General features: G+C 43.3%; 2 protein-coding genes and 2 long non-coding RNA genes across 7 annotated transcripts; 3 read left to right on the top strand and 1 right to left on the bottom strand.

Annotated features, from left to right (window-relative positions):
* The first annotated feature begins 1,969 nt into the window (after positions 1 to 1,969).
* LOC120812377 (GTPase KRas) lies at positions 1,970 to 10,188 on the top strand. 3 transcript variants are annotated; one of them, XM_078097625.1, is made up of 6 exons: positions 1,981 to 2,335; positions 4,029 to 4,146; positions 4,349 to 4,527; positions 4,854 to 5,013; positions 6,076 to 6,201; positions 7,884 to 10,188. In XM_078097625.1, the coding sequence occupies exons 2-5, from the start codon at positions 4,036 to 4,038 to the stop codon at positions 6,193 to 6,195; spliced, it is 570 nt and encodes a 189-aa protein (XP_077953751.1). In that variant the 5' UTR covers positions 1,981 to 2,335; positions 4,029 to 4,035; the 3' UTR covers positions 6,196 to 6,201; positions 7,884 to 10,188. The 3 variants fall into 3 exon arrangements, with proteins under 3 accessions (XP_040024242.1, XP_077953751.1, XP_077953752.1); XM_040168308.2 differs by lacking the exon at positions 6,076 to 6,201 and having other exon boundaries at positions 1,970 to 2,335; XM_078097626.1 differs by lacking the exons at positions 1,981 to 2,335; positions 6,076 to 6,201 and adding an exon at positions 2,519 to 3,058.
* Positions 10,189 to 32,050: 21,862 nt separating this feature from the next.
* On the bottom strand, positions 32,051 to 97,136 carry LOC120812589 (uncharacterized). Its single transcript, XM_040168708.2, has 3 exons — positions 97,007 to 97,136; positions 80,270 to 80,462; positions 32,051 to 44,979 (listed from the first exon to the last, which is right to left on the bottom strand). Exon 3 carries the CDS (start codon positions 44,791 to 44,793, stop codon positions 33,130 to 33,132), a length of 11,664 nt encoding a protein of 3,887 aa, XP_040024642.2. The 5' UTR covers positions 44,794 to 44,979; positions 80,270 to 80,462; positions 97,007 to 97,136; the 3' UTR covers positions 32,051 to 33,129.
* Positions 70,505 to 73,409, top strand: LOC144391086 (uncharacterized). The gene is made up of 2 exons (XR_013454958.1): positions 70,505 to 70,934; positions 71,052 to 73,409. It is a non-coding gene; the product is annotated as an uncharacterized LOC144391086 (long non-coding RNA).
* A 4,308-nt stretch (positions 97,137 to 101,444) lies between the features above and the next one.
* LOC144391085 (uncharacterized) lies at positions 101,445 to 104,990 on the top strand. 2 transcript variants are annotated; one of them, XR_013454956.1, is made up of 2 exons: positions 101,445 to 101,542; positions 103,256 to 104,990. It is a non-coding gene; the product is annotated as an uncharacterized LOC144391085 (long non-coding RNA). The 2 variants fall into 2 exon arrangements; XR_013454957.1 differs by lacking the exon at positions 101,445 to 101,542 and adding an exon at positions 102,692 to 102,803.
* The last annotated feature ends 39,189 nt before the right edge of the window (positions 104,991 to 144,179 follow it).

Raw genomic sequence — 144,179 nt, 5'->3', positions numbered from 1 at the left:
TGGGCTTTGTTCAGATCAGCTGTTCCTCCGTCCGTCCATTGCTCTCCATCACGTCGGGGTCACCAAATTGTTGTGTTCAAAAATGAAGAAACGCCGGACGGACAGAGGTCATCGCAGATCAAAAGGTTAAATCAAATGTATTTAATAAAGGAGATGGCGTTGTGGTAAAAAGAACATCTCAGCTGAGGAGCCGCTGGTCTCAGCGACCAACAGGCCCCAGGTCAGTCCTTTGACCATCCCTAGTGCCCGTCTGCTGCCTCCACCAGCGAACTCCAGAACAATGGTTCCTACAGGTATTTATAACAATGCTTAAAGGTGTGAAAGTCAGTGTCCACACCTCTGGGAGTCTTCTGGTGAGTTCAATGTAACTCGGATTTCGAATGATCCTTAGTCAATATCAGTGGTTGTTCAAGTATTACATGCATGCATTCCAGTTGATTACATTACATCAAATACAATCATAACTGCACATTGGTATTATTCTACTACAGTGGTTTTACAATATTGTCATTACTTTATTGATTACACAGTTTCAGAATCATGGCTGTATTCTGGTGTACACTATATGCATTTTTATTAATTTTATGAACCGGATCGTCTATTTGTTTCTAATATCCTACACCATTATTGGGGAAACAAGTTCCAGATTATCTTCACACTAAATTCCCTTTTGCAAACTATAACTGCCAGCGCATTATATTTGTGATAATAATATGTATGTTCATATGGATTAAAGAAGGAACTATAATGGCTACTATTTAATATGGTAAGATAGGAATATATTCTCCCTTCTTCATTCTGTATATGTACATTGATTTCATGTACTGTTGTGCAGGTTCATGTCAAATATATATATATATTTACATTCAACTACTAAATATAGTCAGGAAATTAAAAAGAGTCGGCTTGAGATGTACATAAAACAGACAGAACAACAAAATACGAATATCCAAATTAAAAATCTAATGTCAAAAATATACAATAATATTTCTTGCACAGAAATAATTATTTATTCTAGTCGAAAGTGTAAACCCGTGTAAACTCCCGACTTCTATTACGATATTTGGTTGAAAACATCTCAAATAATAATTTGGATTAAAATGGACCTTTTATTCTCTTTAAAATGTGTGGTTTCAGTAGAAGCTGTTCAGTTTGGAGGACTATCAATAGTGACCTCTAGTGTCTCTGCGGCCTGAAGTAAAAACATTAAAACACTGTACTGTCGTTTTCGTTGTATTTTATTTTATTCCTTATAACAGTTTTCTGTGTTGCTGCTACAGGCTATTACATTTCACGGATGGTCATCCAACAGAATCTTAAGATTCCTAAGACTGTTAAATTGGATATGTCCTGAAAAAGACCTTTGTGCTCAAATAACTACGTGTTTACCAAATGGATAGAAACTACATTACAAAAGGTCACTACAAGCGGACCTATTCTGTAATTTGTTGTCGTTTGGGGCCCGTGTGTCGTTTTCGATCTGGTGTGTGTGTGTGTGTGTGTGACGTGTATGCGCATTGACTGCGCAGGCGGGAGCCCAGTGAGCGCTTCAGTAAACTGACAGGGGATTGCCAAATCATTTCCTTGCCTGGGAATGACGTCCCTCCAGCGCGATTGGGTTATATTTAGAGCCTATATATAGTGGAGTCGCCCCCTAGGCTTTGTTGACTCTGCAGCAGCGAGGCATCGCCGCGCCGGGAGGAAACGTCCTGAGATGGACACCACGTGACCCACGTTGGTGCCACATTGTGTGTGATCTTTAAAGCATAAACGTGAATGACCGTGACTTTTGAAATTAAAATTAAAATAAACGTGGCAACGACTTGAGCACACATGTAGCCAAGCCGGCGTGTACACTTAACAAAAGCCAGCAACGCGGGTGTCTGTGCATCTTTTATTTTAAATAAAAAACAAAAAACACAAACACTAGAGTAAATTTACAAAGGAAACACGTAAGAGTATTGTTTCCTACATTGCGACACAGGAGTTGGGCGATATGACCCGCGCCGGTTGCAGCAGCCAGCGATGCTTTCTGGGTAAAGTGCGCTGCGGTATCCGCCCATATTCGCTGAAGGAGGCCAACATGAGCAGCGAGGCCCGGACGCCGGATCAAATGGAAAGTTCAATCGATTAATTTGCCAACTTTTTTTTTTTTTTACCCCTTTCACACGTTTTACCCCGCTCGCTTCTGTCACGAGGTGGTCTTGATTTAAACACGGGGAGGGGGGGGGGCTTCGGTGTGAAATAGGAAATGCAGAGATCGTGTGAGGCGAGAGGATTATCAGCTTGATTTATTCGGTCGCTACTTCGGACGCGGAACTGCACTCGTTCAACGGTAAAATGTCATTAATGCGTGTGTGTCGCTTTGTGGTTTTCTGCAACGTCGTGTTTTCATTGATTTCTATCACACAGGTTCCGCTTGCCTTGCAACGTATCCACCGGAATATGTCCTCCATAGTGAGCGCATTCATTCCGTCGGTAGTGCAAACTACGCCCAGTCGTGAACCTCACGTCTGGCCCTGCAATGCAGACCTTTTCGGCTAAGCCCGTCAATGGCGGCCTCCCACTCGCCACCATTTACCCCGTCCCCCTTTGTTTTGAATGAATGGTACCGAGTGTGTGTGTGTGTGTCCCCGGGTAACGCTAACCCCCAAAACCCAGTCGCTCTTTGTGTTACCACACGGGGGTCGGCTTGTGGGCGCTAGCGTCGGTTAGCTCGGCGGGCTAGCAGCGATGCTAAGCTAGCAGCCTGGCGATTTAAACCACAGCGCGGAGGGTTTTTTTCTTTTCTTCCCCCCTCTGACGCCCAATATGGCATCTAGCGGGCAACGGACCAGTGGCTTTAAATCAAATTCCTTTAGACTCTCCAGCCTGCGGTGGATGGTGTTGCCTGCTCGGACCCAGCGGAGAGGGCTTCCCATCTAAAGGCCTGATTTACCCGCAGTTCATGAGCTGCTACCAAGCGGTCCGCCGTTAATCCACAGTTGCTAAATAAGTCTCATTTTTCTTAACGCTTTGCTCATGTATCATCGGGGGAGACGAGCTTGCTGCCGTGACGGTAAATTAAAGGGTAGCTGTGTGTACAGTGGCCTCCAGGTGGAGTTTTCACACCGCAAACCTCCACAGGGGCAGCGGTGTTTTCGGGAAAATATGTCTTCCATTTAAATCCAAACAGTTTCCCACGTTTAACCACAGTGTGGAGTCACCGAGCCGCGAGCGAGACTGCGTATGTCAACGTGTTTAAACGCACAAATCAGTCAGCGAAAAAAAAAGTTTACTTTTTTAAAATAAATATTCTGTATTATACATGACCTTTTCAATTAGTCCCCTAATTTGCCTCAACAGCACATTGAGTCACCCTCACTGTCCAGACGCTGTGTCATGTAATTCTAACCGGCATGTGGCAGACAACTTTCCTCACTTGCTGAAATGATCTGTGATAATGTCAGTTTCTTTTAGCTGTATAATGTGTTTTCCTGATGGACAGAGGAGCCCTGCTGCGCATGCGGAGTTGGGCAGAATATATTAAACATGCACACCAACCATATTAGGTGTAGTAAGAAGGAAAAAAAGGGGGAAAAATGCAGCTAATGTCGGCCAAATAATAGCCATCAAACCACATTCTGCGCTCTTTTGTTTTGTGTGGAAAAGGCCAGTGGTATTCAGGGAACTCCTCCCTGACTGCAGGCTGAGCGATGTGACTGTTAACTTGTGCACAGGCCAGCTGCCACTGTTTGACAGGGCGCTGCTCCACAAAAGCTGCCAGGCTTTTAAACATTTTGTTGTTTTGGAGCCTTAATGTAATGTCATATATCGCTGCCTGGGGTTAGTTTCTTGTTGTGTCTGTGCTACTCTGAGAACTGCACGTGTTGCTGGAACCCCCACATTTGGTTTGGCACGCTCCCAGTCCCCTGTTTGCACATCATCAGCGTGGAGCCTGGCTCAGCAAAATCTCAATCAGCCAATTGACGAATGACAGTTGTTGGGAAATATCTGAGTACAATGTTTTTTATTTTTCGGTCCCACAGGTGAATCATGACAGAATATAAGCTGGTAGTTGTGGGAGCTGGTGGCGTTGGCAAGAGTGCACTTACTATTCAGCTCATCCAGAACCACTTTGTGGATGAATATGACCCGACCATTGAGGTAAGGAAACCGTGTGTGTTTTCTTCACTCTTTTAATTAAGTATGCAGTGTATCCAACTAGATGTTTAAGGTACAGATCAAATGAACGATTATTAAACTCTGTCATCCACAACCAATACCTTATTCTTTTCATTAAGCTGACCTATGGACACCCGGCCGATTAAGTCCACGTTCTAATTTCCGTGCGACCTCCTCTACCCAGGACTCCTACAGAAAGCAGGTGGTGATCGATGGCGAGACGTGTCTGCTGGACATCCTGGACACTGCAGGTCAGGAGGAGTACAGCGCCATGAGGGATCAGTACATGAGGACAGGGGAGGGTTTCCTCTGTGTCTTTGCCATCAACAACACCAAGTCCTTCGAAGACATTCACCACTATAGGTAAGCTAAGAGACTGAAGGTGTGGGGTCAATGCGACAGTATGGCTTTAATCGCACTTAATAGGGAGGATATTTTGGAGTGTAAGGCTATATATGTAATCAAAATGTCCCTTATTTGTCATTCTCATTTTCCATCTATCCTTTTTTTGTTTCTTGTCTTCTGCCCACAAGTCTAGAAACGGCCAAACTGCTCAGGAAATTACATACGTTGAAAAAATTGCAGCTTTTAGCAAAATCCAATCGTGTGTGTGTACAACGTCTTTTTTTCAGAGTGATGTGTGTGTAATATAATCAAAGGATATTCCCATTGTATCCGTCCATCTGCAGAGAACAGATAAAGCGGGTGAAGGACTCCGAGGACGTCCCCATGGTGCTGGTGGGGAACAAGTGTGACCTCCCGTCCCGGACTGTGGACACCAAGCAGGCTCAGGACTTAGCACGCAGCTACGGCATTCCCTTTATCGAGACCTCAGCCAAAACCAGACAGGTGAGAGTCCAGCCCGAGGCGGCCACGCCCTCAAGACTCAAAGCCGTTCAGCCGTTTTTGTCCGTGTGCAGCATTCAGCTCTGGGCTTGTAGCTTGCGGAATCCACACGTGTTCAAGAGTATTGGCTTAATGGACACAACGGTCCCATGAATTCATTCATTCAATTATATTCCTTCATGGAGATTTAGTGTTTTTGACAAGCGTCCTTGCAGAGGCTTGACAATCTTTGCACTTGCATTCAGTCTTGTGGTGCTGTTGCTTTGGGTCACACATAGTGGTATTTTAAAAATGATTTTAATAAAGTTGCTTGGAAATGTCTCAGGTGCTCATCCTCAAATCCTCTTTGGTCATTTTTTTTTCTCGAATGTATGGGTGATAATGTAATCGCTGCATGCAACTTTCTCGTGGGTATGTGAAATTATATCTCGTTGGTTCCTGTCTGCTGAGGATCCTGCACTATAAATAATCGGCCAATCAGTAAACGTGTGTTAAGCACGAGAGGACAAACTGTCGGTAATTCCCCGGGGGTTAATAATTCTGCTTCCTGGTTACTGTGACCAGGTGTTCTTGGAAGATTTTTCCGTGGCTTATCAAACGGTGTGTTGGTACTTGTGAGCATGGCCTCAGGCAGCCGATTGACCGACCCAGTGCTCTGTCAACACATCTTTTCCTGATCTCTCTCCGACCTCTGGGGGGTGAATCCCTGCTCATTCGGGTGCGGGAAAAATGAATGACACCATGATTAATTTCTTACAGATTGGTTTACCTATTCATACACGAGTGCACCACTAATTCACGGTTCACACTGTGCTGCTGCTGTTGCAACAATTCTATAAAGCTTTTCATTGAAGAAGGAAAAAAAAGGTTGTCACAGGAGGTGAGTGTTCTTTAATCCGCAAGACGTTTGGGTGGAGTATAACTTTTATATGAGGCGGGCCAGACGGCAACACCCACTTCAACACATTGCTGCACTGGTATCTGTAAGCTGTAACACATGCACCCATTCAGTGTGTCCTCCTGTGTTCCTCAACATTGAGGGAAGTTGTGTCTCTAATGCCGCAGAGAGTGGAAGATGCCTTTTACACTCTGGTACGGGAGATCAGGCTGTACCGGCTCAATAAGCTCAGCAAGGAAGAAAAGACGCCGCGCTGTGTCAAGCTTAAAAAGTGTGTTGTGATGTGAAAAGGGGTAAGTTTTATGCAACCGCGCGCCCATCAGCTCTCTGTCCGTCTGTGCGTGCGTGTTGGTGGTGGATTGTGGAGATGTTAAAGGGAAGAGGGCGCTCACTCAAAACCAACCTGTCTCTACTGGGCGCTGTGGTGGAGCTCTAACGAGGCTGAAACCAGCACAGGATTTTATTCCCCTTCCCCCCCCCCCCCCCCATCCTGTTCAGTGTCTTCACGCTGTCTACTTTTGTGCCAATCCGGGGCTAAGTTGCGTAATTCTTTCCTCATCAAGATGCTATTTGAGTTTCCATAAGAAAGTGAGGCATCTAGGTGTGTGATGAAGATGGAGGCTGGTCATGCACTTCCACGTGAGCACCATGGAAATACGGCCGGCGTATGAAAAAATGAGAAATAAATATAACTCACTGGCCGCCTGGTGGGAAAGCTCTAAAATGGTCTCCCTTTAAGGCTGTTTCTGCTCCAACACCAGTGAGGTATTTCAGGTCCTCGTTTGATGGGGAAGAAAACATTAATTCAAATAACCACTGAAACGTATTGGAAATGACCTGCACACGCAATGTGCTACAGCACTGTGGACAGCGCCCCCTGTAGGTTGCCTTGGTCTGCACCCGTGTTCAGGAAAAAGCACATTTCCGGGCAACTTGCTCTTAGATTTTGACTAAACTACCAGTGTGGGGGCGAAGGAGCCAACGGGTTATTGTACGACATGCAAATCTGGGACCAAATCCTGTGCTGATGATCTCACGGAGGATGTGATCCACAAAATTAGAAGATATGATGATGTTGTTGTGGGTGGCTCCAAATCCCGTAGTCTTTCCTTTCTTGCTTTCGCCACTACGTCACCTCGCGCAAATGGCACTCAACACACTGTTCTAATGTCCACGCGCCGGCCTCTGTCCGGCATCGACCCGGCAATAGCTGTGTCGACACGGAGCCATTTTATTCACTCGTGGTCGGAACATTTAAACACCAATTCATTTTTTGTTTTTAAACAATTCTGTTTGCTTTTGCACAAACTCACAGCGGTAGTCAAATGTTGGCGCAAGCAAAAGTTTGCTTGTGTTGGCGGATGGCGCATAGATTAAATAAATGTAAATGACTTAACGGCCATTTAAACATGCTGCGGGAGTTCGGCGGTAAATAAACTGGCTCATGTAGCTGCAGCTGATGTCCGTGTCGTTGTCCGTGGGAACACTGTCGTTCCCTCTGAAATTAATCATGTTTGATCTGTACTTTATTCATCTGTCTCTCACAGCCTAAAATGGAGTGAGAAATGCAACGGCACTCTGATGTGTGTTATGCTGATGTAAACATTGACCATATCAAACATTTTTTTGGAGATTGAAGTTTGACTTTTGGGTTTTGAATTGGGAGAAGGGGAAAAAAAAACCTGAATTCAATTTAAACATTTTTGTCTCTTTTGAAGTCCAGACTACAGTTTGGTATCTACTATCGGAGTGTTGCTTTGGGGTTTGATCTGCCCCTAATGATGATTTCATTAGCGTTGGATTACTGTATAAACTGAGTGGCTTTTAAATTATCGCCTCTGAATCAAAAAACATCAACCATCAGTCTGAAATGGTTTTAGATTCCTTTTTATTTTTCCAATCATTGGTTTACTGTTACGAAAATAACAACCTGACACTCAATAATTCCTTTTTTTATTGTTTCTTTTTTTTCCAGGGTGTTGATGATGCCTTTTATACATTAGTGAGAGAAATCCGGAAGCATAAGGAGAAGATGAGCAAGGAGGGTAAAAAGAAGAAAAAGAAGTCCAAGACAAAGTGTACCCTTATGTGAATAATCACCCCTTTTCAAGACAGACGAAAATAGAACTATGTTGAACAGTTAAAGTAATACATTTTGTACATTACACTAAATTATTAGCCTCTTTCTGAATACCCACCATACTGAATACTAAACTTGACCCCCTTTCTGCCTTTATTGTTTGCTACTCGGACACCAGTATGCTTTATTTTCAGTTTTGTGCCAGTTGCCCACATGTGTTGGTCCAGCCGTTTGATGTCATTGGATGAATTTACATTTTCTTTTTGTATAAATACCTAATGGAGCGCTAAGCTAATTGCATCACAGCTCACGTTTTGATAAATTATTAATTACCAAGTCCCCCCCCTCCCCTCGTTTATAAGGTCATCCATGACCTGTAAGAGATTTTTTTTTTAAACTTTGGGATGTCAAAGAATGAACTTTCATCTGTCGTGGACACAACGGATTGGAGGGCGGGACCAGCATTCAGCCAGATGAGATCCAAATGTTCCGACAACCGTGTGACCGTCTCCTCGGTATGACGTCACCATGTCACAGATTAGTATGCATGCAAACACCTCTCCTAATATTTTAACAACCTAACTAGCTATTCATTAATTTGCAATTTGTCAATGCTTTGTACTTTGTGGGCAGTGACTTCTTGCCTTCATGAGATGTTTTTTTTTGCATGCAATGTCAACAGACAACACAAGTATTTCAAACGTCCCCTGATGATGCAGCAGTGGGGATTTTACGCTTTTTGTTTTCGGGCTTGTATGAATAAAGTAATCATCACTCGCTTTGGTGAGTAGCAAATCTGCCATTCTAACTCGACTAATGACAAATTCAGAGTTGGATATTCTTTGGACTGTTGAACAAGGGCCAGTGCCATTTCATGTTGTAGGGATTCATGCCTAATGACCGTGACTACCAAGCAGCTTGTTGGACCTCAAACCATGCCTGCTTTCTTGTACTCTATTGCTATTTGTTACAAAACAGTTGAGTTTTCCTACTCGACCCGTACAAGGACCGTTTATTGGCTCTCTAGTCAACGTTTGTCAGGTTCAGTCTGTGGGTCGGTGATTCTCCAGTAGCTGGCAATAGAGCGTCCTGCCTTGCACATTTTCCTAAGCTGTGGACTCGTTTGTTCGTGACTGGCTAGAAAGCAGGAAAGCGTCTTTTCTGCTGCTTTCAGGACGTTTTTCTGGTGTCAGAGGTCGTTTCAAAAATGTTTTCCAAAATGGATTTTCGGAATTCTTCCTTTTCGTCGGGTTTTTGGATTCATTTTTAAGTGTTGAAATTGTTAGGTGGGCTGCCTTTCAACAGAAATGATTGTCCAGCAAGGTAATTTGTCATTTTCTCTCACAAAGCTTGTTTATCTTGGTGGTGTTACTGGAACTGATGTTTGTAAATGAGGCAATAATTGACATGAAATTGGTTTTTACAGAGAATTGTCTATTAAAAAGTCCCGGGTCAACTATTTCCATCGTATTTGCAAGCTGTTCCCCTGGGGATTTTTATTTGCCTGTTATGTTTGCATTAGGTGCTCCATGTAGAAAGAGACCAGTAAACATTTACTTTAAGATGGGAATGCTCAAGACATGGACAAAATGCCGTTCCAGCAGAGCAAAGATATTGATACAGAAAATCCACACATTATACATTTTTCTTTTAGGATTAATGAATTTTGACTGTTTATCATTACCTTTTTTTTATTCATTTAGTAGATAATAACTGTTAAAGCAATTCTAATTGTGGAACCCTCTCGTTAACCAAACGGTTTCAAAAGTAGTTTTACTGAAATGTTTGAATTGTTCCTCTTCCTTTTTTTTTGATTGCGTGCCAACAGCTAATTTCTGAAATGTATCATTTATACCTGGATCATATTTTAACAACATTTGTATAGTTGTGATACTGAAGGGTGCATATTTTGTAAATTGTGCTTAATTTTGTTGGTGTGTCTAAATGAATGTTGCTTTAAAGGTGTTCCGCTCTGTGTATGTGATTAAAGTGTGCGCGTGTGTGTGTGTGTGTGTGAGAGAGGGAGAGAGAGAGAGTGTGATTGGGTCCAGGTCGAGGGAAGTGAATGAATGAATGACCACTTTGCAACACACCTGTTGTGGGCAGTGCACCGTGGTGATCTGATCTCACACCAGTCTATTTTTGCCATGAATCTCACCACTCCTATTTAATGTGTATTAAAGAACAAATACAAGAGGAACTTTACTTTGTCTTTCTTTCTGAAATTGTCTTGATTTTTAAAATGTTTGGTAAGTTATCGCATCGAGGCCTATGGGCCGTTTTATGAGCTCGTGAATCGACCTGTTGAAGTGATGTTTTCTATCTGACTTTAAATGATATCGCTGCTGCCCAGCAGGTGGCACTATTCACTCATTTTGAGTTTTTCAGAGCTAAAGGGTTATTCTACTAGCTGCCCAAAGAGTGAACACCGATCACGCTTTTGCAAGTAGTCGTTTATTTTCCCCAAAATACCAAGATTTTTCTTCTCATATGAGAAAAGGGGTACTAAAAAGTTGTTAAATCAGTGGCCTGTCACTTTTGGTTTAAGTAATCATTTCATGCGTTGTCAACTTGATTATTATACTTAATGGTTAATGAGGAAGTTCTCATTTTCAAAATTCCCAAAAAGAAACTTTCCTTTCTCAGCAAAAGGAGATATTTAACGTGGATGTGTTTTGGGATGTCATTAAATGTATATCCGACCAATATAATTTAGAAAACCATCTACATATTAATGAATGTGGCGAGAGCCTCAATTCAACGTGATACATATTTGATCATTGAACTGCAGGTTCCCAAGGTGACTCGTCTTAACTCATCCTAAACAAACAAGCTCAAACTCGTTCAAAGGGAGAAACATTTAGCTTTCAAACATACATTTTCAAACACATTTGCCAGTAACCAGCATTATTCAGACAATGGGGTAAAGAACACCTCCCATCATTGCAAGATATATTCATTAAATTCGTTCCAACACAACTGTCCTCAAAGGGTTCCCTCTCTAAAGCCACTGTCGGTTTTGGCTTAAATGAGATTTGTTTTTGTAGGATGTGTAATGCTCTGACATGTTAGTGATGTTGTGACATGAAAGTTAAAGTACTGTATTTGGCAATACTGTATATTCATTTCACTCATTTTATGGGCGTGTCGTTTCACATTATTTACCCTCGATAATTGTTTTGTGTTTTGCTGTATATGCGAAATGGGAACTCTAAATTTCAAGATTTATATTGACAAAATGGAACTATGGCATTCAGGACAGGGGAAGTCAAGCGTTTTATCAGCATTTTGATTTTGATTTGAAGCATTTTATTTCTTGAACATGTAGACATTAAAAATAAAAAATTTAAAAATCAACATAGACGTAGACCACAAAATTAGAAAAGTCACCTTTTGTTCAAGAAAAGGAGTAGAGGGAAGCAAAAGCTTATAGATACCCACCCCTATCTTATCCATATTCTCAATTAGTATATATTACTTTGAAGATTAATATCATACATACATACACACACTCTCTCACACACACTCTCACCCACACACACGCACGCATACTCACACGCACAGATAAATACAATTTAAATTTCCTTCACTTAATATTTTCACAGATCTCATATTTGGCTAATGTGTATAATTTAAGATGCTTTTTGAACTGTGCAATATGTTTACAATCTTTGATCTTATCTGGTAAGTTGTTCCACAACTTCACCCCACAGACCGATATGCACCTGCTTTTCAGTGTAGAGTGCACCTTTGGTTACCTCAGTTTCAGTCTCCCTCTTAAATTATAGTCTCCTAGTCTGTCGCTAAACCAACTTTGAATGTTTCCTGAGAGTAGGCTGTTTCTTGCTTTAAATACAATCTGTAACGTTTTAAAATCTTTTAAGTCCATACATTTTAATATATTTAATTTCAGAAATAATGTGTTTGTGTGTTCATAGTACCCCACCTTATTAACTATCCGTATTGCTTTTTTTTGAATTGTGCATATTGCCTGTAGGGTGCTTTTGTAGGTATTACCCCACACTTCCACACAGTAACTCAAATAGGGGGCAAACAGTGTACAGTACAGTGTATGCAGTGATTGTATATTCAATATATGTCTGACTCTGACTAGTATCCCTGCACATCGTGCCAATTTTGATTGTACACGAGTGACCTGTGGCCCCCGCTGAGCTTGTGGTCTATCATTACACCTAGAAAGGAGTATTCAAACACCCTTTCGATTTTTATATTATCGATCTTTAGTTCAATGTGTGTGTTTGCTTGTGTGTTACTTTTACCAAAGACCATAAATTTGGTTTTCTTTACATTAAGTGATAATCTATTTATATCAAACCACAATTTCAGCTTGGTTAACTCAGTCGAGACCGCCTCCAACAACTGTTCGAGGTTCCCTCCTTCACAGAATACATTTGTGTCATCTGCAAAAATAACATTTTTCAGGATCCTGGAAGCATTACTTATGTCATTTATATAAATAATAAATAGTTTTGGACCCAGTATTGATCCTTGCGGCACACCACAGGTAATATTTCTTAAGGTGGACTTCTTATCCCCTATCTGTACAAACTGTTTTCTTTGTCCTATGTAATGTACCCAATTTAGTCCAACCCCTCTGATCCCATAGCTTTCCAGTTTGTGTAGCAGTGTATCATGGTTTATTGTGTCAAATGCCTTCTTCAGATCTATGAAGACCCCTATTGCCATCTTTTTGTTATCTATTGTGCTTGTCAGTTCTTCTACTAAGTCCATGAGTGCCAATGATGTTGATCGGTTTGGCCTAAAACCATATTGACTATCTGAGTAATCCATGTTTATCTATGAAACTGTCCATCCTTGTAGCAAATATGTTTTCCAAAATTTTGGAAAATTGTGAAAGCAGGGAGACTGGTCTGTAGTTATTGTAAAGGTTTTTTTCACTTTCTTTGAAAATCAGAATTACCTTAGCAGTTTTCATTTTGGTTGGAAAGAAGCCCGTTTGAAGTGAAACATTGCAGATATGTGCTAGGGGATCTGCTATATTAATAATGACTTATTTTACTATTGTCATATCAATACCATTCCAGTCTCTTGATGTTTTTTTTTTGAAGTCATTAACTATGGCAATAATTTCATTTTTATCGGTGTCCTTCAGAAAGATAGTATCTGGGTTCCTCTTGCTCAAATAATGTGCTACACATCCCCCTTGCGGAAGGTTTATCTGCTCTTCTAGTTTAGGGCCCACATTTACAGAATTTAAGAATTTATTGAAGCCTTCTACCATCTCCTTTTTGTCATTAATAATCTTATCATTATCTAGAATTTCTTCTGGCAATCCAGAGCTGGTCGATTGATTTCTTATAATTGAATTTAAGATCTTCCATGTTTCCTTTATATTATTTTTATTTTTATCTAGTAGTTTACAATAATAATCCTTTTTACAATTTCGCATAATATCAGTTAATTTATGTTTATATCTTTTATACTTCATTTCTTTCTCCTTATTTCTATTCTTGATAAACTCTTTATATAAGAAGTTCTTCTTTTTACAGGCGTTCAACAGACCCTTTGTAAGCCAAGGTTTATCTGAGCGATTTGCTCGTTTTCTGCTTTGCTGAATTGGACAGCATCTGTCATATAACATCAGAAAAGTTTGCAGGAAGGAATCATAAGCATAATCAACCTCCTCTGCCTCATAAACCTTTCTCCAGTTTTGTGCACTTAATTCATTTCTGAACTTGTTTAGATTGTCAACCGTTCTTAATCTCCTTTCTATCATTTCATTCCTTTCAGCCAACCTAGGTGCACCGCTGTAGATTGCAAACACCGGCAGATGGTCACTAATATCATTTAATAATAATCCACTTTCTATATTATCTATTAGGTTATTAGTAAAAATATTATCTATAAGTGTTGCAGAGTGAACTGTAATTCGTCTAGGTTTAGTAATAGTAGGATACAAGCTTCTGCTGTACATTGCATCCATGAATTTCTCTATCGGTGTTAGTTAGCATGAGTGTATATTGGAAAAAAGTTGTAGAATTTTTTTGCTTATATTTTCTGCATATCAACAATGAAACATTTGTTTTACGTCATTCATGTTCTGCCAAACAAAGCAAGACTCATCAATGATCTACGTTAAGTTTTCTGCCTTGCGTTAGTTACCGATCAGTTGCTATTGCATTACAGGTCATTTAGCTGACGCTTTTATCCAAAGCGACTTTGCATTGCATTTGTAACCCATGGCTTTTTACAGTTTTGCCTGGGGAACAATTAGGGGTTTAGGTGTCTTGCTCAGGAACACTTCAACATGGGCCATGGTGCAGCCGGGGCTCGAACCACTAACCTTGCAGTTATCAGCGCACCCTCTCTACCCCTGCGCCACGTCGACTATTGAACACGTTCGCTCTTAAACTTTATTGTTGTAACGGCAAACTGAAAATGCCTGAAACCAGAGATTCCGCTCCAAGAAACATTTCATAGAGCATGCCAGCGCAGAGACAACAAAGAGCAGCGCCCTCGTCAACATCTCTGCGGAGGTGTTATAGAGGTCAACACAACTCTGCATCGGCCCTGTTTCACACGCAGTACCTGTAGTGGTGGCAGCAGTTGTCCTCCGGCTGCTGCAACACATTGCATCATGTGGTTGAGGGTGTGCTTGTTTAATCATATTCTGTGAAAGGGAATGTCATGTAGCATCACCCGCGAGACGTTTTTTCTTTTCAGGTATCCGAGAAATAAATGGCAGCTCGTTCGTGACCCGAGATGGCATACGCGCCTGTGCACGTGTCACGCTTGTGGCATAATTGGCTGCGAAACGATGCTCTGTGTGAAAGCAACCTCTAAAGCTCTTTCCTCTTTGGGTCCACTGTCCAAAGTTGTTTATAGGTCTGGCTTATTACAAATGAAATATAAAGTGGCAAGTGGTTTATAGGTGTTCGTTCTTTGCGGCCGTCTGATTATTATTTCACAATTGTTCCACACTGGGGAAGGAGAAAGCTCTTTTCAATGGAAGTTAAATTGTTTCCAAACTGTTGCTCCGAACAATAAACTCTGGTAACATATTGTGACAAGCTCTATTACTCTTTCTTCTTAAACAATGGGGCTGCGCTGCCCGCCACACAACCGCCAAGAGGGAAACAGAAAGGAGATCTAATGAATTATGCAGAGGGAGCTTTCTCTCTCAGCCTGACAGTCTGAAACCAGCCTGGAGAAATCTGCGAGAGAAGTATGAGTCAGTGGAGGCATTATAAATCCTCTCCCCCACCCTCCCCCCCAGGGACGGCCCAGACCAACGCCTGTCAGTCAAGATCCCCCGTCCCTAAACTGCAATCTGGGCACAGTGCTTAGAAGCCTGCGAGGTCTGAAGAAGCGAACCAATTTGGTGGCGGGCGAACAACTGTCCCCGGACGGGCTCCACGCAGAGACCGCACCGCCCGGGCCTCTCCGCTCGGGCTCGTGCATCATTTATAGAACAAGCTCAATCACAATCATCAGCTCTGACCCCCTGCGAATTGTCTGCAGAAGGGGTGAACTCACAATCATCTGACTTGTCTGACCTCTGCCTTGTTAGTGCACAGAGCGGGAGAATTTCCTCTTTATTTTAATGAAGCATGACTTTTCCCCCCTGGCAGGCATGCCGAGCGCGGGGCCGCAGCGAGAGCACAGTGTGGTAATGAGAGGCCAGGAGGGTCAGGTGTCTTCAAACTGCACCGCGGAGAAGAGACTTAATGCAGACGTGTTTTCACCAGCCCCGTGGAGCGCGGAGAGCGCTGGATGAATATTCATGGGGCTTGTGATGAATTGTGTCGCCTACAGCATCGTGCCACTTTAAAAGCCCTCACGCCTGCTTCTTTTATCACACGAGGTCACCATCGCTGAACCTCAACGGTGTCACAACGCAACGCCGGCAGTATCCAACTACCAATTATCATCCAAGATCATAAACTTGTTATGTTGACACAAACACCGCAATTTTCGATGGCCTTCTTTAGTCAAATGACCCTATTCACAAGGAGTTGCTGGCTGAGTTGATTGGATTTTTTTTTTTCTCTCACATGTCTCGCAATCACTCAACAAGCGATGTTTGGGCACAAAATTAATGAACGCCTCGCAATGCTTTGAACTGCGTGCGCGCTGCTTTTCGTGGACGGGTGAACCAGCTTCATGATATTGTTGTATACAAAATGAAGTGTGCATCAGCACAGATTGATGCAGAAATGGAATATTGTTGAACGTTTACGCCGCCTTCCAGTCAAGCAGCGATCTCATTGTCACCACGGTAAGTCAACAGGCGGAGAGATAAAAGGGGTCGGAGGGACGGAGCGAGGTGGAAGGGTGGAGGGTCCCTGGGAATTGGGGTAGCGTCATGTTCAGCAGCCCCAGACGGGTGATTCATACCAGCCTCGTCACTGGCAACAGACAGGACATCCAGGCCTTTATTACCTCCATCCATCACAATCACTTCATCAATCTGAGCGCCTGTGAGCCAGCTTTCCAACCGCTCCCCAAACACCCATCGCAGCGTGCTGCCGGACAGAGATTTACACCCTCCACCCTCTGGCTCTACCACACACACACACGCCAAACGAGAGAGACCAGCCTCCAAGTAGGCTTCGGACAGACACCCACACACACACACACACACAGAGAATGAGACAGAACGAGAGGGAGTGTGCGTGAAGGCCATTCTGGAACCAGACACGGCGTGAAGTCGTTCCCCCGAGGGCCTCCGTCTGACAGGCTATCCTGCATTCTGAGAGCCACTTACACTTCAGCCACATCATACCGCCTGCTGCTAGTGACCAAAGTGTCAGGAGGGCACATCGTGATGGATATACTAAACTTTAGGTGAAGTCATTAAACCGTTTCCCCAATGCGCTTTCCGTTAGAAATAACATGCAACGTGTGTCATACGTACATAACGCAGCACTTGATTATAGAAAGTTGTAAATAAATTAATAAATTAAATGATGTGCACCGTGGCCTCATATATCAGATTTGAGATAATTCTCAAAACGATTAAATAAAAATAAATAAACAAATAACCAACCAGCAATAATTAATTGTTACACCAATGCATTCAAACTAAAAGAAATACACACAATGTTATATATTTATCTCAAAATCTATTCACTCGAGGTTTTGAATGTTTCTGTTCCCATGTTATCCTGCTAAGTTTTTATGGTTTGCCATAGTATTCTATGTCAAACACGGAAGTCTTCGCCACCATTACACAACACTGTAACAAATTGCTGTAAATTTACGGTGCATTTCTAACGGTATCTTACAGTATGTCATAATAACTGTAACATACTGTTAAATTTCCATCCCTTGCTTGTAAATTAACGGCCAATGTCATGATTAAACAGTTAAAGCTGTCAATTTACAATAATAGCAGACTACCATAATTTAACTGCATGTTACAGATATTTTATGAAGTGGTGGAAATACACATACAAGTGCAGTGAATCACAATCCATCTACATCTGTTGTAGGTTAATGTATGGAAGCCCATGTCAGCCACTGAAAAACAGGTCCTGTAAGTCATCATAATGAGATATGAGTATCTCATGAGATACGATGATGACTTTGACTAACAGGACATTACTATACATGTAGTGTCTCATCGTGACCGACTGCTCCTGAACGTGTAACTGGACGCGTAATCTCAGTTCATCCAGAACACCTGTGCAGTTCAACATCGGAGGAGTTTCTCATTGCCTCGTCCCTCCAAGTAACATTGGTAAGTTTTATTTGCCTAGCATGATTAACATTCTTCTTCCTTACATCTTGGTGTCTTCCCCAACTTTGTAATTTTAATATTTTAGCAATGACAGTGTTTCTAAATATTTAATTTTGGTTTGTTTTACAGAGGAACTGGATTAAGGACGCCAGCCGTTTGCTGCGGTCAATTGAAAGTGTTCCATAGCGTATTGTTGCAGTTAGTTCACCTTGTTCCTAATGATTTTATGATTCATTTTTTTATTATGGTAATCCATTTTACAGTAACATAATGTAAAAACCATTGACGGTATTATACCGTAAAAAAACGGTAAATTCCTGGCGTCCTTGCTGCCAGTAAAATACCGTTAATTTACGGTGACATTTTTTAGAGTGCAAACGTCATGGCTACACAGACGGAATAAAGAGTTGATTTTGTTGTTGTTATTCTAACCTTTCCATTTGTGAATATCACCCTTCCTGATAGAAGGTTCATGGAAATGGCTTTGAAATGCATATACCCACACACAGGTAAGAAGATGAATAAGCCGTTTATACCAGATGTTAATATTTAGTGAAAGCAGCATGTTGAAAAATATCATTCTATAGAACAAAAGTCATAAAAAAGTAAATATATATTTTTTATTATATAATGTCATAAAACATTATAGTATAGTGTGTTAAAAAGTCATACACGGCATTGTAGAGTAAAATAGTTGTAAAAAGTAATGCACAAAACAAGTAAATAATAAATCATTATGGTCTACTAGTTGATCCAGGTTATGGTAACAACATTTATGGATAGCTCACAGGAGGGTGTCTAAAAAGGTCATATGTCGCATAAAAAAAATGGTATGTCAAAAAAGTCCTGAAAATCAGAGGATATCGATGTTGGATTTTGCAAAGAAACCTCAGCAATGAAGCATTTCCAGTAGAAGCTCCAGCGGGGGCCTCTAGCAGCAAGCAGCTCGTTACGGACCGACCCACATCCGGCTTCGCTGCAGCCTGCGACCTGCAGCCTGACGTCCCGGCACGAGGAGGAAAGATCAGCTCCCGGCAGCAGCAGCGTCTCCTTCTTCAGCCAGGATCTATTTTTGCTGCGTCGCTCCGGCTGTCCCCCTGGGGACATTAACATGTAAAGTAAAATATTGCGTTTCACCAAAGCATTAAAGGGTCATTGTGCAAGGCTGTTGTACAACTCCACAAAAGTCGTCATTGTAACAGTATGTTAGTAAAATGTTTACTACAGAATCTCATTATAATCAAACAAAAGACAAAAAAAAACACTTTAGTATATGTTTAGAAAGCCAAACAATGACATAGTATGCAACATTCTAGAACAGACTAGACTTTTACATTTCTGTGACTAATTTAATGGTAAAAAAACAATATACTGCAACTTTTTAATGCTTTTGTGGGTTCTGGAGTATCCGAGCCAATTGTTGCTACCTCAACAATGGTTCTCTCTTTGTGCTTCAAGTGCATTTTCTCCTGCTCACGCTATCGTGCATATAATGTGTTTTGCAGACTAATAAAAAATAGCAGTACTTATTGTTTTCATGGTCAGTCCAAACAAGAAATTTATCAAAATATACTCATCATTGGGGGAAAGTGTTGAAATGGCTTTGTAATACAGTTATAGACACACCCTTAAAAGATTGCTGAAAATAGATGAGTGGATTATGTTGGGGTTCCGGAAAGCTCTCGAGGGAGCCCTCACTCCTTTGTTCTCCTCCCGGCCGGAAACGAAGAATCAAACGAGTCAGCTTGCTTAAATTCAAAAATCAAAAAGTATCTAATAACTAAACAACTGACAACGTTATAAGGAATACAATTACAAAGTGAAATACTAAGCGAACAGTAAAATATTTCGCGAAATAGAGAATCCTCTGAGCAAGTCTGAAGCGACTTATCAAAGCGGCTGCAGGAGAATTCTAACAGTCTTTTCTCCGCTTTGGTCCTTTGAAAACTCTTGAGGTGTGTCTTCTTTGGTGCATTTGAATGTCATTGGCTTCTTCTTCAGAGTGTCCCCTCCAGGACTGTCCTCTTCACGTCGAGGTGTGAAGCTGCAGCTGTAACCTGAAACCTCACTGTACTATCTGTCCCTCACATTCCAATGCATTCAATGTAGATACAGTTGGCTTTATGCCTCAATGAGTGAATTTAACAAAGCATACATAGTTTGTCTTCATCTTTTAACTAGTACACTTTAATTACAACACATTATTAATGATCACCGTTCATCACACTTCATCATAAGATCTAAGACAGTTCATGTGGTTCAATTCTTAAGACATTTGCCTCAGTCGGCTGCCTCACATTAAGTTGTTCATTTACTACCTGACAGGAGAAAAAACTCCCCAAAACCCTCTTTGGGGGATAAAATTGGGGGAAATCCATAAAGGACGGCAATTAGCATCCGTCCCCAGGTTTTAACATCACATTGTGACAGAATGTTAATGTGTACAGTGTTTATATGATTTAAATGACTATACATTGTGTTTGATTGAAATTACATTCACTTCATCTAACATGTTAATGTAATAACTAATATCTAACATCACAAACTACAATTCTAACACTAAACATTATTACACGTATTATAATTCCATGACTCACTAAAATAAACCTCAGGCATCTTAACAAAGCTGCCACTGTCAATGACAACAATGGAGAATGATGTGTTTATATCTTGCCTGGTATACAGAAGCAAAAGAGAGCGAAAAAAACCCCCATACATTTACAAATGTTACATTAATCTGTTGTTATTAATATGCAACAATCTCAAAATTTCCCAAAGAGTTAAATCAATACCTATTGTGCAGCCTCAAACATAACTACTGTATATCAACTGCAGTATTTATTGCTGAATGTTTAATTAAATTGTACTTGCCGTAATGTCTCCACCTACTGCATACATCAAATAAAAAACCCTTTTAAAAAGATAAACCTCAAACTTTTAGGTTGCTCTCATTTATTAATCTCCCCAGACATCAGTTTTTTTCTTTGCTCACTGAGATATATAAACTCTTTGAGGCCACGTTCAAGTTGTGAAGGGATTCGTTTAACAATAGGAAATCCCCTTCAAAAATGGTTTCATGTTGATTTATGGCCACTAATTTACACCCCTCTACCTGTTCTGTACATCCGTGTGCACAGACCTTTGTCTGGTTGCGCGATGTGACGCAGAGGGTGTCATTAGAGGGTGTGAATGCAGCCAACTTGGGGGAGATAAATCAATGTTTTTTTCCCGTAAAACTTTTAACTCTGTGCTTTGCAATGTTATTGATTTTTAGGGACCACATAGTGTTCCATCACTTTGGTTTGCTTTTGTCAGAAGAAAAGTCTTGAATACTCTTCTTCTTATTAATGTCTACATTGATTCTCTTTTAGCCCAAGCTTCAGCTTGAGTTCTGGGGTTACAAAACATTGACTGTGGGAGAAGCAGTTTCTCAGAAATGTTTGCTTGCGTGATGTCAGGGGAGAGACATGGGAGTGAGGGGCTTAACACGGAGGGAGAGAGGGGAGGTGGAGGGGGGGGGGGGGTGCGTAGACTTTTAATGCAAGTCTCCATCAGCGTGGGGATGTTTGGGCAATGGGGGGTTTCCGTGGAAACAAAGCGAACAGCAAATACACTAAGAGCTGGAGACATGTAGTGCTTTTGGGGGCAAAAGTCCAAAATGTGTTTTTTACCAATACCCCCTCAAGACAAATTCATTATGTTTTGCTCACTGACCGTTTGCATGTTTTTGTGCGCGCATGTGCACCCACGTGTGGAATTATGTGCATCAGATTGTAGGATATCACACCCTCACACACAGATATAAATAGGCAAACCAGAATACAGGGGGAACTCAATAATAATTAGTTTCACTGGCAGCTATTCAAACTTACAGTCTGTCACGCCAGTGTTGTGCACAGTGAGCAGAATGAGGAATTTGAGAGCATATATTTGGCATCCCCTGCAAAGAATTCAATGTGCGACTTACCTCAAGATTCACTTGAGGGCAGATTTCATATCATTGCACAAACTGCATTTTGTCATCTCTGTCGCTCTTGTGTTCACTGGCTGGTCTGATTTGTGAGACAAATGAGTGAGTAAGCAAATGTGTGTATGTGTAGGTTTTTGCCTTCTCGCTTATCTATTTTCTCGCCTTATACAACTACACTATGTGTGTGCGTGTGCGCCAGCATTATTTCTTCTTTATTAAACAATTTAAATTCCCATCCCTTGCTTGTAAATTAACGACCAATGTCATGAATAAACAGTTAAAGCTGTCAATTTACAATAATAGCAGACTACCATAATTTAACTGCATGTTACATATATTTTATGAAGTGGTGGAAATACACATACAAGTGCAGTGAATCACAATCCATCTACATGTGTTGTAGGTTAATGTATGGAAGCCCATGTCAGCCACTGAATTACAGGTCTTGTAAGTCATCATAATGAGATAGTATCTCATGAGATACGATGATGACTTTGACTTACAGGACATTACTATACATATGTCACCAGGGGGACATTGTGGTTTCTGTAAATTATTGATTTGTTATATTTTAGTTATGTTTGGTTTTGCATTTTAGCATGGTTTATTTTATTACATTTTAGCATTGCTTGTTTTTACATTTTTGCATGGTTTGTTTTATTACATTTTTACGTATTAATCCATCTTTCAGTAAACTACATGCACCTGGAGGGACTAATCAAATACAGAGTGCCCTGGCCAACCGCATTACACAATGAAAGGACCTCCCCTCTCCAATTAACACAGCTGCTATAAAGGACACTAAGCACGGCATGAAAGCAGAAGCCACAGAAAGGAGAAGCCACAGAAAGGTGAAGCCACGGGCAGGAGAAGCCACGGGAAATCAAGCGAGAGGACGGCAAGACAGCGGACGAGCAGGCAGGTGCAAACGAGAAGCGGAACGAGACGGACTGGACACCTCACTCAGGAAAGGAATGGAACTGGAAACTAGGAGAAAGGGCAGGACGGATCAGCAGCAGTGGCTGGTCGAATTCTTAATCTTTTTTAGCACTTTGTTCCAGCTGGACTTTTAATACAATTGTAGTTATTTATGGGTTTTTAGTTAATAATAAAATCCTCCTTTTAAACCACGTTTTTAAGTCTTGTGATCCATGCTGTTCTCCCTCTGGTGAACAAGAACCTGTTTTTATGGAGACCTAGACTCCGCAACTAGGTGGCATTGCTGGTACCTTTTTTTTATAAATGTCTAAATCTTATTTTTATTAGATTTTAAGTCCCCCGCCTCACAGGCCTGACACATGCAGCTGTCACTTTTATCCAAAACGCCCATGGTTTGACATAATTTTATGTGGAGTAATTGGGGGTTAGGTGTCTTGCTCAGGGACACTTCGACTTGGCACAGGGAGCCAGGATTCAAACCACCGACCTTACGCTGCACAGCACAAACCTCCCTATTCCATGCGCCGCCTTCGCTGCCGTTTCAGTGGTTGGAATGTAAAGATTATAAATATTTGTATTATTCAAAGTGTTCATTGCCTAAAAGTCATTTGAGTGTTAATCGTGACCGACTGCTCCTGAACGTGTAACTGGACGCGTAATCTCAGTTCATCCAGAACACCTGTGCAGTTCAACATCGGAGGAGTTTCTCATTGCCTCGTCTTTCCAAGTAACATTGGTAAGTGTTATTTGCCTAGCATGATTAACATTCTTCTTCCTTACATCTTGTTGTCTTCCTCAACTTTGTAATTTTAATATTTTACCAATGACAGTGTTTCTAAATATTCTATTTTGGTTTGTTTTACAGAGGCACTGGATTAAGGACGCCAGCCGTTTGCTGCGGTCAATTGAAAGTGTTCCATAGCGTATTGTTGCAGTTAATTTACCTTGTTCCTAATGATTTTATGATTCATTTTTTTATTATTGTATACATGCGGCATATTTTATGTTTTGTTCTTGGTTTTACAAAGGCCTAACATTTTTGTGTTAAAGGCATCTAATAAACTCCAACCACTATGACCAAAATGAGTTTGGTTGTCTTTCTTTAATTTGTGGGGAATTAAATGCAAAAGTATACGGTTATAAGTAAACGGTAACATTCTGGTATTTATAACACAAAAACAGTAATCGTATGGTAACAAACTGTAATCCGATATACGACAACATACCGTAAATTACGGTAGGGTACTGTAAATAAAACAGTAAGTTACTAGCGTTGACTGCCAGTAAATTGCAGTTAATTCACAGTAAAATTGGTTCAAGTTTACGGTAACATACAGTAATCCATTTTACAGTAACATAGTGTAAAAACCATTGACGGTATTATACCGTAAAATAACGGTAAATTCCTGGCGTCCTTGCTGCTAGTAAAATACCATTAATAGGCCGGGCACCACCGTCAGTAGGAGCTCTCATCCGCCGCCGTACAGTCCAATTATAGAGCGAAAAATAGGTATTGTTACACTCTGGGAATTGATTCAGGACTAAATAAAAAAAAAAGGTGAAGACGAGACTACGCAGTCATCTGTGGCCGTGCATCACTTGCTTGGACACACACACACACACACACACACACAGTCCCGCTCGGACGCACAGATGTGATATCAGATGGACGAGCAACTTCAATATCTTTGTAATAACAAATCCTTGCAAGGTAACACGGCCGGCTCGGCCTCGCTGTCAGGGTGAAAGGCTGTTTTTACTTTGGAGATAAGTCCGAGGTGATGGAGCCCCTGACCATTACTGGCTGTAAGACGACTTCAACCTGCTGCCGAGAGCCGTTCAGTGCCACTCAGGCATCAGTAAGCTTTGCTGAAATGAACAGCTGACAATTGACCACTTTCCCTTTCCCCCTCCTCGCCGCTCTTTGTGCTCTTCTCTCTTTCGTTCGCCACAAGAAGAAATGTCACAAATCACTTACCTTTAACCACTCATGGGGAACAGCTGCAATATATATTTACTGGCACCCTGACATCGCTCTCACATGATTGTTTTGCTGCCATGTGAGTTATTGTTGGGCATCCGGAAACTGTAGAGCGCCGATACTCTGCTTTGTGAAGACAATAGTTTTCAGTCGTGGTTTTGAATGCGCTGCATCATGAGGCTGCTGAATAATTAACAAGGCCAACAAACATTTACCTCATCTGTCATTTTATCACATTTGTCAGGTCGGGGCCGCTCAAGATGGTGGCGTCTCAGTTCAGGCAATCCCCTTATGTGTAGTCCACCCCGCGTCTCAGCCGAGCATCTAGTGTCTCACCTCTGATTCTGATTCACTGATGTGGAATGCTGTTGCTGAGATGCTAGAGGGCTTAGGGAGAAGGGACTTGCTCATCGGCTAATCGTTTTTTCTCTGTGCCGATTTCCTCTGTGCTACAAGAGGAGATTTAAACTCTTAAAGATATACACTTTTCAAATGGAAACACACACACACACACACACACGCACAGTTTGGCTGCAATCAGTCTCCTAAATCCACTCAGGTTGTTGTTGTGAAGTGATAATTTAGGTAATTTAATCCATTATTAATAATTTATCAGACACAACAGATTCAGATTCAGGCAGTTGTTTATCTGGGGAGATATTGCAGCCCTGAAGGTCATTCTGTATGTTTTTCATCATTACTTCTGGATTTTACATCCAACACACCTGTGCAATAACGTGACCGAATGACACAGTTCGGTAAAGAATTAGATTTAGAAAGAGGGTATTTAAAAGTTTTTTGTTGGATACTGGTTCTTTTCTTCTGCTTAAGCAAATTGTTTGATACACTGGATATTGCCGTATGGTTTCAGAAGCATACAATACACCATCGAATACTTGCCCCCGCAGTTGTGACATAAGTATGTATTTTTTAGTTTGCTATAAACTCACCGCTGACAGGTAATTGGTCTAATGCAGATTGACAGAGAGAGTTGCAGCACAGTGTTTAATCAATTGTTGAGAGAAATGAACTCAAGCACAAAATGAGCTTTATTTTTAACAAACAAGCCAATGAATAGTGAGGAGAAGGCTTTCCTTTAACCGAAAAAATGGCTTTGTGGATTTCTTTTCTTCTCTGTTTTTACAGTGAATAATTGTAACGTTAAGTAAAGCAAGTTATCTAACTGTCAGCTCCCCCTCCTCTCCTCCTCCCCAAGCCCGTCTTTCTCCTCTCTGTGTGTCTCTGTAACATTCACATACTCTCTTGCACAAAGGAGGAAAAGTGTCACTATGGAAACAAGGAGGTGAGATTCTAAAAGCTACCTCTTGAGACGAGAGTTAAGAAAACAAAAAGGAGTCCACAGTGTGAGTGGCAAGAAAAACAGCAAAATACACATCATCTATACTTCTCCCGCCCGTTCCGCTGCAGCGCATGTTATCATCGAGCCGCTTTTGATGGCCCAACACTATTTTGTGCCTTAACCAGACTGTGGACGTCTGTGAATTGTGTGCAGACATGTTTGTGCATTTTTAATATTCTCTGCTTTCTTTGTGTTTGAGTACAAAAGATTTAAATTCATGTGGCTCTTTAGACAATTAGGCGTGTGCGTGTGTGTGTGTGTGTGTGTGTGTGTGCGTGTGTGTGTGTGTGTGTGTGTGTGTGTGTGTGTGTGCGTGCGTGTGTGTGTGTGTGGGTGTGGGTATGGGTGTAATATGCACCACACATTTGCCTAATAGGGCTAATCCATTTTAATCCCACCTGTCACTGTTACCATACAATGATGAATGTAAGCCTAAATGAGTTGAGACGCAGAGAAATGCCCAGACACAGAAGAGGAGGGTGGGAGGTAGATTTAAGTCTCTGAATGTGTGGTTTGTGTTTTTCTTGTGTGTGAACTTCTCTGCTTGTGTGTGTGTGTGATTGTGCAAGCATGTGCGTATGCATTTATTAAGGAATCTGCAGCTCGCTGAAACAGGTCCTTCTGCCCTGCTCTGCTCAAGGCTATTTTCTTTTTCATATGTTTGCAGGGTCACTGCTGTCCTCAGTGATGTCTCCTTCTGCCACAATCAGCACCATGGACAGCAACACCGACGCGATAGGGAGGCTGAGACAGTAAAGGAGAAAGACAGAGAGAGAGAGAGAAGGTGCAGATAGCGGGAGGGGAAAACCTCTTCTCTGAAAGAGATGATGACAGTCTCTGCAGCTGAGCCCCGGTCGCTTCGGGGAAGACTCTCTCTCCTCTGGAAACACACCGGCAGGCACAGCCACATCCACAACGAGGGGGGAGACAAACAGAGGAGAGAGTCGGGTGAATTAAATCCTGCCGGTACGTATGCTCTCCTCATGTCTTATCATCCATCTCTGTTCTTTCATTAGTGCCTCTTCTTTTGCGCTGCATGTTATTATTGTATAAATCACTGCCAATCTCATTTGTACAAAGCAGTTTTTTTGTTGTTGTTGTATGGTGTCACAGTGTACCTGGTGTGTGTGTGCGTGTAGGTGTGTGTTGAGTCTACAGCTCCACATCCCACCCGGTCTATGTGCATTTATGTGGGTGTGTATATTTAGTGTAGGAAGAGTGCTCACTACAAATGAGGTGGCACAAGCACACGTTAGTCGAAAGTTTATTACCGCTGCATCGATATAGAATGCCGTTTTAGTCAAAATGAAATAAATGAATAAATACCTAAATACATGAAATATGCATTTGAAATACATCATGAAATAAATAAATGAGGCAATAAATACATAAATATTAAATACATTTAATTATTTCATGGTACTTTTATTACATAATGCCACTTTTCATTTCCAGAGTCTTTTATTTCATAATGCCACTTTTCATTTCCAGAGACTTTTATTTCATAATGCCACTTTTCATTTCCAGAGTCTTTTATTTCATAATGCCACTTTTCATTTCCAGAGTCTTTTATTTTTAATAATGCCACTTTTCATTTCCAGAGTCTTTTATTTCATAATGCCGTTTTTCATTTCCAGAAACTTATTTCATAATACCGTTTTTCATTTCACGTTCTTATATGCAAATCAGGGGGCGTGGCTACATCTAACATGCAGAACAGACAACAGAGCCGTGTGCAAAAGAAGGCTGGCTAAGGGACGTGAGTGTTGATTTAATAGAAGACATCGGTGGGCTCCGAGGTAGCATGCTAGCATTAGCAGATCAAATCGATCAACATGGGTTTTCTGCAGATACGATTTTGACACATATTGAGGGCAGTGGGCATGACCAAAGTTTGAGATTCGACTAAAGGGCTTCGTGCGGAGTTATCGACATGAGAAAAAAACAAAGGCTTTGTTGCGTCTGCGGCGTCACTGTTTCCTCTGTCCGCATAGGGGGTTTGCGAGGGTAATGCAATGCCTTCTGGGATAGCGGTGGTCAGGCAAGTGACACCGCTGTGGTGAGTCATCCTGTACCTCAAACACCTTTATTTCCGACTTAAGATTGCCGCTTTGATTATTTACAAGGGCCAAAGCCATGGTTAAGGGTTATAGTCCAAGTTGCCATCATTCAAGTTTAGTTCAGGTCCGTAGGACATGTTACGTGCCACGATTTTTTCCATTGCTCACATTAGTCATTTACTTTACAGGTTGTCAGATAGCAGCACATATAGGATCACATCCAAACGACGTAAAGAGCTTACATTGACTAAAGATAAAATGTGTTTTGGTAAGGGAGAATCTGGCAAAGCCGAGACAGTGTGTGTGTGTGTGTGTGTGTGTGTGTGTGTGTGTGTGTGTGCGTGTGCGTGGAGGGGGGTGCTTACCTCTCTCTGAACTCACAGGCCATTGTACAAAAAAAAAAAAAAAAAAGCAGGTCACACAGACCAATTTCACGAGCGGCCATCCATTTACACACTCGTACTGTTGGCATGCCACTCAATTAGTCCCAGCGTGGATTACACTCTACGGGAGGCTCGGGGAGAGAATCACGCTGGAAATCCAATTTTGTGCCACATCGCATGTCAGGGTAGATCCTTCAAATTCTCTGTGATAACCACAGAGACTGCAGGGAGGAGAAGGTGAGGGAGGACACCGTTGCGATGCAGGTGGAGGTGGGGGAGGATGAAGGTTGGTGGAGGTCCTGCGTTATATAGGGTCATTTGTGCTGCATGCGGGTCTATGAGCAATAATGCACAGCAGTTTGGTCGATTGGTCTGAATATCATGCCAGGAACAGCCAATTCACTTCAAAGGAGGATGTAGTCTGTCTTTGAAACAAAGGATTTCACTCCATTGGCACGTCAAAAAGGAATGACTTCATGAAAGACGCATAAATACACTTTATTTTGGTTACCTCATTAGAAAAATCCAGTTAACAAACTGGCTTTAAAATCATCAATGTGCCATCCGTATGGGACAGCCTCGGAGCACTGCACCCAACGGCAGGCTCTCATTTGTGTGCATGGAACCTGCGCAGCAACCACATTTATTCCTGAAAACCAGGAACATCTAACAGGTACTTTCAGCCGTTGTGTCCAGCCCGTTCCCTCTCTGGCGCGTCTGGAATGACAAATGGTTGCATTAGGAAAGGCTACGTGACGTCCTACTGAGAAGCCGATTTATTTAGGGAATCCAAAGGTGACCTGACTTTAATGTGTTTCGTCTTCCATGTTATCTTCTCACTATGAATTATTTTAACCTGCTCCTTTACTTTTCCTATTTCAGGTGACAGTCTTTTGAGATTGTGCTTTCCTTGTGCGGTTCTTCTAACTGCCAGCACTCTCATTTTAGGATTCTCAGGGATTAAGCAGGATTTTGATTGTTCTCGGGCAAAATTGGTTTTTATGTCTTGATTCCATAGATGCCTTTATCCCCTTTGTTCTAACCAGGGGAACGTTTTTGTATTTCATTATTCATGCACATTCTCACTGTCAAAAACCCGAATGATTTCAGATATCATCATTGTGAAAAATTCATCATGTCCCCCACCCCTGTGTACGCAGAAAGGGAATGCGTTCCTTCCCCCTTCATGCGACAAATCCCGCCCCGTCTATTTATGTCTCTCCGCGATGCCTGAGACCTCACATTCCCAGGAGAGGCAACCTCTGTGGCCCCTCAGCCTGCGTGTCATTAACGCTGACCAGTCGCCCATTTCTATCCGCCCCTGATCTCCCGACCTCCCTGAGCGGTTGCCAACAGCATGTGAGGAGAGTAGCAGAGGGAGGGGGGGGATAAAAGGTAAGGGCAGAGAGGATATAGATAGGGATACGGGAAAAACAAGGGAGGAGGGTAGGTGGGGAAAGGGGAAAGGTGGGAAGGCAACAGCAGAGGGTGGACGATAGCAGATGGGTAGTGGAGGAGGAATGAGGTGAGTGTAATGAAGGATGAGAAAAAAACACGGGCGAGTGATTGGGATGAAAGGTGAGACAACAAAAATGGGGAGAGGTGTGGAGTCGCAGAGCAGGGAATTGATGGAGGAGAGAGAACAAAAGAGGAAGAACGGGTAGGAGAATTGGGGTGGTGGCAGACGGAAAATAGACTGAGTGAGAGGATAGAGAGAAGGAGATGCTATGTCAAGAACATCGTCGCTAATATTGTCACTCCACTTCAAAGGGCAAAGCGTTCCTGTCATGCTCCTGTACGATTGTCGCCTGGGGAGAATTTCCTCATAGATGGGATCATGAAAGGGTCCCTGACAGGAGGGTGCGTCGGAGCTCCTTCTCACTCCGGGTGACACGTTCTGGGCTGAACTGTGACAAAACAGCTTGAGCTCGTCTGCTTTTGTTTTGTCTTAATCAACAAGCAGCTGCTGACCGGGAGACTTGCGGGGATCCAGAGAGGTATTCAGCAAAGAGGATCAGGTAAAACACAGGTACATCTAAGGACCAAACATCAGCTATCACTTCTGTCAACAACGCAACGTGACTAGCAGATTTTCTCAAGGAAACTTATTTTTTGCGCTTTTTTATGATGTTTGATAAATGATGGCTGAAATGTCCCTTAAGTCATTAATCACTTCTCCAATATTACAATACGCATAAAAAATCTCATAACCGTTGATTAACTACACAAAGTAAAACAATAACAGATCCCCTTTCCCACGCACTCTTATATTTTCTTCATGCAGTGTGCATCTACAGATGTGAGGAGGTTCAATGCTTTAAATAAAAAAAAAAGGCATTGCAAAAAAACCTGACAAAACATTTGGTCATTTAATTCAAAATGTTTCACAGTGTAACAGGGAAGTATTTTCAGGCAATACGGCAATGTTATGAAATTAGTAATTTGTACAAAGCCGATCAAACTTTTCAGCGATTGATCATCCCTGCCCGAAAAACCTTAGGATTGGCCAACTACCAACTACCAATAATGTGATTAATCACTGCAACTTGTGTCGATATACTTACGGTTAATGCTGAGCCACACAAGTAATAAGTAAGAATGCTAAAGAAGTTAAGTCAATAATATGGTCCAGTCAATCATGAAACAATATTTGTATCTGTGAAAACCATATTCAAAATATCCAACATAAATCCCCAAACAGTATCTATTAAAAAACCCATTTATCCAAATGATTATGAAATTGAACACCAAGGTGATTTCTGTTAGCAAAGTAAAATGAATGGGGAGCATCTTGCCTTCATGATGGCTCCTTGTCTACTTCGGGGAAACTGAGGGGGGATTTACATCATTGATATGCTGTTCATGGATTTTAATGCACTGTTCTAAAGGTCAATATGTAACACATACGCCAGCAGACCTCCATGAATTTGAATTGCATTCTGCTGGAGAGGATTTCACTCACTCAGTAAAGAGAAACAGGAAAGTAACAGTGAATCAGGTCTGTAAATCACTGCTGGTTATGCTATTTTCTGTTATCGTCATTAGATATGACCAAACCAGTATTCAGTATATTTATTTTCTTTTTACATCCCTTTAAAAAAACATATTAAATACAGTATACCAGAATAACCTCTTCTTTTATCCTTCTCTGTCCCCATTATCCACCGTGCTCCCCTCTTCACTTCACTCTCTTAGGTTCCACCATAAATCCATGAATGAGTCCTCTGTATTTTTATATAAACGCCACTGTGTACTATGGCTTTTTATTCCTATGTGATGATGAAAGGTATTCGTGTAGGAACAGAAGCCATTTTACACGCGGCGAGAGAGCAACACGACAAGAGCTCGACGGAGGAAAGAGCTCCTCGCCACCTGCTCCACGGTTCTTGTGTGACCATACGGGTGGATAAATGTGACCCTGTTTTTCTCCCTGTTGTGAATATACATCCTCGCTTCACTTTCAGACGACGAGTTAAGTGCAGATGAAGTGAAACTTTGTTGTGTGTGCACCTGTTTCTGCCTCCAGCCGCAAACAGCTTCCAGTGTTCGCAATGGTAGATGCAACGCGGTGACAGCTGCAGTCTGCAGGGATGGATGTTTGAACATTTGCAAAACATGTTGCGAACAAAAGAAGAACAGAGCGGGTAGAGAGCAATACAGATCTTTATTAACCCAAAGATAAAGGAGGCACTAGGTGAACCACTTAACAACCTTTCAACTGCATTTCCCTTTCTTCCCACTCTTCCGTATCTTTTGCAAATTATTCAAATAAAACTTTGACATGAAGCATTGCACCAAAACAACAGTCTACCTAAAATATTATACAATATAAGATACATACAGTATAAACTCTATTCAAAATTAAACAGTTGGAGTAACAGACACAGATGATTGAGTTTGTGATTTGTGTGTGGTACTATCAGTGCATTGGAAGAACTCCGAATACAGGTCTTGGGACTGTGATGTGCTTGTATGCACCTGAGTTGAAACAATGAAAGCTTTCTTAAATGTTGTGTTCTATCAGCCTACATATGAAGTACTTGGATGCTTTACACAGTATCGTTTAATAAGCAACAGAGAACCAGTAAAAACAATTGATTGAATGCACTGTAACTGCTACAGTTCTCGTGTTCCTTCCCGAGGACATTGCCGTTCACATTACAATTAAACACAATGTAGCACCATTTTTATACAGGACGCTAATATGATGAATGAATGTCAATGCAGTACAGTAAAGTAAAAAATGATACAATATGAATACGTTCAAAGCATTTACGAAAGGTGCACAGACAATAGTCCGAGTCAGTTGCGATTTCATTTGGTCCTTTTTCAAAATGACTTGATAAGACTTGATAAGATCAAATGCAAAATGAACATGCATTTCTTAGAAGAAAATATTTTACTGTATTTTCAAGTATTCTCTTTTTCTTTCCTTTTAGTAAATGAAATATAATCTCTGAAATAGATGGTATCCAACAAAGAAGCAGAAAAAAAGATTTTCCCAACAAGCATATTCATTTTTGCCCAAAAATTCATATCTTCCATTCGTCCTCACAACTGTGTAACAAAAGCACATGTACAAAGAAGACATAAAGTGACTATGTATTTAAAGATAGAATTTCACAGAAAAGAGCTGTGCAATCTCATTCACCACAATGAATTGTCTTAAACATTTATAACTGTGAAATTTACAGTCTTCTATTCACAGATCCCTCAAGCGCCACTCAGTTAATAGATTCTGATGTGTCCTTCCTTAAGGGGATCTTAAAGCTAGTGAGTTTTTGGCCAAACAGCTGGCTTAAGAGGTGGTTTTGTGACTCTGCTGTCCTGTAGGAATGGCTCTCCATTGACCTAACCCCCATCTTTGGCCTGGATTTATTCAAAGAATTGTTCATTGGAACGGATGACACTTTAGAAATAGGGAGGTGCAAAGGCCGCCCCTGAGGTCCTTTTTTGGCTTTGTAATCCCCGTTAAGAGCAGTCGCGATCTCAGTTTTCTTTTGTGTGCAGCTATCAAGCAGGTTTCTTTTTGACGGCAAACACAAGTTTGAGGTCTTGCACTTGGAAACAATCTTGTTGCTAACGACATCATCCCTTACAGAGGACAGCACCGGGTAGTCGTTGGGTCCATCCATCTTTCTTTGCACAGAGGGGTTTGCACACTTGCTGGAGCGGAATTTCTTTTTGGCTCGAGAGTCAACACCATAGTTCTCTTGCGTGGCTGGAGAGGAAAATCGTTGCATGCTGTGCGGGGATTTTGAGTCTTTCCTCTTCTTCTGTGGTCTCACGGATTCTTTGTCTTCGTTTGAGACTGAAGCGTTCAGCGAGCCCTTGGAGTGGAGGACCGGTGTGAACTCTGAATCCTTCATGCCACCGGTTGTAATGCTGTTTTTAGTGCTGTCTGTTGTTCTGGCCTGGAAAACTTTGTCTTTCACCTTACTGCTACAGTCCTGCTCGGCACATTGAGATAAAGTTGTCTGTTTGCTATCATCATGGGTAGCTTTCAAAGGGTTAAGCCACTGCTCATCTTCTCTCTGTTGGTGAGTCGCATCAGCAGTTTGTTCATGCTTTGACTCGAGTGTCTTTGAAAGGATTAGATTTTCTCTCAGGCCGATTAAAGAGTCCTCACAAGATGGAAGGGAATCTGTTTTTTGAGTCTCAGCCGTGGCACGTGGAGCAGAGCCGTCCTCGGGCTTAAGAGTCTCCTCCCCCTCACTGCTACTGTTTTTAGACGCCGGCCAAGATAACTTATCTGCTCTAATGCAGACCGACTCATTCTCCTCTTTCACATCAAATGATTCAGTGATTGATTTTCCATTACCCTCCCTTTCGAGGAGAGCTGAGGTGACTGGTTCAGTTTCCTCTTTGTTTGGTTTAGCACCCTTTGAAGAAGCCAGATGAACAGAGGTGTCCAGGTCTACCAGCAGTTCCGAGTAACACTCAGTAATGTCCTCAGTCTTCACGTTTGTAGTCTCTCTTGTGTCGCTGTGATTTTCATTTGCAGTCGTCTGTGTGGAGTCCTCAGCTGTGGACACAGATGATTTTGAAGTCTCAGAGTTTGGATTCAAGTTCAGTGAGCTCACACTGGCGATGCCGCTGTCTGAGCTATTTTCGTGCAGAACGTCGGGGAGGATTTTCCTCTTCTTACTTGCAAGTGGATCACATTCATCTTCTTTGGAGGCAGCTGCCCTGACAGGTCTAAAAACACCTCGGAATTTAAAGATTTTGTTCCCCCCCGACAAGTGCTTCTCCATGTGGCGATCAAACTGCTCCTTCTTAGAGAAGGTGTAGTTACAGGTGCTGCAGATGAAAGACTTTTTGATTACATGCATGACATTTGCACAGAGCTCACAGGTGTAGAGGGTGGTGTGTTTTGAATCCGGCTCATCAACCTCCTCGTGTGCACTCTTCAGATGGCCCTTCAGCTCCTGGGCCTCCTGATAGGAGACGGGGCATTTGTGACACAGGAAAATCTTTTCCAAATTGTGAACCACTAAATGTCTCTGGAGTTTGAACGGTTTGGGGAATTGTTTCCCACAGTGGTGGCAGTCTCTTGAGGGGTCTTTGCAGTTGGGATGCATCTCCACACTTTTAGGTGTGTCTGTTTTGTGGAGGACCTCAAGTGGCGTTAACGCGCTCTGCTTCCCACCTGCTGCACCGACGCTTTTGGTTTTGTGAACCTTTGGCTCAGCCGCCCCTGAGGTTTTTCCCTCTCTCGGATCTGCAACAACAGCTTTTTCCTGTTCTTTAGTGTCCTTGCTGGGTTCTCTGTTGGCTTTGCTGGGGCGGCGCTGCATGATGGAGGTGATAAAGTTCTTCACGGCCGTCTCCTGCATGAAGCAGCCTGGAATGCCCAACATGGAGCCTTGGGTCTGTCCCCTGCGGGCAAACTGAGTGGCATGCTCTCGCAAATGTTCGTTGTACATCCACACGTCCGATATCTCCTTCAGGCACATCCCGCACCTCCAGATACCTGTCTTGTTCTTAGCATGCTTCTCCCTCAGGTGGTCTCTCAGTTGCTCCCTCGAGCTGAACTTACGCTGGACACACATGTAGCAGGTCGGAGGAGGAGAAGGGTTGTGGGAGAGCTTGTGAAAGTTTAGCTCGCCCAGGGTGAGGAACCAGGTGAAGCACACTTTGCACTTGTACTGCTTGTCTTTTACCTTTATTCCACAATCTTGACGTTTTCTGCCTCGGCGTTCCACCACTCTCTTGGACTTTTCGCCTTCTCTATTCTCAAAGTCAACAGTAGCCGCTGGAGGAGCCAGTGAGATGTTTTTTTTGGAGTCGAGAAACTGGATTTCGGGAAGCTGAAACGTGGTCTTGACGTTTTGGATGTCGATGCTGGGGAAGTTTTGAACGCTCTTTGTGACACATGACTCTGTGGTTAAGCGGGCAGAAGGTGGGACCGCAGCGGAGGGCGCAGGCGGTTCTTCTGCTTCACAGGTGCTGGGGTCAGAGGTCACCGTTGAGCTTGAATCAAAGCCACTCCATTCGATTGAAGATTTATCAACCGTGCTCTCGAGTGGATTCGAGGGGCCGATTCCGACCTCGCCCACGTTCTCATCGACCCCCTGCTGGTCACTTTGGGTAACGCTGGTCTCCAATGTGCTGTTGTGGCACATATTCAACAGGATGGCATTATCGGTTGATATTGTCTCATATTTGCAGCGGTTAGTCTGGTTGTTGGTAAATGTCTGCTCTCCTTGATTTTTTATGTACTGATCTCTACTCTGCATCGATGTCTCTGAGGGCGGGTGGGCCTCAGTCGTGTCTGATTCAGGCGACAGTTTAAGTCTTTTGTTTCTTTTGCTGTAGACCCGTGGGCACTTTTTCCTTTTTGCTTCCTCGTCTCTGGGGAACAGCTGTGAGAATGTGGCGTCGTCATCGAGTAAGGCCTTCAGTTCGGGGCTTATGTCGGAAGGACTGGGAGGGGAACAATACAAATAGGAGCGAGGATGTGCCTCTTCTGTAGGGCCACTGTTTTCCTCACATTTTATTCCGATGGCAGCCACCTGGCTAAGAATCTCTTGAGCGAGGCTCTCTTCAGATCCTTTCTGTTCACACATATCTTCCCCGGTGCACAGACTCCTGGGCTCATCGTGCCGCCTGACTATATCCTCCTCTACAGATGTAGCACTTTCAACCATATTATCTTCCAGATGAGTGATTTGATTTAGCTCATTTGTCTGTTTTGTTGGAGATGGCGGGTTGTCAGAGCCAGACAACCCGCCATTAAAGGTTTTGTTATCGATTGTCACCTGGTCAGCTGGAGATTTCTGGAGATTGTGTAGTCCGCTGCTTTGGAATTCAGGAGTAATAGCTTGAAGAATGTCCGTTTTGAGTTGATTCAGAAGCTCCTCTGAGAAAGAGTCTGGCTTTATGTTTACCTCACTGTTTTTGTTCTTTCTTGCCCTGTTGTTCTTTTTTGCTTTTGTGGCCAGCAGTGGGTTTTGGTGGCCTACTTCCCCGCCTGCCACTGTATTGGTTTCAGTTGCCATTTCTTCCAGGACTGACTCAGTCTCTGTTGCTTTAAATATGAGGGTGCTACTTATCTCGGGCAGCCCATCTATTTTACCAGGGTAACAGGTTTCTGAATCATCCTTATGTTCTTTCTCTGTAGCTCGGGATGCGTCACAAATAAGCACGGCCCCCTGGTGGCTTGTACTCTGTGAGCCGATGTGTTTTTCACTGACCAAATGTTTCATGGCCTTATGTCTCTTTAACCCAGGCACGGTTCTGAAGCACATGCAGCAGAGATCACAAAGTTCTTTACCCTGTTGAGCGTTGTTGTGTGTCTTTTTTTTTGATATTGCTCTGTGAGTTTGGTGTATCGGTGAACACTGTCCATTCACTATTGTTGGTTGCTTCTCGGATTGATCTGGTGGAGGAGGCATCTGTTTAAGTGGCTTAGGAGTGAGCAGACCATCTGAGATGTCTTTCCTGTCTTCAGCGGAAGCCTCGTGGGAAGTTATATTCCCTAATTCATCCTTTGTCAGCGGGTCAGCGTGAAGAGCCAAATGCTCAAACGGTCCAACAGGATCATGGTAAATGTTCAAGTCTCTCTTTACATCACCCTCTGAGGAATCTTTTCTCTTAGTTTCAGGTGGGAGACCCAATGAAAAACGTGTGAATTTTGTACTTTGCTGGAGTTCCAGTTCATCTGACGAGTTCAGTTCAGCTGCGGGGTCTGGGTTCAGTGACAGCACTGTGTCTGGTTCACCTTCATTAAAAATCAGTGCAGGATTAAGCCTCAGGCCGTAGGGTTCACAGACATCTTTGGTACTCTGCTTAAGGTCTGAAAGCTCTTCAGTTGTACTGGCGGGTGAAATTGCGATGTAGTTATATCGATTCAGTTTCGGAGGTTCGTCTGAAATGCTGTTGTAGTTGAGCGGGCTCAGCTTCAAATCATACACCGCATCTCCCCTTTTACGTCCATCAGTCACTTCTGGTGGTTCTGCGGAGCTGATCACTGGGAGTGGAGAGGGACTGGCGGTTTCAGAGCTGGTGATTTTACACTCTATGGTGCCTAAGTCCAAAAGTGGTGGGCTTATCAAAGAATACTTCAACTTGGCTGTCGTGTTCAGATGTTCTTCACTGTTTGAAACCTCTTTGACGTTGCTGTTTTCTTTCTTGTTTGTGAGGGATTGCATGTTTGTAACTGAGCCATGGATGACAGAGACATCATCACATTCGCTTTGTGACTGACATGAATCCACTTCCATGTTGTATGTATGCATGGGTGTTTGGGGAGACGTTGGTAAAAGAGGACAGGTTGGAGTGGCAGTGTTCAGAAAGAGACAGGGACTTTCTTCAACCTCTTCTCTACATGGTGAGTTTTGGTGACTTGCCATGAAATCGATAGGCAGGTCTTCTTTGATGTCCTGTACAATTAAAATCTCTTCCTGTTCACGGAAGTCCAGAACGGAGTCACTAAATGAGCCATTGAATGGAGGACCTTTGCAGGAATCACTGTCAATGATGTCATCGGACTGTGAAAGAACCAACAGATTACTTTGTCCCTCTATGGACCCGGTGTCTCGGAAGGGTGAGCAACCACTAGTGCTCTCTGTATTGGTTTCCATCAGTATTGGACTGCAGGGCTCCACCGACAGATCAGTTGTTGGACCTGTGCTGCAAGCTGGGCTGTAGCTCTTAGAGGAAGATAGTTTAATTAAGTGTTCCTGTTTTGCTGATTGGACAGTTATTTCATCGTTCACACTGTCTGAGTACTTCAATTGGAATTCCTCGGCATGTGAAAAAGTAATGTCTCCAGTACTAACATGGCCGACTGTTGTTTTTGTGGCACCAAGACTTTTCTCGCCAATGTTTAGACTGATTTCAGGTCGAGTTGGTGATAAACGCAGGCTGAAAGACTGACCCGTGTTTCCCTTCACTGCTTCTGCTTCCTCATAGCTGTCTGCAGTTGAATGTTCTGAACCGTCACTATTATTTCCCATGAACTGATTCATATCTTCTGCTGCTTTACCGGACTCCTTAAAAGCATGTGTGTCATGTGTCACCACACTTGAGAGGTGGGCAGGCTCGATCAAATTACTATTCTCGGATACTTCCTCCTCTGGTGTGACTTCAGTCTCAGCCCTTCTATCATTGTTTTCTGTGGGCTCACTTGGCTGTGATGGTATTGGCTTGTTTCCATTCACCGTGGGGTCATTGCTGTTGAAGAGAGATGACTGGGACTCATTCAGGATGAATTCAATATCATCCTTCTGCTCATTGACACTTCGATGTGATAATATATTCTCCTTCCCAGTAATTGCATCCTTTTCGCTGTGATCTTCTCTCTCATCTGCATCAGTTGCCTGACATTCAATTTTGAGATGTTGTTGACTTGTGAGAGTGTTGACATTTGGCTCCATGTGATCTGATAAAACAGGTTTGCTTTTGAATATGGAGTCTGATATTACTTCCAGGCTTTTCATGAGATTTTCTGTATATCTTTTCTGTTCTAAGAGCTCCTCTTTTGTTTCTACCGAAGTCTCATTTTCAACGTTCCTCTCCACTGATCTGTGGTCGTGGAGAAGCTGTGGGTTTTCAATATGTGACGCCGTGGAGATAAAATTCGGGGCGTCGTCTTCTTTTTCATTGAAATGTTCAATCACCCCTGGTTCCTTGTGAAGCGGAGTGTTGTGTCCACCTATTAGCTCGAACTGGAATGGACTGGACCACGGTTCAGTGAAAGGCTCTGAGGCCAAATTGGTCACTGATACTTGTATGCCTTGCACAGTGCACCTCGTGTCCAGTCCAGTGCTTCCACTCTCTGACTCATCGCCCAGACGTAAAGGTGAGAATTTGCTCATTTTCAGTTGCTTAGGTACGTCGTCAGCTTGCAACGATTGGCTTTCCAATTTATTTGACTGCAGCTGGTTTTCAAGCTCAGTAACGATTCTTTTAATCTCCAGCTCATCCTCTGATGCACAGCTGTTGAGATTCGCACTGTAGTCGATGATTTTTTCTGGCAGGGACAAAGGAACGTGACTGTAATCTGCTTTCTTTTCACTTGATTTCTCAGAGCTGCCTTTGTACTGCGATATCTCCTCCGGCATTACAGGGCTAACCAAAATGTTCCATTCTCTCGGCTCCAGAAAGGGAGAGAAGGAGGACACAAACTCTTCCTTTTTATCAGCGGTGCTCTCAATTGAATGAAAACCGTCTTTCTGAATGGGCATAGCTGAGTAGAGGCCACCGTCAAATCCTGTGAGCTCCCCAAACATTGTTGAGGTGTCAAATGAAAGCGGAGATTTCAGGAGCCCCTGTTCCTGATCCAGTGGGTAGGGCATGAGGTGGAGCGCATCTTTCTGTATCAGGTGGCCTTGGCTCTCAGTTGGAGACAGGCACACCTCGTCCATCAAAGAAGTGCAAAGCGCCTGCTTGTGCGCGTTTAAGTCATTGACTAAAGTCATCGTCTCCCCCACAATGCAAACATTGTCACTCTGTTTTTCAAATGCGGGACGGTCTGACGACTGTGTTTGTGTAGCTTGGAGCCCCTCACTTCTTTTGCACATTGTGTTTCTGTCAATATTGAAGTCAGCTTCTTTGTTGCTGGATGGAGAGTGTGGATCAAACTGTAGCGGTTCTCTGTCTGCTTTGCTACACTGTGTTGGTTCTACTTTGGGGCAAAGACTGTCCGTTTTCTTTAGGTTGTTTCTGTCTGAACTGATTGTGGTGCCAGCTTCTCTTCTGGGAGTCACCAGCTTCTCTCTCAGTTTGTGATTGTGAGAGCTTATGCTTTTTTCAAAGGTCTTGATTATGTCTTTCGCTTTTTGGGGTGATGACAACGTATCAGCATCTTCTGGATTTGAATGATTGTTCTTTGCACTGTCTTTGTTATCAGAAAGAATAGCTTTGTCAGTGATATGCTTCTTGATGGATTTAGTGAATGTTAGTGCTAGTGTGCTGGACTCTTTAGATGACTTCTGTGGGGAGGTCCTTTCATATGTTTTCTGCTCTGGAGACTCTTTCCTTTTGCTGTCTGCCTTCTTCTCACAGTCGGATTCGGTGCGATCAGTGCTTTTGGGGCTGTTTATACCATCGCTTGAAACACTCACTGATGTGCTGAGTTCACTGCTTGTTGATGACCTGCTGCCCCTTCTCCTGAGTCTCTGGTGAGCACCATGTTTATCCGGTGAGAGAGAAACCTCCTCGCTTTTTTTCACCTCGAAACACTCCTTTGACTCGTGTCGCCATGCTGCCTGGTCCCGCTCACTCCTTGCTCGCCATTTGCACTCTTTGCTGTATGTGTATTTACACCGGCTGCTTTCATTCAGCCGACCTTGGCTCGCCATCTCAACGGACTCGCATTCTTCGTCTGAATCTGAGATGTAGTCGTATTCACCAAAAGCTGGGTTCTGTACTGCAGGAGTTAGTCTTTCCATCACCAAGGAAAACTGGAGGTTCTTAGTATCCTTAACATGGAGCTTATGGAGCTTGTTTTTCTGTTGAACTATTTTGTGAATAAGTTCTTTACTCCAGGTGCCCCCTCCGGTGCTTTTCCTCTTGCTGTCTTTCACTGCAGTCCTCGAGGTTGGAGACGTGGATGCCAGGGAGGTTGTTGACCCTCGGAGTGCAGCGCTGTCCTGGAAGCTCTTAACACCACAGCGATCAGAGAATTTGTTGGATAAGAGAAACCTTTGAGTACTTTGGTTTTCATCCTCACTCTTCCACAGTTTTCTTGCCTCTTTCACTCTGATTTCTTGTTCTCTCGTCTTCCCCCTTGAGGCAATTCTTAAATTTTTACGAGAGACTTCTTTTCTTACAACAATTTTCTCGTCTTGTTCCAGAGAACATTTCTCAAGTTTGCTATCAGTGTACTGTTTGTCCGTGTCAGAGTTCTCACCTTCAGGGTCGTATAAATACTGTCCTTGTTTGAAAGACCTGTCGTCCTCTGTTGCTTGTTTGTTTTTGCTCTCAAAGATGAGAGGTTCTTTGGTTTTATGGCATTGCTTGATAGACGTTGCTTTGACAGTGGTGAGGTCATCATCAGCAAATGCGTCGATGAAGCTACTGTCTATCTCCGCATTGTCAGATTGATATCCCAGTCCGTTTAAGGCTTCTGTGATCAGGCTGTCTAGTTTAGCATCCTCCATTTCTAGCTCAGGGAGAGGGACGGGAAGGTTACCCGTACCAGCGAACAAGTTGAGTTTCATTGAATCATCCTTGTTCTCTCCTTTAGTTTCACTGTCAGATATCAGCTCCCCATTTTTATTGAGGCCCAGCAGTGAAAGGTGAAGGTCAGATGGGCACCTGGACATAAAAGAATTTGACAACGATGACAATGCTTTTGCAGGCTCCACATGAAACTTTCTACTGTCGTCCATCTTTGATATGTCTTTGAGGTCATTTTGAGCAAACATATGCTGAGAACAATATTGCTTATGGCTTAGAACGGAAACCATGTTGTTGAAATTCTGGCCACACTGTCTGCACTTCAGAACCACATCTAACTCATCAAGATCTGTTGCGGCTAACGACGTCGCCAACAGCTGATGTGCAGAGTACGGTGGTGGTGGCTGATGATGCTCCAGCCCAAAACTGTCCATGTAACCTTTGTTTCCATCCATAAGAGTCTTTGGATGCGTGCTGTTTTGCAGGTAGCTCATCATGTCGTCTTTGGCTCTGTCTGGCGCGTAGGAAAGGTGTCTTGGAGCACCAGAATGAAAGTGGTGAGGGTGAGAGCTCAGGTGATCTGACAGTGACTGCGTTTTGGCTTGGGCCTGGTGATAAAATGTGTGAGAGGGTGCTGACTTTGACAATTGACTGTCCTCTGAAGCGATGTTAACAGGACTGGAAGAGGCCGGGGAAAGGGAAGAGCAGGTGCTACTGGATGCAGGGTTATGGACCGGTGAGGGCAAAGGAGATTCATACGGTGACACCATCATAAGTCCCATAGGCGGGACCTGTAGTGGAGGATAGCTGTAGTTTCTTGATGCTGCTGGAATGGACTGGTTGAGTCCAAAATATACCGCCTTGTTTTTGGATTCACATACTTGTGCGTGGCTCATCTCTAGGGTTTTACTGCTATGTTTTACAGTCTCCTGTCTTTGGTTTGAAAACCCATCACCGGTTCTGCCATTCTGAAATGAGCTTGAATTTTCCAGGGAGCTGTGCTTATTTACTTTGCTATCTTCCTGACAGTCAGAAGGGGAAACTATATAAGCCAATTTTGGATTGTTTATTTGCCTACATAAGTCATTTCTGTTTTGGTTCGACATGGTTGGGTTTGGCCGTATCTGCTGACCAGTCATTTGGCTATTTTTAGATGAATTGGGCCTTTGTTCAAGTGCTGGCTGGTTCTGAAACTGATACTTGTCATTCATATCAGGATACTGAATAGTGTTTTGATCAACTGGTAAATGTGTCTTGTTAGACCCCTCCCAGGAGTGTGGTAACCTATTTAAAACCTTGTTGTTGGTGTTTTTGTCAAAAGAAATGATGCCTGTGTGAATGTTAGTGACTCGAGGTGTGCTAAATGTTTTGCTGGGAAAGTGCATTTGAGAACCTGGACTTTGTGACATATTTCTTGCATGGTACACACTTCCTTGAATGTGTGCTCTAGGGTTGGCGGCCGTGTCTTGAGGGTGACAGTTCCTCTTACTGGCGAGGGTGATGGATGCATCCCTGCTGTCCGCCTGTGCCGTAGTGTCTGTGCTGTCGGACACGGCGGCCTTCCCCTGTTCTGACTGCTGTGAGCCAGAGCCAGAGCTTTCACTACCGGCTGAGTCCTCGCTCACACTCCTTGGACACTGGATGGAGGGTGTTACACCTTGAACAAACTGTGACTGTGGAGGCTGAGGATATGAACTTCTATCCTCGGGCTGCTGTTCATTGCTGAACTGAGTGCTGTTCTGAGCATTGTGTTGCCCTTCTCCGGGTGTAAAGGAAAAAGAGTTCTGGGTCACATGAACAGAACCCTGTGAGGAGGTTGTAAAGTCTTGGGATTGGAGGTTCTGTTCACTGACAGAGTCGGAGGCTGATTCTTCCAGAAAGTGATATCCAAATTGATATGGACCATGCAAAAAGGCCTTATTAGTGGATTTTTGTGATGACACCCCATAGTTAGCGCCGTTAAATGTCCTTTCAGGAGACTGCCATACATTAGAGCCGCTCAGCTGAAAGTCAGTCAGTGTCAGCTGACTGCTTGGCTGTGTGCTGTTGTTCTCCATTGAAGCAGACTGCTGCTGTGGCAGCGGGGGATGCGGGTGAGATGGCGTTCCACTTGAAGAAACCAGGGCCTGTGAGGTATAGCTTGGGGAAGTAAGGTTAGACGAGGCCTCCTGGAAGCAGTGGCTGAAGCTGAGCTCTTCTTGCTGTAGTTCGGCCTCTCTCTCCGGTATACTGGGAACGTGGAATCTGTAGCTGCCCGAAACCGAGGTGCGACGGGTCTCCGGCTTCTTGGGTGACGCAGCCTTCTGCTGTGGGTAGGCAATGCCAATGGTGGGGTTGGAGCGTGGATTGGTAATGCTAAGTCTGTACAGCTGCTGCGGGTTGGCGCGCTCCGTCTTCCCTGACCGTTTCGCCTTCTCCCGACTGCGGCCCTTTCCACTCGGCGACTGGGGGCCGCCTTTGCCGCTCGACCAAGTCCTGTCTGTGGCAAATTTTGATCGGTTCTGCAGTGACCTGAAGTCAATCTTCCCAGTCTGCTGTGGCCGTATGACAGCCTCACGCTGCTGAGGGCAGTCCCTTCCCGTCTCTAGTTTTTCAGCTTTGGCCCCTTTGATGCTGCTTCTGATCTCAGTGCCTGAAAAGTGCACTGGAATCTCCTTTGTGGTTTTGTTACTCTGCTGTTCCAGCGCTGTCCCTTCATCTTGCAGTTTGGACTCAGCGGCCAGCTCTTTAATAGCAAGGATTCGTTGAGTCTCTCCTGCCATGGTTCAGAATGTGTGCAGTGAAGGCCTGGTCCTCAGAAGTGCTATCTGGGAGGCAGGGGCATCGTCGTCTGGCTGGTACGAATCAGTAAATGTCAAATGGCAGGAACTGCAGGGACAGGGCTGTTCGCAGGTTCATCTCATGACTTTCATTGTAAACCGCTGATATGGCACCGGAGCAAAGCAGGCCTGGGGGGGAGGAAAGAGAACAGAGAGGATCAGATGTCAAGCTTTTACTGTTTCATATGCTTTGAAAGTAAAGAAGTTGATTATACCATGTACTATTTTCAATTGACATCCGGCAGGACTATTCAAACATGCAAGTGAAACATTAACCACTACACATAACATAGTTATGTATATTTCAAATAAAGTGATGGATGGATAAAAGAAAACAATACTTCCAGTGTCTGCCAGCAGAGAGCAGTAGTGCAGCATTTCAATGTGGTGCGGTCACCAGTGTAGCCAACAGGGAATTTTAAAATACTGCCAACTTCATACTCGAAGTCTGAAGATACTATTAATGCTTTAATTATTTATTCCTGACAACCAATAAGACATTACCAAAAAGTATATACACTGCCATGCGACTTTTGCCCCCTCTTTATAACATTGAATTGATGGCTGTATCGCAGTAAAACACCTCTATGCAAACAAACACACGGAGACAACAGTTTGGTCTAGAAATGATGAAGCCAATGATGAGAAAATGAAATACATAGATCCAAAAGCACTGCCAGTAAATGAATCACATACTGCTTAAGAGCAGGCACACAACAATGCCACCGTGTTCCATTGCTACAGAGGGCTGCGGGTTTAGATCATGGAGGAACATCAGGTGTTAGTCAGTCAGCCGTTTTGACAGCCTTTTCTCAGGGATCCCAGAAACAGCTTCTCAGGTCCCAGTTTACTTTGGCCCTGAGCAAAAGCAGCCTTTCTGCTTCGTTTGAGGCCGGACCAGATGAAACTTGGAATTGGGGCCAAAATGTAATTTCTAGGCCTGGTAACAAGACTTCCATCCCAACTCCTTGTGTGTTTCCCCTGGATATTACTAAAGGCCCATATGGTGGCCGAAGCCTGGAGGTTGGACAGCCGTCATTGGTATAAGGTCTCTGTTCAGGGTACCATGGACACTGCTAATGTGCCATTAAGAAAAACACATTCCTTTCAGATTCTAGGGAGCTTTCATGGGTCTCTAATGTGAAGGGGGTAAACACTTTTAGATAGATTTTAGTTTGGCTGTATAAAATTGGCACATCTAAGCTTTGCATTGGCCCTCGCGATTAGTTTGTGGCTGACAACCCAGTGTATTATCAAATCGACTTATATCAAAATGCAGTGCTACTCTCTGCTATGCATTTTTGATTGAATTCATTATTGTTCTCTTTTTCCGTTTCCACAGCCCAATGTTTTAGGGCAAAGCGTCTGCAGAAAGGTTGTCCTTTTATTGCAAAAAGACTGTCAGCTAATCACCACACCTCTAGTTTGAACTGAGGCCTCAAAGCAAAATGATTCATGCATTGTAACACCTGTAGAAACTGTTATCTAAAAAATATTCATCAACATTTCTCTGCTGGAGTCCAGGAAGATGGTTCTTTTTGTTCTGCAACACACCTAGATTCCTTCTGTGACGCTCAATCTAATCAACTCATTGTTGAGGTTATAATAAGAGTGTTTGACATTAACATTAGTGCTGCTTATAAGGGAGATAATGATACTATACACAAATCAGGTCTTTATGTCTAAACCACCTACAATCCTCGTAAAACATAGTCCCATTCACAATTAAAAGGCAGAGCACTTCCTAAGGATGTGTCTAGATGCCCGAGTAATGACATACTGCATGGCGCGTTGACGGCCTTACGGTGTAAATGCGAGCTCACAGCCCCACTGGACCGGACTGAAGGAGGCTTGAGGGGCTCTTTCTGCAGACACATGGTCCGAAAGAGAATACAGCTTAGCCCATAGCATTGCTTCTGATTGATTTTCTAAGGATCTGTTGCCAATGTGTCAAGACATCATCCGACAAATGGAATAGTGAGATATGACAATCCACTTTCACCCAGAGGCATAACTCTCTGCCATGAATCTCATCATGTGGTAACCCCCCTCCCCCCCAGAGATATTTTGCAGGTTTAGAGGGAGGCTTGAGGCCGAGACTTGGCTGGGTTTAGGCCTGGTTGTGAAAAATCGCATCCCCTCCATACCTCCAGAGAATCTGAAGGCTGGAGTGTCTGCAGCTCTCTCGGCCACCAGTGGGGAAACTGTTGTGAATGACCCTGCCAGCATCTTCTACAGGATGTGCTCGGTCCAGACCAGAGGAGTCAACAGTAACAATCATACATCACAGCCTCGATTGTATTTGCCCAGACCTGCCGCTGAGGTTTGGGGCTGAAGCTGAATGCCTCCGGCAATGGAAAGCTCAGTATGAGGATTACAGGGGCCTTACAGAAGTAGCACTAACGCCTCAGCTGTCAGTTTACAAATAGCAAAGGGTTATTCGTATCCATAACAGATACTTGGTCCACTTCCTCTACAGCCACGAGCAGCTCATTATTTCCCTTGCGCCAATGTCCTCACACACAGACTTACGTGTATCAATCTGCACATACGAAGGCGCCTTTGTTACTGATTATTTGTTTTATCTTTGTTTTATCTATAAAAGTATAAACTGCTTTTGGACTACACATAAAGACAGTGTGGTGGTGAAATAATTGCATGTATGGCACAAGTTGATATCAAATCCTGTATGACTGGTCTGTGCGTGCGGGTGCACAACTAGAACAAAAGTGGAGAATGTTTTTCATTACTATTATTAGGGAAGGTCTTGGTTTCTCTCAGAGATGAGTGAGTAAAAGGGGCTTAAAGTAACATTTTATTCCTAACAGTTTCATCACATTAACAAAATAAGCTTGCAATTGCAAGAGGCAAAATCCTGCAATAAACCCCCTATTGCTCAAAATAAGTTCCCTCAAAAGACTAGGATCTCTTTCTACACATCGATTCAACAGTTCTGCTTATGTTTGTTCTGTAAGGAGTTAATATCAGATCATAACAACTAAGATAGACAATCTTATAGTTTACCTATAGAGCAGTTCTCTGTCCTGAAGACAATGACCAAGAGAGGGGGAGAGGGGGAGCAGAAGGCCGAGCAATCCACTACTACTAACAATGGCTCCGTTTATAATAATGTAAATCAATAACTGTTATTAGCAGGACATTCCCAACTTGTTCAGCTTTTCCAGATGTTTGCTCACTGAAATTTCACCACGGGATAGTCTCAGAGACGGCTGAGAGAAACAAACAGATGAGGATGCGGGGTGATGAGCTCAGGCGTGGTGGAGAGAAGAGGAGAGAGAATGAGCTTGATAAGTTTAGCAGGGAAGGCCGCTGCAGAGCGGCGTAAAACAATACTGAAGGGCCAGTGTCGGAAAGTGAAATGGGGGTATTTGGTATGCTGCGTAGCCCAGTAGCCTGTAGAATCAGGGGGATGGAAGGGGGGGGAGTTGTTGGGGTATCAGGTGGCAGAATAAAAGCTGTCTGACTGCTCGCCTCACACCTCTCGCAGCACGGCTGGTCCAGCAGAGGGAACGTGCACAGCGAGAGCGGCTGGCCCGGGGCCACGCTGGGGACAGCTGCCAAGATCCTCAGCCAGCGAGTCTGCCCACTCATCTGTATTTTTGGAAACAGCCATTATGCGAGCATTTGCTTTCAAGATCCCCGTTCATATGTGCATCGAAAGGCAGAGTAGGAGAGAGATATGGCAGTGACGTGAGAAGGGCCCAGCACGCTTTCACGGCCTTTCCACGTGAGTTATACGCGAGCTCTAGACGTAGACGTGTGAACAGCAGTGGTCTGTCAGTAGTGTACAAACTTAATTTCTCAAGTCAAGATTTACAGATAGTGAATGAGTCATCTGTCCTCCTCCACACTGGTGACGTTTTGTCAGAGGCCTTCTGAATATTTGAACGATGCCAGAGAGGCCGACGCCGGAGCACTTCAAACGAAACAGTGAGCGCAGTACTGAAGGAGGCTTGTTATGCTCGTGCCTCCCTACCTCCACAGCGCTCAATCCCACCCCTTCACCCACTGTGGTTAGCTGTGCAGTGGAGATGATGGAAGAAGTGTGTGGTGTGAGTGTGTCTCTGACTGTCTCTGAACGTGTCTCTGTGCATGTGTGTGTGTGTGTGTGTGTGTGTGTCTAAGGGGGTTTTGGTTTATAATTACAGAGGCTCCCCTTGCCCCCCTCCCCCCAGGTTTTTCCTCTTTCTCAGACAAGATTTTTTTCTTTTATTTTTTATTTTTCTAACCACTGGATTCTGGACTTCTGTCTGTTTCCATATTGCTAACCAAGACATTCCACAAACATGAAGGAATCTTTTTTGTGTGTGTTTCTTTCCTCTTTTTGACACAATTTCCCTTATTTCTGCTCGTCAGAGTATTAACTGTGTGACTGTTCCAAAAAAGTCAACATACGTGACAGACTTTCAAACATGGCCGAGTAGAACAGGATATTAATGAAATGGCAAGCTAGACAAAATTTCCTGACACGCATATAAACACAACACCTCCTGCCTTCCTTTTTCCCACGTATCAATATTTTCTTGTCCATTCTTCTGTCCCGGCCAAAGTATTTGATTACCTCTAGAATTCAACACAGTTTTATTGAATGTAAAATACATCTTTAGATGGAATGGGACATGGATTAATGAATGAAATCCTTCTGTAAGCTCAAACTTAATTATCGTGGTCATGCCTGAGACTGCGCTCTTACATTTTAATAAGTGAATATTAAGCGTAGCGACAGCACACGCTGAGTTCAACCCCTTAAGAAGATAATCTTTACTGGAGACAAATATCATCTGGAAGGTGAAGGTTTCTCTACCAATATCACCACAGGAGATGGCTTGAATTCGCTTTGATTAAACACAAGGTAAACAGCAAAGGATGACATTTTAATGTGATCACGGAGTCAAAAATATTCAATCTGGATTTAGTGGATTGCAAAAAATATTTAGTTATAATTCGGCTTCAAAATTCATGGCCACAGGTTCCCATGGATTGTGGTCATATCCGAACCCTGGTCCTGCCTACCGCCTGATGACACCCTCTTCTCTATCTCCTTCTGTATGAATTCATGTCCCATCACACAGCTAACTCTGCTTCTTCTCCGGACTGCCCAGGCCCTGCAGACAGACACTGCTACTATCATATTGTTGCTTTTGTTACCATTATTATTCTATGATATCCACTGCTGCTATTGTTTTTGTCTAGCATTACTGTGAAAACTATTATAGCATTACTGTCACATGCTTTTAATCCATTACGTTGATCATTCTGTACACATGCCATTTATTGCAATTCGGTCAATCCATCTGTTTTTTCCTCCCGACTAAAGCGTTTTTTCTTTTAGATTTAGCTTTCCTGCAATGTGAGGGACAATGTTCCATGCGTACAGATTCTAAAGCCCTCTGAGGTAAATGCGTGGCTTGTGATTATGGGCTACCTGGAATAAATCAAATTGAATCAAAAGAAATAGTAAAGAGAACAGAACCAGCAAAAGACAGTTTGAACCCTCAGCTGTGTTAAGTGAACTTCTTTTGGTCTTTTATGTAAAAGAATGCAAATCCAAATCACATCATTATAAAAGCACAGCCTGGACAAAGTTAAGTTTTATCTGTATATTTTCTCTCCCTCTCATCTTTACAACCCTCAGAGCTCACGCATCCCCCCCACATGGGACAACATAAGCATATTAGCTTCATCATGAACTTGATATTCATCTCATAAATCATGACATGATTTATGAGATGAATGTTGTAATTTCCCAGTTTGCCATTGTCATTCAATAGCGTCCACAAGCATTGCTTCACGATCCCAACAGGATTCATTCATTTTAGAAGGAGGCTTTTTATATATTTGTAGAAACTGCGTGTTTTGCTCTCTTAACATTCACATCTTCTTTACACCACGGAAGCCAGAGGCAGTATTAAGAGTTCGAGCCCACTGCTGCATAGGTGAAAGTCTAGAGAGAAGACTGGGCCTGCACAGGCAGCCTTAGCGTCAGCGGCCCGGGGGGGACTCAAACTTTTCTTTCTGACCTGTCACCCTCCATGAATCAAGGAGCAAACACACCTAAGAGAAACGTGCACAGGCAGGCTGAGGAGGAGATAGCTGTGTCCCCGCGTCCCGAACCCCAGATAAGAAGAAGCTTCTTTCATCGTATCATATCGTACGTAATGGATCCATGGGGAAAAAACGTATTTAGTAATACACACGCTCCTGTTTCTGCAGCATAATTAAGGACGTGGTGTCTAAAAAGCATGATAATAATTTTTAAAGGTGGCACAAGGCTGGTGTTTCACAGTAATTCTATGTGTTTATTGATTAGTTACATGTTAAAAACAGACCACATGAAGAAAAATATTGTTCAATGTGACAACCAGGGTTGGTCTACTTCTCATGTACTCAGCGGTGACTCTGTAGATGCTTTAAGGCTGAACAGAGTGACAGGCTAGTGGTTGTGTGGTCTACAACGTACCAGCAAGCCACACTTTTAACCTTTCGCCTTTAGGTAAGAACCTTCCTGTAAGATTTACAGGGAGGTTTCAATGCTTTAACTTCGAGACAAGGGGACCGACAATCAAGTTCTAAAACGTGACTGGGGAAGGGGGCGTTCTTAAACCTTGGAAAAGCGGGCTACATAGATGCACCACTTAACAGTGGCAAATGTAACAAGCTCATTTTTCATGAGATGTTTTGAGAAGACATTTTTTCACATCACCATCTAAATGGGATGTCTGCCAAATGAAACACCTCCAAAACAAGCGAGGAGGGACGAGCAGAGGAAGAATCGGGGCTGAATGTCATCTTCACTCCCACGTTTTTAAGTCCATCTGATTCAAACTACAGTGCCAGATGCATTATTTTGCTTATTTACTTTTTCCCTTCTTTTTTTTCTTTCTCCAACCCACATGCATGAAAGAAAATCTCTTCAGTTCTGCATTAGGTCACAGGAACTGAGGAGTAATGCTAAGAGCAACACCTTTGACTGAAAAGAATAAGATCAGGTGCTGAGGTTATTTGGAGTTAACTGTTTTAGGATTGAGTACTTTCCTCACCCAGCACTGTTCCCGTACGCAAGGCCAGAAAAGGGCGGAAAAGGTAGCAAAGGAAAAAATAAGAAAAACGTTTAGCAATTTTTTCTCCCCTCTGTTTTTTTAAATCCAATTTGTACCAATGCCAAAATCAGGAGTCCCGTGGCCAATGGTAAAGACTAAAGAGGGAATTCCAGGCACAGTGTGCGTGAGTCAGGACCAGCATTTTCCTATTTCAACCCTGCCTGCCTCCCTTTAAATAGTCGCGGGAAATGTCCAAATTACCTAATTACGACTCAGGCTTTCCTAAGTAGCATGTGTCTACGCGTGACATAGTATTCAGAAATATACATAGCGACAAAACAGTGGGACTGTGGTTTGGGAAGCATTCTTTTCATCGCTTTCGTTTTATTGCCTTCATGCTAAAGGAGCTGAATTCTCTCCGTGTCTGTGTTCCTCTCTGTTGTGTCTCGGCTCTCAAAGCCTGAGCAGACGGTCAAAGACTCAGTGCAGCTGAACGATTTTCCAGGGACTCACTTGTATATCTGACGATATCACTTCAATCTATGTCACAACCAGTGTTGGGAGTAACAAAAGTAATGCATTACTGTAATTCCACTACTTTTAGCGGTAACGAGCATGTAACGAAGTATTTTTTTAAATAAATTAACGCAGTTACTGAAATTGAAATGAGTTCGTTACTCGCGTTACTCTCTTGTATGACGCGAAGCGGAGGGCCGGCAAATAGTAAGTAAATAGCTGCCTGTCAGCACAAAATAGTTGTGGCCACCAAACGTTGTGTGTCACAGAATAGTCGGCGTACGCGCACGTAAACAGCATCGCGTCGCTCATGACGAAGGAGCGCAGCCCCGCGGATGCTGCAGGCGCCGCTCCACGCAAACAACCAGGGCTCCACTTTACACAGACTGCAGTGCAGCCGATAAACCGGGCAGAGCTGAATAGATTGATCGCTCGCTGTGTTGAAGATGAGATGCATCCTGTCAACTGTCGAGTCAGTTGCCTTCAGGCAAATGACTGAAACAGTTATTTTGTATTAAGTTAAGTATTAAAAAGGACTTTTGTACTATTGCTTGATTTGAAGGCCTTTTGCCCTGTTGATTACAATAAATAGGTCTAAAAAATATGTTTATTGTGTTTGACTGTTAGGTGCTATTTATATTCATTACATTTAAAAAGCAGACATAAAAGTAACTTAAAAGTTACTTTCCAGAGTAACTAATTACTTTTGATGCACAGTAACTGGTAAGTAATTCAATTACCTTTAAAAGAAGTAACTAGTAACTGTAACTAAATACTCATTTTTAGTAACTTGCCCAACACTGGTCACAACACTCCAAACAGGCAACTGCGGTTTCAGCAATACATTCTACATTAATAAAGGCAGTCAAAGTACATGCTGAAGTTGATTTGCCCTAAACAAACACTATTAAATAATGGCTCCTATTCTGGGGCCACCGACACGTTGGTTGACTTCAGCAGCATATTTGTGCCTAAATTTGTGCCTGGAAACAATAACAATGAACCTTGTTCAAACAAAAGCCACATTCAAACCAGGTAAAGCCTAGTAGAACTGTCATTTAGTGAAATTTCAGCAGGCTTCTAAACTTTTCCCTTTTCCCATGTGTCAATATTTTGCCCTGCGGGGGAGACAAGGTGGTATACAACTCGCTCAAAATCAAAAAGACAATTCAAGCATAATGAAGTGGAAACTGATAGACAAGTTGGAGTGCCTCATAATCCCTCTCAGTGTTTAAACAAAGTTTTTTGTCAGTGGGGCCCTTTTTATATTTGCAGCTGTAAAAACTATAGATAGATAGCGGACGGGGGGGACGACGATCGTGGGTTTGAAAATATGAAATCAGATATATCAGCAATTCACCTACGACAATTAGGTCACCCGAAAATCCAAAAGACCACAAGAGGGAGGGAGGGGAGACATAAGGAAGCGGAAAGGAAGTCAAGCGGAGAGGAGACAGATTCCGGCCCCTGGAGCTTATAGTGCTGACTGCCGATCCACTTAAGATCCAAAACAGCAGCTTTTCTCTATTGGACTTATTGGGCTCTGTGCTGCATCTGAAGATCGCCTTACACAACCACTTCCTGCTTCCGACGCACTCCTCACAGGCGGCCCTGTGTGCCGAGGACGAAAAAAGCGCAAACAGAGGGGTTCAGTCCACCGAGGGGCTGAGCACAGGACCCTATTCATCCTCTCCCCAAATGCTCCTCCTCGCTGCTCCCTCACCAGCTTCAGGATGGCTTTATTTAAAAATTCACAAATATTCCCCTTTATGAGGCCGTGTGATCAACTGGATGCTCATTTCCTCTTTTCAGTGGTGCTGGACGGGCGAGCTGGTGTCAGTGCTGCCCCCAGATTGGGAGGTGAGACGCGCTGGTGTTAACGTCTGTCTGGGGCCGCCGTGCCTCTGGCATATCGAAGGTGAAAGAGATAAGGAAGGCTTATAGATGAAAGGACGTCTCGGTGATACGCCAACACGTGTTGTTTTGCTTCGTGGGTAAACGAGTCTAAATGAGTCTCTCGTATAAAAAGTTACCGCATGAAACCCACACCGTCAAAGTTAGAGGTGCCGAGGAGAATGTTCACAGGCTATCGCTATTCCAGGAATGCTCACTTTGTCCCATCCAGGAGCTTGGGAATGGTGGACACCCCCTCGGAGTTGGACTTTTTAAAGAGGAAACAAATGAGGGCGAAAGAGGGGCAGGTGTATGTCAGACTCTTGGGGAAATCGCAAAGTGGGCAAATAACTCCTTAGACAAACAAACCCACAGCATTAATGATGAGTCTGTCACTGGACTGGATGTCCCCCCCCACCCCCCGCTCCCTGTATACTGTGAGGCGAGAGCCACAGTCTACTGTCCTTGTCATTTCTATCTGCAGTCATAGGACACTGCCTTGTTTTTATACTTGTTTTTATACACATTAAAACAGCACCCGATACGTCCATTCCTACCAGGGGGACAGAAAAACATTTGCCCCGCCGGCTTCCCGGGCTTCCCCCTCGGATGTCAGCCTCAGATGAGGGTGAGAAGAATGACGCTCTGTACGGCCATTGCAAGAAGCCATTCATACAGCCAGTGAGAGGCTGTAGCAAGGAACCCATGGTGGCTGGAACAGAACCAGTACTGATCCAGTCCCTGCTGTCCCAACACCACACAACTCCAGTATTGATCTAATCTATGCCGGACAGGACAGCACCACTGAAACAAACATATCCACTGATTCAGCAACATCACTGCCGGGTCCAAAAAACGTGGACGACATAGGTTCAATTCAACCAGAAGGACAGGATTACGCTGAATGGATTCAGTCGACACCTGATGTGAAGAAACAGCGAGATACTCAACTCTCTTCAAGGCTGAATCAATATGGTCTGTCAGAAACAATATTGCTGTTATTGATTGAGGTCTACTGAGGCATCGTAGCGTCTCTAATGGAATGCGAACATACTCAGTCAGTCCGTGCTGCTGTAAATGACTTTCCACTCGCCCCGTCGCCTACGCCGCGTTGAACAGGAGCCCTTATTATAGGCCATTGGCTGACTGGAGGCTGAGGAACAAACCAAAGAACCTGGCGGGTCTCACGTTGTTCACCTCAGACCTGCTCAGGCTCACTGGGGACGACTGCTGGAGGCCGGCATAGTGAAAGTGGCTTCTGTGCTTCATCTATGCCCAACCTCTCTGGCTTCACATGCCTGTGTGTCTGTGGGGCAAACAGCCGGCCGAGCCAAAGAGCGACCCAAAGAGAATGCTGTGTGCTTTGGAATTTATTCTCAGCCCACGTCTGATAGAAAAATTAACCAGTTCAGTGGTACTGAATAGCATTATTGGTTTATAGTATTATTGACGTAACATTTAAAAAAACGCAATACAGCTTATTCCTGCTGGTGATGTTTTTCTGTAAAAGACAGAGGATTAATAAGTGTGATTTATCCCAAATCTGTCTAGGAGTTTGTTATTCAGAATGAAAAAAAGTAAACACGACTGTCAGAAGGCCTAAAGTCACAGCTGTGCCCTTATCAAATTGGTCTCTCCTACACTCCATCCTCTTAGTTACCGTGGGAACTGACTGATAAGGCCTGACTCGTGCACATCATTTGGATCCACTTCATGGTGCAGCAAAAACGTATTTTCAACCTGGAGTAATTCCTTTCCTCCGTCACATGAATCAAAGTTTCCCTCTGCTTCCTATTTTTATAGCTGCTGCACCTCTAGATCTGCTCAAGCGCTTTGCTCCTCTGTGACTGAGACAAACCTGAGTGTTCAAGATCAAGCTTCTCAAAGTGATTCCTGCTTCCTCACACTAAACAACTACCTACGATCCCGTCTCGACTTCCAAATGCACGGAAGCATTCATGCCATTCGCGTGTGTGAGAGGCGAGCGTAATGATCCACATTGCACATGCATTTCAGAAAAATCTAATCTGAGAATTACTAATAAGTTACAGGCTCACTTTTTCTCATTGTGTCGACAATTGCCAGGGCTAGACGTAGAGAAAGGACACAAAAAATGAGTCACTGAAGGCCAACGGACTGGTGGGGAGGACAAAAGATAATCGTTACTGAAATCAGAATAAATCAGTGACAAAGATGATGCAGTTAATGACGCAGTTTTGGGCTGTTTTGAACCAGAGCCTTCTGTTTATATTTTTCTCTGAATACGGTGATAATGATGTTTGGCATTTGTCGCAACTTGTAAATTCACAATCAATGACACAAATGAAATAAATTCAGTGAAAGTACTACACAGTTTCTTGCAGCTTTCAGAGCTTATACTCACATCAATCACATGAAAACATTTTCATTTGCAGGGGCCGTGGTCGGTATAGCAACCTTGTTATTTATATGTGAACCTCTATGCGCAAAACATGTGCTAGTATAGCACCCAAGAGCAGCTCTGATGAATAAACCATTTGGCCAGGCTGCTGGGATCGGAAGCCGTGTCACAGTCCATTAAAGGGCTGAGGCAGAGGGACAAGCTAGGACCGTAACCCAGCACCTTTGACCTCTCAGCCAAGTATTGTGGTCCCAGTGATTTCTTCATGCAGCTACAGTAGAACAAACGCTGCTCTGGGCCGCATTTGCTCTGTTGCCCTTTTGCCCTCGTTTCAATTGGTCATGCCAGCATCGCGTGCCCAACCATTTGTCTTGGCAGAACTTGCGTCTCTGGGGCAGCAGGAAAGCCGTTAATCTTGGGGCTGTGGGTCTTTAGGGGCTTTGTGAGGAAGAAAAAACACTGTGATCTCTTTCAAGGATGCAATCAGATGTATGAGCCATAATTGGAAAAAACATAATAAATATTTGAATCAGTATGAATCTGTTCATATGTATTCTTTATCCTATTTTCTGGTTCCGCTTCCATTTATCCATTTAAGCCTTCTTTTGCATGCAACAACTGTCGCATATCGCAGACATGACATAAGTGAAGGGTTGTAATAACCTGTCCTCTTTATCTAACAGAAAAATAATTTCAAGACGTTAACTTCTTTTTGTTTGAGCAAAACTTTTTTTTTTAAAGTTCACGCACTGAAAACTATGTGGAGGAGTGCATGTATGCAACAATTCCAGGAATAACAAATGAACATATTCCCATCTGTGTGATGTTGTTTCTCTGAAGAGAAGCTTCGTCGTGTCCTCTATCCACCTCGCTATCGTGCATGCATACAGAGGAGTTAGGGGCAATTCAAATGAAAAATTAGGTCGTAAAGTCTTGAGAGGATTTGAAATGTTGAAAGCTTCGGCGAGCTTCGCTAACGACGGCTAAAACACCTCTCTGTTCTCGGGTGGTTTAAAGAGTCAGGGGGGAAAGTTTGGAGACAGAAATATAGCATCTTACCCACAACATGCTGTCTTCTTATAAAGGAAATACTATTAAGGCAAGATTGCGGATCAACATTTCCTCAAAGCAGCAATGAGAACAACCAGAGAACGTAAGAGGACACTAGTGTGTGTGTGTGTGTGTGTGTGTGTTTGTGTGTGTAAGGGTGTAACTACAGAGGGATACAGTCCACACATCACCAGGTCTTGTGCACTTGGCTGCATCAAGAAGGAATTTATGAATGGCCTTTGGTCGATCAAGGGCTCAGCCAGTTCTCTGCTGTTTTCTTTTTCTCTTAGACTTCTACTGCTTGAATGACCTCAGTGATGCAATCTCTCCACAGATGGCCAGCTGATTCCATTGTTAAAAAATAAAAAAGTAATGGTGGACGGGGGGTTTAGCGCCCCTCGTTTGAGTAGGAAAAATGACATCACAGCAGTAAAAAGACTTAGACCTTTATAAGGTATGTGACTTCATTATATTGGTTTGATCTTGCTCTGGACTTCAAAGTCCATATGTTGTTAATTGCCTATGTCGAGTAATAGCACCTTTATGGTCGTGTACATGGCAGCCAGCGCTTTGCCATTTTTGTCGCCGTGCTGAATATCCAAAATTAACTGCTGCCAATGGCAGTGTGAGAGCGTGTGTGGGAACAAAGGGAACCGAGGCGGCCGTGAGGACAATCCTCTAACCTTTCTAAAACAAACAAGCTGAGAACTTGGGTCTTTAGGTCAAAATGAGGGTGCCGTGAGGTAAAAAAACTAATTACCGTGGAATGAGCGCAGTGAAGCCACCTGGTCGAGACTGTCTTAGATTTTTTTTCCGAGCTGCTCAGAAATACAAAACCATGGGCGTGTGTGCGGTCCACAGGTCACTCCCCTTCGGCAGATGGATGTTAGTGAGTGAGGACAAAGGTTGTTTTAGTTTCCGAGGAAGACGGGAAGACCCGTTTCATTCTTTTCAAAACGCTTCTCATGTGTGAATCACAAAAATCCCATTCCCTTCTGGAAACAAACCCAGTCCCCCCCCCCCCCCCCGTTCCAAAATACGTTCCCGGGCGTGAGTGGGAAAAAGAACAGCGGAGCACCGTGACACACAGATGAGATGACACATTAGGCTGAGCTGCTTACAGAAGCTGAGACAGAGGAGCGTTCTTGAAGAACGGGTTGACTCTGTGATACACGGCCTGTGAGGTGAAAAGGGCGATGCCACCAGGGCCTGTAAAAGGTTGCCTGTTATTCCATATTTCCAAGCTCTAGAAGCTTTTACTGCGGCAGCAAGACTCACAAAAGCATTGGGGGCCAAATAGGTGTGTAATTGCATTGAGCTCTTCTGACCGACCTGTAAGGTGAGGGGGCCAACCGTCGACAACCTTGGAGTTTAATCATCTCAACAAGTGAACTCATTCTCACCGCCTTAGAGACTCATCCGTCGCGCCATATTTCCCCGGCTCTCTTTCTTTCTCTTTTTGCTCTGTTGTTTTTTGCCTCCCACCTGTGCTCCATTTTTCCAATATGAATCATTCGTTCACAACTTTTTGTTTGTTACTCTGCAGCACTTTGACGCTCTCTCTCACTCTTTGGAGACAGACGCTTTAACAAGCCTGCCCCAGTGGGCAGTCGGCAGAGACGGGAGGTTATTTTTAGATTGTACAGAGTGAAATGTTTTTCATCGTCCTTGTAAAGAGTCTCCCTCTTCCCTCTCTTTCGGTCTATAATAGAGTTTAGCATCTCTGAGGGGAATCATGTGTTGCCTCCCCCACACACACCCCCCTCTTTCCACCAGACCCCCACCACCAACACACTCATCCTTTCCAAACGCTGACATGATTTGAGAAAAAGCCTGTGGGGGCTTTTCTCTTCAGTTCTTTTCAGTCTGCTCGAGTCCTCAGCTCACTGTCACAAATCAAGGAACCGGTGAAGAAGCCGTCAGAAACTACTAACTACATCCCGAGTGCAGCCCTCCTCACATGACACACACACACACACTGTTAAAATAGAACAATTCACACTACTGCATTAGGTACAATTAGGCCTCACGCTTCATCCAGGAGTCAGGGAGGGGACGGCGAGCCTACGTCATCGTTTTCCTTTCTTGGGCTGAAGTGTCCCTCCTGACTGGATACACACTCACACGCTCACACACTTCCTCCAACATGTGGCCCACCTCGTCTTTGGCCTTCACTGGGGAGGTGAGAGAGGAGGGCGGGGGGGGGGGGGGGGGGGGATGGGTTATACTAGTCCTACTCTGGCTGACCCATTGCAGGGTCTAAAGTAGGAAACAGCTCCTGTTACCTAAAATATGATCCTGTTCCTTTGAAAATATTCTGTTTTTAGCATAGCAGCTTTTCTTTCTCCCTTTTTTTTTTTTTGAAGGAGTGAGCTCTGAAGGAGCGGCAATATTGCGTGGTATACGACCTGGCAGGGACCGAGCAGGAAATCTTTCATTAAAACTCATTAAAATTAAAGCTCTGTGTTAGATATTGAATAATAAGTGATATAGAGCAGCTCTGTTGAGGGCTTTTTAATGCCATTCATCACAGCTTGATCAATGGACCCTGGGAACTCAGTTGAAAACCAGCAGTCTAGAAAAATCCCAGATTGAGAAATACAGTTTAATACTGATTGTTTACAGTTGTCTGCAGCCCTGTGTATTCAGGAAGGTTTTTCTCCCATGAACTTCCATGATATTGAAATAATAGAGTCAGAAAAAAACATGGGGAGGGAAAGTGATAAAGACAACCCCAAGGAGAAAAACAAAGTGCAATCACAAAGCCCTCTGGTGGGTTACAGCACATAAAACCACTTCAAATTGCTCTTTCTCAAGCATACTTTATTGATGCTTTGGGGGCTGCAGTCAGAAAACAAGGACCACATTTGGGCTAATTGTCAATAACATGTAAAAAAAATATCAATGTGGCATAATTTATTCAAAACATATGGCGCAACTGACAGAAGCTGCTCTACATCAGAAATTATATATATACAACTGGTTTACTAAGACCCTGCCACCCCTTTCTCATTCTTATCCTCGCCGTCATCTCATTCAATCATGGAAAACAAAATGTCGGCAATAATGAATAACTTATGTGAAATAGAATATCTGAGAGAAAGCATGTTATTTCATAAGCTGAATGCACATGAGTGCCCCCGGGGAATACGAAGAGTCCTGTGGCAGTCCTGGCTGCGGCCCAGTCTCTGGCTGTAGTTAGAAGGTAACTCGATAGTAATGCCTCCCCTCTGCACCGTCCTCTTTCCCCCTCGCCGAGCCGGGCCGGGACCATTCCAGCCAAAAGAGGGTACCTGGACCGCAGTGGCAGTGTAGCATCTGAAAGAGCCACCAGGGTTTGAAAAGGACTTGGACGAGGTGGCTTTCCCTGTAGCATCGGTTGCCGGAGGCGTGTGAATTGAAGACAAGAGAGAGTTGTTCAGTAGCCGGGGGGCAACATCGGTGCCCTCTGCTGATAGCATGACAGTCCAGGGGATTCCCTAGATCCACTCTCAGGTGTACACCTGTGTTTACAAGACAACTAAGCTCCTTCAATATGTTTAAGCTTCTCAAACAAAAGCATCTCACAGAAAGAGGCATTTGAGGACCAGGCGATGATTTGCCTATTAGGCTTTCTATTGTGGAAAAACCTGAAAGCCTAAGGTTTCCTTTTTCAGACTTTGACCAGTAAAAGCCTTTCTGCTCCAGAGCTCCAGAGCGTTTATGTTAACATACTTGGAGCTGTGCCTCCTTCAGAAAACAGTCTCATCCAGGAGAGTCTCTCGAAATCATAGGCAGAAGTATTCTTTCAGTGGATCTAGATGCAAATATAATGATGTGTAGTAAAGTTGTGGACTCCTAGTGTCGTTATGAAACAAAATACTATTGATTATATATTTTTAAAATTGGCTTAAAAACTGAATTCTAAAATCCTGCAAGTTCAAAAAGTGCTTAACCACATGTATGCAAGTAATGCTGTAATACTCTGTAAATCTACAGGATTTCTGTCTGTTTTATGCCGGAAGGGGGACAAGCTATTTCTTAAATGTATTCATATACATATTTACCCTGCACAGCGATGGCATGATGACACTTTTGAAGGCATCTGGTCGATACAAAGCTTTCCGGGGTCAACATCCTTATGATAATGTTATTCGCATACGGTGATCTAACACTGTTAACATGCAGCAGGACAGCCTTCCAAGGGCTACATAAACACCACACAACCCAAAGCTGCACAAGCCCTCTGCACCTCACACTGATGAGGCCATTGTTGGCCTCCTGTGAGTGGATCACTCCCTTAATCTGTAAAAACAACCGCCTCCATGATACTCTCTGTGTATCTGTTGTATTTATTTGTAACATTAGCGTGGCTCACAGAGAGGAGCACTGTTAGTTCAGACCAGCTGCACAAGCCCACTCACCAGATCCGGCTAAAGATGGGCGCTTTTGATCCTCCTTCTGGGCCAAAAAGGCAACAGCTGTCCTGGTCTTAAGCAGGACCTGGTGAGGTACACAACACACGTGTCTCTAGTACCGGTTGTCATTTTCTCAGAAATGAGATACACACTACTGTGCTAGGGGTGGGCACCAACATTCTCCTGTACCCCTGTAGTAAATTCAGTCAGGGACACTGGAGAAGCTAATGGCCGCCCTCGGGGGCCCCGCTGTCTGTCCGTGTATGCCATCAGCTGATTGGGGGCGGAGGCACCAATCGCGTCAGGGCTGTCAACGCTAACCCCGGAAACCTCCAATCAGCAGGGGAATCTGGCATACCGAAAGGGTGGAGCAACTTATTCTCCACCACCACTACCAGTGTGTGGACTCCCAAAGGGGGAGGGGGACACGCATCCCGGCCCCTGACGATCCTACGGCTGGATGGAGTCCAAGCCCCAACAAATTGTTAAAAGTTCAGAAGTCTCAGTACTGACTGAAATACACACACAAACATACACAAACAAAGTCAGCAGTGTTGACAAAGAGGACCATTCTGTAAAGTCCAACATTTCAAGATTCATGTTTATGCAGTGTGATGCTATAAAACAGGATTGCTACTGCTGTGGCACGAAGCAAAACTTCCTCCAGGGCTATTTTTAAGGTTTATTGCTGTTGGATAGATATATTTCCTGATTTTGAAATCTATAAAATATTGATTTATGGGCAAAAAGTGACTGAGTGGTAAATTGAATATGAATATGAATCTGATTTAGTTTTCTCTTTTCCTTATCCTTTGTATTTACATCTTTGCTAAATTTAAAAGAAATGGGAGAAAAAGAGTCTGATACAGACATGTTAATGCCGAAAAACTGGGCAGAGTAAGGTTGACACTCCCGTCAAATGACAATGTTTAACTTTAAGTTAGACTGAGGTTTGTCATTACTCCACCTCGTCACTTCACCCATGTAGATCTCCCATTTCTGGAGAAGAGCGACCCGTTTGAGCCTCATAAAAAGTGAGTGTGTCAACCTGTAAAAGCAAAAGCAGATTTTATGAATAAACCGCATCTTTTCAACATTGTGTGACTATATATCTTCAGTCCTTTAGCTCATGTTCCTCTTACAGCACAAATACATGTTGATCCACTGTAGTGTGAAACCAAATGCTTTTTAAAGAGTTGCAGGTTCAAGTAGTAAATGTACACTTCTGTGAGAATTAGTTTCTCAGTGTGTATGAATGTTAATTAACTGTTTGAGTGGTTAAATATATACATACAGGCACTTCTTCCTTAAAACAGGCCCTGTGAATGTTTGGCTGGTCCAGCTGTGTGGGCTTGAGGATGGGTGTGGGGTGTATACAATAGTGCGACTGATGGCACGGTGTGTAAACACAAAGTCATGAACAGAATCTGGAGCAGGTATATATATAAAATGTATATAAAATATGTATTTTATATGTATATAAAAAATTATCCAAAAGCTTATTTATGTATCTGCTAATGCGGATGTTCAAACATGCGTGTGACCAAGTGTTTAATGCAGACCAAGTTGAGAGAAACATCTGCATTTATATAAAACTACTGTCAACTACTGTACAGAGTACAAGAGTTATATGGGCTGCCAGAGGTGGGAAAACTCTTATCTGCATTGCCAACTTCTTTGGAGAGGGGCTCCTTAAATATCCTTTAAAATAACGCCTGAGAGAACGAAACCGCTCACTTGGATGTTGAAGGCCTTCAAACCACACAGGTGAGGCAAGCAATGCTTTTAAAAACATTCAAGACGGTGTTGATATAGGTTGACAGTTTAACCTTCAAACCTGAAGGATCTATCATGGAAGGCCTTAGAGGGACAGACAGAGAGAGAAGGAGAGGGAGAGAAAGGGACGTTCAGAAGCAGGTAGATGACTACATCCTTCAAATGCTGCTTTCCCTTTCTCTGCGTTTGTACGTGTGTGTGACTTTGTGTGCGCAACTGAAAGAAAATGTGATTATTGTCTGCGACCACTTCAAGTCATTCCAGCTTTCAACTCCTGAACTCTTGAAGGGCCGAGAGGCCTTTGTGAACTCGTTGAGCAAACAAAGAGGCAACAGTGAGGGATGAGGTTATGGCAAACATGCCGTTTGAACCGGAAATATTCAGCAGGGTTACGGCTTATATCTGTTTGAACCAGGGACACTAGAGAGGACCTGGCAAATATATCTGTTTGAAGGCCAAACAGTGTTGAAGGCAGAGCTCCCATGGGAAATCTAACAGTGGAGCCTGATAGTCAGCTGCTACTGACTTTCCACTAGGAGGATGGTCTAAAGAGAGAATGCACAATAAGCTCAGACATTCAGGAACCCATCCCTATCAGGCCGTACGAAGAAAATATAAATTATTCTGAATTTTGTGATCATACAGACCTCGTCGCAATGCAACGCGATGCAATGTAAACGCGACACAAAGCGCCGCGACTCTGTAAGTCTGTCCTGGCTATATTGCATTATGTTTTCTGTCCAGATATGTGGGTGGCATCTGCTCTCTATTTCTCCTCTCACTGTGTCTTCAGTCTCAGATTCTTCTTCCTCTGCATCTCCCTCTACTTCAGATTCTAATTCAGATTCTCCACTCTCCATCTCTCCTGCCCCTGTTTCTTCTCTTACTCTCTTACTCTTACTACCTGTTTCTTCATCTCCTTCCTCTATTTCATCTTTCTCTGTCTCACAAACAGTTTAAAGCGTAATGTAAGTCGCTTTGGATAAAAGCGTCTGCTAAATGACCTGTAATGTAATGTTCTCCACTGTCACGATTTCGTTGTCTCATCAGCCGTTCTTCTCTCTCTATTGGACCTGGTGTTTCTCTCCCTGTGCTCTCTGCATCATTGCCTGTCCTATCACTGCCTGAAAAAATATGTTGAATTTAAGAGTTAACCAGTTAAGCAGCCTGTCAATTACACTGACAACATAAGTTAAAGGAACACTCATGTACTACCTATGTCATCAGAAATAGCCTATACAGCATGTTTTTTTCACATTGAGAACTGACTTGTTTTCAAATAATCTATGTTTACAGTGTATTTCGCTTACAGGCTACTCTACACCTTTCATGACTTCAAATAATTGATTAAGCATATAGGCCTATTCAGTGAAGCAACAGCTTTGCTCCCCGCTCACGTTTTCTTTGCGAGAGCAGGACATGATGTCATCGTGAAAGTAAAAAATTAATATATTTGACTTTGACCGCGAAATTTGAAGATTCTATAGCTAAACTAAAACATTTCACTTAGCATTTCTCTTAGCTATGTCTAACTGGCTTGCACATCTGTTGACAATTTTTCAATGAATTAGCCTAATCTGCAGCAATATGCGTGAGGATAATTACTCATTTTATTAGGCCTATTTAGATGGGACCGGGAAGGCTGGCTTGTTACCTGTGTTATAACGCGGTGCTTAATCATAAACACGAGGACACTCTTCCAGGTCTCACCTCACTGGGTTATAAACTTTAATACATTTTCACGTCGCGTGTACGGTCCATCGTGCTCGGTCTAGTTACAAGGCAGTGTTTCACAATAACAGTCCGTGTGTCTCACGGAACTAAACAATAGTTCCTACTTATAGTTCCTATTGTTACATCCTTTCTCTTTTCAGAGTTAGAGCTGTTATCTCAACATTTGACTGTGACCAACAAGCAAGATTATAATACTGACACTGCGTATTGCTAAATTATAAACAATTCAATATGCTCATCTATAAAACCTTCTCTCAGCAACTGATGAACATAGCCTATAACAAACTAAAAACACAGCATCGACAATTTCACAGTGAGATAACACTCAACCATTCGCTAAGAACATGAAATGTGCAAATGATCACAACAATATCAAATAAACCATAACTTTTGCGCTTGTACACTTTTCACGTGTCAGGTGCATGTAAACATCAGCATTCATCTGCATGATACCACACAGTCCTTATATCGCCGTGGCTGCACCACTGTACGCCCGGCTCTGATCGTGACACGGGTGTCTCCGCCACCAGTGTCTCTGGGTGTATGTTCTGCTGCGACACCGCGAGGGACAGGAACAGACTCTGCAGGTTCCTGTCTCACAGCCTGTGGCTGACTGGGAATGCTGATCTCCATATCGAGAGGGTCACTAAAGGTCACACCAGGTGCACGCCTGAGGTGTCTGCGATTTCTCCTAATGACACTTCCAGATTGCAACTGAACCTTATAGGACCTCCCATCAACTGGCTCTAGCACCCTGCCTAGTCTCCAGACAGCATTGGGTGGGAGTGGTTGTATCCTCACACAGTCACCCGTGGCAAGTGTGTCCAAGTCTCTAGCTGATCTGTTGTAGTATGTACTCTGACATTGCTGCCTGTTCTTCAGCTTCTGGCTGACCTGAATGACTTCTGGCCTGAGCAGGGTTGCTTTCGTTGGCAGCAGTGTTTTGGTACGACGACTGAGTAGTCGCTGTGCTGGGCTACTATCCAGGCCCTGTGACGGTGTGTTGCGGTGGTCCAGAATTGCAAGATAAGGATCCTGTCCAGCTGCTTTGGCTTTCATGAGAAGTCTCTTTGCCGTCTTGACATCCGATTCTGCTTTGCCATTGCTCTGTGGGTAGCCAGGTGACGAGGTCACATGCTGAAATCCCCACAGTTCGCAGAATTTTTGGAAGTCCTGGGACGCGTATTGTGGGCCGTTGTCTGACATCACTGAATCCGGAATGCCTTGGCGGGCAAAATGAGCTTTCAGTTTCTTTATCACTGTGGTGGATTTGGTATCTACCAGGTAGTCTATTTCCCAAAAGTTCACGGCACGCTCACCCCTGAAGACTATTCCATCTTGGTGGCTTAATTCTCCTTGTAATGAGAAGTAAGGCCTGATTTCACTCGGTACCTGTGATTTACCCTTGGGCCATCTCTGGCTCATTGTTTTAATGAGAAGCTGCAATGTGGTGTCTTTTTCTGTGGCAGACCTTATGTCATGAAGTCTGTCTGAGGAGATCGGTAAGTGTTGCACCATGTTGACAGTCTCTAGATCAGCTTCCACCGGTGTACTCTCAGGAAGATAGGCTCTGCTGAGAGTGTCGGCCAGTAACATGTCTCTTCCCGGCACATAAATGACATCCAAGTCATATTTTTGTATGCGCAGCATCATGCTCTGCAGCCTTTTGGGTGCACTCAGCAGGGGTTTGCGTACAATGGTTTCTAACGGCTTATGATCACTCTGTACAGTGACTTTGCGGCCATATGTGTATTGGTGGAATTTCTCCATGCTGAAAACCACTGCTAAAAACTCTTTTTCTATTTGGGCATAGCGCCCCTCAGTTTGTGTAAGTGCCCTGCTTGCGAAAGCGACTGGCTTCCCCATCTGCATCAGTGCTGCGCCCAAACCTGTGTCCGAAGCGTCACACTGTACTGTCAGCTCCTCCTCAGGGTTGTAATATCTCAATACTGGAGCATTCGCAATTGTCTCTTTCAGGTTGAGGAATGCCTCCTCATGTTCTGTTGTCCATGTCCACTCACTGTCTTTGTGTGTCAGGTCTCTCAATACCTTGCATTGGTCTGAGAGGTGTGGGCAAAACTTGGTGAGGTAATTAACCATACCTATCAGCCTCTGCACTGCTTTTACATCCGTCAGTGCTGGCATCTGCCCGATGGCACGCACTTTTTCAGGATCCGCTTTGAGTCCATCTGTCGTCAAGCGGTGTCCAATGTATGTGGTCTCCTTCTGTCGCAGTCTGAATTTTTCTGCATTCAATTTTATGTTCTTTTCCCTGCATCTGTCGAGAAACTGTTTCAGTTTTTCATCGTGATCCCGTTCTGCTTCCTCTTGTGTCTCCCCCTGTCCTGTGATCAGGATGTCATCCGCTATAATGTACAGACCAGGTACATTATCCAGCGCTTGTGTCAGCTTTCTCTGGAATATTTCAGGGTCCGGACTTATCCCCATCGGCATCCTCCGCCATCTGTACCTTCGAAATGGAGTGGCAAATCTTGTCAAATAGCTGGACTCCTCCTCCAGCTGTACATGCCAGAATCCACTCTTGACATCACACACTGTGAACACTTTAGCTTTTGACAAATCTGGTAAGATGTCCTCAATGGTTGGAAGTGGGAAGTGACTGCGTTTTAGTGCTTTGTTCAAGGGGTTGGGATCAATACAGACCCTTGGCTTGCCATTCTGTTTCTGTACTACCACCATAGCACTGATCCAGTCTGTGCTGCATTCTACAGGAGTGATTATCCCTCTGTGTTGCAGGTCTCTAAGCTCTTCCTTCAGTGGTTTCATCAGGGACACTGGAACCCGTCTCTTTGGCAGCTTCACCGGCTTCACTGTGCTGTCCACCTCCATCTTGTATTTTCCTCCAAGGCAGCCATCTCCAGTGAACACGTCAGCATAACTTGTTTTGATTTGTTCCATCGTCCACCCTGTTGTCGGTTTTCCTGTTGTGATTATACTGTCTATTGTCATGATATTCTCATGGAGCACTTTAATCAGTTTCATCGCCTCACTGGCTTTCCGACCCAGCAGAGGCACTGCACCGTCTGTGTTCACCACTTGGAACTCCAAGCGATATAGTTTGTGATTTCTTGGATTCCTTATTTTAATCTTACATTTCCCCATTGGCTTCAGCTTGCTTTTGTTGTACATAACTAGTACACTTTTAGTGTGTTCCAGCTCGGTGTCTGGATTCAGCAGGTTAATGGGAATGATGTTGCAACTAGCACCACAGTCTATTTGGAATTTGACCATGTCTTTGCCTAGTAGCATACCAGAAGCTGAGTGTCCTCTTTAACAGTGTTGTTATCTTTCACATCCTGTTCTCTCTCTGGGTCTTCATCTTTGCCCAAGTCTGTCTCCACTGCATCCACTATCTCAGTGTCTGTCACAGTGATACATGTTATATCTTCATATTCATCACTCACATATTCTGTTGCTATTGTACTCACATTTTTCTTCCTCCTTTGGTCTGGTTTCGCTTTACATTTGGCTGCAAAGTGGTTCTTTCTGCCACACTTTGCACACTTCTTTCCGAACGCCGGACATTTCTGTTTGGTCCTTTCATGTGTTCTTCCGCAGAATTTACACTCCACTGTGTTGTTGCCTTTCCACTGGTACTGTGCCCCTTGCACGGCATGCACCTCTTCAACCATCGGCCCGGTGGTGGTTTTAACGTTCTCCTTGGAGAGCTCTGCTGCTCTGCACAGTTGTAAACATGAGTCCAGTGTCATGTTTTTCTCCCGCAGCAGCCTTTCTCTCATGATCGTGTTGTTACCACCACACACAATCCTATCACGAATGAGCGAGTCTCTCAAAGTCCCAAAGTTGCACGTTTTGGCCAGCAGTCTCAGTTCAGTGACATAACTGTCTATAAGCCGACAAGATAGCTGAACAGTTTTACTTTCTGTTTATCGTCAGCTTCAGCCATTGTTAGATCCAGATACAGGACAAACTCATCCCTCCAATTCTTCCATGTTTTAGAGAGGTTGCTGGAGCCCAAACACAACGTCTGTGGCGGCTTAAGTCCCTCCATGGAATCACACGGCAGTCGCGCGCTAGCGGCTCAACCTAGCAGCAGTTAACTCTCTTCAGACTGGAGAAAACCAGTACGTACTCAGACCGAGTCCTCTCCCGCTGCCACCATGTTATAATGCGGTGCTTAATCATAAACACGAGGACACTCTTCCAGGTCTCACCTCACTGGGTTGTAAACTTTAATACATTTTCACGTCGCGTGTACGGTCCATCGTGCTCGGTCTAGTTACAAGGCAGTGTTTCACAATGACAGTCCGTGTGTCTCACGGAACTAAACAATAGTTCCTACTTATAGTTCCTATTGTTACAACCTGCATCATCGTATTTCAAAGCACGTTATTAATAGCGTTTGTCCCTGTCTTAATGCAATGTTGTGCGAACCAAAACAACGTTTAAAAACGTGAATTGATCTTCTTCAGTCGTAGTTTGTACTTGAGGCCTACAAATATTGCCTGTCTCTGATACAGTCGCACCGAGGAGCAGCTCCGCTCATTTTGTCCACTTTCACCTCTGGCAACGGCAATCGCTTAACGAAACAAAGAGCAGGAGCTCTTATTTATTTTTATGACTTCCTCAACGCTACGCGAGGAGGCCTACCAAACAAGATAAGCCTGAGCCTGTGCTACAGTGCTAAAGGTAATTAGCAGAAGATGCCTCCCTTCTCTACGGAGGATATGGTGTCTGACTTGGAAGAAAGAATTTTGGAAATTGTGGCTGAACACCCAACTGTTAAAAACTTAATCCTGCACATTGGCTCTAATGACATTGAAAAACAACAATCAGAAAAGTTGAAAGAGCACTTAATCTCCTAGAAACAGTCAGCTCTGTGAATGCTGAGGTGTTTATCAGTGGTCCTCTGCCCCCGACCGGGAGAGGAGCTGAGAGATTCAGTAGACTGTATTGGGTCAACAAATGGCTCTTAACTGCATGTGCAGTTCGTTCAATGCATTCTATCAACAATTTTAGCTTTTTCTGGGACCGCAGGCATCTTTTTAAGACAAATGGACTTTGCCTGAATAAGATGGGAGCAAAGCTTTTCATTACCAACATGTTTTACATCATGCGTCATCCATCTGTCCCCACTGCCAAGGACACAAGACCAGAAGAGGAGCCCACAAAGAAGGAAGAGAAAACACAGCTTATCAGAAACGGCGAAGGAGGACCGCCATTGCCATCCCCCTCTAACCCTCCTTCCATTACGTGTGAGGATCCCTCTCCCACCCCCCCAGAGCCCCCATCCAGGTCCACGTCTCCCTCTTTCTCCCTCCCTTCAGTAAACCTTTCTCCCCTCCTCCCCCTTGGAGTTCCAAGAGTTACCCCCACTTACCCCTCACCCTACTCCTATTTTTACTCCCTTAGATCGACCTCAGCGCCCTCCCCCCCAGCGTCCACCTGCACCAGCTCATCTCAGCGGTGACGCCATCTCACGCCGATCTGCCCCCCCACCTCTACGAAGACGTGCTCCACCTCCACCTCCACAAATCCATCCCAGCTGTGACGCTGCTCACTCCCCCCCCTTAGGCCCACCCCCTCCTCCTCCTGACAGCAGCCCTGAATATTACTGAGATAGAAAAGGGTTCAGCAGTAGACCGCATTATCAGCTGGACCCAAGGTCGCCTACGTCAAAACATGGCACCTTCTGCATTCCTGTTGTGACCACCAAGAGAGTGAACATTGCGAAACTTAGACACACTGCTAATCTAACAAATCTCATTCCTATTCTCTCCAGCTCAAAGTCAACCCCAAAGCCTGTGAATAACAACATCAGGATGGCTCTGCTTAATGTTAGGTCTCTTAATAACAAATCGTTTTTAGTCAATGATTTTATTACCACTTCTAAACTTGATTTTATGTTTTTAACTGAAACATGGCTAGAACAAAATAACAGTGCAAGCATTCTGATTGAGGCAGCACCCCCCAACTATAACTTTATTGATGTATGTAGATCTGGAAAAAGAGGCGGAGGGGTTGCTGCTATATTAAAAAATATATTTCAGGGGAAACAGATGTCACTTAGGGATTTTCATTCGAATATCTTTGTGTTGTATTGAAAGGTTCTCCCAGAGTTCTCCTGTTAATTATTTACAGGCCACCTAAATATTCTGCACATTTTTTCGATGATTTTACTGAATTATTGTCTAGCATCTCTACCGACTTTGACTGTCTAGTTATAACTGGTGACTTTAATTTTCATACTGACGATTTGAATGACAAGGGTGCAAAAGAACTTTTGACTATTTTTGACACATTTGAACTGTCTCAACCTGTGAAAGAGGCTACTCATTGTAAGGGACACACTCTGGACCTGATTATCACAAAAGGTCTCATTGTTTCGGATGTTTTTGTGACCGATCCCTCATTGTCTGACCACTTCTGTGTTTTCTTTAATTTTTCTTTCATTCCTGACACACAATAAAAATTAAATACTGTCAAAAAACGGTACATCAATGAACATAATAACGTACTCTTTAAAAATGTCATCTCCTCGTTACCACCTCTAATTCCATGTCATGCTGATAATCTTGTAAACAACTTTAATTCCAAAATTTTGAATGTTATAGATGACATTGCACCTGCTACGGTTAAAACCAGTTCTAGTAAGCAAAAGGCACCCTGGAGAAAAGCTGCTGTTGTAACAGCCCAGAGAAGAGAGTGCAGGAAGGCTGAACGAATCTGGCGGAATACAAAACTTCATATTCACCATGACATCTATAAAGAGCGCCTCCGGGCCTACAATTTAGACTAAAAAAGAGCTAGGGAAACATTCTTCTCCAACATCATCAACAACAACACTAATAAGGCAAAAACCCTATTTGAAACTGTTGACAGACTGACCAACCCCCCCAACACAAATACCACCTGAACTCCATTCCACACAGAAATGCAATGAGGTTGCGTTCTTTTATACTGATAAAATTGAAGGCATCAGACGCGCCATTAATATCTCAAACAAAAATGTTGGATCACCACCCTATTTAGGCAAAAGTAACACAGCAATGATGACACGCTTTAAAGCCATAGACTCTCAAACTCTAGTGGAAACGGTGACAAATTTAAAACCATCCACCTGCTGTCTTGATGCTCTACCTACCAACTTCTTTAAGAATGTTTTTGACTGCCTGGCAACAGACGTATTGCAAATAGTTAATAACTCTATTCAGACAGGCCATTTCCCAAAAGCTTTCAAAACTCCAGTTATTAAACCTCTCCTAAAAAAGCGGAGCCTAGATGCCTCTATTATCAACAACTACAGACCAATTTCAAATCTACCTTTCATAAGTAAAATAATTGAGAAAGTTGTCCTACAACAACTTAATCACTTCCTGGCTTCAACTGGTTGCCACGACAATTTCCAGTCAGGATTTCGACCTCTTCATAGCACCGAGACGGCCCTTATTAAAGTTGTAAATGACATCCGTCTTAACACAGACTCTGGCAAAACTTCAATATTAATGCTATTAGACCTCAGTGCTGCATTTGATACTGTCGACCACTCAATACTTTTGGACAGGTTGGAAAAGTGGGTGGGGCTCTCAGGCATAGTCTTAAGCTGGTTCAGGTCATATCTACAAGACAGGAACTATTTTGTTTCCATTGGTGACTTCGTATCAGAAACAACCGACGTAACGTGTGGAGTCCCCCAGGGTTCGATCTTAGGGCCGACTTTATTCAACATCTACATGCTCCCACTAGGACAAATCATGCAAAGAAATAAAATTGACCACCATTGCTACGCTGATGACACCCAAATCTATGTAGCGCTATCACCAAACGACTATCGCCCCATAGATCTTCTGTGCCAGTGCATTGAGCAAATCAAAGACTGGATGTGTCAAAATGTCCTACAACTAAATGAAGACAAAACTGAGATCATTGTATTTGGTGCAAAAAAGAAAAGTTTAAAGTAACCCAACACCTTCACTCTCTGTCCCTGAAAACAGCAAATAAAGCCAAAAATCTGGGGGTTATTATGGATTCAGATTTACACTTGGAGAGTCACATCAAATCAGTAACAAAATGGGCTTCCACCTCAAAAATGTAGCACGACTTAGAGGGCTCATGTCAGCTCAAGAATTAGAAACACTTGTACATGCCTTTATGACTAGTAGGCTAGACTATTGTAATGGTCTCCTTGCAGGTCTCCCAAAAAAAACTGTCAGGCAGCTCCAGCTTGTTCAGAACGCTGCTGCTAGAATTCTAACAAAGACCAAAAAATGTGAGCACATTACACCAATTCTTAATCCCTTACATTGGCTCCCAGTATGTCAGAGAATTAATTTCAAAATCCTACTGCTCACATATAAATCACTACATGGTTTAGGGCCAAAGTATATCACTGATATGCTTCCACTACATAAGCCTTCAAGATCACTAAGATCTTCTGACACCAATCTGTTAGTGATTCCCAGAGTAAATACAAATCATTGGAAAGCATAATTTAGTTACTACGCAACAAACAGCTGGAATAAACTTCCTGAAGATTTAAGACTTGGCCCAACTCTGACCACGTTTAAAACAAGACTGAAAACCTTTATGTTCAGCTTCACCTTCTGCTAAATTTGACCTACATTGCACTTTTAACCTCTGCCTTTAATTAAACAATTTAAATAAGATTTTAATTCATAATTTTATTTGCTGTTTTTAATTGTCTTTTAATTCCTGCATTTTATTTCACTTTATTGTATGAAATGTTATGATGTGAAGCACTTTGAGTGTGCCTTGTGTATGAAAAGCGCTATACAAATAAAATTGCCTTGCCTGGCCTTGCCTGATATTCATTGCTAATTACCGGCGGTAATCCATTCTGTAGTATCTTGGATACTTCCGGTTCAAATGTCTGTCATGTTGTGATGAGGTCATCAAGGTGCGCGTTTATGCGCAAAAGTAAATATGCACTAATAAAGATCGACGCATACAGCGCCGACTAAAAGAAACTCAGTCGTACGTGTCGTACTTAGACAATTAAATGTCAGTGCACGCACACGAATATTACACATTCCGAACACCAGGCAGGCAGGCTAATCCACAACGTGTATGTGTTTACACACCTCCTGGATCCTGATTGGTGCCGCTGCTGCAGCCGCAAGGCACTGATTGGATGCTCACAGACCGTAATACAGCGCAGATGAAAATGATTCAGACTACGGCGTTTATATGTTCAACAATAGGAAACGTAGTCTTAGCTGTTTTAAAATTACACCAAGTTTATTTCGGATTATTCCAACGGAAGAATACAAGGCGCAAGGAACTTTGAGGTGCGTAAACGGCACTTAGAGCTGCGTAAACGCTATTTAGAGGTGCGTAAACGCTATTTCCAAAATTCCAGAGGTGCGTAAACGGCCTTTACGTGCGTTTACCCTCCACTACAGCCCTGCTCGTATGAGACGCAGAATAATCCAAAATAACAGTGAATCTGAGTAAACCAGTAGGCGATGTAAGATAAAACAAAAGAAAACGCCATCTTTCTTGCTTTTGTGAAAAGTGGTGCCTCCTCTCTGAACCTTTTCAAAACAACATGTCAGTCAACACTTGACACTGAATTTGGTCATCTGTCCATGACACAAATTGCCGTGCTGTGGATGACAATCATCTGTAGTTCCAGACCGAGGCTTTGAAGCGGGACCACAGCGCACCCCTTTCCACCCAGTTCTCATGACTTTCCCTTTAAATAGAGCATGACATCAGACTCCGCACAGGTCTACCGGCCCGAGCCCAAAACAAAATGTGTCCAAACAATGCAACATCTGGAGCGCAACACAGGAGTGAGAGGGGAAGAGCAGGAATGTAGCAGAAAAGGGGTTGAGAAAGGGAAAGCGTTCCTAAAGCTGTTTAGCGCCAGGACCCTGGCCAAGGTGTCTGGGGATGTGCCTGAGCTATAATTTACTGGTGGTTTTCTCCAGTAGGAGCTAGCGCAAATCGTGGCACTGGCAACCCGCCGAGGCACTTCCTGTTGCAGGTTGCGGTGCCGCGGCGAATTGCCACGCAACTGTGGCAGTTGCCACGATTTGACATGGCAGTTGCCACGAAGTCGAGACACTTTCCACGACTTCGAGACACTTGCCACGATTTCACGAGGCAGTTGCCACGAAGTCGAGACACTTGCCACGACTTCGAGACACTTGCCACGATTTCACGAGGCAGTTGCCACGAAGTCGAGACACTTGCCACGACTTCGAGACACTTGCCACGATTTCACGAGGCAGTTGCCACGAAGTCGAGACACTTGCCACGACTTCGAGACACTTGCCACGATTTCACGAGGCAGTAGGCCACGAAGTCGAGACACTTGCCACGACTTCGAGACACTTGCCACGATTTCACGAGGCAGTAGGCCACGAAGTCGAGACACTTGCCACGACTTCGAGGCACTTGCCACGGCTTCGAGGCACTTGCCACAATTTCACGAGGCACTTGCCACGATTTCACGAGGCAGTTGCCACGATTTCACGAGGCAGTTGCCACGAAGTCGAGACACTTGCCATGACTTCGAGGCAATTGCCACGGCTTCACGACAGCTACCTCGGCCATTGCCGTTTTTACGACAGCTACCTCGACTTTGCGCCAGTGCCGTTTTATTTCCCAAATATGTGATATGTTTGTTTCATAATTTGCCAATATGTGACAATACAATACTGCCTTTAAAAGTCTTTAAAAGTGTAGGTAGATATTATTTTAGTAATAAAAAGCCAATAAGTGATACAACGGCTTCCCATTTTAGTGCAGCTAAGCGAGTATGGACTAAGATCACTTGTCGCCCTGGTTACAATCTCTACTTCGAAAACTAATCAACGGGTATGTGATTATATGAACAAACAATAACACTGGGTGGGTGCCATCAAGACGTGTCTAAAATTGAATGTCGGTATATAATAGGAGTTACCAGTATTTTCATTTAAATTAATGTTGACTACAATTGTTGACAAAAGAATTTGCCTGAGCTAGATTGTGTGCATGACTGTTTTTGGATATCCAGTGATTGCACAAAAGCTGCTGGATTAAAGTATTAACCTTATTCTATATTGTTTCATGATCAGGCAACAGACAGTACCTTCATGATGGATGTTACGTAAAAGGAAAAATGACATTGTTTAAATTATATTTATTTCCTTTTGACTATATCTGTTGTGCTTGTGAAGAAGCGACCACCCAAACGCAAGGGAACGTAAAGTGTTTTAATGAACATAAACACACAAACAGAAGAATACGAGCGTTTGGCCGGCAACGGTGAAGCCCAGTGAGCAGAGAACGAGGTCCAGGCCGAGGGAGAGCGCACCAGACAGCAGGCAGCTCACGTCAAACAGGAAGCTGGGTAAAGCAGAGGTTAGCAACGGGACAATAATAGTTCAGCACAAACCGTCAGGACACAACAAGGCAGGCGATACAGGACAACGAGCTCAGGTACGTCGGGTGCACAGGTAAGGCTCTGGCGGAGAACAAGGGGAAGAGGGAGGCTAGAAATAGTGTCTAATTAGAGTGAAGGGGGGGGTGCGAGTGTGTGTAAATTACAAGAAAGTACTAGTACTCTTGACAAAAATATATAATATTACTAGTGGGTGAAATAAAATAATCTCTGCTTTGTTTTTTAATGCAGAAATAAATATGCTCAAAATCATCTCTGTAATTGTGACTTGGTTTTGTACTGCAACGATTTGAACATTTCTTACCACTGCTTTCTCTGTCACTTCCTGACGTGTCTTCAGCACTGATCAGTGCTGTTTTTTTTTAGCTGTATGCATTTACTTAACTTGCACTACAATGATGGTAATAATTTAATGAGAGAAAAAAATTAGGCCTTTGAATGAACTCTATTATATATTATATTATATCTAATATATAACTATATTACATACCTATACTACTAAAAATATATATACACACACACACATAAAAAAAGCTTTCAGCACTTCTCAATAGTTTCAACGTTACAATGCATCAATATTTACAATTTGCATTCATTCGGGGCGCTGCCGGAAAGTGGTTATCGTAACCAAGGCAACGAGTGGTCTTAGCCCATATTAGCTTAGCTGAACTTAAACGGAAAGCTATTGCATCACTTATCGGTGTTTTATGACTAAACCAATTACAACCAACAACACTCGTACTCTTAAGGACAGAGTACAGCATAGTACATGATAGTATTGTCACATTTTGTCAAAATATGAAGAGAAAACTGCAACAGTTGAGGCATCATTGCCGCAAAGTCGAGGCAGCTGTCGTGAAGTTGTGGCCGCTGCCACTACTCGCCACGGCAACTCAACCCGCAGATAACAGTCGTACTTAAACTGTATTATACTGTCACATGTTGCATACATATGAATACTAAAATTAACGGAAACTGCCGTGGCACCTCTCCCTTAAACTCCCGGTACGTCTATTAACAGCCGTGGCACAGCTCCCTTAAACTCCCGGTACGTCTATTAACAGCCGTGGCACAGCTCCCTTAAACTCCCGGTACGTCTATTAACAGCCGTGGCACAGCTCCCTTAACAGCCGTGGCACCTCTCCCTTAAACTCCCGGTACCTACATCAGCCGAGGCACAGCTCCCTTAACAGGGAGTTGCCGTAAACTCGAGGCAGCTGCCACGATTCGCCGCGGCACCGCAAACTGCAACAGGAAGTGCCTCAGCGAGTTGCCGGTGCCACAATTTGCGCTAGCCCTCTCTCGATTTCCTTTGCTTCCATTTCCCTGAAAGACCTGATGTCACTGCACAACCCAGAATAGGGCAGAATAAATACATTGTGTCTGTTTTTGTCTTCTTCGATCATTGCACATTAAAAAGTCCCAGCAATAAAGGCTGATATCAAACAACTCTCGTCAATGACTGTAACTCGTATCCCGACATCAACAATTAAGCGTCTACATCCAAGAGCGTTTGCAAAGAAATAGGGAGGGAAACAATCAATTTGTTTTTCCATTTGGCTCATTCCTCTGCCTTTCTGTGCAGATGCAAGAGGAGGCCTTCAGAAAGTCTTCTCCGGCAGCTTGTTCTTGTTGTCACTGTCAGAAGTAATCAGAGCTGCTGCGTCTGCATTCCCACAGCAGAAGGAGCAGAAGGAGCAGAAGAGCAGGCGATTTTCTGCCTGGATAAAGTGTCTGCTAAACACGTGGTGCCCGATCCAACCGCTATTTGTCAGTAGACACACAACATACCGCCTCCAACCTGGCTTGTACTTGGACTCATTGTCGACAATGCACAAAATGTACTCAACAACACACAAACACAAACAGGCAAATGCACACAATAATTCTCATTGACAATGCAGTGAGTGGTGTGTGTACATATACCAGACCAGACCTGATAAAATGGGTCCTGTTTGAAGAGGAGGAGACAGAGAGGCAAGTAAAAGAGAATTGGATGAGAAAAGAGCTGAAGTGGTATTTATTAGATATGTCCAAAGGGACAATGCAGAAAAACTCAGCACACTAGCATTATAACACTTACATGTTATAATTTGATCTGCCTCAGTCTCTCTGTCCTCTATCACATGCTGTTTTTGTATTTTCCTCTCTGTCTCTACCTCTTGCCAGCTCTGGAAAGTACATTTGCACAGTTCAACATTGACACAAAGACCGTCTCCTTCATGGCAAACCGTGCTTGTGTTTTTTCAATTAAGCTGAGCTCCTGTACACTATTCATTTGGGAATCCATTCATGGCCCAGCAGAAACTAACGGAAAGTCGCTTAATTTTTTTTTTTCTTCCTTTTTTCAGGAGAGTGCATCGGAAAGACCAATTCCCTAAAACCATGTCCGACTAGTCTGGATGGAGAATGAAACCATAGCAATACTGTCTATGAGAGTACGGCTGGTGTTGATAGGAGGAGAAGGCCTCACCGTCGGGTGTCACGGGGCAAGAACTCAGGAAGGAGGTGAGTGAAATAATACAGATGGATGGATTTCCATGGGAATGTGGATGAAAGTGACTGAGTTCCAGGCATGATCCGATTTGCCCAGCGGGGAGGAGGACAGTTGGATTGAAATGACTTCAAAGCCTTGTGTCACTGGGCTGCAGATGAGTACAGACTGTCTCTTGTCCTTGTTTATTTGCAGAGATGAGGCCCAATAGCTTGCTGCATCCATCTGCCTCATTTAGCAATCAACAGTGGAAATATATATACCTGCCAACTCAAGCAAAGCCGAGACACAGCGGGATCAACTCTTAGTGCAGTTCACATCCCATTTTTGATTTCACATCTTTTCTCTTAGAGAAGGTCTCAGCTCAATTCTGACCTTCTTCCTCGCCAGACTAGTGGAAGCCATTTGGCAACATTAATGTAAACCTTTCATTGAATGCTGACTCAGTGTGTTTCCATACATAAACACTGGGAAACGAAACACACACACGTACTGTGTGTACATGGCCACACATGCACAGACACACACTTAACTAGCACACACACATGAAGATACAAGTAGGCGGGATCTAAAGTGGACAACCCCCCCCCCACCCACCACAACAATCAACAGAGACAGACAGCAAAGGGGAGCAGAGAGAGAGAGAGAGAGAGAGAGAGAGAGAGAGAGAGAGAGAGAGAGAGAGGGACGGAGCAGCACACAAGAGTCAGACTGAAGTCCTACCTCAAGAGTAATGCTGTGGATCCGATACAAAGGAAAGCCTCATGACTGCGGCGCTCTCCCTCTGACTCGGCCTCTTTGTATCACCCAGCTGTCGGAGGCTGGCGCTGAGCGGAGGGGCACTCGGCACGCTGTGAAGGCACAGAAAGCAGTGGAGCCTCGCAGACCCCGGGCCCGTCCGCTCACACTCTGCCTTCTGAGGATGAAAAGAGAAGACTTCATTACCAGCTGCAGACCACGCCTCCGCCCCTCGAGTCTCCCCCCACCCCCCTCCTCCCGAGTCCTCTTCCACTCCCCTCCACCTCCACTAACCCCCCCGCCTCCCTTCCACACTCCCAGCCAGTAGCTCCAGGGCCCGTCCCTGCCAAGAGGGAGGGAAGCACGCTGCCAAAGACAACCTCGTGCAGTGCGCCGCCAGGGAGGGACGGAGAGAGAGATGAAAAGGGTGGTGATGAGACAGAGAGATGGCATATAGCAGTGGGTTATAATCTGTTGTTTATTTTACATTTACTACACTCCGTGGTTTTAGCGGCAGTAAAGGAGGACAAAGAGGTTGTGTGACATAATAGAGGTAAAATGAAGAAGGACAGCTGAGGGAGGAGGACAAACTCTGGACGCCCAGACGGAAAGAAAGACACTCAGTGAGTATGAGGTAGAGAGAGAGAGGGAGAGAGAGACTGGTGATCAATTTCACTGTTATTCAGAGAAAAGAAAAACGAGCAGAGACATATTTAAACAGGGGTTGCCGTAAGCTCTAATTAGGACTTAGGAAAGATCACATCAAAAGGCTGCTAAAAAAGGAGTATCTTTGTAGCGGGCGGGGGAAACGTCTGCCTCTGTGTTTGTGTTTCTAACTCTTTGCAAATGGCTAACATCAACACCCAAAATAAGGTTGAGAGTTTTTTCAGACTCTCTTTTCCTTCTCATCCTCTGCCTTTTCTTCTCACTGAACGTTCTGCCCATCAGACAAGGGAGACAGAAAAAATAATAACAGAATAACAGAATAAATAATAATGATACAACATCTGAAACCGGTTATTTGTTTGCTGTCTTCAACATAATCAAGTGTTGTCATTAGCATAACAATAGTAAATAGATAGAAATAGCATGTGCCCATATAATAAGGAAAAAGAGTTGGATCGGGCTGTTAACTGATTTTACTGAGTCTAAACTGTGATTTAGGGTTGAGGTGGAATTTACTGAGAGGACACAATATTCTATCCAGCCACTAGGGGTTGAGTTGAGCTGTAATGAGACAAAATTTGACACTGACCGTTTTACACAACTGTTGCTATGCACCGAGTTCCTTTGGGAGGGAAATTCCTCCCACATTCATTTAAATGATTCATTAAATCTGGTGCAATGCATATACAGATCTTTACTGAATCTTTCCTTTATTGTAAACTGATTTCACTCCAAAGACCCAAACACATACAGACTGCATGTGCAATGCGCTCTCCATGATGCTGAACTTTCTGAAAGGTTCCAGTCTTGATGACTTGGAATGGAAAGCAGAGAAAATACTGATTGAAAAATAAGGAACTTGTGGTGTCTTTAAAACAGAAAACCTGAGATGCTTTAGAATGCGGGACCTGAGTGGAAAAACTAAATAAATAAAAATCTTTTTAAGGTAACATTTAATCCACTATACAATTATTACTAAATATAAATACCTGAGGCAGAAAAAGGTTTCCGACATTCCCTTTGGAAAGTGAATGTCGGCTTGTCTTTTCTTCTGAAAAATACTCGACGGCATCTAGGAAGCCATTCTAGACAAGAAGAAAACATGAATGAAGGTAGCCATGCCAAGATGACAGTGGAATGAGGTGTTGTAGCCTGACTGTGTGCCACACTGTGCACCAAAGCAGTGGGTGAACTCTGACTCACAGCCGTTGTGCTGTGTGCTGAACACGAACAAGACTTGTGTCTTTGATGTAAAATGAATTATTAAACTACTGGGCCTACAATGTGATCTTCATCAACGTTTACTACAGTTCCTCACGCATGTGGCTTTATGACATACAGGCCTCTTAAAAACAGTAATCACACAGGTTTACTTCCGAAATGAAAAATGTAATTTGTATTACACAATGTTATTTGTTTTGTTGTCCATTGTCTCATTGTCTTACTGTCCAATGTTATGTAAATTCAAATTCCTTTTATGTCTAACATATTTTCGCAATAAACGTTCCTAATTCCTGGTGCCTGATTCCTGAAAATAATAGTTGTAGCCTAATTTTGCTGCACTTGCAGTGAGGATGTTCAGCGGGGTCAACCCAGGTCATGTTGCTGGCACCATGGAGCCCAAATGAAATAGCTCTCCATCAACAACCACGCCAACACTCCTGTGACTCTTAATTAGGTAAAGTGAGGGTGACTACATGTGCGCTGTATTCCATGAGTCACTGACTACATAGCTGAAACGTCCAATAAAAACCATAAGATTAAGACTTTGCTGCAGGAGTTTCATAAACTAGCTCTATGAGCGTGTTGTTTGTTTGTGCACTGAGGTAAGAAAGGGCCCATGTAAAAAGACTCTGGGTGTTATCTCAGACACAAGCGATGATGGTTTCCTAAAAAGTGGAACGTGTCCGTTCCCTCCCCTCTGTCAGCGCGGCATTTGGGCTCTGGAGGAGTTGGGCCGAGAAGGCCAGCCTTGGCTGCTGGAATCTCACACCTCCGCCGGGCCTTCACCGGCGGAGCACAGCCATCGCCCATTTCTGACCGACGCATGTTCTCCCCCGGGGCAAACACGGGGCACCCCTGCCAGTGTAGACTTTGCAGGTTGGCGATGTGTACTCGCCCATTCATACAGATTAGCTGTACGCCAGTGAGCTAAAATGGGGATTGTGGCATTTTAACAGACATAAGAATATTCTGCCCTTTTAATATAATCAAGTTACCGTGACTAAACCCCAAAGAAATAACAATGATGGCAGCGTGCACAACATCCTGTACACTTCTTTCATGCTCAACACTGTAACGCGCAGGCTATGCCATTACTTAAAAGACAGAATTTGATACCAAATTTAGTTCTGTGATGGGCGGCAAACTCCTGCCTCGTGTGTTATGGTTACACCCGTCTACCACCTACACACCTGTGTACTGCGTGAGGTGGCGGCTCCGCGGCGGTCGGTGGTTACCACTGTCCCCTCACAGCATGAGGAGCCAGGTTTTGTTTCCCATCCGTGTTCCTCCACCATCACTGGCTGTTTTCTCAAGGTTTTCCTGCTTCCACAGTCTAAACACATGCAGGTTAGCTGCTATCTAGTTTTACAATGTCAGAATGGACGCGTCAGCTCTGTGATAGTCGGGCAACCTGCTCAGGGTGTGTCCTGCCGTCGCCCGTTGGGGGCTGGGATCCAAACACATCATCATGGGCATTTTTACATCTCCATACAATTATCTTCCCGAAAGAACAATAAATACCTTGGTTGAACCTGATCAACCATTATATATTTAAGAATAAGAGCTTCCTTTTACGCGTGTTTGAGTTTCACCCTAGCTCAGTTTAAAAAAATGTTTTTTCGCTAATCATGTTAACACAGTGAAAACAACTTTCTCATAACCGTATGACGCATTGCTGGACTAGTGTCTCAGGCTAAGTTTAGCTAATTGAAGGGTTACTGACTCAAAATGGAATTTATTTCGCTGCACAGCTATAAGGCGATGAGGTGAACTACTAAGACACACTTAAATGCTTCCACTTTGGATTTCCCCTAGTGGTGCATTTATATTGTCATCATCTGAAGTATTGATAGAGCTGCCATTGAACTGAAGCAGAACCAGAGCAAACCAAACACAGAGATGCTCGGCCCTCATCGGTACAAATGGGCCTTTGAATCCTTCCCCCCACTTTTGTCCCATCAATACTTCACTCTTCATGACCAAAGCCACCAACTCCAACCTTCTCCAAACGCACGGACGTGAATGGTGTCTACTGTAACTTCCACCCTCCCCCCCCCCCCTCTCTGTGGGGTAGAAAATATTTTGACAGGCCTTTTTATTTTTGCCGCCTGGATTTGTGGTGGAATGAAAGGGACTAAAATCTTCATTTATATTGAGCGCTGGTCAGCTGTGTGGATCTGTGTGTGGCCTAAGCAGAGGGAACGTGGTTTGTGTGAGTGAATATGAGGGAGAGAAGGATTAGGATAAGTCCTCAGTATGTTTGCTATTCTGTAGTTATAGTCCGTATGGTTTAAAACCCCAAATGTTTCCGTCGTCAGAAAGAATTAATGTTTGATAGAAAAGTGGATTTTACAAATACTCCAATAAAAATGAAAAATAACTAATCTTTTAAGAAGACTCACATCATCTTTATCATTAATGATATTCATTTAGCGCAAATCCAATGTAGGAGATGCAGGTCAGAATACAACAAATTGCAATTTAATTTCTATCAAGCAGACTATGAGACTAAATATCTACTAATATCTGACTAAATCTGTCGTGGCCAAATCTAGCGGCTACCTTCTATTCTAAAAATATATCTAATCATCTATTTATTGCACACTATAGCTTGTGAAAAAAAAACTATAAACCTTTATAGCTTTAGATGAACTTCATATGGATTTCTTTCACAGATGTAGAGCTCAATATTTTACATTTGGAATCAAAGGTCGTACACAGCATGCATGGACATGTTGAGTAATTGCAGTGACCCATAACTGTTTCGAATTCCTTCATGTGTTCAATGAACATACATGCATGTGAATGCTGTTTTAAGACAGAGTTTGAAAAAGATTAACGCTTTTTTTAATAATAATTACTATGAAGTGTTGTTGGGCTCCCGCCATAGCATAAAACCAAGGCTGACTTTTGAATGCATTGCGGCTACAGGACATAAATACCCGCAAGGAATTTGAGGTGTGGTTTCTCTCTCTTGGTAAAAGAGGTAAAACAGATAAGCGACTCCCCCCTCTAAAAAACTTTCTTTTATGAACTGACCATAGTCAATATAAGGCTAAGCACCTCCTCAAATCAACTTTTCAAATCGACACACGCAGATGATAGGATTATGCATTCAGGCTCTCCAGCCTTCAGCGGTTAGGCCTCTCCAACCCAACACTTTCCCAACAAGACCTCGTCTGTGAAATCCTTATTATAGCTGCTCCAGAGTGGTCCTCACGTCAGGGCAGCTCAACAAGAAAGAAACCTTCCTCTACCCCCCTCCCTCGTTAGAGAGTACGAACTGCTTTTGCGTCACGTCAAGAAACCCAACAGTTCACAAGATCCCCAATCGATCCGTGCAACAAAGGACCGAGCGGATACGCAGTTAAACGTGACTCGAGGTAACAAAGCAAACCCTAACAACCCACAGTAAGGCTTCGTCTCTGGCAGAAGTTAGATTAGCATGTGTTGTATTTTTACTTGTATGTTTACTGTATTGTTCATCCAGTGACAGTGCATGTTTATGAAGTGCGTGTCAGGGTGATGAAGTTAACCAATCGTGTCTCACTGTAACTGTACTCACATAAGATCCTTTGCTTTGAGCCTTTCCTTCTTGCTTTTTCTTGCTTTTTATCATGAACTAACCGACACACCTGTCCCTCCACACATATAGATTTACCAGGCCTACCAACTCTCACGGTTTCGCTGTGTGACACACGCTTTTGCATGTTTTCACACGCACTCACGCCACACAACCAATTTCTCACGGCAAAAAAAAAAATCTGATTTTGGGCCGAAGCGCGTTCGTTCCTTTTCAAACTCCCCGACAATAGATGGCGCTAAGGAGCGCATCTGTAAACCCATTCGCTGCATAGACATCCTATTTACCCCAAAGAGTCCCGAAGTTAGCAACAGAAGAAGATTTTCAAACAGACACAACCGCGGGAGAAACTCAGGAGGAGCAAAGACTAAGGTATGTTAATGACATGTGGTTCAATTAAGTACTCACTCTCTTAAACTTTAAATCTTGAAAGAAATTATTTGTTGTGTTTGTGCGTGTGATTTTGAGTGGTGAATGTAAACTCAGCTGTCATAACAAGCAGCACTGCTGCTAATCTAATCTTAAACACAGGTCTATTAATTGGGCTATATTGTGGTACATAGACAGTCATTGAGGCACAGCAATAGTTTTCTGGTTGAATGTTCAGCTCAAGTCTAGAAGGCCCAACAAGTCATGAGCAGATGAACATAAATCAGAATAAGTTCAGGCATACCACCCAAAAATCCACGAGAATGCATGAAATAACATCTACTTAAACCAAAATGTCCTGGGGGTGGACCATCAGCTATGTCTTTGCTTCACAGAATGTAACCAATGTTGTCCATATTCAGTAGGCCGCCCCTATCAACGACTTTGGGCCCCACAAACCACCAGAATGCAGGGTACAACATGGGTACTACGCCAAATGAATTCCAATTTCCTGATATTTGAGCCACCAACGTGTGTGGCTGCGTGCGCGGCAAAATTTTGGTCACCCCCGACAAAATCTCACTCCAAGGTTTTTTGAAAAGTTGGCAGCTCTGGATTTACCTACAGACAGATGTTTAACTATGGGAGGAACACACGTGGTGTACAAACACAGCCTCCTGCCACACATGGCCTGCCATGTGGTCGTTAGCTTAGCAGCTAGCTCACATGTACGCACACACACACCTCCCACTCCATATGCGTAAATGCATGTTTTTATTTGTTAGCTTTCGTTGATTTCAAAAGGTATTGATCAGATTAGTATTGTTGGAAGGTAATAAACCCTGTTATACTTTAAGGAGGTTTTCTGTCAATTTCTCTGTACATGTGAAAACGTAAAACACAGCCAGTGTACGAACTGAAACCTCCAAATTCCTCGCTCTTAAAGAGAGAATATCAATTATGAGACTTGGTTTATGGTTTGGTTATAAGTCCCTTTTTAGGATGGTGCCCTGTTTATTTATTTATTATTGTAGTGATTAATAACAATGGTAACAATGTCCCTACGTTGTGCCCAGCATTGTATGCAATGTTGAGCTTGCAGGAAGACATATCTAACCTCTAAAGTCAAAAGAAAAGCTCACAGATTTGGAAAAAAGGGTTTGAGTGATATTTGGGTTTTATAACAATGTAATTTATAAATTGGTGCTGCTTGACAAGTCCTGTATGTTTTAGCACACAGAGCACACATCACCCATGAAGCCTTGAGAGTTGACAGTCCTAATGGTTGTGTGGTAACAATGAGAGCTGGGGTGAGCTAAGGCAATCTTCTCTGGTCCTTCTCCACATAAACCTTTAATATGAGGCCTCCTCAGCACCAGTCGACCATCTAAAGGCACTGTACCCTGTAATTGACCTTAAAATACTTTCCATGGAGGTCGACAGCCATGCCATTGGCCTTTGGTCCAAGCATTGACCGCATCTCCTCAGCCCAGAAGAGCCTGGGAAGGCCTCGTAGGGTATATTTAGTGGGGCTGGCCTTTGAGTGGGGCAGGAGATGCAGATAATGCCAGTCTGTGTATAAAACCACTCCACCGCCCACGCGTGGGCCTCTAACAGGCACATTTCCCTCTCCCACGGGGATGTGTTTTCTGAGGTCAGAGGTTGGCTATGCGTAAACCAGGTAACTGTACAAACACACTGAGACACTGACCAGAATCCAGCTCTCCTGCGAATGAGGCTCAGGCCAACTTTTTGTTGTTAGATACCAAACACTTTCGTAGAGTTTGCTGCAGTAGCGTTCACAAAATAGCCGGCTCTCTAAAGAGTTAATTTGCAACAATACTGGGAAATATGATCGTGCATGTGCAAGCAGAAGATACTTCCTTATATGATGATAATGTGGCATTAAGCTGAAGCTGCACTATAGAATATTGTCATTTGATACATGAAGTTGAATCCCTAGTATCTGTGTTATTGTTGGTTTCAGCTATTTTGACGACACTGTTACTCCATAGATCATATACAGCGTATGGATTTTATGGGAAACCATCAAAGGAGGGCTGTAATGCAGATTCTTGTCAAAATGCAGAGCTGCTCACTTGCAGGCAGTTGTAATACATTAGAAAATATTAATAACAGATCAGAGGATTTAAGAGCATGTACTCAATGTAATTTGGCACTCCGACTGCTCAAGGGCCGTTTAATTTAGGTAAAGCTATTCTTGTATTCCTTTAATCTTAAAACTGACACCTAAGATCATAAGCTTTGAGAATAATCATTGCAAATACAGTATTTTATATTACTGGCCGCAATGATCGATTAATTGATATCTTCACGATCAGTATTTCATCTGCTTTCCCATGATTTAAATATGTAAGTACAGATGCAGAGTATGGTACGTGCAGCATGTGTTTCGCGTTTGTTTTTGTGGCTGAAGCATGACCCTGTTCAACCCCTGGCACTCACAACTGCTGTAACCTTCCTGCTGGTTTCTGTCAGAGACTGTTGTCAAAGACATCACGTTTATTTCTGATTTCTCTCAAGAAAGATGTTTTTTGGGAACAAATCACAGCGTTCTTTTGTCTTGTAATTTTTTTTTAAAGGCAGGTACTTCAGTTGACGGAAGAACACAAACACGCCTCCGCTGTGGGCTTCCTCCGGACCAAATGTCAACAAAAAGCCTCTTTGTATCTCTGGAGTCAAGCGCTGTTAAACACCAGAGGAGAGTGAGGCCAGGAAGCTTTTCTTCTGATGGCTCTACGCATAGTTTGAGAACCTTTGACCTTCATCTCTGACAGGTGGAGTCATGTGCAAACATCACAACAAGAATTTCTAGACTCAATGCCACTGGCCATTGGTTTATGACATGATAGTTATACATCTGTATTCGACTGGAACTCCTGTCTATAGCATGGTAACATTTTTGTGTGACACTTTTGCTCAAGTGATGGTGAAAGAAGGAGCAGATGGGCTGGTGTTTACTCGTAGCATGTGCAATCGCAGCCTTAAATGTCTGGGAGTGAGAGAAGTTACAGTCACTTGTGCCTGCCCCTGCTTTTCACCAGTGGAAACCGCATGCGCCTTGGAAAGCTTTAGTCGCGCCATAAGCATGCTCCACTCGTCCGACTATAGATTTCATGGCCTCCAGCAATGTGCAGTCAGGTCTTAAAAAACAACCAGGCACTACTATGACTGTGTTTATAAGGTCGTCCACAGAATTGTTCAAATGCTGTCATGAACTAGCAGGAAATTTACAAAAACTAATTAGTTCCTATTATCTTCTGCTCATAGTTCTTGTTAAGGCCTCTTAACAATAGACATGGAATAAGCCACAAAGATACAGGTCAAAGGATCATCTCCAGTGACACGGCATACAAAATAAGAGCCCCAAAAACAACAAAGAAACCCGTTGGATCCATCCAGTTAAAGAGCACGACAGAACAGGGGTTCATGTGCTCACCGCGGTCTTGGTGACAAATCTGCCGACCACTCCTGGCCCATCTGGGCCGCCGGTGGCGCTCGGCCTGCTTTCTGAGGACAGCAAGTTCAGGCCAGTAATTTAGTTCAGATGAGGTAAAGCAATATTTCCAGATTAATACAAGCCATATTCCTTTAGAACTGTCCTTTCTTTCTTCTTCTCTTTCGTGCATTTTCTTTTTACGTCTCACATGTCCAAAAACTGCTGGCTGATCATGAAAGGAAGAAGTATAAGAGAAAAAAAAGTAGACATAAAGATAGGCAAGATGGACAAGTTTTATGCTTTGCAGGGCAGACAAAGAGGAGCGCAACTAGCGGTGTATGACACGATTGTTTCTTTCATCAATTTTGTTTTGATCATCCCCCAAAACACCTTAGTAATAATGTTATTTCTTTGAACATCTTATTTGATATGGCTACGGGAGATATGGGCTTTCATCTTCCCTTTACATTACATTACAAGTCATTTAGCAGATGCTTTTATCCAAAGCGACTTACATTACACTTTAAACCCATGGCTTTTTCACATTTTGCCTGGGGAGAAATTAGGGGTTAGGTGTCTTGCTCAGGGACACTTCGACATGGAACATGGGGCAGCCTGAACTCGAGTTCAGGCTAGTGATTTGTTTTGTGTTATGCACAGAATGGATAGATTTACAAACTCTGCTCGTCCATTTATCACTATCATATCACCAAATCATGTTGATTAAGCAACCCGCTAAGTAGCCCTATAAGCAAACGCTCTGAATCTAAATCTAAAATAAAGGTTGCACATTCAACCAGTACATGTGTAATATGCTCAATACAACCATGAGCACCTTTCTTGTTCAATCATTTACAAGATAGCCCCCCCGTTTCTGGGACTTACGGTAAGCTGCTTGATATCATAACTTAATGAGATTGCTGCTGCAGGGATAAGTCTGACTCAACAATAGTTTCAGTATTTTGGATTCAGGAAGTCACATTTGTCCCTGTCCTGCAGCTGCTGACTGAGCATGTTATTAGCTGCATAATCAGGCCATCTTGATGCAGCGCAGCGCTCTACGTCCCTCCAGCAGTCAGAGAGGACGATATTACTACTATTTGTAGTATGTGCTGTGATATGTGCTGTGATAACAGTAAACCAGATTAAATAATATCAGGAAGAAGTTAAAACCATAGAATAATCGACAAACTAGGCGTTGTTGTTTGAGGACAGCCAGTTGGATCAATAGTAATCTCACAAGCCAAAGGCTTTCATCAGCTGTCAATGTGCTTAATGTATTTGGACAATTGTGAATTCATTGGCCGTCTCCCGTAGCCTCTGTGAGTGTTCCCCGCTGTCCTCGGTTATATTCCAAAGGACGTTTCTTCATTTACCTCACAAACAGAGGATAAGGACAGCGGCCACTTTGGCTGTGAATCTTGTGGCCTCATAGCAGAAGTATGCTGATGGAGGACTGATGGAGGATGGGCGAAGAGCAATGGCACACCCGGAGGCTATGGTTATTTCATGCTTTACCTCTCCTTAAAGCAACCATAGTGTCATTGTGTTCCTGCGCTGTAAGCAAGACCTTTGGCTGGATGTTACCTTGTAACCAATTCCGCCGATCATTGCTCGGCACAGTTGAACTGTACTGCTTCTGCTGCAACGTTTTAGATGTTGTTCTTGGAGCATTGCCCCCACTTCCAAGCTGCCACACTGCGACTGTGATGTTCATGACCGGGCCTTCTCGTTGGCTGGGCTTTCAAATGCACAGTTCACCCGCAGTGCTTTGACGGTACAATTAAAACGGAGCATTTAAAGGGACAACGTAAAATGAGTTGTTGAGTTGCTGATGCAATTCTTGAATACTCTCACGCTTTGCTGAGATAAATTCCAGTGTCCAGGTCTATTCATTGTACTTTGTCATGATCCATTTGGCTGAGTGTATGGCTTCAACGCGAATGTCACATGAGCAGCACAATTCTGTTGAGGTAGCTAGCCAGCGCACGTTCAGCCCGGTGGAATGCAGCCCTGCATTGTTGAACTCGGCTGAGATTTATGTGACTGCTGTGGGGTGCGCATGTGGCTAGCAGATGGTGGCATTGTGCTCCTCTTCTCTCCCTCAGCACATCACTGCTTACTCTGCACTGCTTACCACAACCCGTCTCTATTTGCTGTTACTTTCCTCTGCAGCATCTGCCAACCGTCGCTGTCAGATACTTTTGATGCTTTGAACTTGAATGCGGCGTTCTCATGGTCGGCTGTATCAGGTAATTATCACGGACTTGCAAATGGTGAGCGGGTTATTACCACCAGGCTCGTCCACAACAAGCCCACTCTCACCAGCCTCTACCCACTCCATGCAGCTTTAATGGATACTGGACCCTATCAAACTAAAAACAATACACGCGTGGCTTTCATCTGTCTCCAAACACAAACACACAAACAGCCTTGTAAAAAATGTTCCAAAACAAAATGTTGCAGCCTATCATTCTTTTTCTATGATGTACTGAAAGCCATACTCAACCCTAAAATGTGGGTACACTCCTAAAAGTGTCTGTGGTAGAAATTAAGCATCACCATAATCAAGGGAACCATTCCTGCAGCACAAAGAAGCATGCCATAACACTCTCCATATGCTCATCTAAACCCTCCCATCAGACACCCCGCTCCTAAAGAATAAAAGCACCTTTCACAGTCCAAAAGTCTGGCACACGTGCATTTCATGCAGTCATATGGACGTTAAACTGCTCAAACACTGTACAGGTGCAGTTTACAGCTAAATAATCCATTTCATACGGGTTGGTTTTACAAAACGGTCTGGGGTGTGAGTTGTTAACAGTGTCCTTTCTGTTAAAACTGTCAAAATAATAATCTGAAGCCAACATGGTAGCAATGAGTTACCCACAATTTACCACCAATCAAAAACGCCATTTAGTGTAAGATGATATACTACTGTAGCTAAAAACAGGCATGTGGCCCACAGAGCCATTTATGCAGCTATAAAATGCCGGCCCATGGAGGCTTACTGGAGAACATTCACATAATGTAATAGAAATACAACCAGTCCAGACCGCTTCGTCCCACATTCCTTAAGCTGACATGACTCTTACAGACCCTGTTTATGTGCATGTGCAGATAAACAGATTCAATCAGACTAAGCACAGCCTTTGCCTAGAGATGCGAGTTTTCCACTTTGTTAATCTAATCCCGCTTAGAGTCTGGGAATGTACAGCTTTGCGGTTTTGTGACACACTGGGCCCCCTGCCATGGGGAGTCACCTCAAGGTGCTCGGAGTGTACGTGTGTGTGTGTGTGTGTGTGTGTGTGTGTGTGTGTGTGTGTGTGTGTGTGTGTGTGTGTGTGTGTGTGTGTGTGTGTGTGTATGTGTGTGTGTGTGTGAGAGTGATGTCTGAGTTCGTCTAGTCCATGTGACCACAGAGCTGCGGCCACGAGGAGTTAAGGACTTTTACTATTATGACAAACACATGCATGCTCACACAACAGACACATAGAGCCATGCAACCACGAATCTACACATGCACACACTCATATACAAATAGAGGAAACCTGAGTCACAGTCATTTAAGTTTGTGCAAACTTGACTTCTCAAAAGAACTCTCTCCCTCTCGCTTCCTCGCCCATTCATTGGCTGTGTGGAGAACGAAATGATACGGCAGTAGTCTTGTTTCACTTAAGTTACTTCAAAGAAAGGTGGAAAAGGCGAGGATGATGGCCAGACGCAGCGTTCCCACTCACCCTTCACGCTGTAAATCTGCTTAGTAAGCACACTCTCAGAATAACTTCACCGCTGGAAAAACATCTGCCCCAACTTCACAAAAATAAGCATTTACCTATCGTCTGTCTGATTGAATTGACAAACCGCTACTCCCCTCCAACTTATTGTTATCCAGTGCCAGGGTACAGTGTGTGATTGCATCTGCACAGTGTGCGTCTGTGCTTTACTCCTGGAGTGCGTTAACTCTGGCTTCTTCTACCCCTCCTGGCGTCGTTGCTAAATCTCCCTTCTGGGAGACTTTATGATCTCACAAGGTTTGCATCCAAATCAGGTAAAGTGGTGAATTAAGTCCAGCTTGTAGATAACTGTTATTTTCACAGAACTGGGTGCAAATTGTTATATTTTGTCCATCAAACAAAACTGGAATATGGGTTAATTAAATAAGTCATGAGCCAAAAGTCCTGGCAGGTGACAGGGCATTGTTATCTCCACGCCTCTGCCCCCGGTGCTCTAAGGACACAGAGAAAGTGCACAAATGGGGTAAAGGTCACAGCTGGTTGTTTGGTGCTTCAGGCTCGAAGGCTGAGGTGCTTGCACACAATGTTTCCACAGGATACAACGTATATTGGCTTTACCGTCACTGGATACAGTACTTCACTCTGAAACAATATTGCTGTATCCATTTGCTAAAAAAAAGAAAGAAAGCGTATATTGTTGGTATTCAGAATAAGAGGACAGATATTTAATCATCTGTTAGGCCTTGGACTCACATGGGTAAAACACAACAGCAACGGTGGCATTTCCCTTTTCAAAAGATGAACATATTCCACCTGTTTTCAGCTTTCAATGATTCCTCGCCATGTAAAGTTATACATTCAATGACAGAATTCAACTGGGTATCCATTTTACAGTATTATCAGTAATTTATACTCAAAGATACACAGGAAACAACAACTCAAACTTTGACTGGGAAGGAAGAAGTTGAGGAACAACTCATCCGAGGAATTCTAAATAAACATAAGCCAGTTAAGTTGAGCCTTCCTCAAAAGCATCAGTTAAGTGTAGCCATGAAATCCCAAATGATAAAAGTGGGCATAGGCAGCTATAAAGCATGGGGGTAGTAACTTTTGATGTAAATTGCTAAATTGTTGAATGGATTCGGAAGCCAGATCCCGAGCGAATCAAATGGCTTCAAAGATGTTGCTTTAGTTAAGCAGAGGAAACACTTACCTGAGAGGAAATGCTGTGTTTGGGCTCACTGACAGACTCTCCCTTCCAGCTACGTTTGTGGTTTATAACGCCATTTGTTTCTGATTTCCTGCCTCTCCCTAAATTAGGTACTATTTGGTCGACCAGAACCCGATACCCTGATGTTTGTCATTGATGAAAACAGGAATATTTTAGCAAGCGAGTGCACGCAAAACCCGCAGTAACTTGTACCCTCGTACAGAACACACTACGAGCTGCAGGCGTTTGCTCCAAAGACACTCTCTCTGTTTGCTTACTTCAGAGACATACTCTTGTATAGGTCAATGTTTTATACAGACATAGTGTGTTAGGTTGGACCAATTAGTAGTGACAAGAAAGAATTTATTTTCTCCCGGAATTTCTTTTTGAATCAAAAAGCACTTATACTTAAATAGTCATGCTGACTTAGAGAGATGGGTTGATCCTTTTTAATCAATGAACTTCAGAGGTGAAATGTAAGAAAGATGAAAGAAGACAACAGAAAGGAAAAAACAAGCAGATATTGAAAAAGAACGAATGACACGCCAATACCGGACCACTACGGCGAGGAAGGAGGAGTATGGGATTGAGAAGCAAGCATAGAGGCAGGAGCTGGAGAAATAACATGAGGTTTAAAGTCTGCGGCGCTGATATTTGTTTCATTCCAGCGGCATTGACTGGGCCATTGCAAGAGCCCCATGTACCGGCCAACACTGCTGTCTAACAGCTGGACAGGGACTATCTTGCTTTGCTGTCTCCCTCTTCTGTTACACTATTCCCTTTCCAGCATGCCCACTTCTTTCCTTAATGACACTCTTAGCTTTGTGATTCTCTCAACTAGCAGCACACACACACACATTTTATTTCAAACCCACTAAGTCTATTCCATTGTCGTCGCTGGAATCTGCATCTGGCACCTTTGGCTGGCGACATTGCACACCTGGATGGCTGACCTCACTACCCCCCTCCGATCTCATAAATCAATCAGTTCACCAATAAAGGTTTACCAGGGAATACCTGGCACACACACTTCCTTTTTCCATTGGGAGTGGAACCTAATAATCAAGGTAATTATCTCAAGCACTGACAGAGAGTATGTAATATAGAGGCACTTACGAGAAAAAAAAAGCTCAGTATGAAGGCTCTTAGATTTGTATTGCTAATCAATAACTCAGATGTTCAAGAACAGAAAGCGAGTCCCACCTGCGAACTGTTATATTGCTGTCTCCTTTACTCAGACATCCTGATGGCACGCCGGGGCGGAGGCACACATTGCACACAGGGCGAATACCACATCTGGCAGCTGTGAGGACAATTTTCCATGTTTTAATGTGTGTGGTAGCTGGGCTCACACAAGGAGGCCGACTGGCATGACTGAGCAGGTTTCAGTCACTGGGCACAGAGGCTGAAGCCGGGTGCAGGAGGGAAAGGGAAGCGGTCTGCACGGTGGGTGGCGAAGGGCACAGAGGTCGCGCAGGGGCACAGAGGTTGGCGCGTCAGGTGTGTATCTGGCGCAGACGCAGCGCTGTGGAAGAATCCCAAACATTCCGAGGTGATCTCCCTATGTGCTCTACCTGCGCCCCACCCGTAGGTGCCTCAGCCACACCCTGGAAGCTTTCCGCTCTCTGAGCTGTCATCAGTGGCCTCAAAGCAAAGCAAGATAACCACAATGCAGAGTTAAATCAATCCGGGGGGGCGATGAGATAAAAAATATTCTGAGGAGTGAACATTACATACGAGCGTGTACAGCATTCTGGCGTGCAGGTAAGGGCAGGATGAGACCGCCAATGCGGCTGCTTCTCGGCATTTTAAAAGTATATTGAGAGTAATGCATTTATGCTTGTATATTCTGCAAATGCTCTTACGTTACAATTTATTCAATCTGTTTTCTGCTTCTCATTACTGTCCTAACATCAGATCTTGGTTGCAAGTGAAAAATCTGAAACAAAAAGGAATTTACCAATTCTAAATGTGATGGCAAAATGTGCAGGCAGCCCATGTTGTGGCCAGATGAGTTCTTGGCTCTCTGTCCGTCCGTCTCTCTGTCCACTGCTCACACAGCTGAACAATTTGTTGATGTGCACTGATCTCCAAGTGACCACAATTTAAAGCAGAATCGAAGAGAAACAAACACTTGTGCAGGTACATACATATGCACTGGTGTGCAGTGACTTTTACGGGTCTTTTGCTCTACTTCATATATGCACCAAACTGGGATTTTGCAAGGCAAACGTGTCACACACGCTTTAAAGTCTGATCCCTGGTATGAAGACTACACCAAATAACACATATCAATAACAAGCCTTCAATCTCTGACAGTTCCACAGTTCCACTGCAGCAGCTTGCTCAATGCTCTAATTCAACCATAATCAGAGTCAGACTCGCACCAAAAGACATGTTGACTCAGACATGCACATGGAAAGTGCACTCATGCACAAGGAACACTCACAAGCTGGTAGGATATTAACCTCACCTGTGTGTGCTGCCCAATGAATCCAAACTCCTTTCCACTATCTCAGTCTCCCTTTTGCGCACTCCCTTCTCACCCTGTGGTCATCGCATAGCTCCAGTTACACTCTGCTGCAGTGAAATATGACAGAGGGAAGACGGAGGCAGTAGGGAGGCAAAGAGGGAGAGCCGAGTCCTGCCCAGACGGATGGGAGAGGCTTCCAATAACGCCCTGAGGAGAAAAAAAAGATTTGAACACTTTGCTCCACTAAATTTGAACTTTCTCACCACTACGCTGTTTCCACTGATTTCGTTTTTTTCCCTCTTGTGTTCCTTTTTTCTCCAGCAGCTTTTGTTTTCATAAAACAACTTTTGCTTTCTTGAGATTGTGGCAAACAGAAAACCAATTGCTTCTCTCTCTCTTTATTTTTATTGAACTTGTATTGTACTTTGTTGGCTGTTTTTTCTGATTGTCTTTCTCTCCATCTCCATCTCACTCTCTGTGCCCTTCTGTCCTTCCTCAGCTCTACCTCACTCTCACGCCTGGTGTGCAGCTGTATGATGAGGGAGACACACTTGCTATCAGTGTGTGAGGCATGAAGCTCACTGTCAGGCCAGAGAAGGAATGTTTTTGAGTAAATGCTCTTTAGACTGTAGCCTGGTTCCGGTCACTGTTTGAGATTATAAATCTATGGTCTACTGAAGGTATACAATAGAAGATTTGGAGAATTGCACAGGTTTAATGATGCATGCTTGATGGTTGCATGTAATGTGCTGTGATATGACCTGCACATACACACTTTTCTCTGTACGGTTTTAATAGAATAGCTTCAACGGCTTCTTTCCAAACAGGGAGGAATATAAAATACGTAGTGAGCTGCTAAAGTGTCCTTTTAAAGGTTGAGTCTCTTCAGGCGTCATAATAGAACAAAAGGAGGAGAAATTCGGCTACATTTCTGTTCAATGCATATCGTCAGACTGAAGTATATCCAGTAAAGCTCCCAGGTCATCTTTAAAGTTGACCAAGAGATAAACCAGACCAGTGATGACACACTGACCATGACCTGGACATACAACAGCTTTCACAACTTATTCCAACCCTGCGAAGAGTTCTTACTGGAAGACCAGATCACTACGATGTTATTCACCAGTTCGAACCCAGATTCATCAGCACCCATGAGATATCACTACAATAGTCGCCTGTATGTCAGTCGGTTCACACACACCCGCCCTCCCCTGACCCCACTTACAGATACCTCCCACACTCCCTGGGAGATTAGTACTATATCAAAAATGATGCATTTTATACAAAAACAAGCTGAGCCGGTTCTTTAAGGGCAGCGTGTGATTCAGTGAAAAAAATGATGAGAAGAATCCCGTTTACAGCCAAGAGGTGCTTGACCCAGGAGCCATAGAGTAGTCTTTGAGAATCTGGCACATGTTCCTCTCAGCTAGACGGCCACCTCTCACTCCCTCGGAGGCGGGAGTAAAACATTTCCCTCTCGCTCTTTCCACAGACTTTAAAGAGGGGTTCAGTTTTTTCATGGCTACTAATGTGATAAGACCTAACAACTGTTCACATATTTAGGCCAGTATACCAAATGTCAGCATTCGGAATTTGTCTGTGTCTTTCGGTCTTCATGGTTTTGTGTAGTTCCCTGTGTCTGCTGATTCCTGCATATGCACATTTGAATGTGCTTTGCATGTGAATGTGTTTTACTTATGCATGCTGGTCAGAGTGATAACTGCTATAACTTGGTTCTCACATGCTCACACAGCATAGTCCCTCTATATAGCTTTAGTTATTGTAATATTTTTGGTGCCAATCCATCTGGTAGATAATGAGATATTGGAGTGATAACTTTGACCTGCTGGAAGCACTTCAAGGAAAGTCATGGAGATATGCATTCTGATTATGATTCGTTATTGGGATGTAGCTGAATGGTAACATAAATATCATTAACTTAGGACAAATTAACATCTGAATAAAATACAGTTGGAATTATCTACTTAGTTTGTTAGATATTTCCATCTGGATTAAAGCGGTAGACTGACCACCAGCCTCACATCATCATTCACACAGACATGCAGATAAAGTGGATGCAAGCTGCCATCAAGCCTACAGTGGGCTGGTGTCTTGGCCAAGTGACATTTGTTATTTGGGGGACCAAGATCTGACATTTTGGGATGTTGTCTGACGATTGATAAAATGAAAAAATTTCAAGGCAAGGATTGGTAGGCGTTTGAAACTGACAAGAAAACTTTTTTAGTGAACGTAAATGACTGCTTGTGGAATACTGATGAGCAATGCATACAGGCAGGTAGCCCGTTCATCATTTAAAATGGGCTAAATTCTATGATTGGATTGTTACAGTCCTCTGCGCCAGAGACAGCAGCTTTTTCTTTTCTTTTTTCAGCGCATTTGATTTATTGATTGTTGTACTGATGTATGGAAAAATTCCACAAATATAACAAAAATGTTTTTGAAGATGATTACTAACTTTAAGCTTTACATGAGGTCTTTCATTAAAAAACCTAACCTTGGGCATCACTATTTTCCCTGCTGGTTGGTATAGTGGAAGACCTAAAGTGAGGATAAATGTTTTTGTTATAACAAATGGTGTATGTGTACACACACACACACACACACACACACAGACTCTGGAAACTGGAATCTCAATTCCAGTTGGTTCGAGGAGTTACGAGCATCTACAGGGGGGGTGCCAAAGAATTTCAAGTTTGGAAATATAATTATCTGATTGTTTGCAGTGAAGTTTGCTGTACAATAGCATATTAAAGGAGTAATATTCCTGTAAAAGTGAACCAGTTGGGATTAGTTATGTTCAAAATTCTAAAGAAAAACACCTCTTTTGGTCTTTGTTACAAAAGAACCTCCCAGTTTGAAACATACACTCCGTAGAGTCCCCTATAGTCCTCAAAACCCATCATGATATCCATGATTCTATGACTGAAGGCACATTGGGTCCCCATTTGTCAGACAGCATCCCTCTCAGTCCAATCATTCCACAAACTCCAAGCAGGTCTTTTTATTCAATTAAAGTTGACACAATAAATCTTACCTCATCATTTGCCGCACACTCACCTGTAACAAATTAGGACAGAATCAACATGGGTCACGGAATGATACATTATTAAAAGCCCACTCAGATAAAGAGCCCAAAGGTAAAGGAAAACAGAATTGAGCTCTAGGTCTAAAACATGCATGTGCATTGTATGGGTGATTTCAACAAATAATCGCTGGGATTCAAGCCCAGTGGCAACGCATTCCTCTCAGGGTGACAAAACTAAATGAAAAAAAAAGAGAAAAGAGAGAGAGAAGCTTGCTGCAAAGCAAAGGCTCACCTGCTCATTACCTGCAGGAGCCGCAAGTATTCGAGTTGATGCAGGCAATGGTTTGAGCGTCACTCATCATCACACTGCAGCACATACAGATGAGCGATCTGCACCCTTATAGATTTTGAGTTTAAGAGCGGTGCTTGTGCTCCAGCTATGACTTCACTTGACTGACAGTTAATCCACTGTGGCTTCAATATCCATCTTCATGACTCAACCTGCTAAAAAGAAGAAAAGAAAGAAAAGAAATAAGATACTAGTAGAGCCACAATATATTGGAATATATTTGGTGACGTAAAATCCCCCCCAAAAACATTTACGTAACCAAATCTTACAACTTGAAGACTAGAAAAAAAGCATTATTATTGGACACTACGAGAAGTCTAAGAAAAATATACTGTAGAAGTGATTCACTTGGGGTCCTAACAGAGTGAAGTGTATTGTAAGTGGCCGCGGTGATGAGAGCTGTTGGAATTCTCTACTGCTAAGCAAAAGAGCTTTAATGCTTCTCTACTTAGCTCCTTTAGCATAGGAACCACTGGACCGTCCTTTATGAAAGAAAAAGAGATAAGTCCGTCCCACAATTCCTTGCGGCGGCAATATTTAAATAGTGACGTATCGTTTGGCAATTCACGAGAAATAACAATCATGATTGAGAAAGCCATATCATGCAAGTAGCTGTTGGTATAACTCACTTAAATTGCAACCAACCGAGATGAAAGGCATGTCGGCATGCCCTGGTGTGCATGCTGACCGGACTCATGAACATGTTACAGATGAGCAGAGGCGCCAGAGAACCATCTTGGGTTATATAAATGAACCGAGTTCAATGCACAATACTGCAGACAAAGAGTAGATAATACATAACAGACATTTGTAGGTATGAACTATAAAAAATATTGTCATAAAAATGAATAAATCAATGCAGGAAAAAAACGATGAAGCTCATTTGATCTTTTTACACCATCGTCATGTAACGAATTAATGAAAGCTTCAGCTGCATGTCCGTGCTGCTTGTGTCGTGTCTATTTGCATGTATTTTTTTTTTACAGAGTGAGCTTTCAGCGTCACCACAGCTTCCTCTGCTACTGTGGTTAGTCAGCAGCAGCAGTTGTTGTATTATTAGCCAAAGATGGAGGGTTCGGTTGTCTTGGTTTTCCGATACTGTTCAACACAGCTTTCCCCCCATGCACCCGTCAACCTTGAGGTGAGAAAAATATTTCTCTTCTACTGCCTGCTAACAGTAAGGTGTAATGTGACTTCAGAACATTCCCTTTGTCGCATATTTGTTAAGCTTCATTGCATTTTTCAAAAACGTCACTTTCCTCATTTTGAATAATGTACTGTCATCACACCACTTGAGGGGAAATTTTGAAGAGGGCAAGAGGAGGACATGTGCGAATGCTTTGTTTGACGGGTCTTAACACAAAACCTTTACAGAACAATAAGACAGTGTGAGTACTGAATCTGTGTGTGTGTCTACATGTACAGTATGATCCTGAATATGTGCAGAAATGGTTGATGATCTCACTTAACCCTGGAAGCGATATAGTGTGACTCGGGGTTAAGCTGTTTCGAGGGGATTTCTCAACAAGCCCCGGCTTGGGGTTGTTAGTATCGCTGAAATCATGTCATCTGAGCAGATGAGCGATGGCAAGAAAAGGGGAGCCTGCAAAAAGATCACTGATCGTGGTAATAGGGAGAGAGAACCTTCTCAAAATAAATATGGGAAATTAAAATTCAAAACATTTCAGGAACATCAGAAGCTTTGAGCCTAAAAGTGTGTTTTTAAAAGCATGTAATATCAGATGTACAGTTATTTACTTTTTAATAAAATGTTCTGGCTAAAAGTGAGACTATAATCTACTCGAAAGAATATAAATAATAATAAACGGTAGCACGTCCATTGGTTGAGGAGACATAAAAGACAATGAACATCTGTGCTGTGCTTCAAGGTTAAATAGTTATATAAATAATATGACCTACAATATATAATTTCTAAGTCTCTGTCTGTATATTAAATGTAAAGGGGGAGACAATGAATCTATGCATGATTCAAATGCTCTGAGTAATGAGGTGGAAGGATTTTGAGCACAGGGTCTCGGGCGAGTGTGAGGTTAGAGCTTGGATGTAACCTCAATTAGCCTACAAAATTGTTTAAAACATGGGCTGGGCTTCCCTTTAAACACATACCTGTGTATCTTGTGAGGCTACAAACAAAACCAAAACGCTGGAATTTGTACACACGTGGCTCAACAATGACCTTTATGTTGTGAATTCTTCACGAGAGAATGTTGACGCCTTTATTTTGAAATTTTATTTTGACAGCGCATGTTGTTTCCGCTTCCGGTACCGCAAATAACACACACTACGCGACACGGACAGTAGATCCGTTAGGTTGAGTCATTGATGATATAAGTTATGTTACCTTAATTACCGTATCAGGACTGCAGAGGTCTTGGTGAACGGTAAGGTCTACACCAGACCGGTAGCTCGTCTAATCCAGCTCCCTGAGTTCAAGGATGATGCTAATGATGCATGAAGAATTCCTGTTATTACATATTTGCTGTTCAAATGTGGGAGCGGCTGTTGTGAATTCTTCACGAGAGAATGTTGATGCCTTTATTTTGACAGCGCATGTTGTTTCCGCTTCTGGTACCGCAAATAATACACGCTACGCGACACAGACAGTAGATCCGTTAGATTGAGTCATTGATGATATAAGTTATGTTACCTCAATTTTGTACTCATCTGCTCACACTGTTATGTCTGTTAGCTTAGGTGTGTTTACTGTGTTCACTGTCTGTGTTAATTCTGTAATGTAGCCATTCCATAATCGCTCAATGTTGAGCTAAGTGGCTAATCTGGCTAGCGAGCCTGCATTATTCAGTTTGCAATTTGTTTTCTGTGTTTATTTCAGAAACTCCATCTTTACGTTCATCTTCCTGTCCACTATGTAATTCCTTCTGTCAATTGATCTGTGAGCCTGCATCAACGGATAAATACAGAAGGATATTCACCAACCAGATGTCTGCGTGTTCTCTGACCGGAACCCTGTAGTGGTCAATGTCCTACAACAAATCAGTATCTCAGGGGGCGAATCCTCAACAAATGGTCCTTCGAGCCGGATATATTGACTACTACAGAAGATGGCATCTGGGGAAAGACTTACCCATCAGCCTCATTACGAAGAGCAACAGTGAGACATCATCGCGTCCCTAAACATCTTGAGGACTACGTCCTTGCCTACAATCCACAGCGACCTGCCCTTTCCTCCCACACTACAGAAGAGCAGTGGGGAGCAGCGGCCGCAGCGGACGGTAGCCTAGCGGATGCAGCCTCCTTTTCGGACAGACGCACAGTCTCACACAATACCAACTCTGATGACATGCTGAACACCACTTCACTAAAACGACTCGTAGAATCCATCTCTAGGAATGAGAAGGGAGATGTTGAAGTGGTTAAGCTAACACATAAACTCCAGCCGTATGAACTCCGCCGTCGCCGTCGTCAGGAGCTGCTGGAGCACATTGCTTCCTTCCTCAGGGAAGAAGAGATAGAAGAGGATAATGACAGCAGGAAGAGCGCCTCACCACCATCAACGCCCTCGTCTCCCGTGCCTCAACCTCATCGACTCCTCATCTCCCCCAGCTACTTGGTTTCACCGCCAGGGACATTGAACCTCAGGCTGGTAGCACTATAGCAGGACATATGTTTGGAAGACCAGAGGCAGAGACTGAGGTTAGAACCTACACCCCTATAGCAGGTGAACTGAGACAAAATTCTGTGTTTACCCCAGTGCTTCCAGCCCAATCAGATCGTTGGGGTTCCTCGTATTCTGTAATTTCATCAGGTATGATGACACCTACTCAGAGCTCTACCAGGCCAGAACCACTGCAGTTTCATGCTTCGGAGCAACCTCCCCCCTGTGATGATGCAAGACGAGTATGTGGACAGTTGAGTGCTACGGCTCCGATACATGAGCCTGCAGCAGTCTCCTACAGCCATCCAGGCGCACAACATTACCACTCACCACAAGTGATACCTCACACCCTCTACAGCCATGGCCCACCTCAGTATGCTACATTGCCTTCATTAATTCAACCACCTCAGCAGACTCTATCTGTCCCAAGGGATAACTCATATTCAGCTCATCAGATGCATCTTGTAATGGTAAAAATATGTTATAAGATTGTTTTCTGCTAAAGCCGTCTCAAGTGTCCTGTATTTGACCCTGATGTGCAAAGAGCAGTATGATACAAAATGTTGGTTTGCAGCTGTGCTCTGAGAAGGGAGGACGGTTGACTCGATCTCATAGAAGCTTCAAAACAAAGGACTCCTCTTCATGGCCTTGGTTGATATCTTATTCTGCACGAAAGTTCTGGATCCAAGTTTTACTTTCATGTCAAGTAACAATGATTTGCACTGGCCATTGAGGAGGATCTTGTGTGTGTGCTACCCTCAGCTTCACCTGGGTTCTTATCTCAACCTGCTTTGCAGCTTCTCGTAGCTGGCACGGAGAATGTCCTTCATATGTGTATAAAAACTCAGTGTCTTTTGTGCTCGGAGACGCCATTTCCACAGAGCACTGTGATACGTGCCTGTGTATTTGACCTCCTGCTTGCAAGCAATAAATGGACTTTTTGCAACTTTGATCATTCATCAAGACTCTGTTTTATCAGACAAATCATTCTCTTCTACCGAGCTTTTATTGAAATATTCCACAACAATCTGCCATCAGGTCAGACAGTGACCACATACAGCCCCGGTTTGCCACACCGCTCTGCATGTGGTGTGCCAACACCCAAAATCCCAGACTTCTCCATTGACAGTGAAAAGGAGTTTGCTAACCTGAAGCTGGCTATAGATAACCTGCTTGAGCCTCATTCACAACTGTCTGAAAAGTATAAATATCATGTACTACTTGAACATCTTAAACTGCCCAATGCGCAGATGATTGGTCAGGCTTGTCGTCACCATCCAAATCCATACTCAGCAACTATGCAAGCCCTGCAGTTACAGTATGGTCAGCCACACCAGCTAGCACAAAGCGAGATAGCAGCCATTCTGACCACCTCAGATGTGAAGCCTGGTAATGCCCACACTTTCCAGAGTTTCGCCCTATGAGTTCACCTCCTAGTGAGTATGCTGCTCTCCCTAGAAGGACCCGAAGGCATGGAGCTAAACTGCTGCTCTCATGTTGACCGCTTAGTCAGTAAGCTACCCAAGTACCACAGGGATGGGTTTATCGAGTATCTACAGATGCAGTATCAACCCCTACAACCTGCAAGATCTTAATGGATGGCTTCAAGGCAAAGCTCAACAGCAGCGCTTGTCCAACAAATTAGTGCAGCGCTACCAAACCGGACAACCCCAAGTTATCGGAAGGGAGAAGATCATCCCAAAGAACAAAGGTCAAGGTGCCGCTGTATATCACAGTACAGGGCCCCCTCCGCAGAGTCCTTCTAATAACTTCACACAATCCAAGAAACCATTCAAGATACAATGTCTTTTCTGTGACAGCCTGTGACAGGCCTAGACCTAGTAGAGCAGACCTACCCCACACAAAGACGACATGCTCACCTGCGAGGAATCCCACTGAAGCCTTTCTTTAATGCCAGTCCAATGGTGCTGCTTGGATCAGATCATGTACATCTGATTACTGCCACAAAGACGGTACGTAGAGGAGTTAACAGCGGACCTGTTGCCATCCATACCGCTCTTGGATGGGCTTTGCAAGGTGCTGAACGATATGGATCTCAGGAAACTAAAGTGGAGCAATGTCTTTTCACCACAGTTGTTCCTCCCAACCTCCTGTGCCGAAATGTGGAGAAGTTATGGCAACTCGACGTCCTGCCGTTTCGCAACGAGAAATTGGTAGTCCGTTCCCGTGAGGACCAAGAAGCCATGAACCTCTTAGAAACAAAGACGCAGAGAGTCAACATTGAAGGAGTTCAGCACTATGCAACCCCTCTCCTGAGAAGAAGAGAAGCCCCTAAACTGAACAGTACAACTCATTCTGTCATAGCTCAGCTGCGAGCCACAGAGAAATGACTCAAGAAGGATCCGGAGAAGGCAGATATCTATTCAGAGGAGATTGGCAAGCTCATCCGGGCTGGTTACGTCAAAAGGCTTCTGCCTAACGAAGTGAACCAATCTGAGGAGGCATGGTACCTCCCCCATCACCTTGTGAGTCATAACAAGAAGTCAAGACTGGTCTTCAACTGCTCTTACAGTCACCAGGGTTCCTCAATGAATGACCAGCTACTACCTGGACCCACTCTGGGACCTTTGCTACTAGGTGTCCTTCTACGATTCAGACAGCATTCGGTTGCCGTAAGTGAAGACATCCGTGCAATGTTTCATCAGGTTCGTCTTCTGCCTGAGGACCGATCACTCCTCAGGTTCATCTGGAGAGACATGCACAGCGAGAACCCACCAGATGTGTACGAATGGGAGGTGCTGCCATTTGGCACAACGAGCAGCCCGTGCTGTGCCATTTTCGCTTTACAGCAACACGTTTGGAATCAACAAGCGAGTTATCCTGATGCTCTGCAGTCAGTGCAACTAGGGCTGCAACTAACGATTATTTTGATAATCGATTAATCGGTCGATTATTTCTTCAATCTATCGATGAATCGGAATTTTTTTTAAAACGGCATTAAAAATTTCCAACCCTTTATTCTAAAACAGAACCTCAAATTCGTCAGAACTAGTTCTCTATACTACACTCACAAACACACATTGAGAAATGAATGGTCCAAAAGAGGCGCGTAAATAAAAACGTGTCTTAGTCTTGCTAACTGCTTTACTGCTGTTGTTAGCGAGCTAACGCTAGCTTGATCAGCTGGATGACGAGTAAACAGGAGGCTTGTTAAGTCCCTCACGTCAAAACGGGACAACATGGACCGGGACCCCCCACGCTCGCACATCTTAGACGACTAGTCGAACAGACGTCTCTCCCTGTGTCATGTGACTCACAACAACTGCCGGCTGCTCTTTCCTCTACGTCGGCTCGGCGCCTTTATTTTTATTTTTGCTCCGCGCGCATCTCCGCAACTCATTGAGTGACGTAATAATCGCGCGACACAACAAATCGATAATGAAATTCGTTGCCAACGCTTTTAATAATCGATTTTAATCAATTTTATTGATTCGTTGTTGCATCCCTAAGTGCAACAGAGTTTTTATGTGGACAACTGCCTTGAAAGCCTCCCCAACGTGAATCAACCAATTGCGTTCTTCACTCGCAGACGGACCTCAGACAGTGGGCCAGTAATCAACCTTCAGTGGTAGCTCATCTTCCGACTGAGGCTAGGTCCTCTGCTACAGAGCAGAGTTCATTGTGCCTTTCATTACACGTTCAGCAGCTGTGGTCCAAACAGAGAGGCTGGGATGACCCGGACCTGCCCACAGGCCTCCAACAAGCCTGGGAAACATGGGAAAATGAGCTACAACACCTCAGCAAGGTACACATTCCCCGATGTTACTCGCCAGTCTCTGTGGAAGAGGCGGACGCTGAGTACGAACTCCATGTCTTCTGCGACGCGTCCGAGAGAGCATATGGAGCAGTGGTGGTAACTTCAGTATTTAAAAGACTAAACCACTCTTGATAATCATAGTTATCATTTATTTAGTTCAACGTGACAGGACATCTTCACAGCGGGTTATTCTTCTTCTTAACAGTATCTAACAACAACATGCCTAATGACCGTGAAGGTCAACTAACCCTCTTGTGGTGTGGAGTGGTAATGCAGGTAAATATCACAACCTAAATATCAGGATACCACAAGTGGCCTACCTCACAGTACAGGTAGCAGGCGACATTCACACATCCTTTGTGATGGCTAGGTCACGAGTAGCTCCCAAGAGGCAACAGACCATACCACACTTGGAGCTCTACGCTGCGCTAGCAGGAGCTCAATTGGCCAAGCTTGTAGAGACTGAAATCACACTCACTATCCATCAGACAATCCTCTGGACTGACTCCACCACGGTACTGGAATGGCTCCAATCAGATATAAGGTGTTCGTCGGAACCCGTGTATCTGAGATTCAGGAACTTACTGATCGACAAGCCTGGAGGTACGTGGACACCCGGAGCAACCCAGCCAACGACATAACCCGGGGTAAGACTCTCTTGGAGCTGGTGGAGCCAGGTCGTTGGAGTCAAGGTCCGCCGTTCCTAAAGCAGAGCACTGAACACTGGCCATAGAAGCCTGAGCAGGCTACAGCAGTGACTTCAACCGAACTAAAGGGCATCACATTCTGCGGCCTCACAACAGTGGAACCTAAAGACAATCTTCCTGATGCTGCTCAGTTCAGTATGTGGACCGACCTGGTGGAAGCCACAGGTCAAGCAAGCCAGAAGCGTCAAGGGGCGGCCCAGGTTTCGAGATATCACCAAGCTACAAACCCTCAGGAAGTAGAGACCCTTCTGCTGAGGAAGTCTCAAGCCCATAGTTTCCCAGAGTAGGTCACCGCTCTCAAAGCACAGAAACCTATGCCAAACCACAGTCGCCTGGTGAGCCTGGCCCCAGAATGGGAGGCTGCGAAGGTTGCAGAACACAAGCCTAGGAGAGATCCATCCGATTGTGCTCGATCCAAAGCACCCAGCAACAAAACTCCTTATCAAACACATGGATGAACATCTGCTACATTCAGGTACGGAGCGGGTGTATGCAGAACTACGAAGGCAGTATTAGATCTTGCGAGGACGAAAAGCTGTTAGACAACATCAGCTCAAGTGTCCATCCTGCCAACGCTGGCGAGCTCAACCTAAGGTCCCGCAGATGGCGGACCTGCCACCACAGCGCCTGTGGCTTCTCTGTCCACCTTTCTATTTAACAAGCGTTGACTGTTTTGGCCCTTACCTGGTCAAAATAGGCAGGAGAACGGAAAAGCGCTGGGGCGCCATCTTTAAGTGTCTCACAACCCGCGGCATCCACATAGAACTTCTCAACTGTCTGGATGTAGACGCCTTCCTTCTTGCCCTTCGGCGGTTCATCGCAAGGCGAGGCAGACCGAAAGAGTTACTCTCCGACTGCGGTACTAATTTCCGTGGTGCTGAACAGGAACTTCGTGAGGCTTTCGCAGCCATGGAACCACGGCTGAAGGAACAGCGGAATACCAGATCAACTTCAAGTTCAACCCACCTAGTGCCCCTCACTTTGGTGGAGTATGGGAAAGAGAGGTCCGTTCCATAAAGACCGGCCTTCAAGTGGCAGTTTGGAGCCAGTCAGTCTCTGAAGATGTTCTCTACACAATCTTAGTAGAGGTCGAAGGGATCCTCAACTCAAAACCACTAGGGTATGTGTCAGCTGATGTCACTGACCCGGACCCCATCACTCCTAAAATCCTGCTCATGCGGTGGCCTATGCTTCAGCACGCATGGGAAGACGGAGATGGCGACACTGTCAACCACTTGTCCACTCTTCAAACACGGCAGAAATGGCAGAAGGCCGTTAATAACATTGCTGTTGACGCAGTCGTTCTGATCGTTGACCCATCGCTTCCCAGAGCTCAGTGGCCGATCGGGAAGGTTTGTAAGACAGTCCCTAGTCATGACGGATGTATCAGGACTGCAGAGGTCTTGGTGAACGGTAAGGTCTACACCAGACCGGTAGCTCGTCTAATCCAGCTCCTTGAGTTCAAGGATGATGCTAATGATGCATGAAGAATTCCTGTTATTACATATTTGCTGTTCAAATGTGGGAGCGGCTGTTGTGAATTCTTCACGAGAGAATGTTGATGCCTTCATTTTGACAGCGCATGTTGTTTCCGCTTCTGGTACCGCAAATAATACACGCTACGCGACACAGACAGTAGATCCGTTAGATTGAGTCATTGATGATATAAGTTATGTTACCTCAATTTTGTACTCATCTGCTCACACTGTTATGTCTGTTAGCTTAGGTGTGTTTACTGTGTTCACTGTCTGTGTTAATTCTGTAATGTAGCCATTCCATAATCGCTCAATGTTGAGCTAAGTGGCTAATCTGGCTAGCGAGCCTGCATTATTCAGTTTGCAATTTGTTTTCTGTGTTTATTTCAGAAACTCCATCTTTACGTTCATCTTCCTGTCCACTATGTAATTCCTTCTGTCAATTGATCTGTGAGCCTGCATCAACGGATAAATACAGAAGGATATTCACCAACCAGATGTCTGCGTGTTCTCTGACCGGAACCCTGTAGTGGTCAATGTCCTACAACAAATCAGCATCTCAGGGGGCGAATCCCCAACACACTATTTTGAGAATGTAAAGAAAACCAGTGGCTTGGTTCAGATGATTCAGATTGTAGCATTTTGTGGAAAAAATGACTCATGTGAACAACCTTTATTATGCTTGTGTCTTTCTGTAGGCTAAGAATAGCTCTTGCCTGTTTCCGCTTTGATTTCACCAGGAAAATACTTTGCAGGATAGATGGAGAGAATTTCCACAAAAGTAGATTAGTCCCTTGCATATTTTTTAAGGTCATCATCATAAAAGCCACAATATTCTTTTTAAGGTGACACAGTTATGACGCGTTCCTCTGTGTGCCACGCTTTAGAAAAAAAGGGAAAGTACCGCTGATTAGTCGCACAGTCTTAAGTGATCCGTGTCAGAGATCCACACCCCTCGTACACTAATAACCTACATGTCAGTCACCAGCACACACCCGACTGGAGTGTCAGCGTGCAGGTCCTGTCATGACACTGGGTTCCACCCTGCAGGGCTGCATGCCTTCTGACCCCCAGGGTCATTCTGGTCATGATGCTGCACGAAACAAGGCCAGCTAAGGATTACAACACAAAAGTTACAAAAGCACATGTTTAGTTGGACCGAAGCGTGTTGTTTTTAAGTGTGGTTGATCTTAAAGATCCAAACATGCCTCAAATTAGACAAATACAAATAGATACATAAAATGTCTGCCCTGGTCAGTTATTACTTCGTGTTTTAGTCACATTATGTTATGTTGCAAAAGTTAGCATGACAGCATGCTAAACAAAGAAGGTGAGTTTGGTTGCTACTTTTAGTTGGCAAAAATAGTTGACGACTCCTAGTCTGGTTATTTTTTATGTTCATGCAAACTAGTTTAAGGCCGGGGAAGTAAACTACTGAAAAGGGAAACACTGACTTCAGGTATGTGACACGTGGCAATCTCTATTGTTAAAGTCAAGCCTGAGATTTGTGCTTGAAGAAAGTGTACATGTAATATTTAATTACAATGGGGGATTTTGAAATATAATTTTATATAATTGTTTATATTTTCTCTTGTGCAAAAAACTATTTTTCAATATAAGTGATAACAATAAATATAATACTAAAATATTGATTATTCTTTGGCGTTAGTCGTTTTCCTCAACTAAAATTTCTTTATTCCGGTCGTCGTTCGAATGCTTTTTTAATTTTGCATGACTAATAAACACATCTCACATTTAAAGTGGTTCATTTGTAAGATTCTTTGTGGCGAGAATCAGTTTTACAGACTTGATGATTAAATCAATGAATTGATAAGTTGAGGGTGGTTTGAGCAGTTGGAGACTGACGGAGGTAACAGCTATTATTCACACGTATACTTGTACGGTACTTTATTCACACTAGTCAAGGATATATGCTTAAAACAATCAAGGAAATCGACTCATGAACTCCCCTCTCCATAGATTAGCAACTCACCTAAAATTGCCAGGTGTACCGTGGGAAATGAATAATTTCTATGACGATTCATTCTTTCCATCCTTCCCCCCTGTTCCTTTCTGTTTTTCTACTAAGACATTTTTCCATAAGCCCCTGTCACACAAAATGGGGATGATTCACAGCAGAAACCTCTCGAACAAACTACAACAAAACTTTGTAGCTGAAAAAAAACACACACTGTAACTTGGCCGTGCATAAAACTCTTAAAAAACCCCATTTAGTTTTACTGCAGGGACCTAAAATCCTTGGGGAATAATAAATGAGACAAACTTTGGGTAGGGAGAAGGCTGCTACATTAGCAGTATAGAACAGCTAGGTCTTGGGCAGAGTGAAGGACCCAGGCTTAAAAGTGTCTTCACTGCCTCTGACGTTCTTTAACCTCTTTTGTGGTTTTGAAACCTCATGTCGCTGGCCTCCAGTCCCTCTCTATTTATGCAAGGAAATAAAGAAGAGAACGCTGCCCCTCCTAAATCTGTGAACTGCAATTAAGCTAAATTCCAAGTTTATTTCTAAATGCCGTCTTTGCTCCGGGCCATGTGAGACTTCAGTCTAAAATTATCACACTTTTGGTCAACGGGCCAAAAGAAAGAAGCCAACGCTAGGACCGACTTCCCACCGGCCAAAGGATCACAAAGATGCGATGAATGGCTAAAGCTATCGTAATTATAAAATAAAAGGCAACATTTAAAACTGATTTTGAACAGATTTTGAAGAAGCGACTGTAGTATGGGAATAAGAAATGATACCATGTGACACGAGTGAGACAGCTTAAATAAAGGCATCGTGTCGAACTGTTTCATAACTAACTGAGCAAATGTCTGATGTCTAGAGTCAAACAAAAAGCAGCCCAGTAACTCTCTCTCTCTCTCTCTCTCTCTCTCTCTCTCTCTCTCTCTCTCTCTCTCTCTCTCTCTCTCTCTCTGTGTGTGTGTTTACGCGTCGGTAGAGTAAGTGATAGGGCTGTAATCGGAAGTCTACAACCGTGTCATTTGGGAGACTGTTGTCTTTCCTGGGAGCTTGGTGGTCAGGAGAAAAAAAAACAAAATTCACATCTCACAGGGAGGGGCAAAGCATCGACTTTGCATTACCCCTTACTGGCTGTGGCCAGGGAGGGGCTGGTGGACAGAGAGGGGCAGACGTTTTCAAATCAAACACTGAGAAATCTCACAGTTTGAAAATACATCAAAAATGAAGAAAAAATAATGGTTTCTTTGTGAGTTCCGAGTTAGAAAGGATTAGACCCCGTTTCTGTTCTTACTTTTGATTGCGTCATTTGCCGGTCGGCCTTTGTGTGAGTGGTCAATGTACGACTGTGCTTGTATTTTGCTTTACTAGTCGTCAGATCACTCAAAGCGCTTTAACACTTCATGTCATAATTCACTCATTCACACACCGATGACAACAGCTACCACACAATCATGCCGTTCACACACAGGAGCCACAGGAGCAATGGTGGGGTCGGGTTAAGACACAGCGACACGCGGGTCAGTCGGGCTTGGGATTCAACCGCCAATCCTCTGATCGGACCATGACCGCACTCTCCACTCACCCAGTCTTTGTGTGAAGAGATGCCTTCTATAAAAAAACAAAAAACAAAGAAGATCAGGGTGAATAAGATAAAATGTCAATCTGTGGTCCTAGAAAAGAAATCAGAGTATTAGTGAGGCAATTTTAATAAAAAGGACATCATTAAAACCTCCTCTATGATGCTTTCATTTAAGTTGTATTGATTTATTTACAATGGTTCTTCAGGAACATTTATTCAGGAACATTTATTCCCAAAATATGTTAGACAGACGAGGAATTTGAAATAGCAGTAGGTGCATAACATCATTACATTACATTACATGTCATTTAGCTGATGCTTTTATCCAAAGCGACGTACAATAAGTGCATTCAACCATAGGGTACAAACTCAGGAGAACAAGAAACAAGAAAGTGCAATTTCCTCAAATAAGCCAATTTACAATTTGCTATAGATGAGTGACGTTACAAGTACAATTTAAGTGCTACAATTTGTTAGTCTTTAGTGGAGGTAGAGTCTGAAGAGGTGTGTCTTTAGTTTGCGGCGGAAGATGTGAAGGCTCTCTGCGGTCCTGATGTCTTCAGAGAGCTCGTTCCACCATTTTGGCGCAAGGACAGCGAAGAGTCGAGACCTAGTCGAGTGTTTTGCTCTCAGTGAGGAAGGGACGAGTAGTTTTGCAGATGCAGAGCGGAGAGTGCGGGTTGGGATGTAGGGTTTGACCATGTCCTGGATGTAAGCTGGACCCGATCCATTCACAGCATGGTACGTGAGCACCAGTGTTTTGAACTGGATGCGGGCGGCCACCGGTAGCCAGTGAAGAGAGCGGAGGAGTGGAGTAGTGTGGGAGAATTTCGGAAGGTTGAAGACCAGTCGAGCTGCTGCATTCTGAATGAGCTGCAGAGGTCGAATGGCGGTGGCAGGGAGACCAGCCAGGAGGGAGTTGCAGTAGTCCAGGCGGGAGATGACAAGAGCCTGAATCAGTACCTGCGCTGCCTTCTGAGTGAGAAGGGGACGTATTCTCCTGATGTTGTAGAGCGTGTATCTACAGGATCGCGTTGTCGCGGTGATGTTGGGAGTCAGGGAGAGTTGGCTGTCGAGTGTGACGCCGAGGTTCTTAGCAGTCGAAGTGGGCGTTAGTACGGAGTTCCCAAAGTTGACTGTCAGGTCCTGGGTAAGCGAATCTTTTCCGGGAAAGAGAAGTAGTTCAGTCTTGTCGGGGTTGATTTTCAGATGGTGGGCGGACATCCACTGAGAGATGTCAGTTAGACAGGCAGAGATCCGAGCCGCCACCTGAGTGTCCGAGTGAGGGAAGGAGAGAATTAGTTGGGTGTCATCGGCATAGCTGTGGTAAGAGAAGCCATGCGAGCGAATGACAGCGCCAAGAGAGTTGGTGTAAAGCGAAAACAGGAGGGGACCCAGCACGGATCCCTGAGGAACTCCAGTAGTAAGAGGACACGGTTCCGACACAGATCCTCGCCAGGTTACCCGGTAGGTGCGGCCATCGAGGTAGGACGAGAGAAGGGAGAGAGCAGAGCCTGTGATACCAAGTTCCTGAAGGGAGGAAATAAGGATCTGGTGGTTGACCGTGTCAAATGCAGCAGAGAGGTCCAGAAGGATGAGGACAGAGGAGAGAGAGGCGGACAGTAAGACAATGGACAAAAAGATAAGATGACAAATTTACAATTTTACTCCACAGAATAAAATATAAGGCTGGGCTGGGGGAATATAGAATAGACCAGTGATTCCCAAAGTGTGGGCCGCGGGAGGTCATTTACAATAAATAAATAAAATGTTTTTAATTTTCAATTTTGAAAAGTTTGAAATTAGTATAAAATATTTATGATTTAAATTACCATTGATAATTGATAAGATACAAAACTCGCATCTTTTTCTCAGTTTAAGTATTATTTGAACAATGTGAAACATTAATTGATGAAGCACAAACTATTTAAACAAACAGATTAATAAAACAATAAGGCTCTCGCTCGAAACTGATGCCCTTGTGCGCCTGATGTTATTCAACAAAAGGCGCCGCCAAACAAAACAATGTCAAATGGGGCGCCCTCTTGTAGTATTAAAGTAACTATATATGAGCTCTGGAGAAAATAATATACAAAACATACATTGTCGGTTAATACATTTTTAATCGGTTAAATTCTTAAGGTCATTTAATCATCCCTAGTTCATGTTTTGATCAGAGTTGTGATTAAAGGTTTGGGTGGGCCGCAAAAGATTTTCAGATTTCAAATTGGGCTGCGGTATTCTTGAGTTTGGGAACCGCTGGAATAGACAATTTAAAAATAAAGGCTAAGAAGGAATATAAATTAAAAATAAAAGTTAATACACATACAAATTAGATTAGATTGATGTGAGATATATTGTGAATTCCTCATTAACATCAAAACTGTATTTCCACTACCAATTTTTACCAGACGCTCTCAAACACTGTCTGATATATTTGCATTGTGTCCTATCAAAAGTCCTTTCGCGTTTTTCACTAAAGATGTTTTTTTGCTTAATCTTAATTTTTAAGCTCAGCAAAAGATATGTGATCTCAACCTGAACAGAATTAAGGAGAATAAAGCACCCAAAGAACAAAGGACATCAGAAGAGAGACTGTGAGTAATGTGTCTCTGGGAACTTCCCAGAGTGCTTATTTCTACCAGACTTGAAAGTCAGTATTTGAAATGGAATTCATACGTTTTGGGGGGTTGTAGGTTGGCGCAGCAACCTGCAGACAATAACAGACTATAACATTATTTTTACATGGCTGCTGACTAAGAATGGGCAAGATGTTTTTTCCAATAACTCAATAACAACTCATCAAAGAATTGATCATCCAACAACTCAGGAGGCTTAAGACAGAAGACCCAGTCTTCAACGAGGAGGCATTCTCACAGATATAAAAATCATCAAAGCCAGACATGCAATGTACACACGCACACTTTCAAAAACAACAATATAAACCAAATAAACCCACTGCCAAAGAGTCTTTACCAAGCAATTATATCAGAAACAAATGCATAAATTCAGTCCATTAAATATGCTGCGTGAGCTAAAAGTAGAGACCAACGGGAAACTAAACCCCTTAATGATCGAGCTTGCTGTGAAAGAATCCAGAAACTGTTATCTCAAAAGTAAAAGCACATGTAAAAGCGCATGCATGTGCTAAGTGAGATGGCAGCAGGGAAAGTTCCCAGGTTCAAGATATTAGCAGAAAACAAGCAGAAGTGAAAATTCCCATAGAAAACCAGTGTGTACACAACTTAAATCATGGCGAAACATGACAGACTGATCAATCCTGCATGGCGACTAAATCCCAATACAACAGAAATTGTGATCCTCTGTGAAGCGAACCTGAAATAAATACATGCATAGAAATGCAAGAAAACCCCCTTTCAGAAAGACATAAGAAATGCTTTTGTTTCATCGCTCTTCCCTTTCCTTTTTCCGCTCAAATTATAAGCATCTTCAAAGTCCAAGGTAAGATGACAAGACAAAGTGCCAACTAGCTTGGCTTCCCATTTACATATAGAAATACAATGTTTGGAGTATGACTTTAAAACCCTCGGCACGTCTATGTGTTTGAATTTGCATCTACGTGCACATAAGAGCACCTGCAACTTACACCCATTAACCTCATGCTATGAGATCACCCATGCACGTTGGAGTGTGAAGGTAATGATTTTGCAATGGATTCTGCAGGGGAACGCTCTGTTCCAGTGTTGCACTATTGTGAAGGCCAAATAGCGCCATACTTAATCTAATCAGCCGATGTAGGCGGAGAGCTGGGGGACACGAGTTCACAATTTAACAAAGACAAAAAAAGTTGATTCGGAGGATGAGTAACAGATGCACACCTTCTCCACAGATATCCTGGAAAGAAGATTTGGATGACAACTTTGTTGCATTTGTTGTACTAAATTTATGTTTTTTTTCCAATATGGCAATTCAAAATTGCTGCAGAAAGTAGGACTATAGTCTTGATTCACTGCACAATTTCAACTTTGCAGCCAAATTTATCTCACCCTGGCTTTTTCCAATTCGTATGTGCTTGTTTATATAAATTTGGAAGACGAAACTGTGTATTACAAAATATATCTGTAAATTATTTCAGGGTTCGCCTTAATAAAAAGTGTGTTTCCTGCGACAGCTCGGTTAAATTTAATGTCAATTTATGGATGGGGGTCATCAAGGATAAAGGCATCTTCAGACCGATCGAGTGATACCGGATTGAGTCCTAAAAATCAAGAGTTTGTGATGTTTCAACTCCCTTGATACAAAGTCAGAGGGATTTTTGAAAGAGTTCTTGGTTAGACGCACACAATAAGGTTTGTGGGTACCACAAGGTTGAGATATGTATAATATATCTCAGTTGAAACCCCTCACGTGAATTTTCAATCTTTTTTGTGTGGTCGAGCAGTTGGTTGCTAACAGGTGGTTAAATGACACTGCAAAACCTTCCGCGCCTACTCAGCCTTTATTGCCATGTCGCTTGTATTCCTGCTGATGCTGATGCAATTAGCTTTCTACTTTAAGGGATCACATTTATACTTCAAAAACTAAAATTGTTGTTGATTTGTGAAGATTATCTTCCTGGACTAAACTTGATAGTATTTTTTGCGACAATAATTTCAACACTAATAAACAAATCAAGTCTAGCGCAGCGTACAGAGGGGAAGAATCTTGAATGCCTAAACCCGTAGCGTATTTCTCACACATATGTATGCTCACTCATTCTTTCCATCTGCTGTTTTGATCAGCTGGTCTTTTCCATTCAATTAGCACAACAAATCAGGACTCATCATCATGCTGCTGTGAGTCATCTGTCCACCTCCACATCTCCACCCAATCTTCATCGAATTCAACACCTTCATCAATTCAGACATTCAGAATTCTAGCGGCCTCATCAGCCAACACCACCATCTGGCCGGGCTTCAGGAGGGGAATTTATCTTGCTACCGCTCAAGGCAGATGTCAATCCATTACAAATCTCCCTACTCTGAGCCCGGAAGACCCGGAAGACTTTATCATCACATATCATTTATCAACAATAAGCAATTATCTTCCTTTATCTGACATGTCTCTTGTGATTAAAATCCTGTTGGAGTTTTAAGGGGAGATGCTTTCTAGCATACAAAAACAAGTCTTCTCCAAAGCACTTCATCTGTCGCTGTCAACCTGACGCTGATCCCCCAAGTTCACATGGAAGATATTTCAGTTCCATGTCTCATGCGAAGTTATACAAATAAAAGGTATCAGTGCTTTGAGCACCGTGTTCTGATATATGTGCAGCACCTTTATTGAGGTTCCAACAGTCATTACAAAAACTGGAATGGAAGAAGGAAAACCGTAGTACAAAGTCAGAGGAGCGGGATTAAAGCATTGATTGGACAAATAAACCTGTTGAGCCAACAGATGAAAGAAGACTGCTTTGTCAATTCCTTACTGGATAAATAAACAACCACACCAGATGTCTCCCCTTCTCATTCACCCAGCCAGATTTGTAGTCCCACCCTTTGTCTGTTCTGTCATCGAGAACAGAAAGCAGAACCCGTATAATCTGCGTGTTTCTCACTCCGATACACAGTCAAAGACAAACTCATGACCTCGACAATATGGATAACACGAAACAGCATGCTTACAATGGCACATATCACAAGGTACGATGCCATTTAACAGACATTTACAACAACTGTATTGTATTATGAACATCTCAAACAAGCAAAGCCAGACATGTTTGACTCATGAGGGACGGTAACTGTTATACTTTGGATTGACGACTAGTGACTCACCACTGTGGAGAATTTCCTTTAATGGCCAGAAGGTTTTTCATCTGCATGGTCTTACATGGTCTAACCATGACCGTTCTGCTGCATAAGCAGCCTGTGTGGACCAATAGAATCGGTTTTATGGACCACTGATGACATTTTCAACATGTTCCAATATTCTTTCTGGGAAACTTGTCATACACACAACGTCACTGCACATTTTTTTTCTGTGTTTCTCCTTAGTGAAAAAAGGCAAAACCATAAATAAATAGTTACAGGAAGGTGTGCGCTAAAGTGTTTTTGCATTTTTGTGTTTCTCTGGAGCACCCAACATCTTTTCAGTGTCCATGACACTTCCCTGCGTCGATTACGCAAGCAAACAGGCCTCTCTTTTCCACCAAGGGCCCGGCTGCATCCTTCTAGTCCACAAACCCAGACTACACTGAGGAACCCTTTGGCTATGCTTTGGTTAACCTCTCCATCACGCTCAAGCTTCTGGGCCCTGCTGTTGTCAAGACACAAACACACCATCAAAATCATAAACACAGAGTAAAAACAGACTGCAGTTCTGTTCCAACCAGGTGCAAACTAGAACCAAAATACTGATGTTCATCATCTTGGTTTCGGTACTTGCAATTCTCCAACAATAAGTACACAACAGTGCAACTTAAGATGTGTTTTCTTAGCGCTCTATACCTGAATGGCTGAGTTCTCCATATGAGCCGGAGAATAAGGTGGAGATTGTGTGTCTATCAGACAAAAAACAGATGAATCCCTGAGGCTACATGAGAATGCAAATAAAACTAACTAAAAACATTAGTTATCCCGTACCAAAGAAAATGGCTGTGCCTAATATATTCCACAGAAGGAAGATTAAACGTGTTATTCAAGAAGTTGGTCGGAAAGTAACTTTTCTATGAATGACAAACAGTTTGGCTGGACTTGCAACTACGAAACACAAAAGACAAAATCAATCATCCTGAGTCGTGTCTGGCAGGAAAGCCTCTACATGTTGAAAAAAAGGCTCAGACCAAGAGCTCTCATACTATTGAAAAGAAGGACCCATAGAGAGGGATAAATTATCCATAGACACAAAACCCCATGCACATAAATTATTCATGCTATTAAACAGATGTGCATTCTCTTATAAGATGTAGTTTTTAAATAATTTTCCTCTAATCAACTCCGTCAGGGCCTCGTTCTGGACAAAAACAGACTTAGAGGCCATTTATTGTCACATATGTTAGAGGCTTTGTCTTGATTATTGGTGCGATACAAGAATGAAATAGAAAAAAATAAGATGAGATAAAAATATACAAGCAAAATTAAAACAATATAAACAGAAAAGATAAGTGTGTTAAAACACGTATGTATGTAAATATATTCCCATGGTGAGAGAAACCACTGTGCAAATGTTTCCGGGGATGGAGTATTTGGGTCAATGGGGGACACAGACTTGGTTTAAGAGACCAACTGATGACAGGAAGAAACTGTTTTTGTGCCGGGAGGTCCTGATGGACCACAGCCTCCTGTCAGATGGAAGGGGCTCAAAAGGTTTGTGTCCGGGGTGAGAGGGGTCGGCTACAATCTTTCTTGCCCGCCTCAGAGCCCTGGAGGCAAACAAATCCTGGAGGGACGGCAGATTGCAGCCGATCACCCTCTCTGCAGAGCGGATGACACGCTGCAGCCTGCCCTTGTGCAGCTTACCAGACGGTGATGGAGGAGCAGAGGATGGACACCATGATGACCGTGTAGAAGGGAGCCGTCATTGTCTTTGGCAGGTTGAATTCCTTCAGCTGCCTCAGGAAGTATTCTCTGCTGAGCCCTATTGGTGATGGAAGTTGTGGGGGGTTGTTGGCGCCTATGGTGCTGGGAGGGGGGGAGTCACTGGGGGTGTGATGGCCGCGGAGGTTCAGGACTGCTCATTTGTTCTCCAAAGCGGCATTAGAAGTCATTCAGCTCGTTAGCCAGGCGGAGGTCGTTCATGGAGTGGGGGTGAGGGCTCTGGGCTTGTAGCTGGTGGTCCGTCTCAGGCCTCCCCAGACAGATCCAGTCAGCAGAGAAGTTTTGCTGGAGCCTCTCTGAGCACGTCTCTGACCGCCTTGCCAAACCTTTTCTTTTGACTTTTCATACAAGGTCTTTTCCCCACTTCTAAACGCCGGATCGTTTTGCAGCTGTGTCCTCCTGACTTCAGCTGTGATCCATGGGACAGAGCTGTCTTCACAGAAGCTAATGATTTCCGTCACAGGGTAGCAGTCCTGGTAGCAGTCCTGAAACATCCAAGTCCGTACAGTCAAGGCATACCTGAAGCCTCCTGCCCAAGTCCACTGCTTTGATTTCCTCTCAGCAGGCTTACAGAGTTTTCATGTATGCAGCAATCAAATGGATTAAAGTGTGGTCAGTGTCCCAGTGCAGCAGGAGGGACGGCGTGATAGGCCCTGCTCATAGTGGAGTGGCAGTGGTCCAGAGTGTTCTCCTTTCTGGTGGAGCATGTAATAAAGGAATCCAGATGAGAAGAACAGTACTGTAGGATTGCTGACACGTCTTGCACCAGCTGCTGTTGATAAAAAAAACGAGAGGGAGGACGATCTTTTGTTGAGATTTGAATATCTACAGGGAAGTTGTTAAATCATTCGAAGGCAGATTATCTTTTGCGCATAAGTAATGTAACGTGTCGTTTAATGCTCTACTGGCTTATCCATGCCTCTTTCTGTCAGGAGTTTGGATCCTGTCTCTCAGTCTAAATCTCCTGTGCGACATTTTTTACTCCTGTTCCATAACTGGGCTGTTAGAGTCTAGACTACTCTAGACTCAGGTGGGAGTTCCTACACAACCACACTCACACTAATGTGTAATCTCCGAGTGTCTAGTGCCCCGAGCACAGGGTGAGTTTTGTCTGGGTAGCTGTGGTATTCCACCACTGTGTGTCATTACGGTAAAGCTAATACCACTCTGCACACCCTTTGTGTGCCACCTGAAGTATTTGTATACATGCACACATGCATGAAAATACACTTCAAACACCAAGCAGAGTAGATAGCTTACCGAAAGCTTTGCCCTCACAGTGATGGGAAAGTAAATCACCTCTCTTTTGACTTAATCGGAGTCTTTAAAATCAAACAGTCCATCAAAGAAGTGAAGACCAGCCACATTCCTCACATTCCAAAAATACCCTCACTACAAAATCGTGCTCAAAGACCTAGAAATACGAAATAACTCACACACACGCACCATCTCAAATGATCTAAACTAATATGACCCTGGAGACCATGAAGCTCTATTTCTCAGTCACAGCGATTTTATCTGAAATCCACAAAGTGCTCCTTGTTAGCACCTTATCAGACCCTCAGAAAGCTGAGGGCTAACCAGAGGGCAAAAATGTGATGTGATGAGAAATGAAAATGAGCCATGGCTGCACGCCATGAGGAATCGTCACATCAACTTGCTCTCCCTGGTTCCTTCCCTGTCCTGTTCCTTCCTCTCTACCCCTATAAGCCTCAATCTCTGTCCTTTCCTTAGTATCCCCTACTGTCTGATCTGTCCTTCTCAGTTTCCTTTCTTCCTCCAAAGAACCTGGGGACACAAACTGAAGCCGGAAGTGTGTAGAAAGTTTAAGAGTGACAAGAGGAGGAAACCACAGAGCGCTGTCATCAGCAGCAGAGGGCCCAAACTACCGTTCCCTTCTTCTCACTTCTTCCTAGTCAAACCAACGCCAGCCTTAACTTATATCCTCAGCCCGATACTAACCACAGACGCAACTCCAAATTACCATGTGCCTAGCCTGACAATCTTGCAAGCCCACCCACAACTCCAGCAATGCAGCTACCTGAAAGCAGGACAAAGACCGGCAACTACCACCTCTGTCACTTTCAGCACACTGTAATCAACTAGGACTCAGGCAATTATTGTGTGTATGTGAGTGTGTGTGTGTGTGTGTGTGTGTGTGTGTGTGTGTGTGTGTGTGTGTGTGTGTGTGTGTGTGTGTGTGTGTATACGCTTGCACGGTGGTGCATATGTGGGCGCCTGTTTTCATTTAAGGAATCAAAATAGCTGATGAGCAGGTTTGTCTGCACAGGAGGGAAACAGGACACGCTGCTTGTCGGCACACAAGTTCTCTTAACTTCTGCCAAAGCCTGAAGTCTTTACCACCACAGCACCTGATAGCATCGCTGCCTCTGGATACACTATCGAACACACTCGGGCGGTCCGGGAGAAGCTACACCAGCTTATCTTCCCACATTGGGATCCTCCATCGTTGTTATACAGTGCCGACAGGTAAACACTGTAAGAAATTAAGAACAGAGAGTGAGCTGAAGACTGCAGCTTGAAACGCTTGAGTTATATTTAATCGGCTCATCACCCCCGCTGCAGTTTATTTAAACAGAATGAGAGCAGGGTTAGAGCTTTTAGTAGTGCCCTGCAACTGTGCGTCATGCCAAGCCCTTTGAAGAGATGATTCAGGGGCTTTTAAATGCAATCAGTTTGTCTTAACTCAAAGTGACAGGTTGCGGCAGGACAGGCAAGGCATCCTGATAGTGCCACTGAGCGGGTTTATCTGTTGTGGTATCACAATTGTTGTCATTAGTGACGCGGTCATTGTCATAAGCATTGTGTAACATGCTTTCAGCTGAATATGCCCTTTTGATTAAAGTAGTGTACTGGTTGTTCGACAATATCTAATTCAGTTACTGTCCATTACAACATCAATCCCAGAGTGCAGTGTGATAAATAATTGAAATCATCTATACCAGAGGTCCCCAACCACCGGGCCGCAGACCGATACCGCCCATTTGGTACCACCAATATATCTTTTGTCTTTTTCTTCTGAAAAATGTTTTATTTCGAAAATTGACCGGATTCTTTACTGATTACGTGTGCTCGTCCCTCATATTTCCCACGTGTAAACAAGCAGGTTTTTTTCACGTTCACAACTGCCCACTTCACGCTGCCCACAGCAGTTCCGCCCACCAGAAGAACCAGGGGTAGTAGTGGTCGGTTATTTTGCTGTGTTCATCTGCCACACCTCCAAGACCGGTCCGCAAAATATTGTCTAACATGAAAAAGGTCCGTGAGGCAAAAAAGGTTGTGGTCTCCAGATCTGTAATTCCGTCTCGGAGGTCCATGGCTCTGGAGGGGTTGAGCTGACAACTGCAGTCTCTGTGGCCAGGACTCTTGTAAAACCAGGGGGGCCTGTCTGTACTATATAAAATACATCAGTAAGGCCTCAGTAACACAGAGCCTGATCCGCTCTCTTCTCTCAGCGTGCATGTGGGTTTTTAGTGTTTGTCTGTCTGTGTAAGTGTGTGTGTGCGTGCGTGTGACTATGTTTGCCATTTTACCTTGGTGAAAAAAAATGCTGCAACCAACGGGTCTGGGCTATTTTAAAAAAACGAAAACACCACGATTCAACAACATTCAACAGGAGAATGGAAAATCTATGCAAAATCTTTCTACGTTGATCATTTTCAGAACCTTTTCATGCCTGGAAAATACCATTTTAAACAATACCGTGTTTCTTCAGTGATGTGGGGACTCTTGCTAGTGCTTCAGGTTGGGGTGTATTTCTTCTTCAGTAAGGCCCATTTGTATCTTGGCTCTATACCCAGTGAAATTGAGATGTATAATGAGCAGAGACAGCAGGCTACCTGTTATCACTTTAAATATTTTCCTTTGACATGCCCAGTTTTGAACATCAACAAATGACTGCAAATTTGATTAAATACAGCTAATGTCATCTAAACCCCGTCTTTCTTTGGAAAATCACCAGTCGCGAAGCGGTCAAAGCTCTATAGTTCATTGACTATGACTAATATGACCTACTGTAAATAACTGAAAAAACATAATCAAACATAAATACATTACCTGATTGATGCATGCATGAATTCATACTTCCTGAAAAAGTCATATCTTGGTTCCAGACAAGTGTTCAACGGAAATATTATTATTATTTTTAAATTATTTTTTATATTTTTTATTTATTATTAAATATAGAGACTCAACTTGCCTTCAGTAAGATGTCCCTCCTTTCAAGGAGTCATTGTACGAATGTGCCTTCTTTGGCAATGGTCCTGCTGCACACAGCTGGGTGATTAGGGAATGTGAATGACGTGTGCGTATTAGTAAGAAATGCATACAACATATGGTCGATACCAATAATTAATATAAAAGTAGTCATTTTAGCACTTTTTAACATTTCATGTTTCCATCTGAAGTTGGAGCAAGGATTAATTTAATTATACATAATGTGTGTATTATATATTATATATATATATATATTATATGTACATTTTGTCTGCATTGTAACTATCATCCTTTAACTACCTCATCAGGCACGTACACAGATAGACCCCTAATGGTGCTCAAGCACCTGCCCTTTTGCCCTGGATGAGAAAAGTGCCTCTTCTGCTGGACCTCAATTTTTTCTTTTTTCATCAATATTTAAGAATGAAAATGACTGATTCCCCCCAAATGTGTTTTGATATCTGACCAGCATTTATTTGAGTTCTTGTGAGAATTTCGCCACGACATTACATTACATTACATTACATTACAGGTCATTTAGCAGACGCTTTTATCCAAAGCGACTTACATTTCACTTTAAACCCATGGCTTTTTCACATTTTTGCCCGGGGAGCAATTAGGGGTTAGGTGTCTTGCTCAGGGACACTTCGACATGGAACATGGGGCAGCCTGGACTCGAACCACCAACCTTGTGCTTCCCAGCACACCTTCTCTAACCCCTGCGCCACGACGACCCTGCTCCGTGGCGCTCACAAGTCCCGCCCCCTTCCTTCCTCCTCCTCCTCATCCTCCTCCTCCACTTAGTGCTCGTGCATCATTACGGGTCTATCTGTGCACGTGCCTGATCATCATGCATCACAACCAATGGGAGTATTGGGGGGGGGGGGCTAGGACCACTCACACACGCATGAACCAAAACAGAAAAGGGGTGGTGGAGAAATGGAGAAAGGTAGTGAACTCTTACATGGACATCTCTTTCTTTCTATTTCAAATCTGATCAAAATGACAAGCAACGGCAAATAACTTGACACGTGGCTTAAATACACCTGCAGGTGATTGGACACAGGAGGGAACAATTGAGGACCGACAATCACAAGGGAGAGACAAACACACCAGGGGAGGAAGTGAAGCTGACCCAAGGACACGAGAAGCCGGGAAATGTTTTTGGTGTGAGCGTGTGAGCTATGTGGAATTGGAATGCCAATAAAACATTTTTTGAAAATATAAGGTAAATAACAGGGGCGGCACGGTGGTGTGGTGGTTAGCCCTGTCGCCTCACAGCAAGAAGGTACTGGGTTCGACTCTCTGTGTCTCCCCGTGTCTGAGTGGGTTCTCTCCGGGTGCTCTGGCTTCCTCACACAGTCCAAAGACATGCACTGGGGATCAGGTTGATTGGGGACTCTAAGTTGCCTGTAGTTGTGTGGATGTGAGTGTGTCAGTCCTGCCATTGGCTGGCGACTAATCCAGGGTGGACCCTGAAGTTGGCTGGGATTGACTCCAGCCTGCCCACGACCTTGTGTGCAAGATAAGCGATTTGAAGATGGATGCATGGAAGGTAAATATGATTAAATAATAGTAAATAACATAAATCCCCAAATACTAACACTGTTAAACATGCGCTGTACAAGTAATAATATTAATAGAGTCAGGTGCTTCTCGTTTCCAGTGTTTGTGACAGAGTAAGCTTAGCTCCGTCGACAGACGACAAACAAAGTTCAAGTGAACTTACACGCAGCCAGAACAGAGGTCTGCCGGAGTAGAGTGCCAAAATAAGTACTGTTACAGCTTTACTAAGAATTCAATGGACTGTAGCTACTTTTTAGTACATCCAAAGTCAACTTTACTCATTTGCTTAAAATAAGTGCAAACATAACGTATTTATCAAGAGAGCAACATTCTTAGCAGATCGCAAATTACAGTGACAAAGAAGTGCACAATCTCATGGCAAACTTTCTGTCTTCTCCTCAGCGACACACTTACTGTTTTCGGAACTGTAAATCCTATTGTGCCAAGGTCACGGGTCAGCGCCCGGCATCTGATTTAGATGTGCTGACATTTGCTGAGACGCCTCTTTGTTTCCCTCACGCACTGGCTCTATCGTTGCCTTACCCATTTTCACTCACCTGTTCAATTCCTGCCTCCCATCAACCTCATCAGTTTAACCTCAGTCATATACTTATCTGTTAGGAAAGTACAGATAAGTGTATGACTATATTCTTTTAGTAGTTCATGATAAATACAGGTTAACAACAGAATGAGACAAGGGGGCGTTGTGACAGTAATTGTTGTGCATAAATCAGTGGAACTCGTTAGTTACATGCACGCAAACACACTGTAAACCGGCACACACACTGTGAATAATGAAAAAAGTTATTTTTATTGCATAATGTACAGCGCTTTTCTGAAAGGGAAAATCCACCAATTTTGCACATCACGTTCAGGTTGTTTGTCACGAGGAGTACACGGCCTGTAAAAAAAAGATGACTAATGTCTTCTGTGGCTCTTGAGGATGCTTTTAAAACGTAAAAAAATGACTTCCTGTCACATAGGAGACACAGCAAGGAAGCCGAGCATCTACTGCGCCAAGCTAAAACACAGGTTACTCTGTTTCCTCTGGATGATAAATGTTTGCAAAATCATATAGGCCATAAGAACTTCAAAACCAGATCATTGATACTGATCGAAGATCAGTTTTGATTTTCTTTAATTGCATACAACGGACTAAGCATAAATATATTTACTGTATATAACTCGATTTTGCATTTTAAAGCAGTTGCTTTAGACTGGCTTTCCTTCCTAAATCATTTTAACAACTCATCTAAGAAACTACAATGTGCATTGAAATCCTCTTCTCAGCATTGGGAACTGACAAGTTGAGGTCAACAACCAGTTGGGGAGCAGTATTTCTGACTAACATACGTCTAAGAATTTACTTACGCAGGAAAGCTGAGCAAGGTTTAAAAAGACATCTTGGTGAGGGAAATAGAGCACAGATTCAAAGTAAAGTGAACGTGTCGGGATGTGCCTGCATCTCTGTCCCTGAGCTTTCTTTTCTCTCTTCTAATACTGTAAACAAGAGGCCTCTCTTCACTGCAACTGAGCCATACGCCAGTAACATCTGCTTAAAGACAGCACTGAGCTTAAGGGCTGCGATAGGAGCATTGCATCTCCATTGCATCACTGTTGGATAAGTTTGGGGACAGAAAAAAAATAAAAGAGATACAAATCACCACAGAGCCTTAACTGTTCCGAATCACAGCCTGCGTGCATGTAGCAGCGGCAAGACAAACAACAGGGCTGTCGTCATATCCCCTGTGCGAGCACCGCGGTTTTCAAACCGCAGGGACACAATGAGCTGGACGCCGAGTGGCGTCGTGGCCAAATGGACAGCAATAGGTCCAGAACCTCACCGCAGGAGTGCGACCAGACTTTAACCCACAGATCATAACATTTAGAGCCAGAGTCGCCAAGATCCCGTTACGGCTCTAAAAGTGGTGTCGAGTTCATGAAAGGCCACAGTCGGAAAATGCTCAAACAGTCTACAAAAGCGGGAAGGCTAGTTGAATAATAATTCCGTTCTAATTTCGTTCCGTAACACCCACACAGTATTCCCTTGGTTGTTATTCTGCGTAAATTATACATGGAAAGATTTGTTAAATACTAGCAAGCAGAGAAGAAACATTTCCCTCCGAAAGGCGTTAGAATAGATTCATTAATGTCAACGTGAAATCCTGGCAGATTCCCATTACGAAGTCTGAAAAATCTAGGCAGAAGCTGCTAGGCACAGAGCCAAGAGGACGTCCGGCTGCCAGTGGCAACTGTAATGGTAAAAATATGTTATAAGATTGTTTTCTGCTAAAGCCGTGTCTCAAGTGTCCTGTATTTGACCCTGATGTGCAAAGAACAGCATGATACAAAATGTTAGTTTGCAGCTGTGCCCTGAGAAGGGAGGACGGTTGACTCGATCTCATAGAAGCTTCAAAACAAAGGACTTCTGTTCATGGCCTTGGTTGATATCTTATTCGGTACGAAAGTTCGGGATCCAAGTTTTACTTTCATGTCAATTACTTATGATTTGCAGCGGCCACTGAGGAGGATCTTGTGTGTGTGCGTGTGCTACCCTCAGCTTCACCTGGGCTCTTATCTCAACCTGCTTTGCAGCTTCTCGTAGCTGGCACGGAGAATGTTCTTCACATGTGTATAAAAACTCAGCGTTTTTACTGCTCGGAGACGCCATTTCCACAGAGCACCGTGATATGTGCCTGTGTATTTGACCTCCTGCTTGCAAGCAATAAATGGACTTTTTGCAACTTTGATCATTCATCAAGACTCTGTTTTATCAGACAAATCATTCTCTTCTACCGAGCTTTTATTGAAATATTCCACAACACAACAATGTGGACCGAGGCTGGGTAAGGACAGACCAGGGGCTTGGAAAGGGTCCAGGATATAGTATGAGGCTCTGGATGAGGTCCAAGCCAGCTGGGGAGCAGCAAAGTCAAGTTCTACAGTAACCTGGATCTGTGTAGCTTGGCACCACTGACAGATTTATCAACCTTGGCCCGGCTTGGCAGAATTGCCTTCTTTAAACTTCAATATATCTGCAACTATATCTCACTCACTCACTGCACCCGCTGCTCTTTGCATTCATTGCTTTGGAATATTTAATCACAATTCTTTTTATTCCTGACGTTATGTCTTTTAAAAGCGAACGCTCTGTCACTTCAACAATATTTCACCAACAGACAATTCCACCTCATAGCCATGTGCGCATAATAAATGATTAATTACGAACTCAACACGGTTCCCTTCATTTCAACCGTATGAGTCCATGGCCCATCTCGGGTTCAAGCGATACCTCATGCCGTGGCGAGCTTTCTAAAAGAATCACGTGGTATTTTCTAATCCGTCAATATTAAGACAAACTTAATATCACTCCACCCACGACTGCAGGCGCATCGAGCCCCAGTAATAAGACTGCACGAGGACAGGGATGTCCGGGAGGAGGCCAGGAGTCAAGGAGTGCGCCGTGCTGCCGGGTGTTGAGCGGCACACCTGCCCGTCTGATTGAGCCGCGGACAATGAGTCCTCTGTTGCTACCCGTCCACCTGTCTGCAAAGCGGTGCCCCTCCGCTCCGTCTATCTTCTTAGCCCCAAATTCCTCTCTCCTTCCCTTGTTTCTGTCCAACCCCGGGGTCTGCTGAATATTAAGTCCGCGCTGTCGGGATCTCCGATCCCCCCGAGTTGGTTGATGAGAAGGATCGCGACACGTTGATCAATTAAAGTCAAAAAGTTAACAACAAAAAGATTACATGAGCAATTCTCCGCAGATGTATCTGGCTCTAACTATTGCTTGCAGGAGGTCGAATACACCAGCACGCACTACAGTGCTCTGTGTAAATGGCGGCTCCGAGTTTTTATACACACATGTGAAGGCCATCCTCAGTGCAGGTATGAGAAGTTGCAAACCAAGTTGAGATAAGAACCAAGGTTAAGATGGGGGTAACAGACACAGTTATTTTGTTCGAGTGTCTGTGTGAGAGCAAGTTAACTCCCTTCTTCAGACACAGCTGCATATGTAGACCTTGAATCTTTCTGGTTTTGCACGTCACTTCAATACCGACAATAATCACTCTTTTAGCATACGACTATGTTCTAACATATTTTTATAAATGACTACTTTTATATTAATTAATTATTACATGCATCTCACATGCATCTCACAATTCCCCCTTTTTATCTCTTCAGAGATTACCCCAGCTGTTGGAGGATATCTGCTGGATCAACCTCCTCATCTGAGTTCTCGCCTCCTTTCCAGGCTAATGATGCCATCCTGGTTTTCTGATCGTCCCTAGACTGAACCGCCGTAGTGATAATACGAGTGCCTTGGCACATGGAATACAACAACAGTGACGAGGATGGCTAAGAACGTTGCTAGAGACAACAGGATCGACATGATGAGGTTTTTAGTTCACTTAAGGCTCGGCCGTTGTGTTATTGGGAATGAACGTGGGATTGGGAATGAACACTTCCCCGAACATAGCGCATACTCCCCCCTTTTCAGAAGAAATGCATAAACACTCAGGGATAGATAACCCCATGGAGGAGTGGATGACTTGGATGTTCACTCTCAAAATGACTTCTGGAGCTCTGCCCGTGTTGTATGACATTACTGCTTTACACGAAGATCAAATGAATGCTTAATCTCTCTCTTTCTCTCGCTTGAATTGCTTTCTCATTCATGCTGTTTTCTTTTGTTTTAGAGCATATGGGATCAAACAAAGATAAAAATGGGGAGATGTAAAATGTACTGTATGTTCAACAGTAAACGCTTTTTTATTTATATTGGCTATGTTATGTGACAGAGCACTTGCAGTCAATGAGGCATATGAAATCAACCAAAACATTTTGAAACTGCTTATGCATTTAAAAGTAAACTGGTTATCTTTGGTTTCTGGACTGTTGGTTTGCAAAAAAGAATTATATAGAGCAAAGAAATAATTAATTAATCAAGAATTCACAGAAGAATTGATAATGCATATATCTATTAATTGCAACAGCTGTATTGAGTATTAAATGAAATATTAAATAATATTCCCATTCCTTCATTCATGCAATCAGTGTTGTCGTTATGTTAGTTGTGATGTCGTTCTCCCAGGATTTGCTAAAGTCGTCCTGGGAGGTGTTGTATCAGTGGTGGTCCTTCTTTCTGCACGAGAAGCCCACCTCCTTAACATTGTGATCCACACATGTCGTGGGGGCCATTAACAAAGAAAAATAACCCCAATAAATCCCCTCCCCTGTCCTCTTTGAGGGTTAGTTTGTCATTGTTGGAATGGATTAAGCATTCCAAATATTGTTTTCCGAATCTTTATTGTTGGAATGCATTAAGCATTCCAAGTATTGTTCTTCTATTCTTTATTTCAACTTATTCTATTTCTTCCGTGGCACCTTTCAACTCCTTCACACTTTCAGCAATTAAAACCGTTCAAATATTAAAATGTTCAGCTCCTTTCTGGCTTTAGGGCTATGGCGTTTCAGCTTTCTACCTCTTAAGCTTGAATTTATATAAATCAATAATCATTAATATTTTAACATTGTTTTCAAATGGAGTTTGTTTTCAAATCCTCTTAAACTTCTTCAACGTTCAGATTTTTCAGCTTCGCAAATCTTTCAGCTACAGACATCATTTGAACTTTCAAATGTTGACACAAGTCTCAACTATTTTATGAAAAAAACTGCTTCTTGATATCTATTTCATATTTCATTTAATCACTGATTATGTTTCACTAGTTCTTCCCTCCGTTTCTGACTTTTACATGAGTGTGTATTGCGTCTGCTAGTATACACTCTTGAGGCTTCATTTCTTCAGATTAATGAGGGCATGGTTGTGCTGATTGGATTAATGCGTTCATGGAATCCCAGAGTTCTTTAGTTTTGGCTTAAGGAGTGTTAGAGTGACACAACCTCTGCCAAAAGCCCCATAGGCTCCAATACAAATCTGCAGACATATTTCTCAAAAAATCAAGAAGGTACACGTTTTGTCAACTGCGACAGGAGCCGTATTTATTATCGGACAGACATAAAAACTGCATCCATGCGTTCGGTAGAGTCTTGGGTCTCGTAAAAATGCCGTATTTTTTAGCTGTTATAGTTTTGCGCTGAATGTCATTTGTTTGAGATGTGGATTCTGTGTAACTCGCTGTCCTGTCTCTGCCCTTTGCAGCAGCTCGTTAATGAGCACAGGTGCGTCGTTGCCGTGGTTACTCGCACACACATGCTGCAGGATCTGTCTATGACTCACAGCTGCTCCTATGACCTGATTAGTGGAGTCACATGACGCAGCTATGCTTTCTGTCAACAGACCAATATGATAAAGACACTCGCCCCCCTCCCCCCTCCACCCTGACCTCTTCTCACTGTTAATCACTCAGTCAGTCTGTCTGTCTATTTCTCCTCCTCTCTCTCTCCCTCTATCTCTTCCTCACCACCCCTCCCTTCCTCACCCTCTCACCCTCCCTCTCTATCTAAACCCCCCCACCCCACCCAGTCCAATAATATCAAAATAAAAGCCCCATGGAGGGAATTCTTACTGTAATGTTTGTGATGAGGCCTATTAATTAAAAACTTCTTAGTTTGAATAACAAACATTCAGTCTCCCAACCCCCCCTCACCCAATTCCATCATTACAAAATAAAAGCCTCAATAATTATTTGTACCTTAACCATGAAGCTCAGAATGAAGCGATTTCGTTGAAATACGTATTGCTTTTTCAAATACAGTGATCCCTCGCCACTTCGTGGTTCACTTATCGCGGATTCGCTATTTCGCGGATTTTCAAAATGTTTTTTTTTTTTTTTTGGTGCATTGTGCTCTGCATTCTGATTCGCTAAAAACTCACTCCCCGCTTCTTGTATCAAAACATGCTACGAATTGTGCTAGCATTTTGTCGTCTCGTGCAGTGTACGTACATAAAACAGCTTGGCAAATTTACATTAAGTTCGCCAAATTATCTTGTAATTTCGAACATCTCCTAAACCCATAATGTCGACGAAACGGCCTGGACCGACAAAAGCACCTGCGGATGGGCTCAAACGGCGGAAGATGCTACCTATCTCAGATAAAGTTAAACTTCTGGACATGCTAAGGGAAGGTAAAAGCTATGCAGCCGTTGCTCGCCATTACGGAATCAATGAATCTTCCGTTCGTTACATAAAGAAGGAGGAAAAAAACATAAGGACGACAGCAGCAGTCAATTTTAATACGAATGCAAAAAGGGTTGTAACTGTCCGCAACAAGACCATGGTACGGATGGAGACGGCATTAGCTCTGTGGATTAATGACTGCAGGAAAAAAAACATAACCCTGGATACAAACGTTATCTGCACAAAAGCGAGAATGCTGTATGAAAACTTTGCTGTCAGTGACGGGGAAGAGGGAGAGGATTCAGCAAGTGCTGCTGACAAAGTGCCAAGCGCATTTAATGCAAGCAAGGGCTGGTTTGAAAAGTTTAAGAAACGCTTTGGACTTAAAAATGTTTGTCTGCACGGTGAGATGGCGTCTGCGGATACCGCTGAGGCAGAAGCCTTCGTGAACAATAAATTCAAGGCGATCATTGAGGAGGGGGGATATAAGCCCGAACAAGTTTTTAACATGGATGAGACTGCCTTATTTTGGAAACGAATGCCCTCCCGCACCTTCATCATGCAGGAAGAAGCCAAAGCCCCAGGATTTAAAGTTCACAAAGACCGTTTGACCCTGGCTATGTGCGGAAATGCCGCAGGTTTCATGGTTAAACCGGGGCTGATTTACAGGTCTAAAAATCCCAGGGCGCTGAAAAACAAAAATAAGGATGATTTGCCTGTTTACTGGATGTACAATGCAAAGGCTTGGATGACAAAAGCGCTCAATCTGGATTGGTTCAAAAACTGTTTCATCCCGGAGGTCAAGTGTTATTTGAAAGGAAAGGGACTGGACTTTAAAGTGCTTCTGCTCCTTGACAACGCCGGAGGTCACGGTAATGATTTGGCATATGATGGTGTGCAAATCGAATTTCTGCCGCCAAACACTACATCCCTGATTCAGCCCATGGACCAAGGAGTCATCCGTGCTTTCAAGGCTCTCTATACGCGCAACACCCTGCAACATCTTGTTGACGCTATGGACTCGGATCAAGATTTCTCACTGAAGGACTACTGGCGTGGATACACCATCGCATCGTGTCTCCAAAACATTCAGAGGGCCATTCAGGAAATGAAAACGGAAACTCTGAAGGCCTGCTGGAAAAAACTATGGCCAGAGGCAGTGCAAAACGCAACCGGAGGCTCGCTTGACGAGGTCCACCACTCTGCCGTAGAAACAGCTGTGAATCTGGCTAAACAGATTGGAGGAGACGGCTTTAACGACATGAGTCCGGATGACATAAACGCCCTGATTGATGGAGACGCACAGCCGCTGACCGATGCAGAGCTGGCAGAAATGACAAAGCCACAAAGCGACGATGAAAGAGAAGAGGGAGAAGAGGACACGAGAGATGAGGAGGAAGGACTAACGCTTGGTCGCTTAGCAGCCATGGTGCGAATGGCCACTGAACTTAAGCGAGTAGCGGAGGAATGGGACCCTTTGATGAGCCGTTCATTACAGTTCTCCAACGTAATCGATGGTGGCATGTCGGTGTACAAGGATCTTTTTGCAAAGAAGAAAAAAGAGCGACAACAGCTGCCTATCACTATGTTCTTCTCCCGAACAAACACACCTGCACCGCGGGCTTCAGAAGAAGAGAACACTGCAGAGCGCAGTCAGGATGCAGCGGCCCAGTCTGAAGAGCAGTGAAATGGCCTACACGTGAGTCACTGTATTTGTATACAGTACTGTACATGTAATAGTTGCTAATTGTAAAAAAAAAAAAAAGTTTTCTATTTCGCGGATTTCACTTATCGCGGGTCATTTTCGGAACGTAACCCCCGCGATAAACGAGGGATCACTGTACTACCACAACCACTACGAATATTACTAGTACTTCTAGTACTACAACTGATACTTCTACTACCATACTACTAGTATTTCTACTGCTATTAATACTACAACTACTACTAATGTTATTACAAATACTACTATGCTTATAGTATTAGTATTACAGCTACAAACAATTTAAAACCTCTTTTTATTCATCTTAGGTTTTGTTATTTCTGTAATTTTTTAATTCATTTAAGCTCCTACAACTTCTGTATTTTTTAGAAATTTTATTGAAATTTAGCTTCACATTTCTGTATTTTCAGCAGTTCTTTCAAATAATTTCAGCTTTTCTTATGCCTGTATTACAACAATGTTTTAATATTCATTTCTGTATTTTTTTTGCAATATTTCACATTCATTTCAGCTGTTTTCATTTCTGCTTTTTTAGCAAATCTATTGAAATTCCTTTCAGCTTCTCCCATTTCTGTATTTTCAGCAATTTCAAATTAATTTCAGCTTTTCTTATATCTGTAATTTGAGCAAATGTATTCAAATTCCCTTCAACTTTCTGTAATTTCAGCTATTTTTGAAATATCATTTTAGCTTTCAGCTTTTTGCATTCCAACGCATTTTCAGCAGGAAATGCATTTTCTAGTTGCAGACGTTTTGGTTCATGAAACAAAAGGTGCTAATGTAAATGTGCAGATGTTGAACGCTCACTCATTATGTAAGAACCATTCAGTCAAACACTTTTTCTACAAAAGAATGAATGTATTTTTTTGTTGTTTTTTCCTTTTAAAGCTTCCAATACTTAAAAAAAACTGATATTATGGTTAAGAGGCCGTGATAGTTTCCAGTGGGTTTAACAAAGCATGACATTCTGACCTAGCAAATTTGTCAAACCCGACCTGCCACATTTTTCCAGAATAGACTAATGAAAGCCTTTCTGAAGAAACGCCGGAAGTGTGTATTGGCTTTTTAAATGCCTGTCCTTAAAGCCCTCCCAGCTGTGCTCTGTCCCACTGCCAATCACATTGGAGAAAAAAAAACGTTTGGGTTCTAACTTGTTTTGATCTGGGTGAATCTAATACCCATTACCTGACTTCGACCTTGGAGATCTATCGGGTCTCGTCCAGTAAAAACCCATAGTGAGTTTAGCACTTACTCACAGTTTATAAACTAGCTACTTATTCAAGTATATAGATGGGTTTGCCAATTCAGGTTAATGAACCGGGCTCCTTTCCAACAGTTTTCCTGCTGGTTCTTGAACCACTGAGTAGCTGGCAAATTAACTTCCTTAAATTTAAATCAATTTGAATTCCAAAGCTGCAAGATACAATGCGTTGTATTTAAAAAATTAAATTAAAAAAAGATTAAAATACAACCACGGCGTCAGTTTATTATAGGATTATAATACCCCACTTTAACAATATGCAGAAGAGACAGCAAAACCCAAGGGGGGGGGATCAGGAGCACAGTGAGGTCTGAGTGGTTTCTGTGCCATTAAATACCACATGAAATGAACTGCACGGCACTTTTTCAAGATTGAAAACACAACTAGACGCAGATGTTCAAACAAGTGTTGATGTAGTGAATGCTTGGAATAAAGTTTACAGTACAGAGTTGGAAAGTCCATTCTGCTGTTCGACATTTATCTTTTAAAAAAAGAAGTTTATTACCAACTCCAACAAAAAGGGCTTTTGAACTAACCAAGAACTTTGCTCAAGTCTTTATTTTTTATTTAGTCCAGCAGCCAGAGATGCCACGCTGACATTTATGAATGTCTTTGACGAGCTGAGAGAAGAGGTGGCAGTGAGGGCTCACAGAGGGCCCCAGACATAGTCACAGTGCGTGTTATCAACGTGTAGCATCTTTTCTTTTAATGCAAAATCTATTTAATTTAAGTTAAAGTTAAATTTAAGTTTTGTACATCAGAGGATTCTCATTAGTAGCTCCAGTATTAACTCGCTCCTCTTAGTTTGCACAGCTTCCTGCGCTCCTTTCCATACAGATTACGTTCATTACAGACCACAAAGATCCATAACACAACCTTTGCAAATATCTCTCTCCTTCAGGAATGTGCTTTTTTGTGTGTTTTGGCAGTAGCTCAGCGTTGGCTGAATGGGCGAAGCGAGCGTGGCTGCAGATGGCTATCAGCGTTATCTACTCCTAATAAATCTCACGGTGAGATCTTACAGTGTGCGCTCAGGCTAAACTCTGTGCCCTTTCACCTCTTTCTAGCACCAACCACCCTTACAGTAACTTCACCAGACCCGTTTTGACTGACATGTTTTGATACCATTGATAAGCGCTCATGTGTGGTCAGAAAGGGCGTCCGAGCTTTTGAGTTATTGTTTACAGTAAAATGAGATAAAGACTGACACTGAATTCTAGCGCACACACAATCGTACAGATGCATAAAACAGCAAACTATGGAAGCATGTGGGGTGCAGCTTCAGAACAACACCAGAAAGATCTGTCTCTTTAAGCAGCGTGCAGTTTGTAGCCTGGAACAGAAATACAAAACCTATCGATACATTGAATAATACCAATTGTTTTTGTTATATTTTAATCTGAAGGTCGTTTTTGGTTGTTTGAAAAGAAACAGATGAAATTTCTTTTTCTTAAAAAGTGAACATCTGGATCCCAGATAGGTCGATGAACAACACGTCTACTAAGCATCATCTCCTGACCATTTCAATGTGATTTGCCACGAGGTGTTTGCTCAGGCAGTCAAATCCACACCCGCACATGGTACCGTCCACAGCCTGAAGCTGGATCCTCCCTCGGTACAGAGAGACAGGGTGGGCTGGATACACCTCAACCTTTGGGGGCTAATCTCAAGAAGGAGAAACCAAAGGAGAAGGGAAGACTCACTTTCACCACAACCGCCAAATGTACTAACACATACTGTTTCACTCACACCAGAACAATGCCACTAGAATCCAAGCACAACAGTCAGAAAGCACGGCAATGCCAGAAACAAGTTAAAATTGAATAGCATAAAAGCAATGGAGTAAAGCGGAAAATGAAACAAAAGAGAAAAGAAGAAAAAGAACGTCTGTATTTCCATTCGATATTTTGTGTTTTTTGTGGCACACTGTTATTTTCTGTTGGGTTCTCACAGTTCTGTCCTGAATTTAGAGGTTATAAAAACACACGAACATAAATAGGTGCTAATTGCGAGAAAGTAAATAGGAATTTATGAAAAGAGAAAGGATCAATAACATTTACTGGATTGAGCAGGCGTATTTAGCCAGCAGGAAGTGTGCATACGTCTCCATGTGTGCTGGTCTGTGCACAGGGAAAGTGTAAACTAAGGGATTGAAAACAGTTTATTTCATTACAAGAGGTCTTAATACCGTGGTGGAAGTTCATTAATTGTGTTTTTTGCAATTTAAGTGTAACGGCACACTTGTGATATGGTGTTTGTATGCGTAGTCGTATTCAAAACAAAGAAGAAACACTAATGTTGACTCAAATCAATCATTGTGTGTACAAAAGTATATTAAGCACGTGTTGAGGGTAATAATGAATGAGGAAAAGGGATGAATGAGAAATCGGTGTCACTAAAAATGACCAACAGGGTTTGAGACAGGTTTTTGGACTTCTTCTAAGTTATGGCAGTGCTGAAATAAATGTATTTAAAACAAATAAATCATGAGTGGATATAGTATAGCCTATTAGTTTGACTTTTGTAAGTGGATGTCGCTTTGTCGTTAGTTGCAGAGCTTTGGCATTTTTCCCCTCTAAAATAAACAGGGCTTTAAATGGGTCGGCCGTGGGCAAAATACCCAGAAAGCAGTGACGCTGCAGTCAGACCAAGCTATAGATTTACTGAGCCTCCTTTTATGCTTGGCAGGAGATGTTAAAGGCAATTACAAGAGATTAAACAAACAATTTCTTAAGACAGGCACGTAAAAGAGGCTATTAAAGTCAGGTAAAAGTCCCTCTGGTGTCAACCTCTTAAGTCCTCCCGTACGCTCCCCCGGGAGTCTAATCTACAACACATGGACATTATGACTACCAAGGACAGGGGGAAAGACACCAATTATCTGAGAAATAGATACACATTGTTTAATAAATGAAATGCATTAGATCAAATACGAATGACCAAGATGTAATGTAATAAGAACAAACCTTAAGTGCACAGTATTTAGACTCTGTGACGTAAACATTGAAGATGAATAAGAAGGTATAAAAAGTCCTCTGGGCTGATCTGACCTTTGGTAATTCTACAGGTGGCACAGTGTTGTGGTGGTTAGCACTGTCGCCTCACAGCAGGGAGGTCCTGGGTTCGGCCTTTGTGTGGAGTCTGCATGTTCTCTCCGGGTACCCCGGCTTCCTCCCACAGTCCAAAGACGAGCTCTGGGGATCGGGTTGGTTGGTGACTCTAAATTCAGACCTGCGATTGGCCGTACTCGTATCTTTCCCAATATTAGCTGGGATTGTTGTTGATTGTTGGATAATTAAACAATTGCAATGCTCGGTCGAACCTCTGGAAGATCCGATTTCTCAGTCAATCAATTTTTTCAAATCATGTTAAAAATAATTCAGGTGGGGAAACAAATTCAATCAAAGGTTCAACAGAGGGGGGGAAATCACGGTGGAAGTTTGGATTGAACAAACAGATTTGTCAGGGCAGGGACTTCATTTCTGGCCCTGGGGCGTCACGTTACACACATGACATGTAGGCAAAGGAAAAACAAGTGCTTTTTTCTCCTATCGGGTTATCGGTTGAGGAAACGTTAGGAGCCGGTTGTGAGATTATTTCTCCGGGTTATAGTGGATGCACATTTGCACAATGCTAGGTGCAGCATACATAACATGAATCAGACAGTACGCCATGATACAGAGAGACATTAGTTGGTGATCTAAATGCGAAAGCAAAAACTGAAAAATATAAGGAGAATACAAGGTTTTCACCTGACATGGCTTCTGTCACTTATTGCCCCAGCTTACACGGCCGGGTCATGCCCTCTCCTCTTCAAAAGCATTCTCACCTGTAGCGCTCATTAACAGTCCTCACTTCCCACAGGAGGGGCTGCTGTCATCTGCCCATTAGCTTCCGCTGACCCGTCCGTCTGCGTAGCCTTCCACCAGCAGGCCTTTTAGGACGCCGATAAAAGTAACAGTCCTTGTTTGATGGGAGGACACACGTCTCCACACACAATGCAGTAGATCTTAACCCCCTCATACCAAATTCAGTTCTCCCTTAAAAACTTGTTTTTGTTAAATATACCCTTTCCAATGCAGAAATTAATCTTTCTTTTGACAGGGCATGTGTCACTGCGGGGGGGGACGTGAGGTCTAAAGAGGTTTTAAGCAAGTTTACACAAGTATACATTCTGAAGAGGATCATCTCTAAACAATCTGCTTTCAAAGGTTAAGTGCTGGTAAAAGAGTGAGAAGCGTGTGGTATGAATCTATGGGGCGCCGTTTGTAAAATGCCGCAAGTTCTAAAATCCTGCGCAGTTTTGCCACATTTAGCATTATCATATGAACAAAAAAGCACAACAATATTCACATGTCACTTTTTCAAACATTTAGATTCATGTACATTCATGCAGTAACTTTTCCAAGGATAATGTTTGGCACTAACAAAGTTGTTAAATAATATAAATGTTAAATGTAAATGTTAAATGTTGAATCTAAATGTAAATGTTAAACGTAAATCTAAATGTTAAATGCTATATCACCTTATTGCCTTATTGCCCTACAAGGCAACTGCGCTCCATAGATGCTGGGTTACTTGTTGTGCCTATGGTTTTAAAAAGTAGGCTGGGGGCCAGAGCCTTCAGTTATCAAGCTCCTCTTTTGTGGAACCAGGTTCCACTTTCAGTCCGGGGGGCAGATTCGGTCAGCTCTTTTAAAGTAAAACTTAAAACTTTCCTCTTTGATTCTGCCTATAGTTAGGGCTGGCTCAGGTTAGCCCGGACCAGCCCTTAGTAAACTGCTATAGGCTTAGAAATGCCAGGGGAATTCTTAGGACACACCGAGCTCCTCTCTCACGCTCTCGTTCTACCATAATTCAAGTTTTAGTAATGCACATGACTAATTCAGCTTCTTTCCGGGAGTTTTTTTTGTGCTTTCTCCCCTACCAGGTCTCCGTAGATCGTGGTTCCTTCGGGACCCTGGTCCTGACACCTACCGTGGCCATGCTGACGCCTGCTGCTGCCATCATCATCATCATCATCATCATCGTCATCATCATCATCATCATCATCATCATCATTATATTAGATATTAATCATATTACTGTACTCGTAAACCAACATTACCCTCTCCTAAAGTCTCTGTGCTCTCCCTCCCCACAGGCTTCTGTGGATGGTGGTTCTATCTGATGGTGGTTCTATGTGATGGTGGTTCTATGTGATGGTGGTTCTATCTGATGGTGGTTCTATCTGATGGTGGTTGACCCTGCAGTGGTCCTGCTGTAGTAAGCCAGGCGGGCTTACTACTCACAATTACATGAATCATTTCTGTCATAGGAATTGCATGTATTATACATTGTTCATTCTGTACACATGGCATCCATTGTAGTCTGTCCATCCCGGGAGTGGGATCCCTCCTCTGACGTTCTCCCTAAGGTTTCTTCCCTTTTTTCCCTCTTGTAAGGTTTTTTTTATTTTTTGGGGAGTTTTTCCTGTGCCGATGGAGGGTTTCGGGGCAGAGGATGTTGTATGTGTACAGACTGTAAAGCCCTCTGAGGCAAATTTGTAATTTGCGATTATGGGCTATACAAAATAAAATGAATTGAATTGAATATATAAATGTTAAATCTAAATGTAAATGTTAAATGTTATATCTAAATGTTAAATATAAATGTTATATCTAAATGTTAAATATAAATGTAAATCTAAATGTTAAATGCTATATCTAAATGTTAAATCTAAATCTAAATGTTAAATGTTATATCTAAATGTTAAATGTAAATGTTAAATCTAAGTGTTAATGTTAAATGTAGAGTCTACATTTAGCTCTACATTTAACATTTAAGACTTGACGACTGAACATTACGATAATTACGGTAATTCAATTAATTCAAATAAGACAAGCTGGCAAGTCCGGATGAATTAGGCCTTGTTATAGAGCAGGGGTGTCAAACTTATTTTAGGAAGGAGGCCACATACTGTCCACGTTGAAATCATGTGGGGGGAAGGGGGGGGGGGGTAACGGGCGGGGATTGTTGCGCAACCCCCCTTGACCGGAATGAATATTGTGTGGTTTACTCAGTTTTTCAGCATGAGCATGCAGGCCAAGTACAACTCATTAAAATGTAGATGCACATATAAATTATCCTAAATATACCTGGAATCAGACGTCCTCCCTAAAAAGCGGTTTGAATTAGGGCCGGCAGTGACAGTGAGTTACGGTTCAAACAGAGAGCAGTGCAGAACCTGAGGCGCTTCAGGAAGAAATGAATACGCAATACCAAATTCAATTGGCTTCCTGTGCGTTCCTCGAGTCCCTGTCCCAGCAGGCTACGAGCACGTGGAAGGGTGTTGTTGCTTGAACACATTATTTATTTAATAATTATATTCCCCACAGGGGTGAAAGAGCCTTCAACTCTTAATTAAGACTTTAAAACCAGCCAAAAACATAATAGCTCAAAGCATGAGCCCAATATCTTTGTATCAAGTGTTTTAGCAGTGTGCAGGCTTAGAGGGACGATCCATGGAATGATTTCCATAACTAATCAGAAAATTATTTAAAAAGATAACTTTTAGATAGTGTCTGGCAGGGCCAAACCATTGTTGTTTGGAATACAGTCAGCTGCAATAGGAAACTATTGGTGTTGATGTCAAAGACAGCTTTTGGCAATTATGTCCAAAGAACCCTCTGTTCTTCTAGTATGTAACTCTTGAGGGACTGATTTACAGCTGCTAGGACAGGTTAGCCAATGGGACTAACTAGCTGATGGGATGGAAAAACATCAGCGTGTCTTGAGAAACAGGATTTTCTAATCAAGTAACCACATGGTTCTGATTTAGTGGTGTCCTCATTCTGGTTCCATAATTGATACAGAGTTAACAATACTAAAGCATACAAAAGACTTCAATGACCTCACTTTCTCTCTTTTTAAGATAAATCAAACTATACACTAAAATGTAACGTTCCTCCACTTCATTTTCAAATTATTTATGTTGAAGTTTTCTGGAATCCTATCCAGTCTCATCTGTGAAATGAAAAAAGAAACAATAAAGGCTTTCTTTATGTTAACCACACATGTGTTAACCACAGAGAACAATGGTAGTTAAATACATATAGGAAAACTCTGTATTGTATCCACTGTGCAGACAATAGCATTCCTTCGACGGTACCGACACTTAAGAACAATGTCCCTGTATGTGCGACCCCACAGTGAGCTGCTGCACTGCAGGTCATCCTGTGT

Source organism: Gasterosteus aculeatus, chromosome Y, assembly GCF_964276395.1.
Source record: "Gasterosteus aculeatus chromosome Y, fGasAcu3.hap1.1, whole genome shotgun sequence".
NCBI classification, from domain to species: domain Eukaryota; kingdom Metazoa; phylum Chordata; class Actinopteri; order Perciformes; family Gasterosteidae; genus Gasterosteus; species Gasterosteus aculeatus.
This window is presented reverse-complemented; position numbering and strand designations above follow the sequence as displayed.

Coding starts and splice junctions, on each gene's coding strand:
- LOC120812377 (XM_078097625.1), top strand. CDS start 4,036: ATGACAGAATATAAGCTGGTAGTTGTGGGAGCTGGTGGCGTTGGCAAG. Junction 4,147..4,348: donor AATATGACCCGACCATTGAG/GTAAGGAAACCG, acceptor TCCTCTACCCAG/GACTCCTACAGAAAGCAGGT. Junction 5,014..6,075: donor CCTCAGCCAAAACCAGACAG/GTGAGAGTCCAG, acceptor CTAATGCCGCAG/AGAGTGGAAGATGCCTTTTA.
- LOC120812589 (XM_040168708.2), bottom strand. CDS start 44,793: ATGGCAGGAGAGACTCAACGAATCCTTGCTATTAAAGAGCTGGCCGCT.